The sequence below is a fragment of the Lycorma delicatula genome, chromosome 9, assembly GCF_047948215.1.
Source record: "Lycorma delicatula isolate Av1 chromosome 9, ASM4794821v1, whole genome shotgun sequence".
Taxonomy (NCBI): Eukaryota; Metazoa; Arthropoda; class Insecta; order Hemiptera; family Fulgoridae; genus Lycorma; species Lycorma delicatula.
The window spans coordinates 47,020,537-47,164,715 of NC_134463.1; positions in this window are offsets into that span (position 1 = coordinate 47,020,537).

Below are 144,179 nucleotides of genomic sequence, written 5' to 3' on the forward strand. Positions count from 1 at the left end.
ACACGTATTCCTTTTTTTTTTTAGAATAATCAAAATATTTGAATATTTATATTACGTAGCGACGATTTTTTATGAACATTTGTTTTCTGTCTGTGTAACCGTACGTTTTAAATTGTGTGATTTTAATGTGAAAATTTTAATAATTTATTTTATTGATACAGATGTAAAAAAAAAAAATAATAAAGTGACGGGTTTTTTGAAAATTAAATTTGATGGATAACTTTTTGTTATATCTCATAATCGGTTAACTCATAATTCGGATATAAATTATTATACGTTTGTAGTATAAAATCCTATGCAACCCGAGTATAATTAACTGTCATAAACAACTGGACTATAACTACTCGTATAACTTCCTTTTGCTTCTTTTCTTCACCTTTGTCTTAATGAATGAAAAATATTATTATTCGTCGTAAAACCTTTCTTCCTCTTCTTCTTCTTCTTTTTTTGGTTAATAGCCCTTAGTCTGGTTGGCAGCAGCTCTCCACTCTTCTCGCTTATCAGCTTTTCTGTTTAGCTCCAGTAAGAATCACAATTCATATCGTCCATTATCTGTTTTATGAACTCCATGTTGGAGTTCATAAAACAGAGGTCTTCCCCTTCAATTTCTCCCTTTTATCTGCTCTTCTATCACCCTCTTAACCAGACTATGGTGCCTAAAAATGTATCCTATTAGCTGAGCTCTTCTTCTTTTTAATTGTTTCAAAAAGCTTCTCTCTTCGTTAACTCTCTTAAATACTTCCTCGTTTGACACTTTCCGACCCAACTTATCGTCATCATCCTTGTAACACCGTACTTCAATAGACAAGTGTCCTCTCTTCCTCTTCTCCAATTGTCCATAACCTAATTGTGGAAAAATTGGTGGAGAAGAATAGAGATTTTACTTTAATCATAAGCTAAAAATTTTATGATTTATTAATAATGTAAAGTAAATTATTATTGTTTTAAAATAAGGTATTATTGTTTTAATACATTACTTTTCGTAACGTAAAGGCTTTACGTTAAGAAAAAATTAATTTTGTTAAGTGCGTTTTTTTTTTAAATAAAATTTTAATTAAAATAGAACTCAATGATACCCTCTAAACAAAAAAACCACAATTTTAGGAATTAAAACCTCCCGAATTAAACCTCCAGTTGTTGTTTGCCGTGATCTTCTTAACTGTACTGAAGAAGAAATAGTGCAGGAAATGTCTAGTCAGGGAGTGACACATTGTCGCAGACTTACTATGAGACGAAATGGTGAGATTCTTCCTTCGGCCTCGCATGTTTTGACATTCAATAGGCCAAATCTTCCTGAAAAGGTACGAGTTGGCATCCATCGGCTTGATGTACGGGCATTTATTCCGCAGCCGATGAGATGTTTTAAGTGTCAACGTTTCAGACACAGCTAGATCTGAAGCGCAGAAAATTTGCATATGCGGAATGAAGATACATGAGGGTGATCCATGTAAAGACCCTCCAGTCTGCATTAATGGTAAAGGGCACCACAACTGTCGATCTAGGAACTGCCCAGTATACAAATCAGAAACAGCCATTCAGGAAGTTAAAACACTTCAAAAAGTTAGCTACCCTGAAACGAAGAAGATTGTCAATCTACGTACACCTAGACCATCGACTACATACGCAGAAGCAGCTGCTGCTCCCCCCACATCTAAAAACAACGTGGAGCAGTTGCTTAATACGATGGCACCAAGTCTCTCGACAATGATAGAAAGAATTATTGATTCCAAGATCGAGTCGACTCATCAGACACAACAAAGTAAACATGAGAAGGCTCATTCCCGGACTGACGTCGTTGACATAAGACCCGTACCAGCGCAGTTTAAAAAACCGGCAAAATCTTCGATTATAATGCCATCAATAGACGTAATGAAGAAAAGTCTTGATTTATCTGACAAAGACCAAAAGATCACTCCGACGACGAGTCATATAACTAAGGATACTGTGACAAGAGTACAGGAAAAATCTGAGTCAACCAAAATGGAGGTGCAAGTAACTATTGAAAAAGCACCAGAAACAGACGATAATAAAACTGTACGTACAGAGGCCCCAAAAGATCAGAGAACAACTGTGGCGAGAGCATCTGTATCAGCTGGCCCAAGCACAGCCTTAGACATTGAATCAAGTTCATCAGCCGCCGAAAGTGCATCGCTTGCGAGTTTAGATTCAATTGCAACGATGCTCACAGCACCATTGAAGCTTTCATCACCTGATGTAAGCCGGCGAACGTCATTGTCATCAGAAAGAGAAGAAGATGCCATGTCCGAAGCCTCAGACACACTGTCATCGGAAGTTGAAGCCGTTCGCAGAATGGAAAAACGCAAGAAAGGATGGCCGAAAGGAAAGCCTAGGCGGTAATTTGTTGGATTTTAAATTATAGAAGAATGTGAAATTTTGAACATTTTTTCATGAGAATATGAATTATTGAACCTTTTTTTTATTTTTTTTCGAAGTGGGATGGGGCTAATGACCAAAGTAGTCCATGCCCCTAAAAACCTCAAAAAAAAAACATCCGAGAAGATACCTACCTTTTTATATATGTTGGATTGTTTTTTGCTTAATATCTTCAATCTATGATGGGATAATTTGGCGTAATGATTTCTGTATATGGATGATTGTTTATACGTCATTGATCTCAATAAAAGGGTAGGGAATAAAAAACTCTGTTCTTCTTTGTTGTTTCTGAATTTATTAACATGATTGTATTAGGTGAAATCTTTTTTGTAAACTTGTAATCATTTTGATTGATATCTTGGCAAAGGACAACCGATAGTTTGCATTAATTAATACTATACAATTAAATTAATATTATACTAGTACGAGTGTCACGCAGTAACACCGTGTTTCGTACGAATTACACTAGTTTTTTTTATTAGAATAATAGGTGACCCGTGAATTTTTAACTATTTTCTTCATAAAAATGGGATACAGAAAGTTTCCATTGTAACAGTTTGGCTCAAACATTTTCTATAGTGATGTGTAAAAAAAATAAATACATTTACAGTAATTATATGAAATTTATTAGTTATTTTTATTATTAGAATCAATACTCTGCATTTTTTCTTTGCAGAGATATATAAGTTAAGTTAGATACACTTATCCCATTCTATAACTAACTCTGTATCAAGAATAATGGGTGATAATCATGGCCTAATCATCGTAATTTTCTTCATCATAAAATTAAAGATGAAGAAAAATGCGTTCTTCCTAATTATAATTTCTTTTAATTTTGGTTGTATTAGTATTCTAAACCAAAACCAAAAGATCCGAAAAATTGTCAGCAATATAGCCGTGGTAGATAAAAAAAGAAATGCTGCTAAAATGAAAGAAAAGACAAGTGGACATCTCAAAGATGTTTTATATTCTTTTTGTTAAGAAATAACTGCATAACAGAGAGATAACTACAAAGAAACTACATAAAAACTAATATATATAATAAACGTCTCTTTCATCTATTAAAAAAAAACAACAAAAAACAAACATAAATACTTAAAAATGATACGCCTTTTAAATAAAACTCTATACATTAAAAAAAATCTATAAACACATGTATTATATACGTTGCGTGGAATTATATGGTGGAATATTCGTTTCTATTTATTACTGCAATAATACCGGGGAATTGTATTCCTTAATTCAGTAACATTAAAATTCGCTTTTCTCAAACATAACTGTCAAGCCGTTGGACAGTTTGCATTACCTACATAGATTAGGCAACAGTATTTGTTTGTTAAGCCCATATAAACATTTCATTCATTTTTTCCCCTCACTACATTATATATATATAAAAAAAAAACAAACATTTATACAGATGAAAAATTTTAAACAGGATTCTCTTAATCAGTTTTTTTTACTTCTCTCTTTATAAAATAAATTTTGTATTTTAATAAAATAAAAAATGTTTAACGGAAATTTAATTTTAATTAGTAACACGAACAATAAAAAATAAATTTAAAAAAATCCCTTTCGGCACGTCGGAAGGCGGAGGTCGATTTTACCGGTGCTAAGTAAGGGATAAAAATATTTAAGTTAATAAAAACTTCAAATTTACTCAATACAACAATGGTTGCATGTGAAAAAATTTCACATGTTTAATATACGATAAGCCCCAAATTTTTACAATTCCAGCAATATTTTGTTCATCCCTTGCCGTAAGGGTAAGTCATATAAAAAATTGTTTCAGACGAAAGTATTAGGTAATGTTTAGAGGACTAACGACCACTTTAAACCGATTCGATACAGTGTCGATTAAGGGAGATATGTATGATTTTTATGGTTTTTGAAACCCCATTTTTTCCATCCCCTGCACCAATGGTTGGTGATATCAAAAAACTTTACTCAGATAAGCTTTAGGCCCTTATCCAAAGAATAGGAGGAATTTAAACGAATTCGGTATTTTACTTGATAAGAAAGTTATAGTGATTTTTGGTTTTTTTGAAAAACATTCCACAATTTTCAATTCCATTGTCGGATTTTTCCCATTAACGAACTCGGACGAGATTTTGGGTCATTATATTTTATGTATCAATTTGAAAGTGATCGGCGCAAAATTACGGCAGTTATTGTGTCCACAACCACCGGGTTGTCTAGTGGTGAATGCGTCTTCCCAAATCAGCTGATTTGAAAGTCGAGAGTTCTAGCGTTCAAGTCCTAGTAAAAGCAGTTACTTTTATACGGATTTGAATACTAGATCGTGGATACCGGTCTTCTTTGGTGGGTTTTTATACCGGAGGAGGAGGAGGAAAAAGCTCTGGCCCGATCTGACGGCAAGTGCGGGGCTCCAAATTAGAAAAGCCAGAGCGACGTCCCCAGGGGATCATCGGGATCAACGACGACTCCGAGGAGCCCCCGCCGCCCACCATCTAAGGCTGGCCGTCCATAGGGTGGGTTGGATGGGGCCGCTCCATATCTTTGGTGGTTGGGTTACAATTAACCACACATCTCAGGAATGGTCCTTACTGAGACTGAACAAGACTATACTTCATTACACTCATACATATCATCCTCATTTATTCACTCAATCCTCTGAAGTAATACCTGAACGATAATTCCCTAAGCAGGATAAAAGAAACTAATTGTGTCCACAAGAATGTGAAATATATATATATATATATATATATATATATATATATATTATATTATAATTTATGAAATACATAAATTTGAAATATATATGTATGTATAAACGTTTGAATTGACGATGGTTTTGGGGTCTGGGGAATGTGAAACGGAAAGAACGGAAAGATACATCGAAATTTTCCGAAAGTCGAATAATAGTACCCATTACTATAGGTAGCTTTCTTATGAAATCTACCTAAAAGTGAAACGAACAATAAGAGAGGCGTTCGTCCATTAGACAGATCATTCAAGAAAAATTTATATTCATTCAATGATCATAAAACTAATACTACTTTTTAACATAATCCCCGAATACATTTAGACATATGTTCCATTTTTCTGTGAGCTTTCTTATTCCAGTAGTAAAAAATTGTTTACCTCGGTATCTAAGCCATTTTTGCACGTCATTCTTGATTACCGAACGCATTATAATGCCTTGTAAAAACTCTTCGAAAGACTAAAAAAAAAGAAAAATATGATTATGCAAGAAGACAGGAACTGAAATGTGGATATGGCAACACATCCTGATACATCTTTGAAATAGCTTCCCGTAACGTTTGAGTGGTTAGAGGTGGATGTTTTGGAGCAGAAGAAAAAACTGTGTTGTTTCCTTCTTTCTTGGGTTTCGCTTTATGTTCTAGCACGTTGCACTAGTACTCACTGTTGATTGTAAGTTATTCTTCCAAATAATCGTAATAATTGGGCCTTTATAATATTAACATATCATTAGTATCAATTTATTCCTTGACGCTTACCTTTTGAATTTTTTCCTGGCGGGCCAACTCACCATTCTCTACTTCACGATTCTATTCTATACTCTGACGTTTGAATTCCGGCTTAAAATGATGAATCCAAGATTTTTATCACGAGTTATTACGTGATTTAGTAAAGTATTACCTCCAACCAAAACAAAAAACTGTCGTTTTAATTACATAAAAAATGTGATTTTGTTTTTCTTTGTGATTTTGAATCTATTGTATCGGAAACCATCTCTTACACGAGTTGCAGTAATGCAAGGTATCATGGATAATGGAATAAACAATGCCCGATACTCGCACTATAAATTTCAGCAATTTTGATAACTATAATGCATGTATCTTTGCGAGTAAGATCATAAATACAATCTTGCAAAGCAAGAGTCAAAAATTCCACTGATCTTCCTGTTCGACAAAAATTGGTGACACTTGTTCTTTCCGATTTAAGCTGTTCCGAGCCACTTTTAAAAATGTTCACAGTTAATGGGTTTTTTACCATTCTGTTTTAACATCCGTAAATTAATTTCGACCAGTTTTACACCTTTATAAAATAAGAAGTAGATCACAGCACCTGTTTTTCATTGGTATACTTTTGAAATAAACAAAAGTCGTTATAATAATGGAAATTCTTTTCGAATTGATTTTTTTTTTTATCAGTGATGCAACTTGGAACATCTGACAGTTTCAGTTTATCCTATTAAATAATTTTTCTCTTGTTGCCATTTGTCTCTTTAATTATTAAACGACCCTCATGGTAATCATTAATTTAATTCTTCTACTTAATTGTATGTATAATTATCGACATATTTACATTACAATTTCATGTTCGACCATTTATCACCGTTATGAGTCTAGATTAAAACCAGTCAAACCGTGATAAAGTGTTTCACATTCTTTTCCACTCACATGTTACATTTTAATGAATAATTTCTTTCATCTTTTGACAAGTCATAATTATTTAAATATGTATCATATTACTTATTTTTTCATCAAATTGTACAACCGTAATATTTTATATTTTCAGGTATCATATTTGAGAGTCTTATAATAAATTAAGGCTAATGTTGTTTATTACTTATAAGATTTTAAATAATTTCTTAATTTTATGTAGATTTTTATTGGTTTTTGTCAATTTCATACTAGAATCAAAATTATTGTTTCGGACATAAAATTTATTTATTATGGAAATCGTAAATAAATTTCGCATTTGTAAGAAGTTTTACTCATGTGTAATTTCAAAAAATCATTTGCCGAATCCATAACACACAACAATAAAATAAGTAATTGTATAACCATAAATATACATATAATTTAGAATTAAGTATAAATCGTTTTTCATTAAAAGAACAAATTTATTCTCTTTATTGGTAACAAATGCACAAATACTATTTGGATTGCCTACAACAAATTAACTTGTGTAATTTGAAACTTCTCTCTTAAATCAATAAATGAGTAGGAAGGATGTGTTTGACGTATAAGAAACAAGATAAATTACTCTTTGTTCGTCCGGTACCAGATTTATCTATTACCCAAAAAGGAAACAATTTAAAATAAGAAAAATATTTTTTTAATTTTATATGTTTAATTTTTAATCTGTGAAATTCATATTCAGTAAATAATCTACTAACAAAAAAAAAAACTGTCCAGGAAGTCGAGGAAAACCCCCAACTATAAAATTAAAAAGAGGTTTTTATGAAATATTTTTTCTTTAATTTTAATAATTTGCTTTTTTCTGAATACTGTTCCTTCGGCTGACAATCATAAATATAGTTAGGGTGACCCTCCATTTTTATTTCAAAATCGAAAAAAAGACCTTCAAAGGAAAGTTTTGTATATGTATATATATTTTATTATATAGTATTAAATTTATTATATGTTATAAAATATAGCAATAATTATATTTTGAAGATATTACATTGATAAATGTGATGGGATTTGACGTTAAAGTTTATTTAAAAAGAAATTTAATTTAATTTAAAAAGTTTTTTCTCCGTGTATAGACCTTTAAGGCCATGCAAATATCATTTCATTTATCTTCCTTCTTTTTTTCAAGAAGTTCTTCAATCTTTTGGACTGTTTAGGTCTTATTTCTTCAGTCCATTTCCTGATGAGTTTTTTCTTTTCACTTAATTAAAAATTTTCTTTTTGTATTCTTTTCGATCTAGACAGACTTTTTCTGTAATGTTGAGCTATTTTTTCATATGTTTAACTTAGCCATCTTGACCTTTATAATTCCAGAGTTTATTGAAAATCTGTTTGTTTAGTCTGGATTAGTTCATTTGGACCATTTGTCCACTGAATTTTATTTGTCGTTTTCTTATTGTTATTTCCAGATTTTCAATTTTGTCGTACATCTCTTTATTTGATCTTAGTCTTGTGTTCTTCTTGAGTTATCATAAATTCTTCTTAAAATTTTTATTTCTCTCTTGAGTAGATTTTCTATTCTACTTATATTTATAGTTTCTATGTCGAACATTAATTCCTTAATTTTGTATTTATAGAAAAGTTCTTTTTACTGTAAATATTTTTTCTGTAAAAGTTTAGTTCAAATTTGTGTTTTTTGGTCTCAATCACTAGTCTGTCTGTTCTGTTCTACTAATAATTTTCCAATTTTTAAAAATATTCCGTGATCTTAATTTTGCCATTCTTTGTTCCTAATGTCTTTTTGGGATGCTTACTGGGACTTGCCATCATTTCTGTCTTTGAAAAGAAAATCTACAAGATTTTTTTTTTCAACTACTTCTTTCAGTTGATTAATTTGGTTGAATGCTTCTTGTTTTAATTCTAAAAAAAAGTTGTCGGCAAAAGTTAGACATTCAATCTTGTTAGTCTGATTTTTTTCCTGTCTCTGCACTTGAGTCATTACTTTCTCAGAAGGTTTTCATGATGTTATCAAAAACCAAGTTGAAAAGCATTGGTGAAAGACCATTTCCTTGTCTTAATCCTGTTTTTATTTTGAATGGTTCGCTGATTTCACCTAGAAACATGAATTTATATATAGTGTTGGTTATAACATTGATTACAAAAATTATAATGTATATAAATAAAAATGTAAATGTTCGTTTGTTCAAAATCGTAAACCTCCGAAAGTTCTTCAAAGATAGGTTTGAAATTTTGACACAATGTTGCATTCGAATTCGCGCGTGTTTTTATATACCTACTATTATATAGATGTCACACTAGTGACAGGTAAAAACATGCTTTTTTAAATAAACAGCGCTATCTGTTGGACGGAAAATCAACACACGCTACACTAAATATTTTAAGATTCTATTTCAATGTTTCCGATATGTGTGTCCGCTAGACAAAAAACCACTGGACCGATTTTAGCGTGAGTGAAAAAGGGCGAAAGTGAAAGGGAATCGAAAAAAGTGAAAGGGAAGAAGGGAAAAATGGAAAAAAGAAAAAAGGTGAAAAGGAAAAACGGGAAAAGGAAAAGGAAATGGGAAAGGAGAAAAAAGAAAATTTTAATGAGGAAGAAAGAGGAAGAGGAACAAGGAAATAAGGGAAAGAGAAATGGGGGAAGGAAAAAAAGGGGATAAAAGGGAGAAATTGGGGAAAGAGGGAAATGAAAAGGAGGAAAAAGAATGGAAAAAGAAAACGGGAATAGGGAGTGAGGGTAACAGGGAAGGTTAAATTTTGTGTAGTTCCTTAATTTTGTTAATGTTATATCAAACTTTCAGTTATGTTCATTTAATCTATATATATATATATATGCTATGTGGTGCTTCCAAGTTTAAATTAAAATCATTACTAGTAGATTAAGGGAAGAATAAGTGTGGCTAGACTGTGGCGGATAATCCTACTCCCACAACTTACTCCCAGTGGGAGTAGGATTAATATTAGCCATAAAATTGTGTTTGTGAAATGAATTTTTTGATAATAAAAAAATATAATTATCTTTAACAGCCGAAGTTATGTCCGGCTGGAATCGTCTTCCTGATAGCCGCCGGTCAAAATCCTCCAGGAATAATGATGGAATTGTGCAGGTTTACGATCCTTGGATGGCCTCGGATATCCTTGCTGCTTACTCTCCCTGATGAGCACGGCTGTCTTGATTCGAAAGTGTGAATCGGAGAGTCTTGTAAAAGAGAGTGTTTTGTAAGAGATTGAGTGGCTTATTCCTGACCTTATTCCTGGCAACCGCCGGAGCTTACATACATCGGAATCGTAACGTCACATAGAATAGTCTCGAAACAAATAATTTAATAATACATTTAGAACGTTGAAACTTCTGGAACAAATTTAAACATGAATATTTTCTAATATTTGACTTTAAATTTTAGACTTTAAATTCAACATACTGTTTTAACATAGATTAACAAAAATGTTCTTCTTTTTTTTATTTTAATAATGAATCCAAAATAGAAAGTAGAAAAGGTTATTATTGAGTTTTTAATGCATGTTACTTGATAAATTTTTGTTAAATATTAAGTGTGATGAAAGATTAAATTATAATTCAACAAAGTTAAAAAAACAGAAAAATAAATGGAAATATAACAAGTCCCTCTGCTAAGAGTAAATTAAGTTCAACGGGGTTGTCCCATGAAGAAATATTTAAGGACTTATCTCCTGGGCTTAACAATTAAGTGATGATAACTTAATAGAATAAAAACTAATAAAATAAAACAAAAAAGTATGGGATTTTGTGCTTAGATTAAGTATAAAGTATGAATAATTAACTTTTTTTAATATCTGTAGTTATAAGAAGTAAGAACTAGCTGGTGCTTAATACTTTGTAATTAATGAAGTTTTTTAATTCTAAAAATTTATTAATTAGAATCCGAAGCTTGTTGCTGGCATAAATTGATTTATGTTCGTAATTATATATATATGTATATATATATATATATATATATATTTTTTTTTTGTTTTTGCTGAATTCATTTATTTTAAAATTAACAGTATAGTAGAAAACAGTATGGAGTACAAAAACAATATGAGTAAATACAATAAAACTATTAACTATGAAATAGCTTGATAATATTTGACAGTGTCTGAGAATGTAGTTAAATACAGAATTAATACATATATTCTCACCATTAATCAAGTCGGGTACGCAAATAGAACAACAATAAATGAAACAGTAACTTTCAGATAACCATAGACAAATAGCTAATAAAGGTAAGCATCCATAAATTTGAATAACCTAAAATAAAATATGACAATATGTTACATGCACTTTGTACTTGCCTAAAATCTATTTCTTTTGGATTTTCTGCTATAATTTGCTGTAGGTAGATCTCTCTTTAGATTCCAACATTAGTCAGTTAACATTTTTGGGTTCCATATTCCCTGGTATCGTGGTTCCATTGTAGATATCTCCTGGTGAAAGTGTTATCTATGTTAATCACTGATAGTGCCCAGATTGTTAGGGAAAAAATCCAAATGTGAATGTAAGAAATAAATGTTGAGTGTTATGTTACACCCAAGTTTTTTATAGTTTTGTAGGAGTACACTTAAAAGTTTTCTTAGTTACTGGTTTCCAAGAAAGTTGTTTACCACATTTTGAAATGATTTCCATGTAGCAACCTTCAAGTCATGCATACATTCTTTAAATGCCGGATCACTCATTAATTTTCTTATTTGTGATCGAAAAAATTCCTTCATTTTAGCATAGCTTATATTAGGGAATTTTATTCTTAGAAACTGAAACTCTACATCATTACAATCCATTGATTTAACTAACTTTGTGAATAAACCTTGCTTAATATGTAGTGGCGAAAGATAAACTTTTTCTGGTTTTATTAATTCCTAATAACATTCTTCTCTCCTACAATCAGTTCCTCTCTCTTTGGTCACTGTTGTTTTATGTAATGGTTTTATCTCTTCTTGCTGTCCCACTTGCAAAAAAAGCAGGAAGTCTTTTATGTCGGCATTGCCGGCTGCGATGCATCATTTTTTTCAGAATTGAATGAATGACAAAGATTTATCATCTTTCATTGCTTCTAAAAATCTGCTGAAAGTACACAGTAGATAATAAACTTTAAAACAGCGTAGTCCATAAACGGAGGCAGAAATAATTCTTCTAGAAATGTGAGAAATTTATTTGTTTTGGATATCCAGGAGCTTTATGTATTACGAGAAACACTTTAAAGGGCACTTTGACTACAAATAAAGTTCAAAATTCTTTTTTAAAAAATGAAACCACTCGGTAAAAAGTATTGCTGTTACCCAAGCTTTCTGACTGGATTTCCATAAAACTAGTAAATTATTTGATCTTTCTGTTTCTTGCCTTTCAGGTACTTGATGGGGTTCTATTTTTTGAGAGTGCAATGCACTTCCTTCCCAGAGGGAGACGCATGTGCTGTCGGTGGGCCAATAATTGTAAGACGAAAAAGGATGGTGAGTCTAGGTTTTGTGAATTCATCTTCTTTGTCCTTTTTCTTCGTCTTCTTACATCAACTGAATCGGTGTCACACCGAGTTCGTTCTTGTAGGATGTTCTTACTGCTTCATTCTTCTTTTTGCCTGACTCCGTATTTGTTGGTTGTAAATATTTACAACCATTTTGGGATAACTGAAGTTCGCTGATCCTAGATTGCATTTATACCTCTGGACATCCGAGTCGGTACTATTTAAAAATTCTTTCTAAGGAGAATTTTTTGTTTGTTGTTTTTGTTAGAATTTTTTGTTTTTTCTAGATTTTTATCTTTTAATCTCTTTCTCAATTTCCTTCCATAATTTTCTCTCACTCTTTCTGGAATTTTATATTAATGGAAGCTTCTTTACCCATTACAATGCTAAAAGATATTTAATATTCTATTTATATTGATTTCATTTAGAAACATTTTTACATAAATTGTGAAAAATAACACAAAATTTCTGATTTATAAATAATTTTTTTTTATTCTTTCATTTTTTCCTGTTAAGTAAATAATAAGTATAACATATGGTATTTTTAGCAGAAAATATAAATAATTTGTAAATCTTTAAATAATTTATTAGCCCAATAATTTTTTTTTTTTTTTGTTATGCACAGTAATTACTTTAATTAGAAACATACTATTATCATTTTCATAGTTTAATTTCAATTAAATTTTAAACATAATTGATTATTTAAAATAATGTCAGTCAGTCAACCAGTCAGTTATTTTTTTTTTACTGTAACGACAAACAAGGATGAAAAGTTTAACGTCTCTTAAATGAGATAAAAATTACCAACCCTACCGCAAACATTTCATCTTCCTTTAATATCATTCTCTCCTTTTTACTGTTTCTTGTTTCTACACTCTTCTTTTTTTTTCTTCTAAGAAAATATACTTTCCATCTGTGCTATCTCTTCTTTAAGTTTTTAGGAAATTAGTTGCGTTCAGGAACAAGTCTAAAAGTCTGAATTTTAGGAGAGTGTTTTTTATACATATATATATAAACTAAGTATTAAGTAAGTGGTAGCAGAGGTCATTTACACTTAACTTTTTTTTGACCAAAAATGGTTTTGTTCAGTTATATATCATTCTTTTTAATTTTCAAAAGCGTTTCTTTTTTATATTTATTATTATTATCTCATTTTCTTTATCATCCAGTTTTTTATATTACAGCATTTCTTCCAGTCCATTATTTTTACATCTATTATAAGTAACATAAGGAGAATATTTTTATTTTCAAAATTGCTGTAATAATGTTTTTGTTGGAATTATTTTTGTAAAACTATGAAGGTGTAAAAATAAAAAGGCTTTGAATTTTGTTTATTCTTTCTTACTTTACGGTAGATAAAATACGTACAGTAATACATAAGCTATTTATATAAAAGAAATGTGTATTACAAGAGTATTTTCTTTGAACGCATTCTTTGAATGCAATGTACTTACTCGCGGATTCGAATTGCGACATTCTAAGTACTCTGTCACCTACAAACATAATTTAAAATAGAAATGCCAAACTCTCATACTAAAACGGGAAATCATTCCGCGTTTGTTTATGACAAAAATTTCATATTTTACACGTTCGAAGATCACAGGCTAAGATTTCTGTTATTGATATATTAAGTTTGATATAAATATATCGCGTGTGGAATTTTTACAGCTGTGCTTTTTAGCCTCAAGCTGTTGATTCGGTTGTAAAATAAGGAATAAAGTTAACTGATATTAAGCAGTAAAAATAAAAGAGCATTACTATGGTATTGATCAGATGATGAGTAGTAAATGGTTAAACACGCTCGAAAATTAAACGCTTATTAACCTGCTAAAAGAATAACGGAACGATAATCTTGAAGATTTAAAAAAATTGCTACCAAATAAGCTGTGCTATGTTTAAAGATGTATTAAATTCAGTTGGACTTTTTAACAAAAAAATGCCAATGTGAACACTCTTTGATTGTTCAATATTAAATTCTTTTTGAAAACTGCCGCTTATCGTCAGAATTTTTTCACAAAAAATGTTTTATGTGCTATCATATACTTTTACATCACGTACTTTTTCATATGTTTTACCCATTTTTTTTTATCCTATGTTTTTTATCGTGTACCTTTTTAAATAACTCCACCAGTTAATCGGCATGTTGTCATTTTAAAATATGGTTTGTGTAATCTTTACTGCGATATTCTCCATAATCATGGATGGCTCTGTAAAGTTTAACAAAATTCCGTCATATATTTTTTTATTCAGTATCTCGTATCCATAATTGAAACTATATTTGTACATGAAACTATATATTTGTACATTTTAAATGTATTATAAAACAATATGCGCAATCAAAATTATGTACTGAAATTAAAAAAAAATTTAAGTCGTTCTATAAAACATATAATAGTAAAATATTAAATTACCAGTTCGAATAAAAAATAATGAAACAAAAAATAAAAATATATAATAATACAAAGCACGTGCCATAGTAAAAATATAGAACGTTTTGTACTAATGATCTGACGTAATCATAGTCCGCGCTGACAAAATAAGTCCCAACTATGCGGCGCGTGAATAACGTAATCACCGACCTTGTACGTAAGATTGACACGTGCCATTCCACGAAAACATCCGTATCAGTTGGTGGCTGCTAATACAAAACAATTCACAAGTAACTTTTAAAAAATAGACAGCTATATAAACAGTTACATATATCTTTAGCATTCTTATTTGGGAATATAAAAAATGAACGGAGATACAAGTCGCCTTTTTTTTTGGCAGAATTGATTCTTACATATCAGTTTATCATCCCTAATGAACCATTAAAAAAATTAAAGAAAAATATTATTTAGAATGAAACTTATTTGTTAATTATATCAATCACTTCTTAAATAAGTATGTGTGACGTTACACTGGTAAAAAGATCAAAGGATAAAGGGAAATTGTGTTAAAAATTTTAAAGTAGGAACAGCGTCAAAAAATTATACATTAATTATAGAATAATAGAAATGGTTATAAATATATATTGAAAGTTGATATAAATACATTATTTATTCCTTAAGCGCTTTGGTTTGTTGCTTTTCCTTAAATTTGTTTGGTTTCGTATCAATATTTTTACACAAGATGAGAGAGATAGTCCTACAATCGAAACTACGCGCTTGGAGAATCATCGATAATTTATGATTTGGGTTTTACTTGTCCTAGCTTTCGGTGTTCCTATAGCAAAGTACAAGGTAATTTTATCCATTCTGGTTAATTTATTTCCCCAGTACTTATTTTACTGAGGTTCTCCATAGGGTGAAGGGCATCGGATGGAAGAATCCATAAGGATATAAATGCATAAAAATAGAATAATTATTAAAAACCAAAACCCCCGACTACTAATTGTATTCATCTACTAGAATAATGAGAAAAAACGAACAAAAAATTGTTAAACAAGTTTTTCCTCTTTTCTTATAGTAATTTTTTCAGGATATATCCTAACCCTAGTAGGGGAAGACACCGCCTTGTGACGATCCCGGTCGACACACCACCTCCTCCGATCCTATCCCTGATGGGCTTTACTGGAGGTGGTTTTTTAGTTCCTCTAAACTTGATAACACAACATCAGTTTGTTCTTTATCAGGATGCCACCGATGAAAATGCCTCTAAAGACATTTCCATCAATGTATTTACACAACCTACCATCTCTATCGTATGACTTCTATCCAACCATAACTTACAACCCTCAACTATCAACTTAACCGATCCGCGGAAGCGCGATCCCCGTGCTTTCCGCAAAGGCTCGCAACACCGAAGGTTTCACAAACTTTTCCTATATGTAACTTCAATTAGATTATGCACTCAGATTATTTCTTGATTGAGTTTTTAAACACAATAATACTGTCCTCATTCCAACAAAACATAATGTTGATCGCAACAACGACAATTTTTTCTTACAATTAAATTTTTTTACAATTAAGTTACTAAGATTTAGCTAAAAATCAAAAACATATTTACAATACGATAAGCCTCTAATGAAAATATATCCTATTTCTCTCTGCTCTGGTCCGCTTTCGGGTGTAATAAACTAGACAACAATGTGAAATTTAATAATACTTGTACATTTTATGTTGTATTCGGGTAACAGATAGTCTTAACAAAATAGAGGCCAATAAATCATGATCTTATATAGTCTACACAGGAGCCTGACTACAACATAAAATGTAGAAGCAATATTAAATTTCACATCTTCTGTATCCTGAAAAAATGTCCGTAAGGAAAGAAAGAAAAATTTGTTTAATTATTTTTTGTTTGTTTTTCATTATTATTCTCGGTAGCTGAGTTCAATTAGTAATTAGCTTTTTGTTTTTTTTTTAATAATTATTTTGATTAGAGCTTTTTTGTTGTTTCCATGAATTTACAATTCTACATGCTTACTAATCATCTATATTCGATACTGGTATATTTTTTTTTTTTTGAAATGTTGTGCTATTTAAATAGAAATTTGAATGAATATATTGTAATACATGCGTGAACGTATATATATATATATATATATATATATATATATATATATATAACATTAAAATTATTATTTTTATTTAATTCAGTATTTGACGTAAGATAGAGATATTGAACAGGTTTTAACTTATAGTTTAATAATAATAGGTAGAGATATCGCGCACAGAATCTGAACTGTTATACACCATTATTAACAGCAATGCAATGCATACCGGCAACATAGAGGGCGCAGGTGGATGCATTCCAGCTTCCTTTCCTGAGCACATTTTTTGCGTATATCACAAGAACGATGAATTTTTCGAAAAAATCATAAGAAGCAAAAACTGTTTCTTTTATGTGTTTTATGGAGTACTGTAATTAAAATTTGAAAATAGTGAAATTTTTTAATTTCCCCCTAGTGTAGAAAAGATAATTTAAAATAGCCTGTTATTTTCAGACCGAAAACCTGTTTCTACCCAAGCCTTTGTTGTAATTGGTTAGATCAGTGAAGATTACAGAAGGGAATAAACAAATATACGTAACAGTTAAAAACATTACCACTTCTCCTATGGCGAAGTCGGGTAATAGTTAACTCATTAAATTATTATAAAGAAAATTTTGTGAAGATATTAAAAAAGTAATACGACAATTAAGTTAATAAAAAATAAGTATTAAAATTTTTTATTTATTAGCCGTTGTAGAATTTATTTATGCAGACATTTTTACACCAATTAACATTAGTGTTAAAATTTCTTTTTTTGTTCAGTAATTTAGAAAAACTGATTTACAGAATAATATTTTCTACTGTTAAAGAAAATATGTGAATTAGTTTTTCAATACTTTTGGAATAATCTCTTTTAAATAGATATATTTTATAAAAAAATTGCAGCAAAACCATTTCTAACCTCTTTCTTGTCTCTTAAAGTATCTACTGAGTTAGACGAAAATAATTTTTTTAGTTTTACATACATTTTTTGAATTTGTTATTTCTGGGCCACGTAAACCTTTATTTTTCATTTGAGTCTTTAATCTTCTCCCATCTCTCAATCATCAATCTTAATATCTCAGTCCTAATCTTTCTCTGTGATTTTCCTGTTTCCTCTTCCGCCTTGATCTAATTTAAATCGTTAAAACTGATGTATTTTTTTTTTTTTTGAAAATTACACTACATAATATTCTTTCTTCTCTTACTCCAATCTTTAGATATCCTTTTTTATCTCTAGAATCCAATTTATTTCATTTTTTATATTACCTATTTATTTATTATTTTTTTATAATTAATTATAAAGTAACTATAAAACTTGTACGTGAAATATGGAATTTTTTAGCGTATGAAAAATCCCATGCTTGACCGGTATTCTAATCCAGGACTTCCGAATGAATGGTTAAGATGCTACCACTCCACCACGAAGATCGGTGTTATTTTTATTTTTGAGTTTATCGAAAAAGTTGAAAATCTTTCTTGCCAATTTTTCTTTGTTTATTCTCTTTAAATAAAAGTAAAAAGTATTTCTCCTTTTTTTAATTCTGTAGATTATGTTTTCAAATTTTCTATAAATTTCTCGTTTGACAAAATATTTTTACATATTATTTTCTTCTCACTTTCGGTCTAATATTTTTCTTAGAAGTTTTCTCTCTTTCCTAAAAATGTTCTCTAGTCTTCCTTGAATATTTATTATTAAAATTTCCGCCACGTAAAGAAGTTCAGGTTTTATAACCATGTTGTTATGTCTGAATTTCTTATTGTAAGAAATTAATTGTTTTATTTTAAAGATTTTGTTTATTTAGAAAGTAATTTCTTTTTATTTATTTTCTAAATACATTTTGTTCTAATCCATTTTTCTGAATTACTTTTCCCGGTTATTTAAATTTTTCATGAGATTTTTTTTTCCGGAAATAAAGGATTTTTTTAAAAGAGCTTATGGATGTAATAAGTTAAAATTTTCATAATTAACTGAAAATTTATTTACTAGATTAATATTTTCCATGATCGCAAACTGTTAAATTTGATAGCCTTGTTTTTTATCATGATGTTTTTTCGATCTGAATTTTTTGTTTGCAAGTAGTAAATTTGTTAAATTAACCAAACGAATGGATACATAATGAAAATAATTACTTTCAGCAAAAACAGCACTTAATATTCTCATTTGTACCCGATATGTTTTACATGTACAGCCAAAGATTGGAAAATATTTCCAGTCAAGAATAAATATACCATTTTATGGATAACAATGTATTACGCGTATTTTCATTTCATAAAAGAATAACAGTTTTATATTTTCAATTTATAGAAAAACAATTACCATGTTTAGTCCAGGAAGAAATTCAGTTTCCTATAAATTAAATTTTAATACTGTATTTACTTATTTGATGAATTATGTTTTTTTTTCTAATACTGGATATTTGTATTTCAGCATTGATGAATTATGTTGTCTGCAATATATATATATATATATATATATATATATATATATATATATATACTCATATGTATACATTTTATATTATGTTGTTATTTCTTCATATTATGACATTTTATTAAAGTTTTGTCATTTTAAATTATCGTTCAATGCTTTAGACTTGTTTACCTATATTTCTGAAGTTTAACTGAGTGTACATTTCTTTTGTCGAATCAAAATTGAAGTTGTACTTGTTAATGCATATTATATGGTACAAAAGAAAAATACGTATCATAGTACTTATAAATTTATGAAATGAAAGAAAAACTGAATTCAATTCACTTCTGTCACGTGTAATTTGACATTTATTTCTGTTCTATTTCTTTCAATAATTGAATACGTGTTTGTAGGTTGGCCGTTTTTAAAGGATTTATTACGTTGCAAATTGAGTTTTACATTTTATTATAATACATGGACTATGTACATTTTATTTTCATTCAGGCACGTAGCTAGGATTTTTTAGTGGTGGTGGGGAGGTTAAGGGGGCTGATGATAATGATGATGAAAATCATTTTATATTGAAACTGTTTTTTTATACTTTATTGCGTTTGGAGAATACTACGCAAATAAAAATCATAATATTAGTATATAATTTTTTTCATAATCTACATTTATACTTCACACACACATTTTCACTCCAATAAAAGTTAGAAATTATTAGTAAGCTAGTCGTCAATTTTTCTTTCTCACTATATCTAAAACTTCATCAGAATTAGAGGTAATTTCGGGGGGCTGTAACCCTCTTAACCTCCCGCTTTCTACACGCGTGTCATTAATTTAGTAATCACTTTTTTTTATAAAAACTATCATTTCTTTTAAAAATGTAGATATATATTTCATAAATTTTATGTATTATGTTAATGTTGAAATTAAAATAAATATTTTAAATTTAACATTATTTATTTCAGATATGTGATTTTTAATCAGATACATATTTTTCCTATTTTTTGAAGGTTGTAGATAATTTTTTAAAATTAATTTTGTGCTATTTAATATACGTCCTGTTTGTCCGATATTTAATTTTTCATTTTGATTAAAGTTTATAAAACGTATTACTTTGTGTTTGGAAAGGAACGCAAGGGTATTGGGAGATATTTTATCCCCCTACTCATTGCAGAGCCTGGAACTGTGCTAATGAATCTTTGTAATTATCTGGCGAGTATTTATTGTTTAGTGGCGGTTATATATTTGCTTCTGTTTTTATTTTTTTTGTGAATGGATTTGGGAATTGCGTTCTGGTTTTTTGTAGACTAGGTTTTGAAGTGTTTTTACTTGGGTCCGTGGGAGATTAGCCTGATATTTGGGATGAGATTCCTCTTCAGTCTGTCCACTGAAAGGCTTTCGGTCTAGTAGGATTGCGCCTGATGGGGCTCAAGGAGAACTCCTACAAGTGGGAGGGGTTGGTTATTATTCACTAGTTGACAGATTGTTACGTATACCTTAGAAAAATAAATAAAAAAATAGTTATATGAAACTCATTTTATATTAGTCATTGCTTCCAAACAAATTTTAAATATATGAAGTAAAACTAAATAACAGTAAAAAAAGGGTAATTTAAAAAATAAAAAAAATATAAGGACACTAAACCCCGTTTATACTAAGTTCATTGGATCATATTAATTTTGGAAAAACCGGAATTTAGTACTGAAGATTTGGTAGATGATTACAACGTGCAGTAGGCGTTATTGAAAGCTATAAATGATTACAGACATTATCGTAAAATTTTAAAACAAAATACATTACTTCTTGAATAATTCTTAACCATATTTATTTCTATTAAGCCAGATAAACAATTGTTTTCTGATTTCAAATCATTATGTAAAATAAAAATACTTCCTCTTACAAGTGCCTTCCTTCATTATTTTTATTTTAAAATACTGATCAATTAAAAATATGTTCCCAAAAATATATTAAAATACAATTAAAATATTTTATTTTATAGAAATATTCTTCTGTAGATGAATTTTAAATTAATAATTACAAAATTAAAAAGAGATTGCATCATATACCTTATTAATCCATGTTCTTTATTAATGTGTATCTAAATATTTACTGAAATTGAATAATTATTTTTTATATTTCGTATCTCATATATTTACTTTAATATTATTTCATATGTTTATATTATAAACTAGAAGACCTGGCAACGCTTTGCTATTGCTAGATTTGAATATATAGTATATATAGATTAAATGATCACAATTGAAAGTTTGATAAAACATTAACAAAATGAACATTAAGGAACTTTACAAAAATTAACCTATCCCTTTTTCCCTTTTACTCTTTCTACCTTTTACCGTTTCTACCTTTTCCCTTTCCCCTTTCCCTTTCCCTTTCCAACTTTTTCTTTCCCCCAATTTTCCTTTTCCCCATTTTAAATTTACCATATCCCACTTACCCCATTCCTCTTTACTTCCCCTTCCCCTTTCCCTCATTTCCCTTTCCCCCTTCCTTGTTTCCCACTTTCCCTTTTATTTTTTTCTCCTTTCCTCTTTCAGTTTCCTTTCTCGTTTTTTCTTTTCCCTGTTTTCTACTTTTCCCATTTTCCCCTTTTCCCTTTTTAGATTTTTCCCTTTCTCCCTTTTTCTCTGAGCGTAAATTGGTCCAGTAGTTTATTACTTTATCGTGGACACACGTATCGGAAACATTGAAATGGAATCGTAAAATATTTAGTATAGCTTGTGTTGCTTTACATCCAACAGATAGCATTTTTTAAAAAAAAAAGCATGTTTTTACCTGTCACAGGGGTGTCATCTTAGTTATATAAAAACACGCGCGTATTCGAATGCAACGTTGTGTTCAAATTTCAACGCAAGCGGTTAAGAACTTTCGGAGATTTAAGATTTTGAACAAAGGAACATTTACATTTTTATTTATATAGATAATTAATATTGACTTTAATAGTTATACCATCTTATTTCCCAATTAATTTTCTATTTTATGGCGTTGCTTTGATCGAGATTTTATTACGGTTACCTACCATCCACACAGTTGAAGAGCAGTATTTTTTTATGTGTGAAATAGCATGTACCCATTCATGATCTGTTTATTTGTAATATATTATTATGTACTGATTAAAATGAATTATTTAATAAAATAAATAATGTACAAATAAACGTACAAATAATACTGTAAAAACAATATTAATTTATTTACATCATATTTTAATATTGTTATATAATGTGTGCAATGAAAAAAAATGAATGTGTTTTAAATCTTCGAATGCAAAATGGTATAGTCAGAAAGAATAATATTGTAAACTGAAGTAGAGTACAGTTTAGAAAAACGAGCACTTACTTCATAACTAACTGATTGAAAGTACACACCTGCTATTTATTAAAAAAGTTGTTTGCTTCTATTTGAAAGTTATTGTTTTAGATTCATGATGTCGAAGTATTTTCATCATATTGCTGTAAATAATGTTATCCTTTTTCAAACATGAAAGTAGTATATTTATGATGAATTGAACAAACCACGTAGTCTCAAGAACATACAATTTCAGCTGAGCAATAATATCGTAACAAATTTGTAAAAAAGTTAATAATAAAGCATTGTAATTACATAATAAACTGCAAGCAGATTAACTGGTGATAACTAAGATAACCGGCGTTCCATGCCGGCATCTATTTAATTCATTAGCATTTATTTATTCAACTCTACAATCACCACACATCTCCATTATTTATTTAGATCTTAAATCTTTATAATCGATCTCTTGTTGTTCTAACAATTCCAGCGATACCAGAATTTTCGCAAAACACATGGAAGATCCTAGAATGGACTTCTTTTGGCAACAAATGACATATGCGTTATGAAAAACATTAAATCGAATTGGTACTCGGCTGATTGATAAATAGCGTTTAATTGAGGTATAAATTTTTACCTTCATCGATTATTTTTTTATATCCGTAGTTTAATTTTCCAAAAACTCTCCTGAAAAACCGAACTTAAAAAAAATAAAAAAAAAAAATACTTTCACGTCGATTAAAAAAAAAAAAACGGAAAATAACAGGTAAGCTATATTTTATACATTTAACGATGAAAAGAATGATGAATTCAATGGTTAATTAAAGTTTTTTTTGACGACATCGAAACACAGCAAATTCACTGGAAACTTTATACAGCGGTTAGCATGGTGTTTCCTAATCAATTTATTGTTTGGAACACAGGGAAAATATTTGTCATCTAAACATAAATGTTACCTTGAATCTTCTTCATACAAATTTATCAACTCTGTTACATTTTCCTTTTGTAAAATTATTACATCCTTAATATCTCAACACATTGCATTCTTTTTAGCTGACGCACTATTCTCGATATTTCGGGTGTCTTTGTTTCGTATTAATATTTCTGGTAATTTCTTCTACTAATTGGTTAAAGTTTCTAAGTTTTTTTTTTTGTTTTTTTTTTACTTTCTTCCTATGCAGCTGCAAAATTTTAAATAACATTTCTTGCATCGATTTTCTATGAAATAGTTACATCTTTTTTGTCATCTTAATTTCGCTTAACAATATCTGTGGTACTGAAGGAACCCCAGTAGTAGAATTTAAATATTTACATTTGAAGTTAAAATAAAAAAAATCCATTTTTCAATTCCTCCTCCATTGAATGTTTTTGAGGCATTACCGAGGGATAAGACTACTTTTTTAATGCAATCCAAAGGGATTGCATTAAAAAAGTAAAAAAGGGATTGCATTAAAAAGTTTAGGTTATTTTTTAATAGATGGAACAAATTGTCATAAAATAATAACGCCGTTCTGATCTATATGTTTTGTTATCTTTAAAATACAAGTAAAGGATTAAATTAATTTTTTTTTTAAATTCTTCTATTTGCAAATATTACTGTAAATATGATTTGGCAGTTTATTTTTGCCAGTTTCACTTGAAAATCTCATCAAAATTACTCACTATTTACTTTTTTCTAATCTTTGGTCTTTAGATAAAGTTTGGATGAAGAGATGTTTTAGGTACCATTTTTAAAAATAGTCCTATCTCCTGAGTTTGAAATATTTCAGAGGAAGATAGTTTCTAATTAGTAAAAATGTTTTTTATTTTTTTTTATCGCCGTTGGCATATGCATAATATTTCACCTGTAACATCAAGTGAAATACTATCAACCCCTTGAGGTTCCTTCCATCGATTCAACCACCCTTTATTAGCAACAAAGAATGATCAACACCAATTTCTTTTTTGTTATGTTTTTTCGGTCCTGATATGGAAACACCACGTCCTTGCGTAAACTACAAAAAAAAAACCTCTAAACACTCATTCATAATTTTTATAGCTATATTTCTTTCCCTAGACTACTTTTGGTTACTATTTTTGATAAAAGCCTCCATTCTGCCCCCTTTTTTTCTAGTCATTTGCAGTAAAATACCTTACCTTTAAGTCAACATTAGTATTTTTAAGGAACTAACTTTTATATAATCTAAAACTTGCCTCCAGTTTTTGTTTAAATTAATTTTTTTTTAAACAATTTATTTATTTATTTTTTAATTATAACACTGTCCCCAAAAAAAAAATCAAAATTACAAACTAAAATTAAAGAGAAAAAACACACTTTAATAAAATTACTAAAATAAATTGAACTCGAACAACAGCAGACATTTTTAAATTCAGAATGTAATTAAATCGATACGCTTAGACGGTCAGCATTAAGAAAAATTCATAGTAGCAGGTTTCAATACTGGCACGTATCTACTTTAAAGTTTTCGCTCATACTGTTTGGTACATTATTTTACTTTAAATAATTCTTTTACTGAACACTCCTTCAATGTATCATGTTTTTAATAATAATTTTAATGATACTGCATTCACGATAAATCGATGAAATGTTAGCTTGTCAACGAAAAAAAATTGAATTTATTTTATTAAATGAACGAAAAATTCTTATTTTTGTAAAAAAAAATATTTTTTTAAAGATCTTTTCTAATGAACCGGAATTTCAGATAAAAAGGGTTTGGATAAACAGGGTTTTAATTTAATTTGTAATAAAATATTTATATTATTTATTTAATGTAACTCAATTTTCTACGTCAATAATTTGTGGTATTACTTTATTTATCGGTTTATTGAACTATGATTCAACGAATTTGAAAAAAAATAAATTAAAAAATTAGTTTCATATATTTATGTCTTGAGTGCATTTTTAATTACAGTATTTTGTTAATCATGTAGAGTACTGTATCCGTTAAGAGTATTTATTAACGGATAGTTTATCAGTATTTGATAATTTAAATACTTTATCTTGTTATTTTAAGTTTTTCAATAATGTTTTAACAAATAAAATATCATTTATTATATAAAACAATGTGTGTTATATTCTTGTACAAGATAATATTTTCTGACAATTCCTGTCATAAACAGAACAAAATATGTAATTATACATAGGAGTATTATATTGTTAAGTTTGTTCTGTACTTATAACACTTATCTGATAACTTGTTCTAACAATTTAAAGTGCTCTTCAAAATAATTTATATTCAAAAAAATAATAATAATTGTGATATATCTTTCTACTTGATGTACTTAATTTTGTTTAAAAATTAACTTTAGTTTTATAATAATTTTGCGAGCTAATGTACAATGTGTTTTTTGTTTAATTACAGAACTTAATTATTTTTTTAATATATTTTCAGAAATATATTTTTTAATTTTTTCGCTTGCTTTTAAGGTAAGGGCTTTTAAGTCGGAGATGAGTCGATGGTGAAAGTGTTAATTATTGAAAGAATTTTCTGAAATTTAAAAAATTATTTTTGGGTGAAATACTACTTAAAAGTCATTTTTTCTCAAAAGTTTTGATCTTTTTTTTTCAGTAATATGCGAACGAAATTTTTGAACATTTATAGCTGAGAACCATGCTAATCAGATAATTTGGTACGTATTGAGTACGTCTACCCGTTCAAAAAAACCGGTTTCAAGAAAAATTTCTGTAAAGTTCACAAATGTTACAATCACAAATAACAGTAACCTTAAATCCAAAGGCTGTTCTCCTTTTGTATAAAAATTTTACTTCGTTATAACAATCCAATAGTAAGAAATTATTTCTACAATCCGCCGAACAAAAATATAGTCTATATAACGAAATCTATATTCCCGGGGAGGGGAAATTCGTTAGATGTTTTCGTTATATATGTGAAATTAGTCGTAGTGTGCTATATACTGGCACACAACGACTAAGGGAAGGATTTAGTATAGATTTATACAGGACGTTTGTTTTTAAGGGCAACGGGTGTCCAGGTATTCTCCAACCACGCGAATTTGAACCAATATTTGTTTCGGTTCCGCCTGGCAACTGATGAGTTGTGCGTCTGCGGGGAGGTCCAATCGAACAAACATATCGACTGCCCAGCTCTTGGGGAGGCCAGAACTCAGGCCATCCTGGAACTTAGAGGTCAAGGGGAAAATTGGCCACTCATAAGAGGCGAGTCAAAGTGGCATGAGCCGCATTGTCGGACCGTGTGGGAGTTCCTTGATGCCGTTGATTTGTTCAACAGGCATCAGTAGTTTATTTAAGGGAAAGACTCCTACCTCGCGGCTTTGGTAAGCTACCCAGAGTTATGGCTGGCCATCAGCCAATTAAAGCTCCAAGCGCTTTAATATTGGTGAACAGGTACTTGCTGGCATTCAGCGACTTAGGTGTGGCAGCGAATTGCTATCTTTACGAGATAAATTTAATTTATTGAATGTCATATATATTTTAGTAGTTGACGGGGTGCGCCTACCCGTTTTAGAATATATAACAAGTGAGTGGTGGGACACGAAGCAAGTATTGTGTGGCATCATGCTTAGTTCGCTCACGCAATTAGGTTAGTTGTAGGAACTAGTTAGGACACTGGTCGCTAAACCGATTGGAGGCTCAGTAGCCGTTTGTGGCCCAGACATTCGGTCTTATGCTTTAGGGCGACCGAATGTGGTGGTGGCGGAGAAATGCCATGCCAATCAATATAGGTGTATGAAGAATTCCGAGTATAATGTTTTTTACGAACGTTTTATCCCATTTTATGATGAATTAAGTACCGTTATTTTTCTTAATACCGCTGTATTAAAAAAATGTAAATGTATATTTTTACGTCATGCTTTACATATTAATCTAATACGTACTATGAAAATAAGGTATCTCAGATAAGGACTTACCCCGTACTTAGAATGAATGTAGGCTATACTTAAAAGATTGTTATATTCAGTTGTAGGTTATTAAACTGTATTTTTATTTCTAGCACATAATGTTTTCATAAAGATAACACAAAAAAACTACATGTTAACTAAAAAAATAAACTAAAGATAAAACTACTTAAATGCAAACTACTTAAATATAAACTAAATATAATTTTTTTTTTTTGGTGTTTAATTACTTAGGACATAACTTTTTTAAATTGAATAAAAAACACTAAAACGTATTCTTTTGATTTAGATAGATATTGATAGGTAATATTTACAGTATATAATTTTTAATTCAGTATTAATTTATTACTTGAGAAAGTTTGTAATTTTGTGTTGTTTTCTGTCTTTGAATATGGTTCTACGTTCAAAAAAGGTTTCACATTTATTTAAATACTCAAAAATACTGTTAGGTACTTCATGTCAGGTACTTGAGCTGAAGTCCAAGTCTAATTGTTTTAAAAGACTGTAAAACCTCGTCATAGGTAGATTTTTCTCCTGCTGGTATTCGCAGTTTTCGTCATCATCTTCTTCTTCTTTTACCGGTTCAAAGGACTATTAACACTATGAAGTATGTCGTCATCGTCCGGAAAATCAGAAATGGTAACCTGTTCATCAGTAGTAATGAAATCTTCCAGTGCACTTCGTTACTGACATTTCTAGTTGTTTAGTGGAAATTCCAGTGACTTTTTAACGTTATTAGTATCTTATCATTTTCTTCATTCCATTCTGTCGTGGTGGTACTGAAATTAGATTTATAGATCAATGGAATATTGCTTCATCTCCAATATCATTATTCCACACTTTTGACAATTCAGAAATTCACTCCTGGAAATCAACAATATTAATAAGTGCAGTCTTGTTGTTCTCTACAATGGTTACAACTTTTTCAGGTTTCTTTTTCGATAGTACAATTTAAGATTTTTAATTACCCTCTGATCCACTGGTTGTATAATTGATGTTAAGTTTAGTGGGAAAAATACGACTTTGCATTATTTAATACAGAATTAATGTCTTTAGGATGTGCCACACAATTATCAATAAAAAGTACTTACTTTTTTGTTTGGTAATATGTTTGTCCAGTTTTTTTACCCAATCTGTAAAAATGTTGTTAGTCATCCACGCCTTTGTATTAAATATGTAGTCTACCTCTAGAGATTTGACAACACGCAGTTTTACGTTTGCCGATTACCAACATGATTTTAAGTCTTTTAGTATGTAGCATGTTGTAGCCACTGACCCCGTAATTCTTAGTTTACATTTTTTACCACCAAAGCACGGATCTTGTTTTATTTTCAACCTCCAGGTCCACCTTTAGGTATAGGTATTGCTTCAGAGGACGAGATGAATGAAAATGTGTGTGAAAATGCCATGCCTGACCGGGACTTCCAGATCTCGGAACTCTCAGATGAAATTCCTAATGTACAATGTGGGTTAATGCCCGCATTGTATATTAGGCCTTGTATATTAGGTGGTCGCGAGACGCTACCACTCGCGCTACGGAAGCCGGATTTTTTAATGTTTATATTTAATAATAATATTGTTAACAACGTTTTTTTGGGTAAAAATGTGAAAAATAGACCTGTCTCGTCCACGTTGAAAATGTCTCTTCGCAGATATTCTTTTAAAATCGGTTTCAACACATTCTGCTTCCAAGTTTCACAGTCACTTACGCTAGTACTTGCACTTTCTTCAGGAATTTCTTTATGAATAACACAATGTCTTTTTTTAAACTTCTCTAATCAGTCATTGCTGGCCTGGGAATCTTTGTGTCCTAATGCGGCTCCAAATTCCAGGACTTTTTCTTTAATTAATGTCCCGGATAACGGAAGTTTTTTTTCGTGCATCAATGTCATCAATTTTAAAATGGCCTCGTCGATATCATCGCAGGTGCTATCTTTTAATTTTTTGACACTAGATTTTCTTTAAGTTAGTCTAGTTCTTTTAGTACCACGTCCCGATTTTTTTAAATTGTTGACAATAAACTTGGTGGTATTCCAAATTCCAAATTTTTGCGCAGTATCTTCTTTTGTCAACTCGTGTATAACGCTTATTTTTTCCGAAACACTAAGCCATTTCCGTTTTGACATAAACACGTTACACAGTACAGTACAGTACTGTATAACGCGAGTAACGTAATCCAAACACATAGACCGACTGAATTAATCACAAAAAAATAATTGCTGAACTGTATGTATGCACTGAACAATAAAGAAAATATGTGTTAAATGTTTTCTAAGAATTCTATTTGTTATGTCTACGTAATACAAATAATTGTCTCCTTTAGATAAATGAATAAAATTTTGCACAGTAATTTTAGTGCTGCGCATTAGTTAATAGATTTCGGGAAATTCCGCTACATTAATGTATAGGGAGATAGTAACTGCAGAACACATGTTTAAATCTTTTGTTACAATTTTATTTTTAATGGGTCATAAGAGAATCTTGGGAATTTTTGCTTCAGCAGGTCAATAAAAGTAACCTGTCATTCTTGACTGTTTCCAAGAATACTTTGTGTTTTTATGTAGGTGCAATTTAGTTAGAGAAATCAAAAGAATAACTACCTTAAACTCACAGAGGTGTCTGAAATACTAAATTTAATGTCATTTTTAAAAACATTTCGTAAAAATTACTCTATGTTTCTACATACTGTATTATGTTAATATGCAGTGTGTCACCATTTCGTTATTTAGAGCTATGAATATATTAAATATAGGTAAATTTATACGTAATTTTTATTAAAAAAAATTTTAAATCGAAGTTTTCGTAATATTGAGATTTTTGAAAAAATCAAGGGTTTTATTAGAACTGAAAGACATAAAATAAATTTATAAACGTTTTATTACCATGTAAATGAGTACCATTTAGTGGTACTCACCATTCACTACCATGTAGTGAGTGATTAACAAGTCATGTACATTTTTTTTTGACCTCCGGATCCACCGTTAGGCATTCTTCAGATGATGAGATGAATGATTTGTAGCGTATGTGAAAATACCATGCCTGACCGGGATTCGAACCCGGGACCTCCAGATGAAAGACCGAGACGCTACCACTCGCGCCACGGAGGCCGGCATGTACTACTTCCATAACTAATTAATTATACGGTGACTAATACGAGTAATAATTATTGTGTTGTATATAGATACGGCTGTGTTGTGAATCGACACTAATACAAGGGACGTGACTCATCAGAAACATGACGAAATCACTAAAACGCAACGCTTGTTCATTCTTCAATCAACAAGCAAACCTTTTTTTTTTTTTTTTTTTTTTTTCTCTCAGGTCCCCTGGGCCGGACCGACTTGTTGGTATTACGCCGCCCAGGGGAGTGTCTTTAAACTCAAATAGGCCTCCCCACCTACCGGCTATATACCGGTAAGGCAGGTCGGCCTACCGGTTAGCTCTTTTTGAGAGTTCTTTATCAATATTGCCCCCTTGGGGACCCAAAAGGGCAATACTAATACACCACATTATTACACCACGCCAGACCCAGTTCGCCGCGACGCGGTACCGGGTCCCTTCAGTATTCAGTGTGCTGTTGCCTGACTGTTACCCGTGGAGTCCTTGGTGGCTCATCAGTGCCAACACACCGCAGCATGCTGTACCTCACCAGCAAGGCTGTCTACCCAGTCCTATTCTAGCCAACACCTTGTCTTCTCTCATCGGAGTATTTCTGTAGAACAACTAGTCTAACAAAACTAGCAAAATTATTCCAGTTTGACTCGCTTCTTAGCATGTAGTCTATTGTTGTCTCTGGAGTTATACCTGTGAGTGCCTTACTATGTCTAGGGGGTACCACCTATTGCACTCAAAAAAGGTGTGCTCAGCATCATCTATCTCGTTGCAGTAGTTGCAAATTCTATTCTCTCTTGCCTACTTTGTGCAGGTAGTTATTGAAGGAACCATGTCCTGTAAAAAACTGCGATAGGTGATGATCAACCTCACCAAATCTTCTCGACAACCATGGCTTGATGTTGGGGATGAGGGTTCTCGTCTATCGACCCACAGCTTCCTGCGACCATCTTTCCTGCCAGATATTATAAACGGCATCCCTGACCTCTTGTTCTGGCTTGCCTTGTGCCCTCTCCACCCTCTTTTTTGCGATTAGGTCAATAGGAGGTGTACCCGATAACACGCACAGGGCGGCATAGGACACTGTCCTGTATGCGGACACAACACCTAGGAGCACACACCTGTGCGTCCTCGCCAGTCTCTCTTTGTTGCGCCTGATGGCGATAGAGCGCCACCAGGCCACTCAACAAGCAAACTGAATACAGTATAAACACACTGTAAAATTTTTCTCCTACTATACGTCAACCGTGTGCTTTTCATGAGTCATTATTTTTATTAATAAATAGAAATTTATGACTAAATGAAGATAATTTTTCTTTGTTCAGCTTTTTATTGTTATAGGCGTATAAAAAATTTATCTCACGTTTACTGTAGATTTATTTAAAAGTTATCGTTATAAACGCGATTAATACATTAGTGCAATTCCATTATTCTGTTTAAATATTTTTCATATTTACTGGTTTTTATTTAAAAAAAAAAAAAAAAAACAGATTAATATTATTGTGAGGGATACGTCCACTCATTCCTGTTATTACACACTTGGTGTCTACGTTCATTTGACAGGAGAGCCCCTACGTGTGAGTTCCTACTTGAGTAAGTGTTATTATATTTCATCATGTGTATATACGATACTCTCCCGTCTCGCGACCCTGTAGTACTTTAGTGTAATTTTAACTCAAAATTTTTTTTTTTCATGGTGGAATGTGTTAATTTACATGTACAAGACGGGCGAGGCGCGAAGCTACCTTTTGGTGCAAAGTTCTAGAGACTTCGTACCTTTTTTTCTTTCCTTCCCTTCCCTACCGAAGTGCACACATGATCTGTGATTAAAAACCCACCCATCGACGCGAACATATATCGGTGTATACATGGAAATGTGATTGAGTCTACCTACGATAGAAAAGTGAGATAACACGAGCCTGTATGTGCACTTCGTAAAAAAATAATTTATAAAGCGTGAAAAATCCCCACCCGTCTTCTTGAACCTATCTTGTTTGTGTTATGTTTCTGGCATAATAACAGGATCGGAGTGGAAGTACCCTTTGTAAAATCAACTTAAAATACATTCCAAATACAAAAGCAGTTGTACGTGTGACATCTGTAACTCCTATTAGAGAAATGAAAATTTATTATCAATATTTCCGTAGCAACAAAATCTATTTCTATTTTTTTTTTTATTGTTGAAAAATTTTTAATTATTTTTTTTCATCGTGTTATATAAGAATTATAATTTATTAATTAATTTCTACTAAATATGTTCCTTTCTGAAACCAATATCAGAATTAGTATTAACATATTAATGATTATTTTTTAAGTTTTACATATTTAAATAATGTCTGTTTTTAAATTGGTTCAGCCAACCATCGCTACAAGCAAACCCTTTTTATTCTAGCCGGTCAGCAAATTGTTCTGCCCAAATTTTCAAAATGGCTTCATTTATGGATCCAGTTTGGGTTTTAACTCCTCTTCACTATAAAAACCAGTGTTTCTTAACTTTTCAAACGAGCCGCACCCCTTTGATTCTGAAAAAAGGTCTCCGCACCCTATTGAAAAATACTTTTTTTTAAAAATCAGTGTTTTTTTCCTTTTATCGTAAATATTTTTTCCCCTATGTATCGCATCGATGTAAATTTTTGGTGTTTTATTTATTAGAGATTTATTCACAATGACGAACTTAACTGATGTGCCAAAACTCATCTCCGCTGGAATTATTTCTATGTTAATGTATTTGGCTCGACTAATTTCAATTATTTTGAAACATTTCAGTTGCGAAATTCTTCGATTTTTTTTTGGAACGCAAACCCTAATTTTGTATGAACTTCAAACCTTGTATAACACGGATTTGTATTACACGACATTTTGGTGGAACCATATAAACGTGTTATACGAGGCTCGGGTGTATTATTTTAAATTAGTGAGAAAAATTCTTACATTTGCATTATCGATGTATCCTATTTGGGCTTGAATCACTGATCAATACGAATGTATTAAATAGGTAAGTAATGTAAATAATCGGATGTTTAAATGCGTACACGTGTCCGTCTCAAGAGGTTTTTCAACAAACTGGCGATGACGCAGAAACAATAATAGACACAGGTAGAAAGTAAGGGGGTGGGAGCGGACGCGGCCAAATCTACCTAACCGTTATCAAACAAAAAACAATTGGTTGATGTCATCGAAAACTCAAGTACATACTTTTCAAATATCGCAAAAATAATATATGTATCTTGTTAGAGGCTTCTCCCGTACACCCAAAATACGCCCCCCCCCCCGGTTACCCGGTGCGGGTACCCCCGGTTAAGAATCACTGCTTTAAACCATATAATAAGAACTTCATCCAAATCATTTTTTTCACATAGTATTATCTTTTTTACCTGAGATTTATCTTTTTCGAAAGCTAGTCTTAACTTATCACACGGTTCTTTCAAATCGTTGACAGAATGGAAATAGAAAGCGCATGAGTTTTACACAAGTCAGAATTAGAACGTATGTTTTCTGATTCCTTAATAATTTTTAATCTATCACAAACTGAAAGGACTTTTTTTTTACTCCCGACACATTACTTCTGTATCGTAAAATAAACACTAACAGAACACGGTCAAAGAAAATTCGCTGACTTCAGACCGAGTTAAACATACGAATGGATTGTACAAAGGAGCAACAAACCCGTTTAAGAATCTACTACCTGAACTCAACTGTAAATTTACTCACCCTTCCTAATTAGTAACTTTATAAAACTGGATGAATGAGATTTCCCATAAACCAGAATTACCCAGCACAAAACTGCAAATGACCCTTACATCTGGGTTGTTACTTATTACCACTTCACTTATTGTGGAAAGTCATCCTTAATTGCCTCCCTAGTCTAATTGAATAACGTAGTTATAATATTGAATATTACAAGCATACAGTACTAATTACTTTAAGATTTACTTTCTGCACCTGTATTTCAAAGTCATTCACGTTGTTAATTATCCAAAGAACAAATTTATTATTCGAATAAAAATAATTTGTTCGTTATAACCGACTTCTAATTTCTTTATCAGCTAGTTAAAAACAAAACTTTATTATACATTAATAATATAGGAAACCGTACAAAATTTTTTCTCGTTAAAACCGGATTTCATTACAAACGACTTCGTTATAAGCAACTTCTACTGTATTTCAGTATATAAAAACAAACTTAAAAGTGTATAATCAGATTACAATGACCTCGAAATTTTTATAGGATTTTTTCCGCCACAGTACTCGTTAACGACGACTTTGTAATGTTAATTTTATTTTACGTACCGAATGTGTTTTAATCCTCATTGTCCTTTCGCAAAACAAACATGTTTAAAAATGCTTCGTAATCTTAAAAATAAACAAAAATCCTAAAAAAGTATTGAAATAAAAACATCGAAATGCATTTCAAACCATTGCAAGAACAGTCTGTACTCGATTGTATTTTTTTCACGGTAAAAAAAGGTTTTAAAGGATAAGCCAGTTGTACTAGTAGAGAAACTTATGATGCCAGGTCACTTACCACGCTTGGAAAGTCTACCTCCATCTCTGAATTCTAAAATATTGATGTTTCGACTTGAAAATTTACCGATATATTTTTAAAATGAAAAAAAAAACCATCGAATTTTTTTAACAAATTAGAAAATTCTCTTAAGTATATCATACCAATCATGTTGTTGATATCAAAAAATCAAACTATCTAAAAAAAACATATATATATATATATATATATATATATATATGCAGATTGTATGCTAAACTGTTTCGTGACTCAGTAGCCGTTTGTGGCACAGACATTCGGTCTTATGCTTTAGAGCAACCGAATGGGATGGTGGCGTGAGAAATGCCAAGCAAACCACTTCATAAATAGATGACATTGTGTCGATGGTTAATTAGAAAATGTGAACGTCATCTCGATTTCCTAAGTAATATTTTAATTGAATATGTATATATATATATATATATATATATTCATTAGTAAATGAATCCTGTTTTACAAGAAATGGCATTGTAAATTTTATTATCGAAATGCTCACACTTGGACAGAAGAAAATTCCCTTGAGACTGATATAAGTCATTTCCAATCTACATTTTCGTTTAATGTGTGGTGTGGACTTCTTGGTGATTATCTATTAGGTCCTTTTTTCTTACCGCCAAGGCTTAATGGAGAGCGTTGCTTACATTTTTTGCAAATAAATCTGATAGAACTCTTGGAAGATACTCTACTTGCAGATAGAATCCAGATGTGATTTTTCAATGATGGCGCATCTGCTCACTACTGTCAATGTGATGAATAATTTAAATAACATTTACTAAGCAATGATTGGTCAAAATGAAACAGTAAAATGACCACCTCTTTCTCCAGGTCTCACTCCAGCAGACTTTTTCCATTAGATTTCAATGAAGTGGTTATTGTATTCCACTCGTGTTGATACACAAAAGAATTGAGATATCGTTTAATAGAAGCTGGAGCTACGAATAGAAATAATATAATGACCCTATTAGACGAACTATGCATTGAGGAGAATGGCGGCCACACATTGTTCAACTGCTTTGAAGAAATGTTTGCAGCTTTATCAAGTAATCATTTTGATATTTAATAATTTAAAAAACAAAAAGTATGCGATTTTTTTTTTTAACTTACGTTGTACAAACATTTATGAAAGTTTTTCTATTTAAGATCGTATCACTTTTTCGATTGTGAATGTTAACAGACACTACTTACGTGAATTTTCTCAGAATTAAATTCTCTACAAAATTAATTAGAAAATTTTATTTATTTATTGGTAAATTAACAAAGTTATTTTATTTCAAACCTAAAAAGGTGTATTTTTCGACAAACTTTTTCTGGCTTTATCCTGTCTTTCATAAAACCGAAGTGAGATAGAGGTCTGGGACCACTTTTATTAAATTCATATATCAAAAACCATTAGGACGCACCAAATTTTCCCTTCGATTTGTACCCAAAGAATTTTAGTACGGTTTAATTTCATAGAGGGAGCAGAAAGCAGAACTAAATGTTTCACGAGCCGAAACTCGCTAATGAATCGTTTTTATTTGAAGTTGTTTTTGGCTATAGAATTATCTCCCGAGAAATTGCCGTGCAATTTGGAATCACTTTGTATATATAATGAATTTATTTAAATTAAATTTAAATAATTGTAAGATGTAAGAATAATGCCGTATTTTTTAATTTTAATTCGTTGAAGAAAAAGTAGTTGTAGCAGTAATCGTTCATGTAATTTTAATAATTTTTCCCAGTTTTATTTACCTGGAATTTACTTAAACTATAAAATGTTAGTTTATAATATAAGTTGTTTTATATCTTTATAATACTTAAGAAAAGTAAATATGATTAAACTTTTCTTAAAGTAAAATAAGTAAAAGATCCTTTTTATAATGTTGTCTACTATTTAGCAACTACTCGTAATAAAATTTTAAAATCTACGTTCCTTTCTTAATTTTTTTTTCAGAATTTAATTATATAATTTTATTACTTTTTAATCTCTTTTTTTAACTTAGGAAATTTAATTTATTTTCTTACATTTATAGCATACTTTAAATCACTTACTTTAATCTAATCCCTGTTTAACCTTAGTAAAATAATAAACGATTCTAAAAATAAACTATACATCATAAAAACTTCTTTTTATAGTTTAAACCGTTTTGTAAATTATTTATTTCTTGATGTATAATAAATATATTGCATAAATTTTGTAATATTTTTCATGGAAAAGACAGTTGTCCATATATCAGTAGGAAAAAATTTTTTTCTTCTAAAATTACTAATTAAAAAAAAATTATAAGAAAATAATTGATAATTTTTTTTTATTATTACATGTTTAATACGCCGCAGAAGTAGTGTTCAAAACATCATCCTTCTGCCCTTATGAATTAATAGCAATAATCAGTCACTGAATTACCTATATTTCTCGTAAATATTTGTCCTGATTTATAAAATTAGTCAAGATTTCAAGTGAATTGAGAGATTTAAATCGTTTATGTTTAAAAAAATAAATAAATATCTTTGACGACTACGGATAACAAAATATTGAAAAAACGTAATTGCTATTTAATTGTTCCTCTGGGCCCTATCCATTCAGAAAAACATTGATTGACCTAGTCTCAAAATTGTAGAGCATGTAAGGAAGTTGCCAAATGTATTTTTTTAAGTATATGATTATAATTAAAATCGTACGTATAAAAATACCTTCATTTTTTTTAAATTTTAAACCTTTATTATTTTTTTTTTCAATTTCTAAGTTTCGGGACATTACACACAACTGACTAAAATACATCCCTGTGGCGGCTTCGCCCGTGCTTTATGGCTACTTATTTCCAGTTATGGTCACGGATGTTTAGCTGGCCAGGGTGCTCCTGGACCTTCGTGTGTTCATCAAACTCATGCTAGTGAGAAGAATAATGATGAATAAAAATTAAACCCTCTTAATTTATGAAAAATATTAGTCTATTATAAATTCTTCAGAGCAACAGAATGGTCAGTACAGTACCTGAAATTTCGAGTGATCTAAAGAATACGAGTATCAAAATATTTCTACCTGTCCTTTATACAGGTAAAAACATTTTTTTCGGTTCTTTGCTTTACCCGAGAAACACCACTAGAAGTCGTACTTCATTTCTTATTTGTTTTTATTTTATGTTTTTCAGCCAAGTAACCGGTGGTAAGTATAGCCAGTCGCGTCGCACATACAGTAAAAAATGGCAGTGTCTGTGTTGGTTCAGCCGTCTCATCAACCGTGAAATTTGTTACTGTGAAATTTAAAAAAATAGTCGAATATCAAAATAAGATTCGAAAATCTATTTTAAACCTTTAAATTTTTAAATTCGGAATTTCAAATTCAGAAATCAGTTTTTAGATATATACGCGAAGATTACGCAAAATAAAAATCAAGTTTATATATCATCATCTATTTCTGAGAAATTATAAATCCAATTTTTATTTTATTTTAACCCTTTAAACTCAAAATTTAAAAATATTTCTTAGTATGCACTTAAACCTTAGGAAAATTGTGCGTACAAAGTTTCATCAATCTATTTCCTGCAGATTTTGCTGGGCTTGATTATCAATCAGTCACGACATGTTATCTGTATACGAGTACATAAAAATGAATGTTTATTTGTCCCTCATGCGATTGCAATAAACCTTTGGTGAGTTGTTGTGCTCACGCTCGCAAAGGTTTCTGAATTTTTTTTGGAACCGCTAGGTGACTAGGTGGGGTTGAGATATTTCAAAAAATTATATTTATGGTCCGATTTGGCTCATATTCAAAATATGTATTAGTTAGAAGAGAAACATTTGTGCAAAAATTATATCCTGTAGGTGGCGTCGATGTCGAGATATTTACGAAAAAAATATGCAAACAGACTTTCTTTTCTATATATATATATATATATATATATATATATATATATAAAGATAAAGGCAATGTTCGTAAGTGTATCCGCTGAACACTAAAAAACTACTGGACCAATTTACGGGAGGGTTTTTGCAAAAGGGTCGCGTTGTCCGGAGAAGGTTTAATGCTATTGTGAAGTTTCGAAATGTTCAGTTTTTTAATGTTTCATCAAAATTCCAGAAGTGTTAATTTAATCTATATATACATATATATACTCAAATGTAGCAATAGCGAAGCATTGCCGGGTCTGCTAGTTTTTTTATATATATAGATATTGGGCTTGGGGAAAATGTTTTTTTTCGTATTTTCCCGGTAGTTGGCCTTAGGGTAGGATAAATCCGGTAAAATTAATCCAATTTGGTTACTCTTTCATGCATATGAAAGATGACATCTTTCAAATGCATGATTAGGATTTCTACTGAGCATTATTAGGATTTCTAAGAATTATCAGTTTATTTATTTAAAAGTTATCGCGTTTTGAAATTAAGCAAAAATAAAGAAGAAATTAGATACATTTTGAATTTTTTTTTTAAAAAGCTAAGAATACGACTCAGTACGAAGTAGTAAAGAATACGACTCTTAAATAATTTGTGGTGTTTGTGGACATGACGTAGTATTAATACGTGACGCACAAAGCAGGTTTAAGGGTTATCAATCTGGAAATTTTGATATCAATGTTGCACCTAGCTCTGATCGGTCAATGATTGAAAGTCTGTTGAAAAAATCATGGAAAGAATTGATAAAGAATTCATGTTATCGGTAATAAACAAAATATTGACGACTAAAAGTTTTAAACCGTTTAAAAGGACTGTATAACAAAGGTTTATCGTTTGGGTCCCATAAAGTTTAATAATGAAAACTATAATGCATTCAATTTCCATCTTCGAATCGTTGCTAAAAATGGAACGAGGTCGTATCATTTTAAAACGGCTCATCACAGGCGATGGATAGTGGGTTATGTAAAACAATAATATACAGAAAAGATCATGGTTGAAGCAAAGTGAAGCCCCGCAAACAGTGGAAAAACCAGGATTGACATAAAGAAAACTGATGCTCTGTGCATAGAGGAATCGAAAAGGAATTCTTCACTCTGAGCTGCTACCAACCAGACAAACGATTGATTTTACCCTCTACTGTCAACAACTGGAAAGAGTATGCAAAACAATCGAGGTAAAAAGACCAGGATTGATCAATAGGAAATGTGTCATCTTCCATCACGACAACACCGTATCGCACACATCCTTTGATGACCATAGAAAATTGAGTGAGCTTAGCCAGGAAGCTTTAATGCCTGAATCGTATAGTTCAGACCTTGCACTGCCATAATATCATTTTTTTTCCAATCCTACACAACTTTTAACGTAATAAAATTGACTCAAAATATTCCTTTGAAAATGGCTTATTAAACAGTTTTTCTTTTAGAAAAACAGTGGTTTTACAGTGACGTGATCATGATTTTACATCAAAAATGGCAAAAATTAGTCAATTAAAACGGCACATATTTGGTATAATAAACTTCATTTTAGACATATTTTTATTTTTTTTACTTTTCCATTAAAATATTAAGAAACCTTTTCTCCAACCGTATATTTTAATTAAAAATGGATGGGGAAAATCAGTTTCTTTAATTAGTTTTAAGAAAATGGTCAATAATAAAAAAATATATATATATATTTATTATTACATGATTTGATAACACCGGGGGTCCGAAAAAGAACCCTGAAGTTTCAAGAACGAATATATTTTTTATTTATCAGCACTGAATAGAGTTTATGTATAATTTTGAAGCGATTATTTGCAAGCAATTGAAACTTCATGTTTATGAACTGCAACTTCTTGAAATTAAACCTAATGATAAACCATAAAGTATTAAGTTTGTAACGATCATGTTAGACTTCATTTTTGCTGATGAAAATAATCTGCAGCGTATTTTATTTTCGATGAAGTAACATTTCATGTGTATGGAGTCAGGAATTGCTATAATTGTGAAGTACGAGGCTCAGAAAATCCACAACAGTAGATGGAATTCGTCCGCAAGTTTCCCAAAGTGAATATTTGGTATGGAATCATACATAATGTAGTTTTTTGGTCATTTTTTCTGTAAGCAGACAAAACTATGAAAGCCGTGATTTTCCAACAGGATAGAGTCTCTCCACATTATACAGAAGTTGTTCAGACTGCGCTGTTTGTCAATGACAGGTTCCCAATTGCTTGGCAGCCACCGCAAAGTCCGCAAGTCCGCAGATGCCGTTGATTTGAGGCTACGTAAAAGACAGCATATACCAAGAAAAAATCCAATGACTCCATCACTTGCACCAAAGAATAACAGTATCCATGGAAGTAATTCCTGCAGAAATACTCACCAGATTGTGAAATAAGGTTTACACTCTGAACCCCATTTCACACTCTTGTGAGGTGAAATAAGGTAACACCTTATTTCATACTCTGGTGAAGGGAAAGAATTTTTAGATATTTTACATCCATATAATAAAACACACACCTTTATAGTTTAAAATATAATAAAATAAATTAGTTTAAAATCGTAGAGGCCTTTTACAGACACCCATTATAAAGGATAAGAAAATGTAAGATTCTGATTCAGATTTTTTTATATAATTTTTTTATATGATCTTAATTTATAAATAATTAATATATACATATTTTTTAAATAAGTTAGGTATTTATGATGAAAATATTCTTTTTCTTTCATTGTATATATTTTTCTCTCATATTCTTTATTTTGCATCTTATCTTTCAAATTTGATTTATAATCCTCTTTTGAAAGAAATCTTCTTTTTTTTTAATTTTAGCAAAGTTTTTTCTTTACAATGTTTTTTTGTAAACATCTTGTCACACCTTATTCCTTCCACTTATGTACATTGTTAATTAAGTAGGATTTACGGAAATATGAATATAAATTCTTCTACAAACAGAAAAATTACGGGATCAGAGTGTTCCCATTCGTGAATTTAATCAAGAATATTAAACACATTAAATTAAAAATCTATATGATGTAATTAAACAAACTAACCTTATAATTCTGAAAACATATTTAAGATATCAATTTTTTTATTACATTATCCATTTATGTATCCATTTAATTCTATCATTAATGTATTTTATCCGTATCATATAAAAAAAATAAATATACAATTCACCTTGAAATTCAACACTGTTCATTTTCTCCTTTTATCTTATCTTTTGCTGTCTTGTCTCTCCGTAGTCATGTCTCATCTTGTCACGTTTTCAAATGTAACTTTACCTTTTCCATTTAAGGTTCAAAAGAGAGGTGATAGATTTAAGTGAACTGTAGTTTTACCAGTAAAAATGTTTACAAAATCTACCATTTACATTTTTTTAAATTAACTATTAATTTTATTGATTTTTGCTTATAATTTATTAGAAATTTTAATATTTATTATGGTAAATTATCGTAGTTGATTGATCTAATTTATTTTAAACACCTTTAATTTTTTATGAACAACTTTAATACCGTTCCAGATAGAATACTGTAACTATCAGGATAAAGTATCAGTTTTTACCTATTGACAAGAAATAGAATTTCAACCCCTTCCTGGGTGATGGCCCAGGATTGTAACTCAAATATTTTAAGAAGTAACACGTTTTGTGTGATAAATCATTTTAAAAATCTCTTTAAGTCAAGAAAAATTGTATAAATAAAACTTGGTACGATGTCTTTAATTTCTCCCTGTTTAGCCTCCGGGAATCACCAGCAGGTATTATTTTAGAGGATGAATGAGAATGATATGTATGAATGTAAACGACATGTATTCTTGTACAGTCTCAGCTCGACCATACCTGAGATCTGTGTTTAATTGAAACCCAACCACCAATAAATACCTGTATCCACTACCTAGTATTCAAATCCGTATAAAAATAACTAATTGGCTTTACTAGGATTTGAACGTCTCGACTTCGAAATCAGCTGATTTGCAAAGACACGTTCACCACTAGACCAACCCGGTGGGTTGTTAGTACAATGTCTGTACCCAAAATAATGACGGAATATATTTTGGATTTTGAAAATTAATAAATTTAGTAAGTTCAAATAATAAATTTAAATAAAAACAAATTAAATTGAATTTAATATTAAAAAAATCTAAAATTAAAAAAAAATAATTTAAAGTAATATATTAAAATTTATTTTAAAAGTTAAATTAAAGTTAAAAAATAAAAAAAAAAAATAATTTTTAACACAAAGATCGTTTCTGTTCCAATTTAACGAGTAAGTAGATTAAAATATGCATGCTGATCAGCTGATCATTGATAAATGAGCAGTTATACTTGATATATAATTTTTTTTTTTAAATATAAAGATATTTGATAATGTATATTTAATAGAATTTTTATAAATTTATTTATTTGCGATAACACTTCCTTAAATTATCACTGTATTTTTTCAAAACCCAAAATTTATCCACCATTTTGTGATCATCGTACCTACTTTTTATTTATATCATTTCTCATGTCTAAAAGATATCTTTAAAATTATCTGTCACACAAAGGGTGTAACCATTTAAAATATTTGAGTTACAACTCCTTGTTTATCCCCCTTCCAGGTAGCTGTTGAAATTCTATTTCTTGTCAAAAGTTAAAGTAGGTGACCGATACCTTATCCTGAAAGTTACATAGTATTTTATCTGGAACGGCTTTAAGGTTGTTGATGAGTTCCATTCTTTTCGCTCGCTCTGTATATACATCCCCGTAAAATCTCACTCACTTGTGGCTTAACAGATTAAACTACACGGGTGAGAAGTAAGTGGTAAAGAAAGTAATGTAACGCGATTATTACTTGAGTAATAATATTATCGTTTGTAATTTCTTATAACAGCAGTTACGTGACGTAGCAGGACCCAAGTTCATGTCTGTTTAAAAGTATATTAGTTTTAAGGGGAGAGTGAATGAAATTTAGTTGTTGATGTTAAATTATTAGAATTATCTAAGAACACGAACAAAATAAACTTATTTTTAAATTTATGAAATTGGAAACGATTTAACATGTTATATTTATCTATTATTAAATTAAGGTTTTGGATCACGCAAAACATTATTTTTTTATGTATTTTTATCAAACTTCCATTAATTATAATCCAAAAATTATAAGATACGTTGTTCTAAACATTATCGTACAAAAATATTATTTCATAAAGTTTTACAACTGATTTATTTCTTTGTATATTTATTATTTTAATACGTTTGATTTTTTTTAAATTGTCTAATTAATAATTAATTAAAGAATGCGGAATGAACTCTTTGTTTGACTGGATTTTATTTTTATAAAATTTTGTGTTTTTCATGAAATATTTTGTGTTCCCATATATTTATTGCTTTGTGTTTTAACTACTTTGCATATTAACTTATTATTATTCTTTGTAAAATGTTATTACATTAAATGTAACGTGACTTGAAGAAATGAAAAAAATGTAGAGTCATATGATGTAAGATTTTTTTTTTCGGTTTAACCAGTTATTATTGATCCCATCGAGAAAAAAAAACAATCATTAGACGCCCTGAACTCCTGCCGACTAAAAGTAATAATTTCGATAAATATAGACATCATTAAAGCACAGAAAAACTTTTAACCAGTTAAAAAGTACAACCAATAATAAAAAATAAAAAATCCAGAATTATATATATATATATATATATATATATATATATAGACGGTTCCATAACAAATCGAATGTTACGCTAAACGGTAATTGAATGTCAACTGTAGATGTTCAGTTGACACAGTGCTAAGCTTCAAGATCACGCCCTTTACTATATTATCAAGTACAATGTACCGAATTGGCAGAAGGTCGCAGAAGACCGTATTAGTTAGAGAAGTGTTGAAGAGACCTATTAATCTTATAGTGGATCGATAACGACTGAAATGATGATATATTTATATATATAAATTATATTCCAAAAGAAAATCTTTACAAGTAAAAACTTCTTATAAATACAATTTATTACTTTCAAATGACTTATATTGTAAAAAATAGGTGTAAGTATAAATAGCAAAATTCAATCCCGATTTACTATACATCTTACGGTAGGAAATAGAAACTAATACAGAATTAGCAGTAATATAAAATCTGAAAAATCAACAATTCACTTTTTGCAAGAATTATTCAGTTTTAATGTTTACAAAAAAAAAGAAATATCTTACACTTTAGAAATGAATAATGTCACTTTGATCCCCGTTCACTAAGAACTCACTGAACAGTTTCTCGTACTTAACCACTATCCAAAACGGAATACTCTTGAAGCATTGTTTGCTCATTTATTAACGCACACTCATTCCGAATGCTCTCGTACACCGTGATTTCGTTTATCGAAAAACGAATTCGTGTTCATAGAACACTGTACTAAACTGTGCTTCCGGATTGGATCGGATCGGATCGCAGCGTTTCGGGAGGGAGGAGATATCTTATCCCACTATAAATCGTAAGCCTGGATTCTGTCACTAGGCTGGTCCTGGACATTATTTATATCTCCGGGTTTAGGGCTTGACCTATGGTATGAGTATTTGCGTCACCCTGTTGTTACTTCCAGAAGCATATGATTTAAAAATTTTGTCTAAAAAGAATTCCTATGTCGTTCAATCTAGCTTTTTCTTTCATAATTTCTCTCTATTTCTTTCTTCTTGTGGAAACTTCTCTAGCCGTTACAATGTATATATTATTATTATTATTATGCTTTTACGGCCAACATGGGACCACTTAAGTCAATTTTAGTTGGATCTTTTCTGAGAAAAGCGTGTTATTTTACTCTTTCGAGCTGTCCAGTATTTCTTCATCCGTTCAGATCTTGCTTTCTTTTCTTCATCCGTAAACACCCTCTTCGTTGTATTTTGTCGTTTGTCTGTCTTTTGTTTAAATCTAATGCTTTTATCTTTTAGCTTTGTAATTTTTCCAGTTTTATTCTGTAGGTCAGTCAGGGAAATTCCCAATTCTTTCATATCTTCTCTAATTTCTTTGATCCATCCTACTTCTAGCTTTTGGAACCAGAGCTTTTCAATGATATTTCTTGACAGTCTTGTTTGCGGTGTCCTTATGAGATGACCGAAGAAAGAGATTCTTTTTTTCCGCATAGTATCAGTAACAGGCTCTATTTCTCGATACACTACCTCATTTGGCACAATCCACCATTGGCCTTCTTTTTGGTGTTTTTTATTGATACACGTTCCGACAATTCTCCTCTCTATTTTCAGAATTTTTTCAATTCGGTTTTTCTGGGTGATTTTGAAAAGGGTCTCGCTTCCGTAGGTGACTTCTGGCTGTACTACAGTTTTATAATGTTTAAGTTTTGTTTTAGCAGAAAGGCATTTTTTGTTATATGTTGATCAAGTTAATTTTTGGGATTTAATCATTTTATTTGTCCTGTTTTGCCATGTCACTTTTTCATTTAAATTATAAGTTATTATTTCCCCTAGATATTTAAATTGTTTTACTATTTTAATTTTCTGATTGTTTACCGTAATGTGCTCTATTACCAGAGGATCTATGGCCATTAGTTCAGTTTTTTCGAAAGAGATATGAAGCCCTATCTTTTGTGCTAGGTTTTGAAGGCTCATGATTTGTGTTTTGGCTTCTTGAATGTTATTTGCTAAAAGAGCGAGGTCATCTGCAAATCCTAGGCAATTTAGTGTGATGGAGTTTTTCTTAGTACCCATTTTTATATTTTTGGGATTTATTTCATAAAATTTTCTCATGACAAATTCAAGGGCGCAGTTAAAAAGGAGTGGTGAGAGGCCGTCTCCTTGCCTCAATCCAGTTTTTATGTAGAAGGGTTGAGAGAGTTCACCTCTGAATTTCACTCTGGACTGGGTATTGGTTAAAGTTAATTTTATCATGTTTACGAGTTTAAGGTGAAGGCCCAGGTTTCTCAGAATATTCAGCATGGATGGTCGGTGTATACAATCATAGGCCCTTTTAAAGTCGACAAAGGTGATTATTAGTTGTTTTTTCCGTCTTTTATATAAGTCCATCATAAGTTTTAGGGATATTATTTGCTCCGGGCAACCTCTCCATGGCCTAAATCCCCCTTGGTATTCCCCAAGTTCCAGTTCAAGTTGGTCTTTGCATCGGTTGTATATGATTCTCGACAGGATTTTGTATGTGAGATCCAGGAGAGATATGCCTCTGTAGTTTTCAGGATTAGTTTTATCCCCTTTTTTATGTAATGGATGGATGAGGGCTGTGGTCCAGTGTTCTGGAAGTTTTTCTTCGATGTATTCGACAATGTATATATATATATTTAATAATTTACTCGGATTCAAACTTTTACACTCCTTAAAAACGTAACTTTTATATAAAAAAAGAAATTGAAAATTAAAAAATGTATTCTCTGACTACAGAAGTCTGTTGACTGGTGTTATTGCCGAGCTGAGTTTAGACATCAAAATTCTTACAATACGGCTGCCCTACAACCGTACGAACTTCTTTATAACATCGAAACCCAGGCACTTGATTTTGCTTAAATGACAACAGGGGTACAACAAACTGACTGACAAAGACGTAGGAAACTGGAAAACTTGTGAAAATATAATATCATTAAAATACCTATCCTATTTAAAATAAAAAATTATATAATTATAAGTTGAGAAGAAAGGAACTTGTTATACTCGTACAATTTTGACTCGATTAGCAAAATTTTCCTTAAATATACTATACCTATACAATATGACTACACAGCCAGGAATGAAATCCTATTTCAAAAAGTAAAGGTTTTATCGACGTAAAAAAAAAACAAGTGTGAAGTAGAAAGTATTCAGTAATGATTTACGTAAAAAAGGCAAAAAGATAAAGTATTGTTTAAATACAGCTACTTAAAACAATTTCCTTTCGAAAGGTCACCACTTTTTTTGTTCACCATACGTAATAAAAATAAAAGCTTTAAATACGAGTTTAAAACTATTATTTTCTTTTAACGTCGTAGTACATTAGACCTGTCTAGAACAATATTTGGCTATGCAAAGAATGTTTTTGAAAATGGTTAGATTTTTCAGCCGCTACCAAAGCGTTTATCATAAAAAATATTATAATATATAATATTTTTGCGAAAATCGGAACAAAAATTTGAAACGCGTGGATAAATAACAAATATATACGAATAGTAAGGATAATACATCACACATCTCTTCAACTCTGTTTCACTCTTATAATAACGTTTATAATAGCGGTGCAAGTTTATGTAGGAGACCCATTAACAATATCAGTTTGAGAAGTGGGTATACATCTGTACTTAATTCCTCTTAGTTGTCATTATTGCTTCTAAAGTTTATGTAAAACATTACCGTTTCCATTGAAACTTTAACAGCAGTTCAAATGAATTAATACTAAGATATTCTTTATACTAAATAATCGATATAGTACTAAGTACTTATAATCAGATATTACTTAAACAAACTTAACTAAAAACCCTTACAGAAAACCATTTACAGTATAATAAATATCTTAATTATCATGAATAGATGATACTTGAGGATTAAAAAGTAAAACATAAAAAACAAAAAAAACGTAAATGGTGGAATATTAATGAAATATCTACAAGAACAAGAAAAAAACAACACTAAAGAAGTAGTATTTGTGTGTGTTCATAAATTAATTTAAAAAAAAACAAAAAAAAACTGATGATTAAAAGTTATATTCTATCGTTTCTGATATTTCAAGTCGAAGATAGCTATAAAATTGTTTAATCCACTCAAACTCCCGCTTAGACTGGCCACTTAATCAAAATACTCGGTCTAATGCAGGTGATTCAGGAAAACGGGAAATTTTGAAAAATTAATATTCTTATGAAAAAAAATACATTAAATAATTTTACTTACAATATTTAAATAGAAAAAATCAGGGCTTTTACATAAAATTTTTTTTTTTTTTAAATCACATCTTGCAGTTGAGTTTCATCTCTGCGTAAACATTAATGCATTCTTGTAGGAAAACTGTTGAGTCGATATAATATTGCAACAAGAATTTTAACAATTGCTGTTCGAATCTTGGCTTTTAGTTCTTCTATCCCGTAGCATGTCGAAGACTATATTTTACTTATAAGGTGACACCATAAAAAGACATCACACACCGACAAATCAGGAGACGTAGGAGGCCATAGAATGCCACCATTTCTCGAAATTGCCAAACGATTGGCGAACAGCAGCCAACGATATTCATGTCGTGTCAAATGTTAATCTTCTATTTTTTTTTCCTGTTTAGCCTCCGGTAATCACCGTCAAATGTTATTTCAGAGGATGAGTGAGGATATGTATAAGTCTAAGTGAGGTGTAGTCTTGTACAGTCCCAAGTCTACCATTTGTGAGATGTGTGGTTAATTGAAACCCAACCACCAAAGAACACCGGTATCCACAATCTGGTATTCAAATATGTATAAAAGTAAATGCCTTTAATAGGATTTGAACGTTGGAACTCTCGATTTTGAAATCAGCTGATATGCGAAGACGTATTCACCACTAGACTAACCCGGTGGGTTTCTGATGTTAATCTATCATATTGAAACCAAATGTTGTCAATAATTTGTAGAAATGTCTGTAGTTTTTGTCCGTAAACGTTTTCAGCAGGATGATGTATCGATCTGATTTAACTGTAGTCGTCAGGCCGTCTTTGTTTTTTAAAAAAAGGACTATTATTCTATACGGTTACAGCCCACCACATGGTAACTTTATTGATGTGGGGCAAGCGCTGGTCTAGCTGTAAAGAATTCTCTTGTGCCCAAACATGAAAATTTTATTTATTAACAAATCCGTTAAAGTGTAAATGGACTTCGTCCGAAATATTCAAATTGTTAACAAAGTCATTGATCTCGTCTATCTTTACGATCATATTTGTTCGTTCCTTAATGATGGCTCATTAAGGGGTTCGTTCGGATTCAGTTCCAGAAAGATCTGCAATTTGTTCGGATGATTAAGTAATATATACAACAGTATCCTTCGAAAACTTGAACTATGAGATTGTAAATACACTGCATGACGACGAATAGAACGCTTAGGCTTGTTATGCAACAGTTCGAATAGTCTCGGTATTATCTGGTGTACGATCGATATTATCAGGCACACCGCCTGGAGGTTCGTTGCTGAACATGTTTTTTTTCAAAATTGCTTATCCAAGTGTCAGTTACATGTGCTGACGGTATACGATTGTGGCGATCTATATTAAACTGGCGGCAAAATTTTCGATGCGCAGCTACATGCTGTCAAAAGCATGTTGTCTATCACTCCCGAGTATCTGTGAAAACTAAGTGGTAAGTTGACTAGCTAAATATTTCAGTATTGACACTCGCCCAGAGCTACCAACATGAATTTCAACATTTGCCGTTTCCCTGAATCACCTGTACTAGGTAGTATGTAATAAAGGGTTATCTCTAGAAAAAATATTGTTTGTATGAACCTTTAACCATTATTTTTTTCATTTAAAAAAAATTAATGAATAATTTGATAAACGTTTAAAAAAATGTTTATAAAATTATTTAAATGTTATAATATATTGTTCTCCCTATTATTATCCAATAATTAATTTTCTCTTACCATTGTTGATAGAATACGTTTCCTAAATATATAATAACTGTGTTTTTTTTACACAATCTCTCCAACAGTCTTTAAAACCCTTTAATTTGGCAATATAATTAAACATTAACAAAAATATTTATGTAAAAGGTACCTAAAAGAAATTTAAATAGATTACTCTGAAAAAAGAATGGATAAACCGAATGATTTAGTAAAACTGGTTAAATTATATTTATTAAGAAATTTATATTTATGAAGAGTCAAGGCAGATCAATTGTGTCGGCCGGCCTCCGTAGCGCTAGTGGTAGCATCTCGGCCTTTCATCCGGAGGTCCTGGGTTCGAATCTCGGTCAGGGATGGCATTTTCACACATGCTAAAAATCATTCATCTCATCCTCTGAAGTAATACCTAATGGTGGATCCGGAGGTTAAAAAAAAAAAGAAGAAAAAAAAAGTCAATTGTTCTGTATTATATCGTTAATAAAAAGTGAAATATATTTTATTAATATATATATATTTTTTTTTTTTTTTTAACAGACATTTACCCTTATTAGATAATAAAATGTATTTTCATTATTTTCTATCTAGCCTCCGGAGCCACTTTAAAGTATTACTTCAGAGGATGAATGAGGATGATATGTATGAATGTAAATGAACTGTAGTCTTGCACAGTCTCAGGTCGACAATTTCTGAGATGTGTGGTTGATTGAAACCCAACTACCAAAAAACAGCGGTATCCACGATCTAGTTTCCAAACCCGCTAAAAAGTAAACTGCCTTTACTAGGAAATAATATGTACTGAATGTTAATATAATGACCTGAAAAATGTTTAAATTTTCTGAGTTTGCTAGTTGTATTATTATTAAAAAATGCAATATAATAAACATGATAACCGGTTTGTATTAGTAGGCTACTATAATTATAAAAGAATAATGATCTTGTTTGAAGTAAAGGTATTTTTTTTTTAAATTTTAGCTGATGAAAAACTATGTCCCAGTTATAAGTAATATATTACTTAAATAATACTAACACTTTAAATCTCACATTTAAGCGAAGTTAAATAATCATAGTATTTTCATAAATGGTAGTAGTTGTAAATTCTTAATAAAATACAGTGATTAGATAGTGTATTTTGGTGAGATTTAGACATTTTAATATATAAACAGAAAGTAAATATGATGAAGTATTTCATTTCGAAAAGGTAGAGGTCTGATGAAGTTGTTCTAGGACCGAAGAACCTTGAACGTTCTGTCCGTGCCTTAGCTGTCAAAATGTACTTTTTCAGGACTGTTGTAGTTTAGGAAAGTCAGTTAGCGGTAATTTATTTTAATCCAATTCTTTAGAAGAAATAAGTATCGCGTGTTTATTAATACGCGATACTTTTTTTTTCTTTTTTTTTATATCTCTACTCCCCTAGGCCGGACCGACTTGGTGGTATTACGCCACCCAGGGGAGTGTCCGTTACTCTAATAGGCCCTCCCCACCTACCGGCTATATACCGCCATGGCAGGTCAGGCCTACCGGTGGCTATTTTGAGATTTTTTATTCACTATTTTGTCCTTTAGGGAACCACATCATACCTGCAAGTCCTGATGTGGCCCCAGGATCTTTTGTAATACTCTCTTATCCTAACAACATACCCCATGGAGTCCTCAGCGGATCATCGAAACCAGCACACCTAAGCATGCTGGCTCTCACCGCTGAGGCTGTCCATCAAACCTAACATACTAATTACCCAACCTTTTTTTATCTACAATCTTTTGTGTTAACACTGTCATTATGTATTCAGCAACCTTCCTCCAGTTTTCCTTACTGCTAAGCATGAAGGCCATAGTCTCTTTCGGTGTTTTTCCATGAATACCCACGTAATGCCTTTGCCTTAGCCATTTATTACATATTAAAAAGGTACGTTCAGAATTGTCATTCTCATCGCAGTACATGAACGTGGGCTCATTCCTTTTTCCCACCTTATGGATATAACCATTGAAGCACCCATGTCCCGTCATGAAATCGGAGATCCAATAGTCCGTTTCTCCATGCCGCCTGTTAATCCATCCTAATATATCAGGAATTAGAGTTTTTTTCCATCCAGCCTCCACCCATCTTTCCTGCCAGATTCTATAGATGTCTTCCCATACTTCATTTTCTGCTCTCCCTAAAACCCTGTCAGTTCTGTATCTGGCTATGAGGTCGATAGGAAGCGTTCCCGAAAGCACACAGAGGGCCTCGTAAGATACAGTTCTGTAGGCAGATACCACGCATAGTAGTATCCCCCTGTGTGCCCTCTTCAACCTGTCCCTATTTCTACTGATGGTCACAGCACAACTCCATGCTGGCACGGCATACATCAATGTTGATACTACAGTTGTTGCTAGCACTCTTCTTTTCGATGCCCGAGGAGCCCTCTGCGTCGACAAAATATTATTTCAGCTTTTAGTCACTTTCTCAACACTCTGACAAACACTTAGAACCTGCTCAGTGAATCTACAGTTTCTCTGCAGAATGACCCCTAAACACGCGATACTACGTTAAGTAAACGTTAATTACATTTTTTTGTGATAGTTTTTTATTGAGTTATTTAATTGCACGTATTTTAGCCTTCATGCATACAATAAGCCCTATGTAAAACTACTATCTACTGTTTCACATACAGCTGTGATTAAATGTTTACATTTGGTACACACAACCAAAATGCTTAAGCTTTTTCATGATCCAAATCATCTCAGAAAATACATAATGTAAATGACCTCTTCTCAGGACACCTCATAGAAAACCGTCAACCATAACAGCAAACACATTATAAATATTTAATTTAATACTAAGAAAGTTATAAATTATTTTTTTGCTCAAAAACTTTCCAAGGGATAGTTCACGAATACATTGAACCTCAATATTTTAGTAATAAATAATTTTATAATTAACGTCCCTGAGTTAATAATGAATGGGTTAATAAAAAAGAACTGAGAAAACAGGTTTTAAAAAACTTTGGTTTCTAATAATTTATTTTACGACCTGTTTGTTAGTAGTGATTGGTCAAGTTCGATTTCTCCGCTGTTTTATTTTTATATTGAGCCAAATGAAGTTTAATTTAATTTTAAACTTTCTTTTCGTTGATCTCCTACTATTACATTATAATATTTAATATTAGATTGCTGTGTTTTGTTTAATGTTTTGTTTGTACTTTCGATGGTATGTAATTTGTTTTGGGTGGGCGAAAATCGCTTTTGCGTTATCATTGCCCGGAACAATTCTTTTTTTAGTGCTTAGAGTAAATTCATTAAAAATTTTATAAAAATGAAATTTTCTACATATTATTGGCTAGGAAAATAAACGATTTTTTTAATAGTAATATTATATACGCGTTGTATTTTTTTTTATACTAGAATTTTACATATTTGAATCGCATTAATCTTAAAAATCTGAAATCTGAAATTGGATATTCTCTAATTTTAGCTTTGACTAATATTCATTTTAACACAGTGTAATAGAAATTCCTACAGACAAGGATTCCTAAGCGAATCTGTGGATCTTTTAAAGAGAATTTGGCATTCGGGGGATGCTGTTGGGTTCGAATTGAGTACGTACGGTTAGAGTGGTTGGATGTTTAAAGGGAAAAGGATCGTTCAAATCAAATTGCATTCTACTACTCAAATACTTTTCTTCGTTCCATCTAGCTTTTGAGCTTCGACTAAGATTATTACAATCCCTTCACTTGTTAAAATAACTCTTTTGACCTAGATAATAAATTGATCTTTAGTAAAAAAAATTTTGAGTTATTTGAAAAAAGTTTAGAAATTAGATTTTTTCATTTAGATAATATTATTTTATTAAATATGTATGTGATCAATACTTTTATTCATAATTTAATTTAATTATTTAATTCATAATAATTTAGAACATAATTTTGTTGTCAAATTGCTGTGTTAAATTTTTTTTTAGTGATGATATTAGGTATATCTCATACGTACTTTTGGGATCTTCGAAAAGACAACTTTCTTTTTATCCATACATAATTTTTTATGTGAAACATTTATAAAATAGCTGATAATTATGCCTTTAAACGCTTTTAATAATAAAGAATAAAAATTAATTTCTCGAGTTAATAATTCGTTCAGAAAAAAGGTGTTATCGTATTCAAATTTTATAGAAATTGTAGTATTAATTAATGTTCTGGAAAAATTGGAAATAAAGATTACGTACTTTCAAAAACCTTAGATGTCTATTTGATTATAGACGAATATAATCAGGTGCAACGGAAGTACATAAAAAAATAAGTGAATTAGATTAATTTAAAAATATTTAAATCATTTTAATCTCCATTTCCGTCAGTGAACCTCTTGTTTAGCTTAGGTAATTAAACGTTTTCTCAAGAAAGACGAAGACAGTATGAACCTGAAATCCATTTAAGAGATTCAGCCATGAAAATATCTTGTGGGTGGGGATAAAAGTTTAATATTGTAAATGTACAATTTCACAATAGGATTTTTAACAAATTTAAACTTAGAAGAATGAAATTATCGTTCCTCAACAATGAAGTTGTTAAACAATGAAAAAAATTATTTATCCACAAAATGTCTTCACAACTTAATTTTTTATTTCATCTAAGGTATCTTTCCAATTTAATTTAAGGTATTCTACGCTATTGAATGAATGAATTACTGTACTAAAATTTATTTATTTATTTTATAATTATTATTACTGTTATTTATTATTTATAAATATTTAAGAAAAGACCTTATGATTTTTTGACGGGCAGTATGTTCAATCATGTAAGCATGTTCTCAGCTATGGTGGACTCACACACAGACAGACTCACATACAAATATCCTTTAGTACGGTAGGATTATCAAACTGTATTTTTATGTTTTCGTTGTTTACATTTTTTACGGTCAGTCAAATTTATAAATTAAATTTCAATGTAGTAATAACAAATATAAAAACATTACTTTAAACATTTAAATATTAAATAAAAACTGAAAAATGTATAAAAAGAATTATACGAAACTCAAATGTACTTTCTAAATTAAAATACAAGGTCCTAAATATAATTTTCTGTAATGTAACCATCAGCATTTTTCGGATAATTGGAAAACAAAATGTAATATATAAAATCACATGAACTAAGCTTTACAGTATTAATAAAGAAACAAAATAATACGATTTAACTTAATGTTCTTTCGGAAGGAGTTGAGGTAATATACAAATTTTCCAAAATCCAACTATTCTTATTTTTATATTTACTTCTTTTTAACCGTATGCTTAAAGTTTTGCTAGGAATAATACTAATCTATCTGTTAGTATATTTTTATTTAGAGTAATGCTATGTTATTATGATGCACTGTAAAATGAAGGAAATTCTTTTTTTTAAATTTAAATCTATAGATTTTATTTTGATTTTATTTTTTTTTTTTTTTTTTGTTACGCGGTGTCCTACGTAGACAACGCGATGCGACGCTAGCGAGCGACGCGATCCCGCAGGCGATCTGAGCGGTGCAAGCGATTTGGTGGCCCTGTTCTACGTGCGCGCGACTAGCGACAAAGCGATCCGATGTCACCTCGATTTAAAAAGAACATTTAAAATAGTGCGCACGATGTCTACTTAACGTAAGGTCATGTTGTATGAACGCTCTTATTAGGCAACGTCCTACGTAAGCGACAAGAGCGACGCGACGCGAACGAAGCAAGCGACGCGATAGGAAGAAACGTTAGTTTCTTTATAGAAGTGTCCTACTTGAGCGACCCGAGCGATTGAAGCGAATGGAGCGACTAGAGCGACAAGAGCGAACGGAAGAAAGTTTTTGATCGCTTCGCTCTTGTCGCTCCATTCGCTTCAGTCGCTCCGGTCGCTCACGTAGTACACTTCCATAAAGAAACTAACGTTTGTTCCTATTGCGTCGCTTGCTTCGTTCGCGTCTCGTCGCTCTTGTCGCTTACGTAGGACGTTGCCTTTACAATTCAGATATTTTATTATAATTTTACAGAAATAAATTAATCCATTTTCAATATACTCATGCTGCAACAATTAAAAATATATAAGCAGACTTTATAATGTTGTACAGTGTAAAAAGAACAATATTCCATATAAAGAACATTTCGTGTTTTTTAACTTCATTTTTTTATAATTAAAACAGGATTTTTATTTTCTTAACGCTTTTAATCATTTTTCCTTTGAATTTTTTCTTCAATTTTTATTTGTTTGACAAAATTAAAACGAAAGTTTTTAGTATAATTTGGTTTTAATTTTTTTGAATAAACTCTTAAGAAACAAGAAAATTAATTAGTCAAATAAAGCTTCTGATGTTTATTGCTTTTACTGTGTAGTAATAAATATGTTTTAATTAATTTTGTCTTTATTGCTGTTAACGTTTCAAAAAATAAAATAAATAAAACCTTTCATTACTTACACGTAAATTATGCGGTTCAATGTACTTTTTTCCTTAAATTGAATATTTTAATTAAAATGTGCTTCATGTCTTCTAGTTGTTACAAGTAACGAAAAAGTTCAAACACACCTCTCTGTACTTAAACAAAATCTTGATAAATCTTCATTTATGTCGTATATACTCGTAAGATGGTGCTCTGCAATCGGTGCACTAGTGTTTAAATATTTTTCACAAACACTGAGCTCACTTTATAATGTTTGAGGCTTGATAATTTCGAAAAGACTTTAATGTAAAGTTTTAATTATTATCAATTCAATTAACCCAATTTCATGAATAATTTTAATCGATAAATGAGGCTACGAACATATTTGTTGATTAGGAATATCTTGTATACATAATTATGCAACTTCAAAAAATCGACTGAACAAAAGATATGCATTTTCTTGTTTTTTTTTTTTTAATCAACTAAGATCTGTTAGTTTTATGGAAATATTTTGTGATAAATATTAATAATTCCATATTTCTTGTAGCCTATGATTTGTTTGGTATACATTTTTAAAAGAAAGAACATGAAAGTCGGGATAATTTCTGAGATGAAAAAATAAATTTCTAACATTTTGCGAATAAATTAATTGGTAAGCTTATTGAAATTACTACATTTTTGATTTAGAAAATCGAAATATTAAAAACCGTTCTTGAGAGAGATCACAATTTGATTCGTCTTCATATGTTTATATTGCAATGTATTTTATTTATCCAAAATTCGGAAATAAAATAAAAGATATATATTAAAAAAAGTATTAAATAAATAGGAATATAATTTTCTATTTTATTAATCATTGATTTTAATATGTTGCAAATATTAAAATTAAATTATTTTTTAGGTGTCTTCTTAATCCACCATAGAAAAAGCATGCTATAAATATTTTACTTTTAAATTTGTCATTTACTTAATATCACTTAAAGTAGACTTATTTTTCTAGTTTTTAAAAAAAAAGACCGAGAAAAGCTCATTTAAAATACTTAGAAAAAACTTAAGAAGGAATATATTACAGTGTTTTTTGTAGAGAGAAAACTTTTATTTATTACTGTGTAAGTAGGTCATTCTCCGGAGTGTGCTTTATGTGCATTATTTTCATTGTATTTAAGTGAATTTCAAATATATGCACAAAAGTATTTAATATTTTAATGTTCACAGACTTCAGAATATACTAAATATATTTTCGCGTGTTCGCGGTTCGACCAGGATAAAAAAAAAATTAATCAAAAAGTATAATTTCTTTCTCGTAATGGGTACGCTACTTATTGTTCACTAGTTCAATCTGTTCAACAAGTGAACAGTAAGCAACCCCCCTCCCGGCACAGTGAGATGATACGATGATAAATATGATGTAAATGAGGTGTACTCTTGTACAACATTCTTAAATCACCAGGTTGATCTAGTGGTGAACTTGTCATGTCAAATCAGCTGATTTCAAAGTCGAGAGTTCTAAGGTTCAAATTCTAGTTAAGGCAGTTACATTTGTACAGACTTGAATACTATATGGTGGATACCAGAGTTCTTTGGTGGTTAGGCAATTAACCACATATCTCAGGAACTTCTCTCTCTTTTTCTGTTTAGCCTCCGAAACCACCGTAAGGTATTACTTCAGAGGATGAATGAAGATGATATGTATGAATATAAAGGACATGTATTCTTGTACAGTCTCAGGTCAACCATTTCTGAGATGTGTGGTTAATTGAATTCCAACCATCAAAGAATACCGATAACCACCATCCAGTATTAAAATCCGTTTAAAAGCTACTGCGTTTACTATGATTTAAACCTTAGAACTTTCGACTTAGAAATCAGCTGATCTGCGATGACCATTTAACCACTAGATCAACCCGGTGGGCTAGGAATGGTCATCCTAAGACTGTAAAAGACTACATTTCATTTACATTTGTACATATCATCCTCATTTATCCTCTGAAGTAATACCTTACGGTAGTTCTGAAGGCTAAAAAGAAAAAGAGAGGCCGATCATTCCTGAGACGAGTGATTAATTGAATCCCAATGACCAAAGCACACTGGACACTGGAATCCGCTTTCTAGTATACAGAGACGTATAAAAGCAACTAACTATTACTAGAATTTGAATCTCAGAACCTTTGACTTCGAAAATCTGCTGTTAAACTACTGATTTGCAACGACCAGTTAAGGCCAGTAGACCACCGGAAATTACCGTTCAGGTATTACTTGAGGATGAATGAGGATGATATGTATCACTGTAAATGAAGTGTATTCTTGTACGTCTTAGTTCGACCATTCTGAGATGTGTGGTTAATTGAAACCCAACCAGCAAAGAACAACGGTATCTACGATCTAGTATTCAGATTCATATAAAAGTAACTGCCTTTACTAGAACTTGAACGCTGGAACTTTCAACTTACAAATCAGGTGATTTGGGAAGACGCGTTCACCACTAGACCTACCCGATGTTTTTTTGTAAATTGGACTGTTTTCTGGTTTTTATAAATCAACTGTTGTCAAATAATTCTAGTCTTTTAATTTGATTTTCTATTCTGTATATTACATTTTATACTGTCATTATTATTGTTATTATTATTATTATTTATCTTGTTTATATATCTTTAGGCTAATAAATTGTATTTGTAAGATATTTTTACGTTTGTTAGGCTTTCAATATCCTTGTCAAACCGCTAACACACAACAATATATATGTCAGATTTAGTTTCTTTTAATATTGGGCACCATTCTTTTGGTCATATTTCTTTCGATATTTTGTTGATAATTATATCTATCTGTCAATAAATTTTTAAGCTAAAAAAAAAGTAGAATAATGAAAATGTTTATTACTTCTTTAAAAGATTCTTATTTATTTATTTGACTGTAAAATAATGTTCAATAGAAACGAGATTCGAGAATAAATTACTGCAGCTACGGCTGATGTATGTCACATTCCAGTGGATTTGTCGTACTGATTGCAAACAATAAAGTCAGTTCAGTGTAAAAGACAACCGGATAAGCTAGTAGTATTTAATTTATGTTTGTTTACTTTATCATGGCTAGACTATTTTCAGTAGTTGTGTCTCATATCAGAACGTTTGTTACCGCCTCTGTAATAAAAAAAACAAAATTAATTTTTTTTAACGACTGTTTTAACTATCAGTTTTGGATTAAAACTAAACAAACAACTTACGACTATGAATTTGAATCAAGTTCGATAAGAAAAAAATTAAAAACTCCAAAAAAGTATTTCTTTCATTTGAAATCAGTTTTGTTATTTTTAAAGAAAATTTTATTGAGCTTTTTAAGTTTTATTTGAAATATGGGTAGATCTACGCAAAGCAGCTACTTATTCGGAATAAATAGTCCGCAGAACTGGACGGCACGACGAAGTCAGCGAACTATGTTTACAGTTCTAAAAAGTGAAATGAAAATGGGGAAAAATAAAGAAATAAGCATGTAAACATTATATTTCAGTTCAATTAGATTTGTAATAAAAAATACTTTGAATTTTGCTGAGCATCGGTTTTGACTTCCATTTGATGAACTGTGGGACTCGAATATGTCATTTTATTCATTTTTTTAATGTACCTTTACAAATCGCGCCGCTAGATAGCAGTACTTGATAGTACTAAGTAGCGTATAAAAACTTGATATGTACTTGAAATAATAAAATTTAAAAGAAAATATACTACAGCTTGTTTTAACAGTAAATGCTGTTATGTAAATGAAAGTACTGAAGATGAAACAATTTTTTAAAGTCGAGAAATTGTTCTTGATAAAAAAATAGGAAAAGAATTAGAGAAACGACGTTAATTAACAACTAAAGAGCGTTTACTATGTTGTCTGCAATGCAGAAATTTGTACGGCTTGTTTTTTACCTTAGCCACTTATTTTTTTTACGAATTTTTTGTAAATTTAATGGGTGAATTCTTTTAATAACAGAATGGGACTCTATAGCAACCGTTTTTAACCATTCGATGCTAACCAATGATATGTATGTAGGTGTTTAATAAAGTAAAAGGATATTTTTTTAGAGTGATAGAACTTTGAGTTGAAATAAAACGCATAAAAAGGTAAGTTTGAAGCCAATTTTGTTTTTATTTGAAATATAACTTTCTGTCATTTAATTTTTGAAAATAATTTCCGGCGTATATCCACCACGTCTACCTTTGGTGAACCGGATCTGATAAGTCCAATATTGAACCACGTTTTCAAGTAATTGGGGAACTATATCGTAAATAACACAAATTAACTTTGCTTCCTAAGTGTCAATTATTGCTGGTTTATCAGCATAAACCAGAGAATTCACATATCTCCAAAGAAGATAATCCACTGGCGTTAGGTCACATTGGAAGCCAATTCACTGGACAATTTTATGAAATAATTTTCTCGCTAAATTGTTGTTTCAATAAATCGATTGTTTTGGTAGCAGTATGAGGTGTGGCACCATTCTGTTGAAACCAAAACTGTTGCAGGTGTCATGTAAATTTGGAAACAAATAATCACTGATCATTAATTTGTAACGATCACAATTGACAGTAACATTCGCTCTGGCCTCTAAATTTTTAAAGAAATAACGGTTGACGATGGTTCCAGGTATGTAACCCACATCATAGAGTACATCTTTCCGGATGCAATGGAGACTCGTAAATTTCCTGAGGATTGGTCTTACTCCATGTACGGTAATTGTGCTTGTTGACATAACCATTTAACCAGAAATGAGATTCATCACTAAAGAAGATTTTACAATAAATATGTGGATCATTTTCCAATTGATTTAGGCAACATTCACCACATAATATATGCTTATTATGGTCTTACGGCTTCAGTTCTTGCAGAAATTGTTTCTTGTATGGGTTTGAAATGGGTTTCCATTTTAATGGTGAAATTCAAAAAAATGTATATTTGTTTGATCTAGAAAGGCAATAAATTTTAATAATGAATCCATCAATGAATTAGTAATTCATAAATGAAATGAACTAATAATATACCAAAATGCAGTAAAAAAAAAAATACAATTAAATTGTATAATGGAAACCGAAGAATTTTAAACAACTATACAAAATTTTGAAGCATCTGAGTGAGCTGACTTCGAATGTTCATTATCAATAATTGACCATTTACTTTAAAAAAAAAATATAAGGAAACTAAAATCACGCAGTTGTTGTGAGAGATTATGCGACTATGCATCAAGTTTCCAGTTTATTAAGGGTTTAAATCTTGTTTAATATCGTCGTTAGTTGAACCTTAAAGTCCTTTCTATTTAATATTGTTATGTTCTAAGTTTCAGGTAAGCTTATTTGCAGTAATTAATCGCTTAATTAGAATTTAAAAGTAATATTACAGTAATACTAAAAAATTAATTATATAAAACTTACATAATTATATTTTACTAAATTACATAAAATTCTGATTAAAAATAATACAACATAAATAATTTATAACTTAAATCATAGTTTTATTATTCTCGTAAATTGTCAGTGTATTAAACAAATAATAATTATTTGGATAACAAAAGAAAAAGTACAAAAATGTTATTATAAAACTTTATAGATGAAATTAATTATCATTATGTTGTAATGTTACCAACATAAAAAGCGAATTATTATTGTAGTTGATCTGATAAAACTAAAAAGTTACGTAATATTAAGAAATTACTTTGTACTAATGCACCATATATTTACATAAAATTTAAAATATCCGCTTTTCATGATAATAATATCCTAAGTGCAGTCATGCGATAGTTGTGCAGTAACTTTTCATCTCAAAGGTGCAATTTATACTTTATTATAAGTAAATAAATTATTGCTTGTTATCTTAATATCAGTTAATTTTTTTTTTTTAGATAACCGTTAATATTTAAAATTAAAATACACTTTCAGCAATAATACATTCTGTTTTAAAATTAATAATAAACGAATAAATCGAAATTTTATATATATATATATACACTGCAAATTAAATCATCAGCTTATCCGAGAGCATCTAATGAATTCATTTTACATTAATTATTTTTATTATTTATTTATTAGTTTGCCTGAATGTCGCTTCTTAATTTTTCAACCGAAATGTCCTGGGTTTGATTCTGTTTAAATATGGCATTTTTCGTAGTTACAAAGTTTTCATACCGCATTTCCACCACAATATTAAATTTTATGTGATTATCATTAAAAAAAAGAAAAAAAGCTGAAAACAGTTGTAGGATTAACCGTCACGCGGATTTTTTGTGATGCATGACTTACACATATATACATTCACACAACTTAATTTAAAATATTTAACATTTTATTTAAATATATATTTTTTGTTTAATTCAATGATTCAAAGTAAAACGAATGCGCATACTGTATTTCATTCTCGCTGGTGTGGCTGTATTAGCGACCACTTTAAATATTTTTTTACACCTAAAATATTATTAATTTATTTAAACCTACCGCTCACCTGTGACGTCACATCATAGCAAACGTCTACAGCAGCTGCACGTCAGTGCTACACTAGTGCTGCTCTTGGTAAGAGTGGATACTATTGACGCAATATACCCGCTTAGCCAAGAGTTTATTTAGAAACTTTTTTGGGGTGGAGGTGCGATTTTGCAAAATTCTTTTTTTTGGAAATATTATTTTTTAATTGTTAAGTTATGTGCCTAAGTAAAATAAGACTTTAATTAGGTGAAATATTTAGATACTGAGGGTGAAGTTGCTCTACAGCATTACCCTCCTTGACCTTTTAAGTTGGTAATGTAATGACATCAGTCACCCATATATAGTAATCTGACCAAGTTTGGTCAGAATCGGTCCAGTAGTTCTGGATATATACGGTGATTTAGAGGGCGACACCGAATATTCACAAAAACATCCGAAAATTTCCATCCGGCTTTTATGGGTTTCTTAGATATCAAACCGTCAAGATCCGGTGACAACCTCATATGCTCAAATAAGACCGATTACAATACTTTCCCTTCTAAAGCTATATAGCTCTTCTATAGCGCTAGACGGTAAAGTAAAAGAAAATACTGTTTTTAGCCCCATTTTCTGATAAAAATATATGAAATTTCACTATTGTTAATGTACTAATAAAATTAAAAATTTTATTATTAGCCTATTTTCGTACTGAAGTGATACCATTTCTCCCTTTCATTTAGAAATTTTAGGTTTGAGTCCCGGTCCCGGCATGAGGTATGATATTTTTTCACAAGCTACAAAAAAGTTTATTTTATATCACTCCTCGGCAGCTGTTACAAGGTGCCAGCCTCAATAAGTGGAATATAGAGGAGTTAATTGCTATTTGGTTTATCTCTACATCAAGTCAATTATTGACACAACATATTTATTCATTGTATCGAGGGAACAGATTATAGATATATTTTTTATTGCTAAAAAAATAATTATTAGTATTGCATTTAAAACAATTACCATTAATGCTTGAATTCTATGAAAATATCTTCAAACCTAAAATTACAATAAAACTTTAACATTTAAAAAAAGTGTTTCCAGTTATTATCAAACAAAGAAGGGTTGGCTCTTGATTACAAGTTTTCGAGAAAAATTGACTTTATCATCTAGGGAACTTGTTTCTAATCAGTGATGGAACGCATTCAACAATTTATCAAATTCTAGTACAGATATCCTAAAAAAAATGTTTTGTAGTCTTTCCACCAGATGAAACACAATCGAGATTAAAGATTAACGTGTTAGCATTTATCTCTTTTGCGGTAAATATTTTTCACTACATTGTGGTTATTAGTTTTATTTTCAAATACTTCTTATTCCATGTGTTGGCAGCTATCGACGTGTACTTGTAAGAATGTAACCTATAAGAAAAGGTCCGTGGCGCGAGTGGTAGCGTCTCAGCTTTTCTTCCGGAGGTCCCGGGTTCGAATCCCGGTCAGGCATGCCATTTTCACACACGCTACAAATTATTCATCTTCATCCTCTGAAGAATGCCTAACGGTGGATCCGGAAGTTAAAAAAAAGGAAAAAATAAAAAAAATAAAAGTTTTTTGTTTAAAAGAGAAAGAAAATAACAACCATTCATCGAAACCGGTTTAGTATTACTCACGGAATGAAAAAATGTCCGCGTTTCACAAAATAACTTTTTCAAAATTGCATAATTTCTTCATTTTTCGAAAGATTAACAATTGGTATTGAGTTTTTTTTTGTAGTCTATGTTTCTCTATAAAATAAAAATAATTTGTGGACACCACATGACTTCCGTGTATGCCTTATAAATTACTTAAACAAATTTTTTTCAGACAATTTTAAATAAAAATTTTTTCATAAATTTTTGTACGTAAAATATTATTTCATAATAACTTCTGATATTTTCTCATATTTTTTATTTTTTTATTGATATTATTGAATTATTATTTATTGTAAAATATATTTTACAATTAAAGGTTAATAATTATTAATAAATCAATATATTTTAATTTAAAAAAAAAAAACGTTAAAAAAAAGGAGATGAAGTCTGATTTCAACCGATTAAGACCTTACCTTTAATAAAAAAACCCAAAGTCCAAAAAAAATTGAATTTTGGACTTTATTTTAATTACAATAAGCCCTCATTGAGAGCTTTTGAACGATATATCATAAGTGGTTCTTATTTTCATTGGTTCAAGAGTTAAAGCCAATTGAAATTCTAATTAATGAAATATTACGATTTTACAAGGGGAAGGCACGTCGGTTCAAATCAGACTTCATCTCTTTTTTAACTTTTTTTTAAATTTTAATATATTGATTTATTAGTAATTTTAACCTCTGATTGTAAAAAAAAAATGCAATAAATAATAATTCAATAATAACAATAAAGAAAAAAATAAAAAAAATATCATAAGTTATTAATGAAATAAAATTTTATTTATTTTTCATTTCAAAAAAATGTGTATATGTAATTTAATAGGCGTACAAGATAGTCGTGTGGTGTTCACATCAGATTTTTTATTACAATATTTTGGTGTAATTTCAAGTTTTAATTTTTTTTAACTGCAATTTTTTTACAATTTACAAATTTTTTACATCACCAGAAAGATTGGTTTTTGATTACATTAAATAAATACTTTTCTGACAGATGTAGTAATGTGCTGTTACTAAATGAAATTCTAGTTTTTCTAACTTTCCTTTGTTTTATTCAACTTATCATAAAGCATTTTGTTAAGAATTAAATTCTCTACAATTTTTGTTTATAAATTTTATGTGTTTATTAGCTATTAAACAAAGTTATTGTACGTCAAACATAAAAAAACATGTTTTTTTTTTTACTGAAATTTATTGGGTTTTCAACCCAATTTCTCAAAAACTACTATATATATATATATATATATATGGTTCTGCAACCTGTTTTATTCAATTTTTCAAGTCAAAACCATAAGAAATTAAAACATCCTAAAAATTTCAATACGGCCTTATTTCACCGGAGCAGCTGAAATCCAAGTTAAATGTTTTATTAGCCAAGTGGCAAACGAAGCATTTTAGGACTATGTGTACATAAACTTTTTCCATTTTTTCACGAGTTGAATAGCTTATGAATGTCCCTGGAGAACTTCGTAATACACCTTGCATATATGTTTAGTGTGTCTAATTTATCGAAATTCTGATAGTAATATACAGCCGTATTGCTATGTGTTTTCATCATTTTGTTGTATCGTTTTCAGGTGATGTAAAGAATAAATAGATGTATTCTGTAATATATATATATATATATATATATATATATATATATATATATATATATATATATATACATGAGTATATATTGTTTTTAATTAAACAATTTAACAATTTCGATGTATTTATTAGTATATACGTAATTAGAGTCATTGATTTCAAGTGTAGTTGAATAGAGTTGGTCGTATCGGTCTGAACAAGTACGTTATACGGTATGAGTGAACGAACCCTTGTATTGTGGTATGAGTTAGACCAAATAAATTCCTAAATGCTGTGTAACCAGACTAAGTTAATTAGTCCCTCTGGAAAGGTATTGACCCTTTTATTACCTCTGGTCGTTATTTTATGCAATAAATCTAAAATAATTATTAATATTTATTTCACATTTTGATACACATTTATTTTAAAAATGCCTTACAAACTTTTATGATTATGTTACATTACCATAAAAATTTATGGTTAAATATGAACGTATATTTTAATAACTTTTTAAAGCCGTAACAATAATAAATTGTTTTGGATTTTACATGATTATGTCGAAGAATAATGGTCCATGTAGGCTGACCGTAAATGTAGTTATACCTTATCTATTAAAGTGACAAATTAGACTATTCTAGATTACAACATAATAGCTTATATTCCTTAATTTGAAAATATTATCGTAAATATAGAGAGAAATAAGGATTGTCATACGAAAACATAATTATTATGAAGTATAAACGATTGAGGATAGGTTTAATAAAAATTCTAACTAAATAAATAAATTTAACTATTTTTTTTTGTCTTCACTTATTTAACTGGTTTGATATAACTCTCCAAGATTCCCTATCTATTGCTAGTCGTTTCATTTCGGTATACCTCCTACATCCTACATCCCTAACAATTTCTTTTACATATTCCAAACGTTACCTGTCTGCACAATTTTTTCCTTCTACCTGGCCCTCTAATATTAAAGCGACTATTCCAGGATGCCTTAATATGTGGCCTATAGGTCTGTCTATTCTTTTAACTATATTTTTCCAAATGCTTCTTTCTTCATCGATTTGCCGCAACACCTCTTTATTTGTCACTTTATCCACTCACCTGATTTTTAACATTCTCCTATAGCACCATATTTCAAAAGCTTCTAATCTTTTCTTCTCAGGTACTCCAATAGTCCAAGTTTCACTTCCATATAAGGCGACGCTCCAAACTATACTTTCAAAAATCTTTTCCTGATATTTAAATTAATTTTTGATGTACACAAATTATATTTCTGACTGAAAGCTTTTTTCGCCTGTGCTATTCGGCATTTTATATCGCTCCTGCTTCGTCCATCTTTAGTAATCCTACTTTACAAATAAAAAAATTTTTCTACCTCTATAATCTTTTCTCTTCCTATTTTCACATTTAGTGAAAATAGCTGCAGAAAGTAATAAAAGCCGTAGAAAGTAATCTTCATTATTTCTACTAGATTTCATGTTTTCTTACTTAATACCATCACGAATTATAGTATACCTTGTTACCAACTAAAACTGAATTAAGTTTAAATACACCTTATGAAGGATCAAGTGAACCCACATTTAGAGCATTGTTACGTACTAAAATACTGAGGTACTTAACATTAACTGACCACTTCCTATTGTCCGAGAGGATTAGAAGATTATAAAACAGAAATGAATTTAGAAGTCTACAATCCCTTTTCCTGTTTTAATAATTATGAATTATCCACTCAACAGTAAGGTTACTTGAATAATTAAAAGATGTAAAGTATATTTTAAATTAATTAATTAATTTAAATCTATAAATCAATATGTATTAACTATTTTATTCAAATATCTAATGTTCCGATGATTATACTCTTCGTCTAACTTGTCTCATTTCTTAAAAGAAATGTAACATTTTTTTACAGAATTTTTAGACGTTCAAGTCACCTTTTTCTTAAACAAGTAGATCATACATTCATTAAAATTTGTTGCAAGTTAAAGCTAATTAGATGAATATTTTAGCAATCAACTTATATGTAATTAAACATAATAATAAATATAAATAAATATTTATTATAGATTTAAAATAATCATTAAAATATTACGTGGACGAGCCTAATAAATGGCTCTGATTTAGTAATAGTTTTTTTAAATTTATTATATTTCAAGAAGCATATATGTATGCAATTGTCTAGTAATAGTAGAGAGTAAATTACTGTAACTTTAATCATCAATCAACCAAATATAATGTATATTCTCTCATAACTTGCAAATGAAACAAATGTAGCATAAGAAAATATTTTATTCCTTATAAAAGGTTTCATTTATTTTTTTCACTTATTAACCATCTGGTAGAAATAATTAAATGCTTTCTGAACGGGAAAAGAGAATTAAAGATCGGGGGAAGAAGACTAGAATGTATACGTTTTGCTGATGATATGAGGGTGCTGGCGGAGAGTCCAAGTAAACTAAATGAATGTTCGGTGACTTAAATGAAGTTTGCAAAAGTCAGGGTATGAGGATAAACAAAAAGAAAACAAAATATATGGTGGAATTAAGTGGAAAAGAGAAGAGGATTGTATTATCCTCCTAATTAAATTAGGAAAAATGAAGTTTTGGAACAATTAAAGAAATTTCAGTACTTAGGGAACTTTATAACTGATGACCTGACTTTCACAGTAAAAATTAAAACAAGAATATTAAGAACTAAGCAGGCATTTAGTGTTAAGGAAATACTGCAGAGTAGAAAGTTAAAATTTGCTTTAAGAAAGAGATTAATTAAATGTTTTATTTGGAATGTGATGGTCAATGAAGCTGAACATAGACGATGAGAAAGGCAGATAGAAAACAGTTGCGAAATTTGAGACGTCGGTGTGGCACAGAATGAGAAATATCAGATGGCAAGACCATATAACAAATAAAGAATTTTTAAGAAGAATCGGAGAGAACAATAAAATGCTAAATGTGATTGAATATGGGAAAATTAATTGCCTAGGACATTGTATAAGAAGAAGGTGTGTGTTTATTAGTGGATGATATAGAAGATTTGATGAATGGAAGGAAGAGTTTTAAACGATGGATGGGATTATGGAAAAGATTATAGAAAAAAATCTGGCTTATGAAAAATTGATTATGGAAAATATGCGAAAAAAAGAGGTTAGTAAAGGATAGAACAAAGTGAAGAGTAGCAGCCATGACAGCACACGCCCTAACGGTGTAACATTATAAGTGTGAATGAATTCACCAATTACAACTAAAATTTTCTCATTCCGCCAATGAAGAATGGTGGCAGTTTTTCCTTTATCCATGACCTCACTATGTCTTTCAGTTCATCATCTATGGTGAAATAAATACCCATAATATACCTCTTTAATTGCAGAAAGAAGTTAAAATCGTAGGCCACGAATCCCTAGATTTGAGTATGGAGAATGTAGAAGATGTGTGTGAAGTATATTGAATAGGTTCAAATTTTAACTTCAAAACAGTATCGGCAATTGCATGCAGTGTGTGGCCGAACATTACCATGTTGCAGAATTATCTCCTAAGTGAATAGTCAAACAATATATACGTCTCCTAAAGGTATATTAACATCTCTATATACCGCTCAGAATTTATTGTCGAATCGGCTTTCAGATAATCAGTCATGTACATATGTTAATAATCCCAGAACACTAGCCAGAGAATTTTTTTTTTGGGCAGAAAGTTGTGTTTTGAGTTTTCTTTTTATTTTCATGAGCAATAGTGCCAATATTTCAGCCTGTGCTGTTTTTCTTCTGGGTCACAATGATGTACCCACACCTCTTAATGATTTACCCAGAAATTTCACGGTCGCTAGTATCATCAGCAACGTCCTTCAGATGTACTGTAATCTTGGGGTTGTCTTTCGACTTGATATCCATCTTCAGGTCACTGTTCATCTTACGGAGGACGCGTTGAACTACTCGGCCTGCTATGCCCTTTAACCTGAATACACAGTTCTTCACTGGCCCCTTTTCGGATGGAGAGCACCTCTTCCCTTGAATCAGTTTTCTTCAATGTCTTGAGAAGATCAGCATAAGATTTCCCACTGGCATTAACAATGATAGTCCTGCTATTTTCTTTCGGGGGAGTAGCCCTCACAACTCCTGTTCGTAGTCGATTCCGGAGGCGTAAACACCTTGACCCTTTCACTGCGCTCTCTATACAATTAGATGAGGATCTTCCTGACGGAGACACTAAGTCCACCTTCAGGCAGGACAAAACCCGGCACTGCAGACGCCTCCAAGACCCTTCTCACTGATGTGAATACCGTCATCAGCAGGCCTACCTCATCATTAGAATATTAGTAGTAAATATTAAAACGGATCTTCTGAGCGGTCCCGACACCACTTCCCATGATATAGATCGCTTCCCGTGTGATGTCCCCTGACGTGACCGTTCCATGCTCAGCCAAGATACTACCTACAGACTGTACTCGTGTCAAGTCGCAGAAAACATAAACATCGCCATCAGTACTGGACAAATCGGAAACCGGCGTTATCCTATCTGTTACAGCAGCCGGCCAACGCGTGGTCACTAGACGTAATAGTTCGTCTAAAACCGCCACCATCTCCCACCGCCACCATCTTCCTCAAAATAACACTCAGATCGCGACCCCGCAACCTCTCAGTCTGAGTGGCCTGTGCAGTACCAGCACAACCAGCCGTGCTCTAAACTCGGCCGTCTCGCAAAAGGCCTTCATGACAGCCGCCACTTACCTTGCCTACGAGAAACCTCGTCGACAAGCCTCGTTATTTCTTTTTTAGTGTTTTTATTGCTCTATTGCTTTATTAATCCACTTAGATTCGTTTCCTTCTAGCGATCCTCATCACTACTACTGCCACTAGTGGCAATCTACCGCTTAACGGACCTCTGTCTCACGGCCTCAACTTCTATCATCCCATCAACTCTTGTGTCGTGTTGGCCTCAACTATCTCGCTTGACTCCATAGTGAATAATCCACAAAAGAAATAAATTTTAAAAAACATAAAATAAACAAAAGTAGAATTAATAAATAAACAGCAGTCCTTAGTAACTAGTAAAAAACTAGTGGAGCTCGTAGCAACGGTTACCAAAAGTTTCTTTAACAAAATAATAAATTAAAAACGAATAAAAATCAAAATTTCTGAACTGGTAAACGGTGAGAAAACCAAAACACTAACATAAGAAAACGATAAACCACAAAATATACTCAACTAAAAAACTCACACGAGTATCTCTATAGGGGAGCGCAAATAACTCGACCGCTATCGATCGTGGCTCAATACCCCCCTCACAATACTTAAAGGAAGATATCTTCCTCATCACAGTAATATTTCACTAGCTACTCAAAACTTTTGTCGTCGTTTGTTTTTTCAACTTGACAGCCACGCGAACAGATTTTACGGTAGCATAGTTATGGAATACTCTGCTCTATTAGTTCTTTCGATACGCTTATCTATGTAGAGATGCATTATTATGTGATGCGATAGGCATTATGAATCAACTAACCATCTCCTTTTGGTATATATCAATCACAAACACTGGTCGACCACTGCGATATTCATCCTCAATATTTGCTTTACCAGCTTCTAATTCATAAATTTTGTTGCTCACCTACTAACAAATACTTCGATTTACATTTTCATCATTATAAACCGCTTTTAGTTGACCATGAGCGTTCACTTTCCGCTGTTAAAAATTCAATTACTGCACGTTGTTTCAGACGCGTTAATTAGGGGTACTCGACTCCATAACAGCGGTGACTGATGAAAAAAAAGAGGGAACAGGTTAACCAGTTTTGGAATGGTATAGCGGACGGCGTATTGCTGTGCACACAGGCTGACGGCTGGCTTACCGCGCTATTAACAACTTTGACAATGTACTGCACACTATGTAGGTATACGGAGTTATACGAGATGTTTTCGTAAAGGAATAACTATCTAATTGTTTCACTCGTTCTATCAGTCTATCTCTCTCGCATGCAATTTGCACAGTTATAAGCCCCCAGCTATAATTCAAGAGAATGAAATAACTAGATGGCAGCACCGGTCAATTTGTGCTTTTGTTGTTCTTTCTACCTGAAATGCATTACATTTCAGTCGTTCCTTGTAGAATACGTAAAAAATCCACAACAATAAATCAACGAGCATAACAATTACGTTAAAATAAATTTGTTGTACTACAATTTTGAAACTTTTCAAACCGTTAAAATTAATTTATCTTGTATTTTTACTTTCAAGATTTTGTTGTTATAATATCCAAACAAATTTGCTACGATATGATTTTAAAATCTTTTAATATCTGGTTATTGCGCAATGGTGTTTTTAGTAAGATGGAGGTGGGTAAGAAGTTGAGTTCTTGGCATATAAAAACAGGAAATTTTTAGCTTAGGTGGGAGAAAAACCGTTCATTATAAAGTGGTGATGGAAGATAGCAAAGGCAGCCAAAACTTGGTTGACTGTTTTAGAGATCAATAAGAAGAATCATTATTAAAAAGGTTTCAATTCCGATATGGTTTCAAGCTCCAGCACATATATTTACTAAAATATTTTTTTCCTTTGATTTCAAATTTTTCTCAGTTTTGAATTGATCAGATTTTAATTTTGTATGTTTTTTTTTTTAATTAGAATATAAATTTAGTTAACTTTGACTTTCCATGATTTGGATTTTATAATAAACGTAATATTAATTTAATAATATTATAAATTCAGTTCTTAATTGATCTGTTATTGTTTTTACCCACGCTGCATAGCGGAGTGTAATGAATTTCCATCCGAAAGTTCCAGATTCGAATACCGATCAGGTCTCGCCTTTTTCGTATGCTTTAAATTTTTATTTCACGTTTTATTTCGTAGTACTTTATCGTGTAAAGAAAGGGCATTTGGTTGAAAAACACGCATTTATGTATACTTTTATTGCTTTATCTTGCGTATCAAATTATATATTCAATTATTTTAAACATACGTAAACGAATATTATACATTTGTTTCTTTAAATTAATTTAAAAACCGTTTTCTATGATATAAAAGATTTTACATGAACAGAATGATACGATGTAAGTAGTTCAGTACTATGATATAGTCAACTGTTAAACATGTTGCTTCCCAGTGCTAGCATTACGACCACCACCCTCCCGATGAAATTTTGACTCGGCTTTACCATCTGATACGGTTTGTATGTGTACAATATACAATTGTGGAAATTATATTTCCCCAGGGAAATTCCTTTACTTTCTTAAATAAAAAAAAAAAAATTGAAGAAATGAACGGAACACAAGTGGATGAATTGACTTTATACAATAATACTTTGAATTCTTTATTATTAAATTGTTTTCTTTGTTCGATATGCCCTTATTTTAGATATTGTTATATATAAATTATTATACCCCTGTTTAAGTTAATATTTATTTTTTAATTAATTTTCATTTTCATAAAAAATAATATTCTTCAATGTTTTATTTTATGTTTTGATATTTGAAGTAAAATGCATTAATCAGTGAAGGAAAAAAATGTTTAAAAATTTATAAGTATTCCACTTTTGCACTTTGGGTTTTTAAGGATATTTAAGAATGTCTAATCTAGAAGGGATAATAGAAGGGCTCGTACAAATATTTGTTCTATTTTTGTCGCTGTTACGTCTTTTTAAATTATTTTATTCTCTTTGTCCTTTTTGGTATCGACTAAAACCCATTATTACTTCTCTTTGAAATAACAATCATTTAGATGTAGAGATGACCATGTAAAAGTAATTATGTTAACAACTCAAATTAATAATGTAGGAGATCAGTTCTTTGAATTCTTAATTACTTTCCAACAGTACTTTTGTTATATAAATTAAATAAATATTAAAAAATCAAATATAATAAAAAAACAAAAGACCTGGAAAGAGAATACGAATATTAGATGGTGGGAAGACCGGAAAAAACGATATGCGAATGAATAAAGAAGTACGGGAAAGAGAGAAAACAGCTAAAAAAAAGAAGTAAAGAACCTTAAAGTAGGCAAAATTAAAAAGAACAGGTTTGGGTAAAGATAATAATAATTATTATAATTTTTTTATTTGTTTTCATGTATTGTACAATATTGGGTCACGCTAAGACATAATACTTATCAGCAGGTTCCCGTATTAACATAATTTGAATACAAGTTGGTCACGCAGTACAACACAACTAATATAATGAAAAATATACTTATAAGATTGTACTTAAAATTTTATCACATAATTAAGATAATAAGAAATTAAGAAGAAAGTAAATAAAGATTAATTTAAGTAAATAAAGTAATTTAAAAAATTAAATAGATTTTAATAAAATCCTTTAGTAAAAATGCTAACCTTCTCCTTAGCGAAGGTTAGCAGTCCATGCAGCCAGTTTCGAACGTGATGCTGCAGCATGGAAAAGTTCCTCCAACGTGCAGTTGTACCATCATCGAATATACTTCAGCCACGAATTCTTCCGCCTCCTAACAGATATTTTACCTTATATTTTCCCTTCAATTACGATTTGTAATTGTAGCGTTAGTAATTTGAAATTGAGCGGCGAGGGATACATCGCCGCTCATAATGTGCCCTAGCTATTGTGTCTTTCTTTCCTTTATAGTCAGCAACAGTCCTTTTTGCTTCCTCATCTGATAAAGAAATTCGTTTGAAATTTTTAGCATGTAAGATATGCGCAAGAGACAGCAATACATTTCAAAAGTATCAATTCTCTTCTCCACACTTTGATCAATGGTCCGGCTTTCGCATCCATAGAGAAAAATGGAGAACACGTAAGAAAGAATAATTCGGATTCTCAATTTGCAGACTAAGATCTGATCTTAAAAAAGAATTGCCCATATCAATAAATTGCTTTCTAGCCGTTCTATTCCAGATTTCATTTCTCTTTTGGAATCACACTGCTCATCCAGAACAGTGTCCACATATTTTAAGGAGGATACTTGCTCGATTTTTTCTGTTATTGATAAAGTTGCCTGGATTTTTCTCCTAGAGAACACTATACATTTGATCTTAGAAGGATTGAAAAACAGGTCAAATTGCTAATCGCGCTGAATTAAATCGTCTACTGTGCATTGAAACATAGGTAGTTCAGCTGCTATGACATCAGGATCATCAGCGTACTTGATGCTGTTGATAATCTTTCCATTTTTCATGATCCCACGGCTTTCCTCCGTCAACAACACCTAAAAATTATTTCAGAATAAATGCTGAACGAAAGAGGTGATAGTTCACAACCCTGACAAGGACCCTGCCTGATGTCACATCAGATGTTACTTGATCAGTTCTGATATCTGCGGTCTGACTCCAGTACAACGCGCCGATAATACGTAAATCGTTTCGATCAATTCCGGTTGATCTTAGAACCTCCACCAACTTTTCATACCTCACATAATCGTATTTGGAGACGGAGGAGGTTTTTTTTATAGTCGATGAAACAGGCAATTCCATCGATGTTCATGTCCCTACACCTCTGCATTAGTAAATTAAAGAGAAGAGTGCTTCACGCGTGCCATCACTATTTCGGAAGCCAAACTGACTCTGATACGTGGGAGACTCACTATTTTAATACCTACGTACATCTAAATTAGACTATTTTGCAGGTTATAGATTAAATTTTATAATATACAATATAAAAAAATCTGATATGGACACCATATGACCTTTGACACCTACTAAATTGCATATACACATTTTATTGAAAATGAAAAGTACATAAAATTTTATTAATAACTTCGCATATTTTTTCGTATTTTTTAATATTTTTTATTGTTATTATAGAATTATTATTTATCTTAAAATGTTTACATTCAGGCCTTAATAATTATTAATAAATCAATATATTTTCCTGTTAAGCCTCCGGGAATTACCGTTCAGGTATTACTTCAGAGGATGAATGAGGATAATATGTATGAGGGTAAATGAAGTGTAGTCTTGTACAATCTCAGTTCGACCATTACTGAGATGTATGGTTAGTTTAAACCTAACCACCAAAGAACATCGGTATCCACGATCTAGTATTCAAATCCGTATAAAAGTAATTGCCTTTACCAGGATTTGAACACTGGAACTCTCGACTTCCAAATCAGCTGATTTGAGAAGACGCGTTCACCACTAGACCAACCCGATGGGTTAAATAAATATATTTAAATTAAGTAAAAAAAAGGAGATGAATTCTGATTGGGACCTATGTGTAAAGTACAAATATTTCATTAATTAAAATTTGATTTGGCTAAAACGCTGCAACCAATGAAAATAAGTACTGAAAAGTTCTCAATGAGGGTTTATTCCTGCAGTTAAGAAAAAGTCCAAAATTGTTTTGATTTTGACCTTTTTTTGGACACTTTTGTCGTTCGGTTCATTCGATTGTAATCAAAAGGGGAAGTGCACAATGTTATAATAGTTCTAAATCTAAAATTTCAACATCCTATAGCTAATCGTTTTTGAGTTATGCGAGATACAAACGTACGTATATAAATACGTACAGACGATACGTCGAAACTAGCCAAAATGGATTCAGGGATGGTCAAAATGAATATTTCTGTTGAAATTTGAAAACAAATTATTTCGCGATCACAATACTTCCTTTTTTATTTCGTTCAAGGAAGTAATGATCATTTTATAATAAACGGAAAATAACGATTAAGAAATTCCCGCTAATAAATAACCTGAATAAACCTTTTTCTCAGAAGTTTTCTTTTTTTTCTATTTCTAAAATATTTGAAGGCGCTTTATTACAGAGTTAAAGAGATGTTGATATTTTTGATTTTAGAATGTTATAATTAAATTTATAATCCTTTGACATGAATTGCGTTCACGGAATGGTACACTTTTGCCTCTTCATGTAATGGTGCTAGAAAGGTAACTGAAATAGGACTACGGATGGAAATCTTGGTTCCATGAATATATTTTAATACCAAACACCGTTTATAATTTGGCGAACCGGGATTACATCTATTTTCATTCCAACATAGGAAATTAGTTATGAGTGAACTATTCCTGAAAAATCGGTTACTCATAATTTTATTAAAATCCAGTTTAAAAAAAGTATTTCCTCTATTATTTTTTAAGCATTTACACTTTTTTTTTGTCATTTATAAAACAACATTACATCGGTTAAAAGAAAAAATGATGAAGCGGTAAAACAAGAATTTTTACTGCTCACTTATACAGTGATGGTTCATTCTTGATTTTTTTACTATATTATAAAGTAAATTATCAGGTTGAAACTAATTTACAAAGATATTCCGCCAAGTATATATTTTTTGATCGAAACGACTAATATTTTTTTTAATGTAATATTTTTCATCGTCAGATGGGCGAACAAGATAAAAAAAAAAAATTAAAATTACTTTACAATCTTAGGTTAGTTACATTGTATTACGATCTCATAAAAAATATGTACGTAATAAAATTATACGTTAATTGTATTGCTTAAAGCATAAAATATTTTTAACTTTGCTGTAAAAAGTATCTGATATTAATTGTAAGTTTAATATTTTACGTTACATTTTTTATCGTTTCCAAATCTATTCTTAAAATGAAGGTTATATATAATTTTTGAGCTTAAATTAATATTCAAAAAGATTAGTTTTTTTATTTTATTATAACCGTTAGATTTATCTTAAATTTTATACTTTTCTCATTATATATTTATTGAAAAAATAAATAAAATATATTACATAGAATCTTCATAAATCTTTATCGCAGCTTTTGTACGGTACAGTTTTGGTATTTTTCTTATGATTTAACAAGGGGGTTGATGTCTATTCTTGTTGGTAGAAGAAGAAGAAGAAGAAATAAAGTGATAATGTGAAAAAGGAAACGAAAGAAAAAGAAAATGCGTTAACGATAAGACGGGTTTTTTTAACCGCAACGATTTTTAAACAAGAAGGATGTAAAATGTTGAAGGAACACAAAAACCAAGCAGTAATCACTACAGTTTACATCTTTTCTCCCTTCTTTCCTATTTACAACCCTTTTATATATATATATATATATATATATATATATACACCTGTAACGTAATTAAATTTCTAAGTCTTCCATTAGATTTTAAATATTTTTCTTTCATTCTTTTTTATTAATTACGAGTATATAGGCTTCGGTCTATAAGCATTAATGGGTTAAAATCTTTGAGCTATGAAAAAACTTTCATTTTTGTACGTTCTACCATACCCTCTGTAGATTGCTTCTTTTTCAATATATTTTAAGTAGAAAATATACGTAAGAAGTAGAAATATTCTTTCGTATAATTACTCTTTAGATATTTATGAATAAGCTAATTCTAATTCAAAATATAAATCGTGTAAAAAATGTTACAGTTTCTAATTTGTTTATCCAAAATAAATAATATTTTAATTTTAGAAAAAATAATCTTATGAGGACACCGCATGACTTCCTTTTACGCCTATTAAATTACATATACACATTTTTAAAAGTATATCAAATTTTATTTCACTAATAACTTCTGATTTTTTTTTTATTGTTATTATTGAAATATTATGTATAGTAAATTTTTTTTTATAATCAGAATTTAATATTATTATAAAATCAATATATTTAAATTAAAAAAAAAAAAAGGAGAAAGGAAGAAATGTTGCAAACAAAGAAAGAATAAAAACATTATGAGATGACTAATATAAAGAGAAGAAAATGTTAAAACCAAAATGATTAAGGTTTGAATTGGACTTCATTTCCTTTTCTTATTTTAACTTTTTGTAATTTAAATATATTGATTTATTAATAATTATTAACCTGTGATTGTAATAAATTATAATTTTCAATTAATATTAAATAATTAGATGTTTCATTAAATCTATAACACATACACATACCTATTAAGTTACATATACACAGTTTTAAAAGTACATAAAATTTTATTTCACAATAACTTTTGATTTAAACAATTTTTTTTTTATTATTATTAAATAATTAATTATTTATTTATTTTTTTAATATACAATCTCGGGTTAATAATTATTAATAAATCAATATATTAAAATAAAAAAGTTCAAAAAAAAAAAAGAAAAGAAAATGAATTCGGATTCGAAACGACGTGCGTTTCACTTGTAAGATCAAAATATTTCATTAATTAAACTTTTATTTGGCTATAACTCTAGAACCAATAAAAATAAGTATCACTTATGATACATCGTTGAAAAGCACTCAATGTGGCCTTATTACTGCAGTTAAAAACAAGTCCCAAAAGTGAATTTTTTTGAATTTTAGGCTTTTTTTGGACATTTTTGGTTCAGTCAAAGCAATCAAAAGGAGAGGTGCCCAACTAGGTGTTACAACAGTCCTAATTCTAAAATTTCATCATCTTACGGCTAATTTTTTTGAGGTAGAGAGATGCGTACATACGTGTACGTATGTACAGACGTCACACCGAAACTACTCATAATGGATTCAGGAGTGGTAAATTGGATAATTCCGTTGAAATCAGAAACCGAAATTTTTCCTGATCACAATACTTCCTTTACTTCGTTCAAGGAAGTAATTAAACTTAAATAATTAATTATAGGTCACATCCATTAACTAGTGATGTAGTGATCGTACGGAAAAGAGATAGGCACAAGTTGGAAGAAAACCAAATTGTGGTCTAGACTTTATTTCCTCAAATACACAATCGGTAAGGGGTGGTATAACAGCAAATTTTGTGTGTTAAAATTTTTTGCGGATTATTTTTTAATGAAGGATGAATCAGGTCCCGGGTAAAATGAGATTTTGCAGTAATTAATTGGGTAAAATATTATTTGCAATCTTTATATTCCATTTTTTTTCATAGTTGTAGTAAAATAGTTTTTTTATATTGCCAATATAAATAAGTATAGTTCCTTATTATTAAATAACTGAATAATAGTTATAGATTCATTATTAAACTATAATAAACTGAACTCTAAACAGGCATTGTTTAGATTATTCGTAGTCGTACTTAATTTTAATAAAACAACATTTTCTTTTTAATTAATTTTAATTAAATAATATCCAGGTGTTTATTATATGTATAAAAGAAAGTTTTCGCGATAAAATGATAAAAAAAAATCGTTTTTGGCACTCCGGAAGGCGGGATAGATTTCACCGATGCTTATTAAAGGATAAAAGCGATTTCCCCCTTAAAGTTAAGAAAAACTACAAATCTACTCAGTACAACAATGGTTGCATGTTTAGCATATGACAAGCCCGATCTTCTTATAATTCCAGCAACATTTTGGTCATCCCTTGCCGTAAGGGTTGCTCATATCAATAATTGTTTCAGACAAAAGTTTTAGGTATTGTTTAGAGGTCTAACTACCATTTTAAAAGGATTTGATACTATGCCTATTAAGGGATGTATGATCTTTTTTGTCTTCGAAACCCCATTTCTTCCACCCTCTGGGCTAATGGTTGGTGATATAAAAAAAACTTTACTTGGATAAGTTTTAGGCCCGTATATAAAGAGTAGTACGAACTTTAAACGAATTCGATATTTTACTTAATAAGAAAGTTACAACGATATTGTTTTTTTTTTCAAAAAAGCCTCCATTTCTACCCCCAGGGTCCAATTTTGGCCGTTAACGAACTCGACCGAGATTTTTGGACGAGTATTTTTTTAAGGAACAATTTGAAAGTGATTGGCGCAAAATTACGGCAGTTGTCGTAACCACAAGAAAGTGAAATATAGATATATGTTTATACAGTTTTCAGCTGACGTTGGTTCGTTGGAAGTAGAATCATGGTACTCATTACAATAGATAGCTTTCTCATGAAATCTACCTAAAAAATGTTGATATATAAACGAAATTATAATGTTTTAATGTTTAATTTATAAACAACTATTTTTATTAATTGTAATTAATTATCTTTATAATATACGTATTATAATTTAAATGTAAGTATTTGAAAAAATAAAAAATACTGTCTGGAAAAAATATTAGTGCTTTTTGTAGTGCAAAATAAATGGAACCTAACGAAATCCGGCCACTGTTTTTCTTTCAGTCTGTTGAAATTAAAAAAAAAAAAAATTGAGGTATCTCTTTCCATGTAGCTTGAATTTTATTTTTACTTTTTTACTTTTCTAAAATTTTATTTCATATTACGGGTCATGGTTCACCTAACGTAATGAGTGCATCGTTCTCGATTTGTAATTCATTATCAATATAAAATTAATTAAATTTACTTATACTTAATAATTATAACTAACATACGTTAGAAGCAAACAAGGGACAGGATATACGAACTGCTTGACTGATCAAAAAAAATGAGCGCAGTTCAGCAATATTGTGCTACACCAAATAGCTTTGACAGCGTCCGTCAAAACAACGTACTGTATGAGAAGCAAAATATGATTAGCAGAAGGCACTGTGAATCAGATACGGCGCGGAGAATCCGTCATACAGTGGCAAACCCATTGATCAGAGACTGACGTGTACGTGTTTTTGATGTTGACGGATTGTGTGAACAGTTAAATTTAAATTACATTGCCACAAGACATACGGCAAAATAACTTATCTACCATCCGTCAAAACAATACATAGTTGAACAAGCGTTACTTCACACTTAACGTCATTTTGACGGGTAGACCCTTCTGTTCATACATTCCACCATTCTGACTTATGTGTCAATCTGAAGTGTTCATCAGAGTTTTGTTGGGAATCCGGTTTCAGTTTCTTAAATAATTTGCCTCGAATAAAAATGGATCCTCGCGCTGTGGTTGTAGAATCGTCGTCTATAGAAACGTCGAAACAGAAGTATTGGGTACATCCTATGCTTCAAGAAAGAAACACTATACGGACATTTGAAATACTTTTTGAAGTGCTGAAGAATGACGAGCAAAGGTTTTTCAATTATTTCCGGATGTCTATAAAGAGTTTTTATGAACTATGTATTATTGCTACACGAAAACTCTAGTATGCATGTTCGTACCGTATTCCAGAGATATTACATTGTATTGTATTATTATTCTTGTACGCTGTCACAATCTGTCACAAATAATGTTTGTGTTGGTAGAATCATGGCTATGATCAATTCTGTAAGGGTTTACGCAGACCGATCCGGCACAGTATACAAAAACAGTCTTCATTCATCAGCAAATACTCACTGTGTACGATAAATCCGTCCTGCATTAGGTTTCCACCTACAGGAGCACGATTCATCGATTTTTATACTGCGTTCAAGCCCACCGATCCTGATCTGGAAAATAATTAAGAAATGCGCACAAACAACCCGCAAGATAATATTTCTTATTTGTGATCGCTTCCGTTTCCATGCCAGGTACATCGGCGCAGAACTTAATCATGGCGTATTCCTTAAGCAGTATTAAATAAATGCGAAGATAATTTACATTTACCTAACCACGTCCCGTTACATAAACCGACTTCAGTTTTCAGTTCTGTAAGTTGATATACTGCTATCGTTTCGACTTTGCACTTATCGACATAACCGTTTAATGGCTGCTAGACACATTTCTTCGCGATGTAGAATTCCGCATTGCTGAAAATACCGCGTACTGCATTCTTTATCGAATTCTATCGAGAAATCTAAACAAGGACATTGTATTTCTACCCCTCCTTCTAAATTCTACGAAAATAAAGTAAAGTTATGTATTAGCTACTATAAAAGAGTTAATAAAAAATTATAAAAAACAACTACACGAAGGTTATTTTAGTAGCCCCTATATCAATTTGTTTAAATTAGAACGCAATCACGTAAGAATAAGTTAAAACCTATAAATACGAGTCTGGTACAATTCAAAAAGAGCGGTTACTTTAAGTGGTTTTCAAATATAAAAATAAATTCTGCTTTTATATATAATCAGTATAGAATTTTTTGTGTTATAAAATATTATTATTAATTAAACTCATCTACCATTACACTGATAAATGTGATGAGATTCAAGGTAACGATTTTAATTTTAAAAAATAGAAGTTGTTATCCTAATATGAAATTTTAAAAATAACAAGTTCATTGAGTAGAAAAAGATAACAGTACTAATAAATAAACGAAGCTACATTTTGAATAGAAAAAGAAATTAAATTCTGAACGTTAATATCGAAAGAAAAATTATAAAAATTCTTAAGTTTAAAATAAAAAAAATACAGATAAATTAATAAAAGTATAAGGGCTACCCACGGTTCTTGGAGGGAGATAATCCTACTGTCACCTTAATCCGTTCGGCTACACCAGCTTCATTAGATAGTCCTTCTCCCAGAAGTTTGGTAATATTAGTGATAAAATTATATTTGGGAATGAACATTTTTATAATAAAAAAATATAATTATCTGTATCAGCCGAAGTCGTGTAAGGCTGGAGTCGTCCTGGTAGCCGTAGGTTGAATTCCATCAGGAACGTTGATGGAGTTTTGCAGGTGGACGATACTTTTTTTTTTTTTTTTTTTTTCCATCTTTTAACATACAGGGGCAACCAGGAATCGCCGTTAGGCATCTCGTTAGTCGGCCCCGCATGTAATGGCGGATGATTACCCCCACCCATCCTGTCTTCGTCCACTGTGGAACTCACCCATCAGGGTCTCCTACATATCTCCGAGATAACCGAACCTCCCATTCGGGAAAGCCCAGATACCCCTCAATGTAGGAGCTGCCCTTCCCGGCCCTATCCTGATGTTCCGGACATATATTCCATATGGCCTTCACAGCGCGCCCTCCCGCTCATACCTTGAGGGTCTTCCTTGACATCATCGTAAATACACAGACATGCCCATTCTTGTGGGTGAGCATGCCCATGCATCCTAGTCATGGGAGCTGCCTCCCTGTTCCTAGACGCCGCCATAATTCGTAACCCCCTTTTTTTAAGGGGTTCCCTGTTCAAATATTTCCTTCAAAATCTCACCAACCATATTTGCTACTTCCATCCACATATCTTCATTCGTCAACATGCTATTGATTACAGTCTCTGGTGTTGTTGCTGTATACCTGTCTCTTATATCATCCCACTTATGGCATCTAAACACAGTGTGTTCAACACTATCAGTCTCTTGGCAATCCCTGCAAACAGCAGATCTTCGGAGCTTAAACCGATGTAAGTACTCACCGAAATTACCATGTCCTGATAAGAACTGAGTGAGACTGTAACTAATCTCGCCATGGCGCCGTCCCACCCAGCATCCTATATCTGGGATAAGTCTCCTCGTTCAACCGCCTTTTAAAGATGCTGCCCACCTTTCCTGCCAGTCGTTCATTATTTTCGCCCTCGCCTCTATTTTAGGTGTCCCCTTGAATCTCGATACCTTCTCTTCCGCCAACAGATCGATAGGCGGTGAGCCGGCAATGACACACACAGCATCATAGGAGACTGTCCTATATGCGCATGATACACGCAGGAGCAGTCTCCTATGTAACGATGCCATCTTACTGTTGTACCTTTGGATATCCAATCCTCTTTTCCACACCGGTGCACCATACAATAGCACCGAAGCTACCGTTGCTGCAATTGCCTTCCTCTTTCGCTCCTGGTGGACGATACTTAGATGGCCTCAGATATCCTTGCTGCTTCCTGTCCATGATGACCACGGTTGTCTCATTTAGGGGTCTTGTGACACCCCTGTCTTTAGGGTCTTGTGAGAAAATGATTTGTCCTTGAAAATTTTCGGGGCTTACAAACATTCAGGGTCTTTAAATCATATTGAATGTTGTCGAAACTAATGATTTATAACGTAGAACCTTTCAGAACAAATTTAAACATGAATATTTCCTAATAACCGTATTCCATCATATTTTTTTTTTTTAGTAAACTTTTTTATTCATTAATATTAATCATGTAGGATTTATCTTAATTATACAAATTAGCAATAGTCGTATTTTTAGTTTTTTATTGTAATAATGATTAAAAACAAAATAAATAAGTAGAGTTCAAAAAATTAAATATTTTGGAGGAATCATAACGCCAAATATAAGTGAAAAAAAAAAAAATGGGATGAAGAATAGAGTACGGAAAATGGAATCTGCCTATCATCTTACGAGGAACATTTAAAGTAAAAAATTCCTGTCATATAACTTCAAATTGAGGCGCTATAAAACTGTAGTCCTTCCAGAAGCACTGTATGGGGCAGATTGTCTGCAGCTTTTTCAGAACCAGAAATAGCAAAAGTAGAAAAAATAATTTAAAAAAAATTATGGACCAAAATATGAAGATGGAATTTAAAAATTGAAAAGTGAAAAATAACTTTACAAATATACAGATAAAATAGGGGACTAATCCGGAAAAGATTACGGTTTTATGGATATTTATGCAAAAGCAACAACCAAAGATTAATAAAAAAATAAAATATTTAATTTCTACATAAACAGAGCTACAAAGACAAACCGAATTAAAAAAAAAAATGGAAATAAGTCTCAAACATTAAAAATTTCTAAGAATCTGTGGTAAAGAGAGATATAAATTTAGAAAAGCGATTTGTGAATCTAATTTTCCAGAGAGAAATAAAAAAAATAAGGGTATAAACCTGAATAGATGAACGGAGGAAAAGCGACAACAAAGCAAAAAAAAAACCATTTGGAAAAAGTCAAAACTCAATCCGTAGTGGTCGGAACGAAAAGAAAAAGTAAATAAAAAAATAGGTAGTTGAAAATGTAATTGGGTTTTACAATGTTGTACTTGACATATGTTTGTGAAATATTAAGTAGGAAAAATAATTAAAATATAATTATTAAACAAGTTAAAAAAAGTTACAAAAAAAAGTAAAAAAAAGTAAATATAACAAGTACCTTTGCTAAAAGCAAATTAAATTCAACGAAAATGTCCCATGAAGGACTATTTAAGGAATAACACCAGGGCTTAAAAATTAAGAAACATGATGACTTAATAAAATAAATGATAATAAAATAAAAAAATTACACATGGGTTGGCTTTATGCTTAGCATAAGTATAAAGTATGAGTAATTAACTTTGTAATAGCTCTTAGTTATAAGAAGTATGTACTAGCTGCCGTTTAGTACTAAAGTAGTAAGCTTTTTAGGTTTGCATGGATGCGTTGTTTAATTTGGCGGCATAAATTGACTAATAAGTCAATTTCGTCATTATAAGTTGAAATTATTTTTAAAATGATAAAGATTCGATAAATCCTTTTTTTTAAGATGTATTTTCCTTTAAAAAAAAATATGTTTCTCAATCGTATAACAGTAACTTTATATATACTAGTATATAAACAAAAAAAAAAAAAAAACACAGGATATATATATATATACTGTTGTTTTTTTTTTGTTTTAGTTACGACCTTCATTGTACTGAGTTGATTGTATGTTCTTTCTTTATTTAAAAAGAAAAAAAAGTTATAAAAAATTTTATTTGAATATATATTTAATATAAGATTGTATAGACGTTGTATCGGATTGGACAAGAATAAACATGGCAGCAGTTATAAAATTTAACGATAGAAAACAGTAATTTGTCTAATTTTTTTATATTGTGGTGGACTAACAAACAGTCTGTGTATGATGGAAGATTGAGAATACATGCATATTATTCGTTGAATACAAAAAAAAAAAACACAGTCATGTTAGTAGACCAGTAGACGTTGTCGACTTATACAAGTCACTAACAATCGAATGTTATGTAGAGACGCATGGTGGTTGGTTTTAATTACGATACAGTAAACAACTGTCAAGCTTTGCTGCTGCGCCCTGGTGGTAGAAATTTGGTTAGTGACACGTCATCACTTAACTAACTGGCTGATGCGCATTAGAATATGTTGCTTCATTTATAGTAAAATTAATGTTTTGCGTTTTCAAAATAGTTATTTTTTAATCGTCAAGTTGTTATTAACGTAGTGGTGATAAATTGTTCGTGTTTTTAACGTAATAGTTTTTTTTTATTATAACCTATCGGTTTGCCTAGATGTTTTAAAAGTATAATTAATTTCAGTTCTTTCATCAGGAAGTTAATTTTGGTTATGTTAAGGTAAAAAAATCATCTTTTCTGTAATTTTGTTATTTGTATTTTTAGATATATTATTGTAAGTAACTTGTGTAATAATTTATTAGATATTATGTTAAGGGAATTATATAGTAATTACGACGTATATTCTTTATGTTGATGGTTAGTTACCAGTGTTCAGACTAAACTTTACTTTTTTTTTGCTTTGTTACTAGGATGAAAATATACTTATTCATCTTATTTAGTTATAGTTCATGAAAATTCATGCACAAAAAGTAGGTTACTAGACTATTTAAAATTATCTATTATTTTTTATATGAAGTTACATTTATTATTAGCACAATACTTTAAACTACTAAATATGTCTTGTCAGCCATTTATATGCACAGAATATACATCCCTTACCCTGTTTGTGTGTGTCTGATGTGCTTTAAAGTCAACAGGCATATATGTTTAATTATTACGTATTAAAAGTTATTACCATTATTTGCGTTTTAAAACCTACGTTATAAATGTATATAGTAATTTTTTTTGTACCAAACTGATTAAATTACGTGGTTGTTTGATAATTTCTTTGTGTAAATTATTTTGTACTGCATTAAACTCGTGTTTTTTTTAACTGATTTTACTAAATTTAAGATCGTTAATATCATGTTTAATTGTCTGAAACCTTTATAAATTAAAACGTATAGATGAAATTATGTTTATTTTTTAACAATAGATATAAAAATTTTGCCGTAAGTAGATAGATACGGTATCCATTTTTCATTAACTCATTTATTATTTTTACTTTCCCTGGTAATATAGCTAAACCAAAGGTATAGTAATTGATTTTAAAAAATCATTGTTTTTTTAAATATTGTGTCTAAGGGAAAATTTTAAATAAAAAAAAGAAAAACAAAAAAAAATCTTTCACAAAAAACCCAAAATTTTATATAGAATTGTAAAACATTTTCTAACGTTTTCCCTATCAAACAGACATTAAAAAATAGTTTTAATTAAACATACAATGTCAGTGAGTTCTCTCAAAACATTTTAAAAATATTCATTGTAAAAAAAAAACAAAATTGTTTTTGCTTTTTTATTAATTTTTTTTTTACTAATTTCAACTTCTTTTTTTTCAAAATAAAAATTTGTAAGGGAAAATTTATTAACTTAAAAACTACTTATTTTAGGCCATAACTATTAATTTTATTTCTAATTGTGTTACAATGAAACCTGTTATAAATTGATAATCTTGGTTTACCACAAAAAAAATTTGTAGTACAGCAAGCTTGTAAATTTTGTAAAGACGGCGGGGCAATTTCAATAATAGAACGGGATTTTCATTATACTACCAATTACTTAATGTAAATTAAAAATTAATGCAATACTTTATTGCGTTATTACTTATTCCATTAAGAACACCTCCACTCATCTTTTCTGTCTTCCGAGCCACTATCATCACTTTGTAGTCGGATGTATTCTTTTTTTGTTCCTGTTCGGAACTATACTGATTTGAAATGATGTTAATGTAAATGTTTTATCTATTTAATCAGTAATTTATCATTTTCCCGTATATCATTTTAAAATTTAATTGAAATACATTGAACTTCTTATTTATCCCATTGAATCCGGGTTCCTTTTACGGGTTACAATCTGATTTTTATGCATGATTGATTAGATTATAGAAGAATTTTTTTCCTACCAAGTACTCCACAAGAAGAAAAATTGAATTACGATTTCATATAATTTTAAGTAATGTGGTTAGAAAATGGAATACCGTATAGAAAAAAAACGATTTTTTTGTCGAATACTGGTGCCATCACTTCAAAACGATGACTTTTTCGAACGAATTTTTTTATACATTGTTAATGTTCGGAGTACTGCATTATTTCAACTTAAAAATCACAGAAAATTTATTTACTGATTGTTACATGGCGACTTAGTCGGCTAGTTGTCCCTTATTTCATCGAGTTTTTTCTGGACACGGGTTCTCTTCACTTATCCTAGGATGCCACATGATATTCTGCAAAATAGGATTCCAGTTGGTGACTGATAGAGTTCCCTTGTACTTTCTATTCCCTCATCGGTTTCCAGAACATCGGTTTAGTAGGTACGTCAGTTTGGTACGTCGTCAATTTTAGTGTTCAATATTCATTGGCATCATGTTCGTTAGCAAATCTCAAACATTTATGTTAATGATCAGTAATGAAATTAAACTATTTTCACGATAAACGCACAGAACGATCTCTAGATAACTGGTTGTAATACATTAGATACCTAGTCGAATTTACTTCCTTGGGATAAGGAAACTTACTCTTATCTTGCCCTTTCTGTTCGAGACATTTTATTTTTAAATAGCATTCCTATATTTTTAGTAAAAAATAAATTTGGTATTTAAACAAATAATCAGTTGCTATTTTTTGTAAAAGTATTCAAAGGACCATAGACACTTATTCATAAAAAAAAAAGAAATTCTTATCATGCTTCCCATGCCATTTTTAATAAATTACCAACCTTTAAAAAATTATTAAAAAATTGGGAAGAATATTTAATAAAATGTTTTCTCGCCAATTTATTAATAATAAAATTAAAAGAATTTTATTTACAGACTGAACATTACTCTGTCGATTAAGTTTGAAGTAATAAACTTTAATAAAAACTTTAAAAACCAGATGATTTTTCCTTTTTTGTTGATAATTTTTTTTCTTCGTTTAATGTATTCATAAATATGTGATCAAATAATTTTTAATTAACGCTTCCTTAAGTGTGATTTATTTTGTAATTATTTTATATATTTAGCAACCTAATGGTATTTTAAGATTATTTCAGGTGCTTTTGTATTTTATTATTATCACCGTTAGCCTCATCTATATTTTAATTTATAATTACTAGTATATTTTATTATGCCTTTTTTTATTCGTATCCGTCTTGAGGTAATCTACATAAATATTTTATACCGACGATAAATAACATAATTTTATTTTATATAATATTAATTATAATAAATTATTCATTTATATATTGATTTCAATTACCAATTAAGTACATGTTTTTTTTTAAATTTTATAAAATATATATAGAAATATTATGTAAACAACGTTCCAAAAAGGAATGTTTATCGAATGTTATCAGTCAAACTCCACTGATTAAAAAATATAAAAGGTACATCATATAATTATTATTATTATTATTTATTTATTTATTTTTTTGGTACTTACGTATTAACGCCACCGCAGCTACAGCTTTATTTAAAAACAAAGTAGTCAATCAGATTTCGGTGGAAAATGGGCCGATACATGGCATGTTCGTGTTATATAGTTAATTAGTCAGATTGCTTTCCCCATTGGGATGTAACTATCATTGATATTAATATAAATTATTTTATGTCACATAGTTGATAACGAGAATTATTTTTGCTTCTTCCATTTTTTAATATAATATAACTTATTGTTTAAAACATCACTTATTTTTCATCATAAAAAAAAATTATTTCAGTTTTGTATTTTGTGAGTAGGAAAATAAGATGTACATCTTATTTAGGGATTTACCTGCTTGTTTAGAATTACATTGTAATTTTGTTTTGTACCGTTTGGATACATTCTAAACACATCTATTACACTAGAGCACCATATTTATTGTTAATCGTATGTGTAATTGTAATGCCATTAGTTATGTATTTAGTTTAAATTGATCAAAACAATAATAAAACGCCTTGTTCATTGCGTTAATTCTTCCCTTTTCTATTCTCCCTTTTCCAGCCCTTCTAAGTTGAATAAATATTGTGGGAATTCTGTTAGTTCTGGTTATGGTATTTTCTACTAGTTAACAAAATTTTTGTTTAATGGGATATGTCAAATCAATAGAGTGACTTAGCTGAGAAACCATCCAGCATATGAAAAGATAGATTAATTGCTGAGTTACTTTTGGATAAAGCAAGATATATGCTATATTTTTTAAATCCAAAAATGCATAGTCATTGTCCTCAGGTCCAGATATTAAGGCTCTTCAGGTTGTAATACCGTAGAAATCCTAGCAGGATCTTATACCCACAAAATGTATAACAATGAAGAAGGGATCAAGCAAAGATAATGAATGGGTGTTGAAAAAGAGCAATTACTTTTTACTAATATAGTAGATTAGTAAATCTAATCTACTAGATTAGGATATTTTGCTGTCTTGCCTAGAATCCTATGTTTTATTTAGTAAATATTTATCATGATTCGATAATAAAAAAATTACATGTAATTACTTTTTGAAAATTTTATTCATGCTTTTCACAACTTGATCAATTTTATCGATTCTTATATCAATAGATTTTTTAAATACTGCTTTTATTTACTATCCATTTTTTCCATAAAAAAATTGAATGAATGAATGTTGAACTTAAATGCCCAATTCAGCAAGTACGATGTTTTATCTATTCAAAATTGTTATTATCTGTTTTTTTTTTTTTTATTTACAATAAGTAACTAATTAAATTGTAATCACCTTATTTGACTGTTCATAAAAAGAGGTTCAGTTTAAAAGACACTAGGAATTTACTTTAAACAGATAATGAAAAGGAGCAGTAATAAAATAAAATAATATGGAACTTTCAAAATACTTTGAAATAAGATGAGCTATGCTAGTGATATGCCCAATTTTATAAATTGCATGTTAAAAATAATGATTTAAGAAATGCTATAGCAAACAGCAATATTTTTTCAAATTTAGTAGAAGCCTACTAACTACACAGTTTTGGAATTAGTTGTATTGCCTGTTTGGGATATCTTTTCCTCTCTCCTTTTTTTAACCTCCACGACCACCGTTAGGTATTGCTTTAAAGGATGAGATAAATGATAATTTTTGTAGCATGTGAAAATAACATGCCTGGCCAGGATTCGAACCTGGGACCTATGGATGAAAGGCCGAGACGCTACCACTTGCACCATGGAGACCAGCCTGATAGGGATATCTAGAATATTTTGTAGTGGTTTGAGTGACCAATTGAGTTGTAGAACCAGTAAGAAAAAGAGTAAATACTATTTATTAGTATATTGGATTCAGGGTCATTAATGTAAAAATAAATTAGAACACTCGGAAATCTGACAGCTAATGGAATGATTGTAAAAAATGTTCCTAAGTACAAAAATATAGAAACAATAATTAATACAAGCAATTTACTGAGATGAGATTAAGTTAAGAAAGAAATATGTTGGACAGAATGAGAAACAGGAAAAATTGGACAGTCCAGACCACAGATAAAATTGTTTTTTTTTTAAGTCTGAATTTAAAAATGAGTTTGTGTAGGTGGTTTGGTATTTGATAAGTTAGATAAATTTATTCATTAGTTTGTAATAATAAATAATGATTTTGGTACTTTTCTATCGAATGGAAGCATTTATTTTGATAAAAGTGATCAACCGTGGGAAACAGTTCAATTATTGTGTTGTAGAATCTTTACCATTTGTCAGGTGTTTAGGTTTGTTAGACCATTCTGTTCTGTGTATCACTTATAGAATTGTTAGGATCACAAATGATGATATGATACCAAAAATAGGGAAAAGAAACCATGAGAATTTTATTATAAAAAAAATATCAGTTTTAAATAAAAAAAGGTATAGCTATACTGTAATACACTATGTAGGGCAATCAGAAGAATATGGGAAAACATGAAAATTCTCAGAAGAATTAGGGAAACTAATCCCTAGTCCATCCGCTACAAAATAAAGGTGACAAAAAAGATGACAATAATTGAACAGGTAATTTTTAGTTATACAAGATACATATGTACATGCGGAAGTCACGCAGAAACTAGTCAAAATGGATTTAGGGGTGGTCAAAATGGATATTTCCGTTGAAATCGGAAAATTAAAATTTTTCACTATCACAATACTTTCTTTATTTCATACAAGGAAGTTATAATAAAAAAATGTTTTGTAGAAGGATATTTTCTCGAAAAATTCAAAATTGTTAACATCATACCCCTTTTTAAATCTGGTGACTTCAAAAATTCCTCAAATTATCGCCCAATAAGTCTGTTAAGCTGTTTTTCTAAAGTTATAGAATAAATAATAAAGCTTATTGAATATTTAAATAAGAACAATATTATACATAGAAATCAGTACGGCTTTCAAGCAAATAAAAGTACCCAGGGTGCTGTAACACATGTAATCAAAATTATATCCAATAATTTCAACAATAATTTTTATCAGTTTCCCTGGATCTAACTAAAACTTTCGATACCATCTCGCATTCCATACTTTTAAAAAAATTGGAATGAGATTAATTAGTATTAATAAATCAATATATTTAAATTAAAAAGAAGTTAAAAAAAATAGTGAAGTTGGATTTGAACCGAAGTGCCTTCTTGTAAGATCCAAATATTTCAAAAATTAAAAATATTAAAATTTTATTTGGCTATAACACTGGAACTAATGAAAATAAGTACCACCTACATCGTAGAAAAGCTCTCAATGAGGGCTTATTACTGCAGTTAAGAAAAACTCCAAAATCCAAATTTTTTGGATTTGCAAGGAAGTAAAATGGTACGATAAGCATGCACACATGTACTGAGTTTAATATAAAAGGAATTCATCAATTCTTTATGTTTGCAAAATTTTTAAGAAAGTTTTCTCAAAAAACTATCTACCCCCTCTGGAAATGCTGACCCAAAAATTTTACCAAAAAATTGTCCCGTATTCACTGGTCTATGTACGACATTTCGTGTTTTATTTTATATTAACAATATTATTTATTTTGTGTTTTAATGGAGAGAGGGTTTATCACCAAATACTTAAATATGCAAAGTCATTCGCAAAGAATATAACAAATTTTCAGAACATGTTTTACGGGTGGAAAATAAAGCTGAAAAATTCACATAAACATAGATTTGGAAACGCTTTGTTACAGTGTCGACTAATGATTTACCCTGATCTCTGCATCTTCAATAAAATTAAACCATCAAAGTAAAATTTGTACGCAAGATATAAATGACCCCACTACAACCTATCTCTCTAGTATTTCCTCTTTCTCTAAATATTTACTGCTTAGTATTTATAAGTATTTACTGAAATATAAAACAATTTTGGAAGTGACCCGTACATAAACACTTCTCATACACTACATTTTTTGCCAGTAATTTTTAAAAATGTTTCTTAGTTTTAGTTTCCTAGATCTCAAAGTTATAAAAATCTTGTATGTTGTTTTTTGAACCAAAGTAATAATGCTATATAAACCAGTTGCATAAAAGTTACTTTCAAATATTGGAAGTGATTAAGGTCTGATAAAATTACCTAGATTTTTTAACCACGTGTTTTCTTTATATTATAGATACTAATTTGCATCGACATATACACATTTTGAAAGGGGGAAATATAAAACCATCAACAGTGTAAAGTTTATCCTAAATGAATAAACTATTTTAATAACAATCTAGCAAATTGTATTTCTTCTACTATAGTGAAGATGTCTATTTTTTGGGAAAATGTACAATTCTATTTAATTAGAGAATTATGTATATATATATGTTATTTTAAATGGCTTTAACATCAACGTTTCATCTGTTAGCATTAGGACCTAATAATAGAAGTCAAAGAGAAACAAAAAATATACAATTACAAAAACAATTTATATTTTTTTAAAATTAATTAAGAAATTAACATTAACGTTTTCATCAGAGTACTCAGTTCTCCGATGAAAATGTCTCAAATGACAAAATCAAAATTGTGATATAGAGTGTACATTAAATGCATTAATAATTGTTTCAGTTGTAATAAGTTAGATGTAAATAAAAATTGATGTGTTTTATATATTTCTTAAAGATTATGTGATAAAAGTGCATTCCACACCACCCTGGAGGTAGCAACTATGGCGCGTTGAGGTTTTTTTTTTATGAGTGAAACCTCTCCCCCATAGGCCTACATAAAACACTCATTCACTTTTCATCTTGTAACTGTGTAGATCCGAACTTCTTTCAACCTCTTATTATCCCTCAGTTTTGAAATATGTAGCCGTTTCTATACTTTAATATCGCTTGTGCCGTAAGAGTAAAGTTTGAACAGCAGTAACTACGACGTTTCTGATGAGTGGTTGTAACTGTGTAGATCCGAACTTCTTTCAACCTCTTATTATCCCTCAGTTTTGAAATATGTAGCAGTTTCCATACTTTAATATCGCTTGTGCCGTAAGAGTGAAGTTTGAACAGCAGTAACTACGACGTTTCTGATGAGTGGTTGTAACTGTGTAGATCCGAACTTCTTTCAACCTCTTATTATCCCTCAGTTTTGAAATATGTAGCAGTTTCCATACTTTATATCGCTTGTGCCGTAAGAGTGAAGTTTGAACAGCAGTAACTACGACGTTTCTGATGAGTGGTTGTAACTGTGTAGATACGAACTTCTTTCAACCTCTTATTATCCCTCAGTTTTGAAATATGTAGCCGTTTCCATACTTTAATATCGCTTGTGCCGTAAGAGTAAAGTTTGAACAGCAGTAACTACGACGTTTCTGATGAGTGGTTGTAACTGTGTAGATCCGAACTTCTTTCAACCTCTTATTATCCCTCAGTTTTGAAATATGTAGCAGTTTCCATACTTTAATATCGCTTGTGCCGTAAGAGTGAAGTTTGAACAGCAGTAACTACGACGTTTCTGATGAGTGGTTGTAACTGTGTAGATCCGAACTTCTTTCAACCTCTTATTATCCCTCAGTTTTGAAATATGTAGCAGTTTCCATACTTTATATCGCTTGTGCCGTAAGAGTGAAGTTTGAACAGCAGTAACTACGACGTTTCTGATGAGTGGTTGTAACTGTGTAGATACGAACTTCTTTCAACCTCTTATTATCCCTCAGTTTTGAAATATGTAGCCGTTTCCATACTTTAATATCGCTTGTGCCGTAAGAGTAACGTTTGAACAGCAGTAACTACGACGTTTCTGGTGAGTGAAACGATGCCTAATTGAACAGATCATTGTTAAAAATTTTATTATTTTTATTTTTATTTTTTTTTATTTTATTTTTATATTTTTTTTTATTTTTTTTTTTTTTTTTTAATAATTTTTTTTTTTATAATTTTATTTTTTTTTATTTTTTTATTTTTTTTTTATAATTTTTTTTTTATTTTTTTTATTTTTTTTTTATTATTTTTTTATTTTTTTTTTATTATTTTTTTTATATTTTTTTTTATAATTTTTTTTATAATTTTTTTTTTATAATTTTTTTTTTAATTTTTTTTTTTATAATTTTTTTTATATTTATTTTTAATTTTTTAAAATGAATGATGATATATTCTCTTTAAATCAATAATAACTCCTCCAGTTTAGAATGTAATATTTCCATTTTTATTTTATAATCTTCTTCGTTTTTCGCATGGCTATTATAATGTTCTTCAATTTTTTTTAATTCAATCAAATCTAATTCAATGTCAAGGTCTTCTGACCGGTCGTCAGGAATTTCTTCGTTAGATGTGACGTTTGGTTTTTTCGAAAATATACAAGGAAAACATCTTTTCCACATGATTATAATCAAACAAAAACGAATATATCGTTAAATACGTGTAGGATATAATGCGTCTGAAGGTAGTAAAATAATAATAGAAAATAAATTCAAACTTAAAATGTTGCTGAGCAACAACTTAATGTTGTTGCTTAATGTTGTTGCTCAGTAACATTTTAAATAAATAAAAATAAATCTAATAAAAAAGATAATAACACATACATACATACAACCCTTTTCTTTAAGAAATTCGAAGTTACTTTCAATTCCATAACACTGTTTTTGTGCGACTCAAATAAAATAATTATCCAGAGATTCCGGGTTCGAATCTCGGTCAGGCATGGCATTTTTCATACGCTAAAAAATTTATTTTCATATCCCATGCACACGCTTCACGCCTATGTGGCGATATCATCCAGAAAAAAAACATCCAAGTTCAATTATTTTCCCATCTGAGAAGTCAGTAAAATTTGTTTTGTAATTTGTAATTTCTAACCTTAGTTCTTCTAAATTTTGTTACTAACAAAATTTATTTTTTTATATTTTCTTCGTTATGTGTTAGCAAAGATGTTTTTATCATAAGACAATAGATTAATAGACATTAAATGTTTCACTTTAGGAACCTCTTCTTTCAAATTTTCTGAATTGTTTTTCCAAGCTCAAAATTGTCTTACTTCTATTTTCAGTGCTTCAGACACTATTATATTTTCATTATAGTTAAAAAAAGTCCAATTACAATGAGCTGTCAAAGCCAATCGACGACAAAAACTGCCCTTTTTAGGGCCACCATAAGGTTAGTAAGTGCTGTATGCCATCGAAGCCATTCGGCAACAGTAGAAACATGTGTAATCACAGACAGAGACACATTCAGACAAAATCTCCAAGCATTTGATGGATTCCAGAAGAAAATAACAAGAACAGAATGCATCTAGCAAAAGTTAGAAGAACATGAAAAAGTCATGAAATGAAAAAGTGCTGGGAACAGAAGAAAAAAGGTGCGAGTAAGTGTAACTATTTATTGTGGTCCTGCAGAGTGGTGTTGATTAAAAAAAAAAGATCTAGAGGTTTAATACAGCATTCCACTTATTTTAAGAAGGAAATAAACCCAATGCTGTCACGATAGAATACATACATCTGGAATAAATTGCTTAAAAATTTGGTTTACCTTTTGCTGTACTAAATTATTTAATCATAATATTTACAGTCCAAATTGCATTGGAGGAATCCTAGCAATGCTGCAAAAAATGTGTAAAAAAAAAGTGGATTTATAATGTCTGCTTGGATCTTTAACTATGTGTATATTTTTGTTTCTTATATTGTACAAGGAACTATATCCAGAAATAGGTTGTTAAAAAGAAAGTTTTTAAAATTCTTTTGAGCTGTGCAATTTAAAAAAATAATTAATAAATATCAATGTTTTTTTTTTTAAAAAATGAATATATAATTTAAAAAAAAAGAAAGTATGATTAACATACCACCTTCATATAATTATTAATAATTAATTTGGTAAAAAAAAGGGTTTGAACAGATAACCTGTGTGTTGAAATCATTCCTTTAATTTGTTTAAATAGTCATGAAAAAAAATTGTGTTGTAAAAGATGACTCTTGTTTGCTTGAATACTCATAGTTAAATTTTAAACAAATATACCAGGAAATGGAAGAACAAAAATAGATCAGTTTTGTTTTATTTTTATTGTAATGCTCAGACTGTTTTATGATAAAAATAGTATTTACAATAAAAGAGATGTTTTTTAATACATTTCGTTAGCTCATCAAAGGAAGTAAGTAAGTGTGTGTGTGTGTGTACACGTGGCTGTACTGAGTTTTGGGAATTAATTATTTCATTTTGTAGAAAATATACATTAATGATTATTGAAAGCAGTTTATTAGTATCAGTACGCTGTAAATTACTGGGTTTTATTTTTTTCCTTTTTAATGACGTATTAAATTAATATAATTTTCTTAATTACCAAATAAAATTAGATTCAGAAACTATATATTTATTTTTAATACTAAAACTTACATGGTAATAGCTACTAAAACAAAAAAATCCAATTATATCCTGGAACCTTAAAAATTGTACAGGTACTGGATTATTTATGTAGTTTTAGATTGTTTAGAATTCTGCTCTTATGTTAAATCCTTCAATTTTCTGAGAATATCTTGTTACTATGGAACTATCTGTAAGATTATGGTGCTTACGAAATTACTTATTTGTATATTTATATCTTTGTGCTTATTATGATCTTACTTTAAATAGGTCATGATTCAAAATCTGATGTATGATCGTAAAAGTCGTAATTAAGTAATAAGTAGAATTGATTGTGTATGTGTGCTTTTAGAAAGTTGCAATAAAGAAACTGACCTCACTGATAAACTGGTAGCAGCATGTCTGATTCTCATCCGGAAGGTCCCAGGTTCAAATTCAAGTCAGGCTGACATTTTTCATTCAGTATTTTACAAAATTTCGATTCTATGTTCCCACACAAAACTTGAAGCTTATCTGATGCATAGAAAAAGAAGAAATCTTCTTTTTCTGAATAAAAAAAAAGATGATTCGGCTTAAAATTAAAATATTTTTCACTGTCTAGACTGGTTTTTTTTTTTTAATGAAAAAGTCGGATGTTTTAAAAATATTATTTGTTTTCAGTTGATTGTATTATGTATCATAGAGATTGAAAGATAATCGCCGGCTGATGTTTCCCGGCATCATTTTTATGTATCTGGATAAAAGGAGATAACCGCTTGTGTTGTCGGCTACGCAAGATCAAACGATGATGTTTATATTTGTGCGTTTCAGCCTTGAATCGAACACATTAGTCGATCTGGATGTCAAAAAAAAACCTTCTCTAGTCCTCATTTAGAATTAATTCAATTCATGTTTTACCGATATGAAATTTAATTCCCTTACTTTTTTCTACATTATATAAATTAAATACATACAAATTTTTTTTTGTGAAAACATTTATGTAGATAAAAACAAAATTAGAAATCTGTTATTTAATAAATAGTTCAAAATAAGTAGGATTGGATAAAGAGATATTCTCAAAACCATCCAGATTTCAAAATGATTATATTGCCAATCTTTAGAGTAGTTCAATACTAGAAGGATGTAGTCTATTCCATGGAATTGTCGAGTGAATATTAGTATGTTTTTTAATATCTTTGTAGTAATTAATTCAAATATTTCTTCGAAATCAGACTTTTTTTATTTTCAAGAAATTTTAAAATGAACAAAATTAAGAAATAATTATTTCATCAATTTTTCCAGTAAACTTAACTATTCTTATAAAAGGTTATTTTTTTATAATGTCTCCGAAACTTGTAAAACTATGATTAATGCCGTAATCGAACGTACCGCTCAACTGTTCGGAGATATATGCCAATATATCTTGAAGCATTTGCTCATGCAGATTCACAATTTTGTGACGGGTTCTCCACGTAGATTCTTGTAAATAGGAATCTATCATTGGCCTGTTCTTTCAGCATTCCCGATTGTTTATATGTTTTTCAGCAGCCCAACTCGATCCTTCAAGTACGTACACCCGTAATCGGGCCAACGAAATTCGTACCGCATTTCAGAGATATTTCGTACTCCCTCATACATCCTCCACCTGTCAGATATAACGGTAGTACCGGGTAAAATGTTGGCTGCGATCAACTCTGTAAGTGTTTCCGCAGATCAGTCTAGTACAGCAGGTAAGAAACATATACTCGTTTCTTAGCAAACGCATCCAAACACCCACAGAGCATGATAAATTCGTCGTACATTATGTTTCCGCGTAAAAAAGTACGATTCATCGATTTTTATTGTGTCCACGCCTACCGATTCTGACCGGGTTAATAATTAAGGAATGAACTCAAACCTCCCGCAGATAATTCCAATCTGTGACCACTTCCGCTACTATGGCGAGTTCATCGGAACAGAATTTGGTCATAGCGTATTCCTTCCACCGGCAATCTTATCAGACTTGATTCTTCACCCACGCCAACGTTGACCGATTTCAATTCTCCTCGTAATACATTCTTTCGCGATGTAGAATTCCACTTTGCTGAAAGTACTACATTCTCTATCGAGTTAACTTTCGGGGCATGTTCAAACTACTGTACTTCTACTGCACCTCCACAAAAACTATACGCTAATAAAGTTGTGTATTTTCTGGTATAAAATAAATTATTTATAAACAATAAGAAACAATTCATTTGATATGAAGGCTAAAATTTTAATAACGTTGATAAAGAAGAAAATCTATATGAATAAAAACACAATCGTATAACTACTATCAAATTATGATAAGATAAATCTTATAAATACGAATTTCTAGGAAATTTTTAAAAAGAACCCTGAAAAAATGTTCCATAGCCAAATAAGCAGCAGAGACTTTACCGGCTGTGAGGTTGAGCTTGAATTAAAAATGTTGCTCTCGATGTAACCGCGAAACATCGGTATTATCTTGTATCTGGATACAAATCGCTTTAACTCTATTTTCTTTCTTTTTTACTTCCGGGGCCACCGTTATGTATTACTTCAGAGGATGAGATGAATAACAATTTTTGTAGCGTGTGTAAATGCCATGCCTGACCTGGATTTGAACCCGGAACCTCCGGATGAAACTGTAACTCTATTAAACGGTGTTTGGTCTGCTGATATGTTTGATGTTGTTGATGATTATCGTAAGTTTCACATCAGTATTTTTAAATTTATTTCCTTAAAACCCCTTTTTTGCAAAGTTTATATGTTTACAATAATTTAATAAAATAGTAAAATTATTTTATTATAAACCTTCTCTTTACCACTCATGAAAAGTTTAAAAAAAGTTTGTTTTTCGACTCATAGTGTTTTGAGCATTACAATAATAATTTTCTCGGGAAATAAATTACTACGGATGTAGTTTTTGGAATCTTTTTTTTTTGTAATTTATTTTTACCTTAAATTCAGATCTAGAGGGATCTCATATTTTATCAATTTTTTTTTAAAGGCGTAATTTTGTTTCTTAAAGATTTAGGAAACATAATTTTTTCTAAGTTCTAAACTAATTACACGGCTATGTTTTATCTATGAATTGTTAAAATAATTGGTTGATTTAATTCTGTACCTTTCGATATTTTTGATGATATAATATTACAATAATTTCTCTTTAAACTCGGATTTCTTTTATATATCGGAAAAATATTTGGTATTACATTAAAACCGATCAATAAATTTCTTTAAAATTTAATAGTTGACGGCATTAATTTTATAAAATTAATTTAAATTCTTATATAACTTATATTTCAAACTCACAAAATTTAACAACACAAAGAGCGTTGATTACATTGGTAGATAAAAAATGACGTGTTTGTCTTTATGTTTAAATCTGTGCTCTACCACTAGAGTACATCAATCAGTCTCTTAAACGTCTGAGCCATCCTGGCTATTATGACTTATTTTTAATGCAAATGTGATGGGATTTTGATGGCATGTGAAGAAAACTACTATCATAATAATATAAATAATGCAATTTTAGGTGTATAATAATAAATTGTAAAAGGTATATTTATAATTCTTATTTTACATGTTAAGGCATTTTTAGGATAAATATTTATATATAACTATTCATACATTTAAAAATAATTTTTTTTCCCGTAAATAAACTACTTTTTAAACGGTACTGGCAGCAAACGAAATCGTTTTTCACGACTGCCGAAAAAGGATTATAATATATTTAGAGTGTATGTATGCATCCAAAAAAATTACGAGGGTGATTTTTTTTTCAAGGTCCGATCGGTCACGAAATTAAAACCACAGTGAAAACAAAAAAAAATATTTGAAACAAGTACTTACATAGTTACGCTATTTCTCTACATAATCGCCAATCCGATTTAGACATTTGTCGTAGCTTGGTACCAATTTTCCAATACCCTCGTCATAGAACGGGCCACCTTTGTTTTCAGCCATGTTTCTACGCTGGTCTGCAGCTCGATGTCTGTGCCAAAATGTTGTCCTCCTAGCCAGCATTTCATGTGAACAAAGAGGTGAAAATCGGATGGAGTCAAGTCCGAGCTAGATGATGGGTGATCATACACTTCCCAACGAAAACGCTGCAGGGTCTTCTTTGTTACAGCTGCAGTGTGAGAATTTCGTTCATGATGATGACAAGAATTACTCTCACCTGTGACTGGTTAAAAATCAACGAATACGATTGGTTGGAATTTCGTGCCTGATAATGACAATTCCAACCAATCGTATTCGTTGTTTTTTAACCAATCATTAGGTGAGAGTAATTCTTATCATCATCATGAAACGTAAACGTAGTTCGTTGACTTCGCCGTCTGCGGACTCTTACCGGCGAAGTTCTAAGGAACTCCGTGATATATATTCCACCGTAGCAGCTCAATGGCTGAATTTAGATGTATTACCCTTCGTTGGAATCCTTACGTTACCGGGTGTAAACGTACTAAATTTCAAGCATCTGAAAAAAAATTGTATTGCACACAAATAACTCGTAAAATCAATATATCAAACGAAATTATCAATATAATTTCCAAGATGCAGGCAACGGGATGTTTTTAATACTTGGGCATTCAAACGAAATTAAATATTTTAACCAAGTCAAATTGGCCTAAAGCCTTCACGGATCTAATGGTAATGATCCGAAATTTAAGGGTTCGCAATTCTATATTACACTGTCGTGTAATGATCTGGACTGCCCGGACATCCTACTTCTGTTTTAGTTTGTTTTCTTTTTGGGAGTCGTGTTTTTTTATTTTCAACAGATTTAAAACTTGTTTAAAATACTCAATTAACGAAAATAGATAGCATTTTTAAGTTTCACGAATTTTTTAATTAATGCTGTAATTTTAATTTCCCAGCAAAATTATAAAATTTTCTAAGCATTTGGCACCGTTGGTAATATAATTTTATAATTCAAGATCCACTTAAGAACAATTTTCAAATATATTTCCAAGTACTTTCGGAGTCGCTACTCCATCAGGGATTTTTTATAAGATGTTAATTCAAAATTCATATGTAATATGTATTATTATATTTAAATTAAAATTTTTACGTTCATAATAGTCGGTCGTCAAGAAATAAAAAATAATTTATACGTCAATAAGACTGTACATCATACAGTCTTATTGACATATAAATTATTTTTTATTTCTTGACGACTGAGTATTATGAAGGTAATAATTTTAATTTAAGTATAATTATAAATATGTCATATGAATTTTGAATTAACATCATATAAGAAATCCCTGATGATGGAATATCGACTCCTAAAGAACTTGGAAATATATTTGAAAATTGTTGGTAAGAGAAAATTTAATTTATACAATAAAATAATAAAGATCTTGTCTGATTTTATAAATTACATTTGAATCACTTCATTTCTTATTATTTTTCTTGAAAAAAAATTTCTGAATTTTGTTATTGATGCTCTTAATAAATTTAAGTTTTAGATCACTCATTGTAATTATACGTAATTGAACAATGACAGCTACATATAGGTGTAAATAAAGCTGTTGACTTACTCTATCAGTCCCATTAATCATATGGTGTTGACGAATGTAAAGCACCTGAGGTACAAGAGAGGGCCTGGTCTGAGTTGCCTCATTTTCTGGTCAAGTTAGTATTTAATTGATTTTATTGGTTGGGATATTCAAGTGACATTGGTATATTATTCTGTATTAAACAAAAAAGGAGTTTAAAGATTGTCTTTTCTTATGAAAAATCAGCTTTACCAAACAGTGGTCTATATTATTTACATGTATCACCGTTAAAAATTGATTAACAGCTTAATTTTGTCTCTCGAAAACTGACTTTATGAAACAGCCTTGAAAAAATTTATACTTCAGATAGGAATATACTTTACATAATAAAAATTAAATAACGACAAGCTTAACTCCCCCAAAATAAAATAGTTCATATTGAACACCATAGGTCATTTATTTATTTAGTTACGATTGTTCCTTTTTTTTTTTTTGTTATTCTATCTGGCCAGTACCTCATCATTTTTTCTGATATCTCTTTCCTTCGTTCTTCAGAAAGTTCAGTTCATTTGTTTTTGCGTTTTGGAGCATCTTGGAAACTTTATTTTCATCTTTCAATATCCTCTTTAAAATGTCTTTTTCTCTTACACTTTCTTCAGTTATCTTCAGTTCTTTTAGGTTTTCTTAAACTTTAACCACCGAGTTGGTCTAGTGGCAAACTCGTCGTCGTAAATCAACTGGTTTCGAAGTCGAACTTCTCAGGTTCAAATCCTAATAAAGCTACTTTCATTCGGATTTGAATACTAGATCGTGGATACCGATGTTCTTTGGTGGTTGGATTTTAATTAACCATACGTCCCAGGTGTAGTCGACCTGAGTTTGTTGAAGACTACAAATTTACCGGTACAGTTACATTACACTGATAAGTCGCAAGTCGCTAATGTTTTTAATTATTGATGCGACTATAAGTAAAAGTATTAAAAGGTTTTCTTGGACTTGTGTGAATCATTTGCCTTTAGTTTTTAATTTTTTTTTTTTTTTTTACTTTTAAGACCATAATGGATCACTTTAGTTCATTTTTTTTTTGCAAGTTCTTTCGTTTCTTGCTGATTTGTTGTTTTTCAGCATTTCTTTTTTGCCAGTAATTTCTAAGGGTTTCAGATCTTCTTGCACTTTCTTGTTCAGAGTTTTTATTTTATAATAAACCTAAAATTTGTTTAGTCAATCTACAATTATTTATTCTAAATAAATGAGAGTAAATTGCAATTTGTCTTTTCCTTATCGTGTCTGAAACAGCTGTTTCAATTTTAGTATAAAGTTTGTTATTTGGAATTAATTTTTGTTTAACTTAATTATTTTGAAACATCTTTTTTTAGGAACTAAAAGTTATCTTATCATTTTTTTCCTAATTTTCTAGTAGATCTTTGTTACACAGTCTTAGAGTTTTTGCCGTATAGAGTGCTTTCGGATTTATCACAGTTTTATAATGTCGAAATATTTAGTTCCATGACAAAGGGTGTTTGTTATATGTGTTTTTCGTTAGCTGGAAATAAAATTCCAGTTTATTAGCTCTGACTGTTAACGCTTTTTTATCTTTTATTTTCTTTCTTTTTCCTGTTTAGCTTCCGGGAATTACCGTTTAGATAATTCTTCAGAGGATGATATGTATATGAGTGTGAATGGAGTGTAGTCTTGTACATTCTCAGTTCGACCATACCTGAGATGTGTGGTTAATTGAAACCCAACCACCAAAGAACACCGGTATCCACGATCTAGTATTCAAGTCCGTGTAAAAATAGCTGGCATTACTAGGACTTGAACGCTGGAACTCTCGACTTCCAAATCAGCTGATTTGGGAAGACGCGTTCACCACTAGACCAAACCGGTGGGTTAACGCTTTTTTATCTAAATTTCAACTGATCCACTCCGAGAATGGATACCAATTGTTATTTATACCAAGGAAATTCGGGGAGTTTTTATTATTAGTCAAAATTTTCGTTTTCTCAAACGCGATTTTTAGTTTCAATTTAGCTGCTTGTTTTTTTTTAATTATTTAATTTTTTTGTTCAACTTCATTCCAGTTTTCAGCTAATAATGCCATACCTTCAGCGGAAGTTAAATAGTTACCTTTAGTTCCAGGTTTTATTCCACTATTTTTGTCTAAGTACCTGTACCTATAGCTTAAAATTTTATTAAGAACTTCAAAGTAAAACAGTACGGTTTGATTTTCTTGCAAACGAAATCAATTTCATCATTCTTTCGAGAATGTATTATCTAAAATGTAGAAATTTCACACTATGGGTAGCAAAAGTACTGCAATTATCATTATTAGGAATTCCATTCACCCAATTAGCAATTTTAATTGAAATAGAACCATTTAAATTTACCAAAATTTAAATTGAAATGGTTTTTATCCATCCATTGATGGACGATTTAAACGATTATTCAATATTTTTGATGTCATACTAGGGTCACTCGTTACAGTCATTCGGTGGTTGCAGTCATTATTTAAAACAGTTTTGATTAAATTATTATTTAATTGCAATGACGCAATTATCGTTTATAATTACGATTAACGCGTTCGTTACAAAGCCAATCCTTTTCTGGCTAAATGGTTTTAGTTACCCTCATCACCTTTAGGTCTTTAGGGTGTAGGGGACTCTTACAAAAAATAAATTATTATATGATAGGAGCATTTGTTTGCTAAATTTACGTATTTTAGTATTTCATTGTTTATTCAATAGATATTTTTATTAAAACTTCACTTTTGAAACTAGCTGTAAAAAAAAATTGATGGCCGCCATTTTGGTTAGAATTGTCGTAGTCTGATGATATTTTTCGAAATTTTTGATAGACTTTTATAACCTCTACAATGGTCTACCTCAATCCTACTGCTCATACCGGGGTTCCCTGAATGCTTCCGGTACAATGGTCTTGCAGAGAAAAATAGATCGTTTTGATGTTTGGAGCATTTGATAATTTTATTTTTATGTGTTTCACTGTTGATAATTTATTTAAGAAGAACTATAGGTCACTTTTGAAACCAAGTGTAAAAGAAAAAATTGAAAAAATTACATGACCGCCATTTTGGTTAGAGTTATACTAGGTCGTAGAATTTTATATCAAAACTTTTTTCAATCCCCTTTACAATTATGACATAATCCTCCTAACCTTTTCATTTAATAATTTTGAGCTACTTCTTAAAAAGCTTGTGGGTGTGGGGGTCTCATATTGAAATAAGTAGTTTCGAGGCAGCAGAATTTAAATTAAAATTTTTTTATGTTTAACGTTTGTAAAGTTATTTATGAGTTTGTATTCTTTATGAATGATTTGTGCATATTCTAATTGTCCCTTTCTGGCGAATTTCAATTAATTTTGTTTTCCTTTTATTTAATTTTAAATTAAATTAATACATGTAATTAATTCGTCTCTAATAAAATATGTTTAAAATGCATTCTTTTTTGGGCTGGCTTTGTTGGAAATCAAATAAATAATTCTTCACCTGAAATATTTTATTTAAAAAAAAAAAATTACATATTAAATTTTTTTAAATATTTATTTTAAACTTTATTGAATTACTGAACTTTATTAAATTAAAAAGATTTTTTTTTTGGCTCTGAAATCCTAAAAAGTATCACCTTAAATACTTTTCCTTTTCCTAATAAAATATTCTCATTTGTTTATCATTCGGTTATATAACTTTCCTTTTAAAAATATGATAAGATAATATTTTTTAACACGAGATGCGTCAAATAACAAAAGAAAAAGCGTAACAATTTATCTCAAAAAGAAGTATTCACTGAACTGTATCTTTGACGCGGAAGGAAGTCAAAAGGATATCTTATAGCACACGTTAGAAAGTAGATGGAAAAGCGGGAAGGACTGCTTTGTTTGTTGTCTTTTACTCATTGTAAACGGAAGGTATTGGCTTCCATCGAGGCTGGCTATTTGCCAGTCTTTATACATATTCTTTCAAAAAAAAAAAAAAAAAAAAAAAAATGGTAATAAAACTTCTAAATTTTAACCGCAGTTTTAAAACTTGTGTTTTAGAACTATATAGTCATTAAAAAGTTAAAACTACAACTCAACATTTGTATGATTTGCAATACTACGCACTCGGCTTTAAGATTATTGTAGTTTGATATATAAAAAAAAAAAAAAAAAATTGTATAAAAATGTAACGGAATTGCGGCGGTCATATCTCATTTAAAGTGTTTTCTCTCGATCTTTGTCACGGACTTATGAAAAAAAAACTAATACTCGATTTCACTCTGTTTTTGCCGATTTTTTTTGTTTATGACACTATTTGTAACCTTTATTTACCACAATATGCAAACATTTGGGTTTAATCCAACAACGACAATCTTATAGTTTTTTTTTCTGCCAAACAGTGCTTATAATTTACCAGATTTTCATTCCAAATTTACAGAAAATCATCTAATCTTCAATATATTACAGAAAAATATTAATTTTTAAATACTTTTAAATCGATTTCTTGCATATACATTTGTTGCAAATAGATCAAACATTCAACTTATTAATTAATATACAGAATGATATTAAAGTATGGAAACGGGCACTTATTTAAAAACTAACAAATACTAGAATTTAGAAACAAATGCCGATCTATATAGTAACAAATTATTACGTAATTGTATATTTGAAATTTTTTTCTGCTAACTCAGATTAGTCGTATTAAATCAAACGTTTTATTTATTATTTTTTTTAAATATAAACGTGTACATATACATGATTTTGATGTAAATTTTCATTTTTTTAATGATACCAGATAACAGTGCTGAAAACAGTTTCTAAATGAATAGTTGTGTATTAAATTGGATTCATCCTAATCCGATTAATTTATTACTGCATATGACGGCTTAAAAAAGAGTATGTTTTAACCTCATAAAACCATAATATCTGTCAAAAGAAAAGGCAAGAATATTCAGCTCTTTGCTGGCTTTTTTATTATTATCACACGTGGTTTATACTGATAAAAGAAATGTCATTGAAGAACGATTTACATGTTTTAATATTAAATTTTCTAGGCGGTCACAAAAACAAAGTAACAGTTACAAAAAAAATTGGATTTATAATTAACTGGAAAATAAATTATTTGAATTAAAATAGTTTACTTGAATTAAGTAAATTATATTTCAGTAACCAAGCTTAGAATTTGAATTTATCAGATGTTTGTGTTAAGCCATTAATAGAGGAATGTTGCCAAATCAAATTCAGTCCTTTAACAGTGATATAAATTCTATTATAGTATGCATATTTAAAGAACTGACTTGAACAAGTGGAGTATTAAGAAATAAATTAATTGGAGAGGGGGTTACGGTTGCTATGGAAACGTTCACAACTGGGCAACGTAAATTAATTACTGTGGAACACATGCTTAAGAGAGATTGGCTTAGTTTCGATAGCGATTACTACCTCTACTAAATAAGTCATCTATCAGAATCCCACCAAACCATTCTTTGAATAATCGCTCGACCAATTCTAATCGACTGAACCTTATGATGTTGGGAGCTTTAATTCAATTTTATGAATAACCTACTACCTTTAGTAGTTTATTAAAATAACTGTTATTTTTAGACCCCTGAGATATGTTTCTCAGGTCTCTACAAATAACATTTGTTATTAACTGCATTTAATTTTAGTTTTATTATCACACAATAACATTCTTTTAGCTCAGTTATTGTGTGGCAGTTTTTTTTTTGTGGGTGTATAATAGTGCTCTCTAAACTTCAAAGAAATACCGCCCCAACACGCTGCGTTGTGATACGGTACACTAATTTTGGGGTTACTCCGGCTATTATCGGACTACTCAGTGTTGAAACCATCATCGCCATCTGGGCTGTGTTATACTTAACTGCGGGATCCGGCTCAGGGGAGAAGGAGAAAAGATGGGGTTATGTAAAGACCTATCGTGTTATGACAGGATCAGTATCTGGAATGATATTTACGTATCCGTTAAGATGGAAACGCGCTTCGTCCGACATCCACAAGTTTTCGATAAAACCGGGCTACTCATTGATTTTTCTTATCGTTTTCTCACAGAACTACTACTGCTACAGATAGTCCGTTTGTTTTAACTGCTGCACAATTTTCCCTGTGCATGGACAGATTTGTAACTCCTGGTAGATTATTCGTTGTACGGTTGTTCGGCTGTTGAGTTTACGAGCAGAACGTCGATCGCTTCTTTTGAACGAAATCCCGAAGAGCTTGAATATTCTTTGGAGTTCTCTAAGTTCGTGGAACCCCTAATGGTTTCTTCTTTAAAGCTGAATCCGTCTCCTCAAAATTCTCAGTCAATGTGTTTTCACCTCGTAAAGATGACCGCATAGAAGATAGAACACGATCATGATCTCCTAAATTGTTGTGACGCATAAGTTACCTGCGAGCAGCAGTCAAATTGTCACCATTTTTTTAATACGCCTTTACTGCAAACGCGCGTTTTGAACCAAATTCATTGATTCATTGTTATTAAACGTCACGGTTGTCCCTACCGCAACAGCACATTCATGAAGTACTGCAACTTTTACTCAAGTACCTCAGCATATTCCAAAATTTCATGTTTTCCTAGTCTACTATGTATTTGTGGTGTTTTAATAGGTGGTATCCTTGATGACACCCTACGTTTTATGCAGAACATTAAAATGACTGATATCTTCTGATGAAATTACGTATAAAGCTTTAATGAACTCCTTCTAGTTGCTTTTAAATAGTTTACATTCTGTTTAAATTTAACTTGTGTTTGGCCGATCTCCATGGCTGAGTAGAAAGCGTCTTGGCATTTCATGCGGAAGTCCTGAGTTCAAATCCCCCGGTAAAGAATGGTATCTTTTCACACGCTACCAACTTCCATTTCTACCGGCCTAATGACCACAGCTTTTGGTGTTTGGTCTTTCATATTTAAAAAAAAGGGAAAAAAGAAACTTGTATTTGAATTCATATTTTATTACGTTTTTATTTTTGGTTTTGATTCTTTAGTTTACGCCAATGATTACCGATGGCGATCTACATTTTTAATTACACTCTTACGTTTTATTGTAATGTAATCTATTTTGACGTCCTTGTACGAAGTAAACTACGAAAAATTTAGGTTTTTAGATTTCAACAGAAATATCCATTTTCACCATCTCTGAATCCACTTTGACTAGTTTCGGTCTGACGTCTGTACCTACGTACGTATGTATGTATCTTGCATAACTCAAAAACGATTATCCATAGGATGTTGAAATTTTTTATTTAGGACTGTAGTAGCATCTAGTTGTGCACCTCCCTTTGTGGTTGCAACCGACAGGAACAAAAGTGTCCAAAATAGTCCTAAATCGAAAAAATTTGGATTTTTGACTTTTTCTTATCTGCAGTAATAAGCCCTCATTGAGAGCTTTTTAGCAGTATATCATAAGTGGTAATTTTTTTTTTTATTGGTTCCAGATTTATAGTCAAATAAAATTTTAATTAATGAAATATTTGGATCTTACAAGGGCCACATCGATTCGAATCCGACTTCATATATTTTTTTTAACTTTTTTTTTAATTTAATTTTATTGATTGATTTATAATTAACCTCTTATGGTAAAAACTTTTCTACAATAAATAATAATAAAAAATAACAGAAGTTTAATGGAATAAAATTATATGTAGTTTTCATTTAAAAAAATTAATGTGTATATGTAATTTAATAAGCGTACAAGGAAGTCACGTAGTGTCCACATCAGATTTTTTCTGGTCTTGTGTTTTTATTGAAATTATATACGTGGCAATTTTGTTATCGTGGTATTTTCTATTGAGTGTTGTTTAGTTATGAGATCATACTGCATTTATTTTTATTATTTTTTTTAAGAGTTCGGTTTTTAACTAGGGTAATGATAACATTTACGTATTTTTCACGCAAAAAGAAATCTCAAAAGCGTGAAAGCAGATTCTTTCATATAACATTTTGCTTTGGATCGTTAAATGTTACATCCTACAAAAAACTTTGCTTTTTACGAAAGAGTAAAAGCTGCGAGCAGCATTAGTATATGCTCAGGTTTTCTAAAAAGAAGATTCTATTCCCGGAATTGTGCTGTGTGTGAAGCTTTTCAGTTCAATTTAAACCCTTCCGTAACCTACCTCATCAGGTTTTTATTTCTATTTTTGCCTTTTAACTTCTCACCTAGGTATAAATAATAAAATATCCAAAAATAATCTGTACTATATAAAGTAAATATTTAATATTTTAAAAAACTTAATGATTTTTTATTTTATTATTTTTTTTTTTGTTACTCGCATACCATTTTTAAAGAATCAAGTTTTAAGTAATATTCTCCAAAAAACAGAGTTTTCCAAAAATTACAAAAGTTCTAACTTTTCATTTTTTTGGTTCTTTTATCAAATACTGGCGCCACTGATTGTTTGAGATTATTTATTAAAATACTCAGTTTACTTCTTTTTAACAATATACCAATGGTATTTAATTAAATACTTCGAACGGAAAGGATAAGAGTAAATTTCCTTATCACAAAGAAGTTAGCTGGAAATCCGTTTATAATACACTGTAGCTTGTTACCTAGAATTGCTTCTGTGCATTTATCGAATAAGCGGTTTAATTTCGCTATCGAGATTTAATACGAATATTTGGAATTCGCTTTCCAACGAACATGTTGCAATTTAGTTTCAGCAACTGCGTGGCATTCTACCAGGAACCAGGCCATGTCGCAGTAGAAATGCTATGCTTCTTTACTGACGGTGTTGAATGTCATTATAACATCATACTTGCCGGTCGAAAATCAACATACATAATGGTTGAAACATTAGAACCTCAGCTTCGTTATCGTCATACGTTTTTGTATATTGTTGGGCGTTAGAACAGTCATGTATTGCTTGGTGTCCCCTTGAATCGAGTGTGGAACCCTAATACAATAGTCGATTGAAATAATTTAACTAGAGAAGTACGGGTCGAGTATATTGAAGAGTACAAGCAAGGTAAAATTGATGGAAGGGGTACGGTCGTCGAAATCGATGAGAAGCTTTTTTGGAAGCACAAAAATCATGCTGGTCGCGTCTGTTCCCAACATTTGGTTCTCGGCGGCATTTGTCGAGAAAACGGTGATTGTTTCGTCTAGAAAGTTGACAAATCGATCCAATCCCTGATGAATGCTATCAAAAATAATGTTAATGATTGGGAAAATACTGTTCTCGAATTCCTGACGTACATACCAAACCAATATACTGGAAATGAAAAGGTTCCATCATTATACTGTAAATCATCGAAACTATTTTGTTGGCTCAACAGTGTTCATTTTAAAATTTTTGAACGCTTGTGAGGGTCGCTGGAATTGCAGAATAAAAGGTAGAATGGAACTGCCAGGCACTGAATCCTACTTCACTGAATTTATGGCGTTGCTTGATAAGAAGACAATAACTGTTCCAGAAAATACTCGATGTAATATGAAATGCCTGAATGCTGGAATTCGCTAGTAGTCGGTAAATAAATTTTCTGTGACCATTATGTTGAAATAATACGTTTCGTTCGAAAAAGCCACGGATTTGAAGGAAACAAGTAGCAGCTCCGGAATTCGATAACATATTAAATTACATATACACATTTTTTTTTAATGAAAAGTACATAAAATTTTATTTCATTAATAACCTCAATATTCTTTTATTGTTATTATTGAATTTTTATTTATTGTAAACATTTTTTTTTACACTCAGAAGTTAATAATTATTAACAATTTAATACTTTTAACTTAAAAAAAAAGTTAAAAGTAAAAACGGAGATAAAGTCGGATTTGAACTGATAAAGGAGGATTTGAACCGGTGTGCCTTCCCCTTGTAAGATCCAAATATTTCATTAATTAAAATTTTATTTGTCTAAAACTCTGTAACCAATGAAAATAAGTATCACTTATGATATATCGTTTAAAAGAACTCAATGAGGGCTTATTACTGCAGTTAAGAAAAAGTCCAAAATCCAATTTTTTTGGATTTTGGGCTTTTTTGGACACTTTCGGTCCAGTCGATAAAAAAAGAGTTGCACAAGTAGGTGTTACAACAGTCCTAAATCCAAAATTTCAGCATCCTACGGCTAATTTTTTTTGAGTTATGCAAGATATATACGTACATACTACGTTCGTATGTACAGACGTCACGCCGAAACTAGTCAAAATGGATCCAGGGATGGTGAAAATAGATATTTTCGTTACAGTCTGAAAACCGAAATTTTTTGCGATCACAATACTTAATTCGTACAAGGAAATAAAAACGAGAAACTAATTTAATACTATTTGTAGTAAGAATGGTCTGATTTTTTGCCCATACGAAAGGCACAAATTTTATTTCATATATAACTTTCTATATATTTGAAACTTGATAAAGCATAAATATTTACCTATTCTAGGATTTTAAATATATATTATTATTCGATGACATATCATGTTATTATTACTATTTTTTCAGTTATAACAATAATATTTGTTAGTATATGCATGTTATCTACGAAAATATCAAAATAAACATTTATATTGTGAAATAATTTTGTAATAGTTGGATCTTTATAGAAGATACATACATATGGAAGTATATTTCATTTTATTTGAAGTAATTGTTAGATTTGGATTATTACGTTTTAATTACTCTTAACGTTACTAGAATCATTATTTATAACATGAATAAATTTTAATTCCTTTTTAATAAAAATTACTAGAAGTAATAAAGAAAAAAAGACTTCTCAGTTATTCAAAAAATGTATAATTTAATGTTCTCAAAACTGCTAGTTTTTATATATCAATCCGAATTTTCATGAACTGTATATAAATAGATTTTTTAAAAGCGAAGAATGGTGAAGTCGATAGAAGTAATCATTTAAACTACTGTATTTGTTCTATATTAAATCTATATATATGGATTTAAAGTACATTTATGGAACTTCTCTCTCAAATATAATATATATGTATATTTCGGATGATATTCTTAATGAAGTATTCAGGATGAACAGCAAATCCTTATTAGACGAAAATTGCAAAAAGAATTAATTTAACAGTGCATAACAATTTACATACCTAAATCTTAACGTTGTCTTCAATTGAATTATTTACCTATAAATCAGTTAAAAAATATATTTTAAAATTTATTAATTTAAGATAAAAAAATAATAAAATGGTATTAATAATTAATTACTTTCCCTGTCGTTTAGTGATTTTTAGAAAAAATTAAATCCTTTGGATATATTTTAACAACAAATATTATTATACTTCACATACTGACCCCGTAGGGGAAGACACCCTTCGCCACTCCCTCCGTTCCGAGCTCTTATGAGCTTACCAGGGGTCATCTTTGAATCCTCGGCTTTTGACATATTCCAGTTCAGTTCACCAGGATACCATCGATGCGAATATCACGAGTAATATTCCCATCGGTGTAGTATTAAATGAACCCAAAGCAAAACACATCTCACCGAGTCTTAAGCAAGACTGAAAATACCTAACTCACAAAGGAATTGAACTTCCTATCCGTAGAAGGTAAAAGTGAGTCCAACAACACGAAACATAAAAATATTACACGGAACAATAACAACGCAGTAACATCAAAACAAAACAAAGGACAAGAACAACAAAAACATAATTTATAAAATAATACATGAACAAAAATGGAATAAAAGAGAAATCCAAGCAGAGCTCTAATTCCCTCAGCAGTCCTTTCCTTTGCTAAGTACACTGCAAAACTGCCCACTACTGCCCATTTGGCCTGGCTCCTCCAGTTTCCACAGACATCCAACGCCGACCCGATAAGATCAAGACGACAAATGGTCTCCTTACGTATTAACTCGTATTTCGAGCACTCATAAAGAACATTGTAGGTGTCATCCAATCGTCTACACTGAGGACACATCCCAGAATCTACCAGGCTGAATTTCTGCAGTCTGTCCCTAAAAGCTCGATGGGCGGAAAGAAAATGCGTCACATATTTATTATGGTGCACCCAAGAGGCGTTCCGCAAACCAACAACATTTGGAGAGAGATCATGCATATAACGCCCACCACCTGTCTCATCCCATCTGGCCTGCCGCAAGGCATTGACATGTTGTTCAATTTCTGGAACTTTATCCGAAGTCAACTCACCGGACTTTTTAGCAACATACCGCTGCTGTTTCTCAGACGCAATCAAGTATATCGGTTTTACGCCTGCAATCACCAAGACTGACTCCTGTGAAATAGTACAATAACCACCTGTTACAGTTAACAATATTAGGGGTTGAGCCCTTAATAACATGTCTCGATAACTTTTATATTTTAGCCTATCAGCCCAAACAGGTGTCGCTTACAGCATAATAGCCTCGCACACGCTTTTATACAGAATGCTTGTGGTGTTAAAGTTAAGACCCCAATCAGGACTGAACAAACGGTGAATACCGAAGAAGGCATTGCAAGCCTTCTCCGCGACGTACTGAAGATGTTTTATAAATAGCAGTTTCTCATCAAGAAACATCCCGAAGTAATTTTGAACCTGAACATACTTTATAAACTGCCCTGCCAAACAGGGACACGCCGACTCACTGCCAAGCATCATCGTGGTTTCCCGGGCTAAACGTCATCTTGTGTTGATGACCCCACAGCTCAAGTATCCTGAAACCGGAGTGGCTCACAGTTCAACCTCCCTCCGCGAGCATCCTTCGACCAGCAGGAGCCCATCGTCAGCATAAGCCACGATGCAACACCCGCTGGGCAACCTCAGCCGCAGTAGAGAGTCAAACTCCACCACCCACAATAATGGATCCAACAATACAGCAATACATCCTGACGACTGAAGTAACTTTGCATAACTTGCGATTCGCTTACAGTACATTATCTTTTTTGGAATTGGTAAACAGCAGAAGGCCACTATAGATTATTAAATGCTCCGGAAATGTCTAGGAAAATCCGCAGCACATATTCCGTCCACTGGTTGTTGCCTCACTCATCACACGGAGTATGGAGCCCTCCGTACCCTTTCCGGACGAAACCCGTACTGATTCTCCATCAACAATCTTTGCGAGGTTAACCTTTCATTAATGCGCAGATAAAGAACCTTTTCAAAGAACATCTCAATAGTAACGAGAGGATTTTACTCTTATTAGAAAAACTTTAGTTTTGTTATCAAATTAACCGAACATATATTTTAATATAAAATTTCTATCAATGAAAATTAAAGCAAATTGAATTAAAATTTTCTTTATAATTTAAAAAAAAAATGTGATAACAATTTTGCAATTTAATCGTTGAGGATGACCTTTAGTTGTTAATTTCTGGGGGGAGAAAGACTGGAAAATGTTTTTTGAAAGAGTTTTTTTATAAAAACTTTTTTTTTAATTTTAATACTGTTCCTTCCCGAATAATAGATAAGATCTGATGTCCGGAGAAACATCAACTTGAAATATAAAAAGAACAGACAGAACATGCTTAAATTAAAACAAAATATATTTTTACATAAATTTATATGATACAAAAAAATAACACAAAATTTTGTTATTACTTTAATAAAATAAATAAATAAATAAACTTTTTAAATTTAATTTAAGTTTTGTTTTAAATTACAATGTCATTTTACAACTTTGTATAACTTTAGGTATATTGATGCAAAGTTTAATAAATTAATGTAATTTTAAAAGTTAATTTCTCAAATTTTACTCAAGTTGTTCTAATCTATGAAAAACTTTAAACTGACTGTTAGTTACTACTCGGATATACTTAATAACAACAACTCTTTTACAAGTTAATTTAATTTAAAAGAAAAAAAAAACATATTAATTCGACCGATCTAATTTAACTGTTTTTGTAAACTTGTGTAATTGATGTAGTATAAATCGTTTTACAATGTAGACGATTAAACATTTTCATTCTGCCCGCATTGGTTTTTCTAGATCAATTTCCTTCTTGTTGTAAACTTAATAAAAAGTTTTATTCAAAAGGAAATTGTGTTGGCTAATGAACTGAAAATAGGTAACTTAATTTTTTTTTTAAAAATGATTTTAATTTTTTTGTTTCCATAACAAGTTTGTTATTTACTTTTAAATCGTAATCTCATAATGGATTTCACTTCAATCCTGAATAACCTTTGAAAATGAGAAAATATTCCAACAGCTACTTCTCAAGAAGTGTAAATTGTGAAATCCGATTCAGTAAGATTTTTAATTTAGAAGCATATTTTTTAATACTATTTTTCTTAATGTTAAAAGGTGTTCAACCGACATTTAATACAATTTTTTTAATTTTCAAAGATATTAAATCAACAAAATTTTCAAATTCATTGTTATTATTTATACGGATCGTAGAAAAATTATGAAATCTCCCCTTTTACTTTCCTGTCCAGATAGCGCTATAGCTCTAGAAGGGAAAGTATTGTAATCGGTCCAACTTGGGCATATGCGTTTTTCACCGGATCTTGATTTTTTGGCACCTAAGAAAACCAAAACACCGGATAGAAATTTTCCGGATGTTAATGTTCATATGAACATGTGTGTGTTCAGTGTTGTCATTTAAATCACCTTATATCTCCAGAACTACTGGACCTATTTGGGTGATGATGGACCGATGGCTAATTAATATTGATGACGCTGAAAGTATGTTCCATGTGATTACATAATTTATGATTATATATATAAATGATTAAGTATAATGCTTTATATTATTGGTCTTAACATAGTGATAGATATTTTACATATATAACATAATGGGTAGCACTGGATGAAAGTTTTATTAGTATACATAAATATTTGACGACGATTGATCTTCTCTATACTTAACTGCAGAAAAGATAAGTTTCCGCCAGAATAAATCATGAATTGAACCAAACCTAATTCTCCTGTATAAGATGAAACTGTTTCCTTTTTGTCCTCTTACTCTCTAACTAAACAGATTAATTTTGGCCAAACCTAGGCCATTGATGCCTTTAAATTTTCAACTTAAAAGGCCAGGGAGGTGACGCTGTATTGTATGATCACGCTTGTATCTCGAGATTTCGCCTAATTAAAGCCATATTTTTCTTACGCCCATTTGTTAAAAATTAAAAAAAGAATTTGCAAAAAAAATCTGCAAAATGGCAACCCCCTACAAAAAGATGCTCTAAACTATTTCTATGTTGTGACGTCACGTGAGCGATATAATTAAATAAATGAATAATATTTAAAGTGTAAAAAATAATTCGGTCTGGCTGGGTCTCGGATTAGATCGCCCGTTTTCTCGGTACCTGAAGCGTTAAGCCTCGCGGCTTCACCAGTCTGCCGACCGTACAAGTGAAACTTGTTTCTATGTATGTTGTGAAATTACATTAGTTTAGACCATCGCCGACAGTACCGCCATACCCGCTTGAATTAAATATGATATGTCGCGCGCTTTAGTTAGAATCAATGAATAAGATAAACGAAAGAATATGACATTTAAATAAAATATAAATATTTTAAATTAAGATGTGTGTATGTGTGTGTAAGCCGCTGGTCACGCTGAGCATCTCGAGATTTCACCTGATTAAGGTAATCTGTTTACATTAGTTAACAATTAAAAAAAACAATATTTTTAAAAAAAGGTTTTACAAAATCTTACCCCCTCCCCAAAAAATGTTCTAACCTTATGTTGTGACGTCACAGGTGAGCGGTAGAATTTAATAAATGAATAATATTTAAAGTGTAAAAACATAACTAGGTCTGGCTGGGTCTCGAAATCAATCGCCCGATTGACTTGGTACCTGGTTCGTTAAGAATCGCAGCTAGTGCCGACTGTACAAGCGAAATTTGTTATATGTATGTTGTGAAATTACCTTAGTTTAGTTAGTTCCGACCGTCGCGCCTATTTCCGCCCCACCCATGCGAATTAAATACGGTATGCGTACGCGCTGGAATCATTGAATTAAATAAACGAAAAAATATGACATTTAAATAAAATATAAATATTTTAAATTAAGGTGTGTGCATGTGTGTGAACGCCGGAGATTAGAAACAAGTCACAGTTGTAGGAGTTCCCAGAACGTGACGGAAAAATCCTACAATTGTGTTGTCATTTTTTTTACAAGATGTCGTATCCATAGGTAACAAAAAAACAAAATAAATAACATTTTTATAGAAATTAAAATTTTAATTTCCCAGTGCTAAATTACTAAGAATAATTCATATGATATTTTGAAAAATATCGTAATCAGGGTTTGTTTCTTTGTTGGTTTAGGCGTTGTCTTACACATACGTGACTCTTGTTTGTGTAATTAATACAGCTTTATTTCTCTCCAGCTCTGAATCATCAACCCGTAATGTGTAATAAATTAGAAAAAAATTCAGGGTATTGATAAAACAATGACTGTATATAATATATGAATTAAATTAAAACAAAAATGCTTACAGGTATTTTGCTGCCAGGAAATGATTCATGTAAAGTAATTTTTGCGAGTAAACAATGTTTGTAATTTATCCCCACAAGAAAAAAAAAACCAAGAAATAGGTGCGGACTTCTTGGAAGCAGGATATAAAGTCTTCTCGCCCTATCTATCTATCTGGAAATTTCATCATTTATAGCCTGGCTTACAATACATTACAGTGTAGAAGCCATTTACTTGAAAATCAGCTAGAAGTACATTTACCAAATACTTGAAAATCAGCTAAAAGTACATTTTCGAGTTTATCTGGTCGAGGAAAGTCATTTATTTAGTCATTTAACATATCAAGAAAAATATTTCCATTTATAGTATTACTACAGAGAGTTGTTTCCGATGCACGGCTTACACACATACAGAAACAACTTAATTAAAAATATTTATCACTTTATTTAAGCATAATATTGTTTCGTTTATTTTATTCAATGATTCAAACTAAAGCGCGCACGCTTACCATATTTAATTCAAGCTGGTGTGGCGGTACTAGAGGCGATGTTCGACACTAACTAAAGTAATATAATTTCTACTAAACATACATGGAATAAATTTCGCTTGTACGGTTGGCAGACTGATGTAGTCGCAAGGCTTAACTCATCAGGTACTGAGATAAGGGGCGATCTAGTCCGTGACCCAGCCAGACCGAATGATTTTTTACACATTAAATATTATTCATTTATTTAATTCTACCGCTCACCTGTGACGTCACAACATAGAAATAGTTTAAAGCATCTTTTTGTATGGAGTTGCCATTTTGCAGAAGTTTTTTTTGCAAATGTTTTTATTAATTTTTAACAAATGTGCGTAAGAAAAATATGTTTTTTTTAATTAGGCGGAATCGCGAGATAATGTGGGTGACCTTACTCTACAGCCCTTGACCTTTTAAGTTGAAAATTGAATTTCATCAATGCCTTGTACATAGAAGTAATCTGACCAAGTTTTGTCAAAATCGGTCCAGTAGTTCTGGAGGTATAAGGTGATTTAGATGCCAACACCGAATACACACGTACATAAACATCCGGAAAATTTCCAACCGGTGTTTTAGTTTTTCTGTTACTTAGGTGTCAAAATGTCAAGATAAGGTGAAAACCGCATATGCCAAAATTGGATGATTACAATACTTTCCCTTCTGGAGCTATAGCGCTATCTAGACGGGAAAATAAAAATGTGAATAATAAGCAAATTCGAAAATTGTGTATAACATTAATATTGATGCATTAATCTATCAGCGTTACGTTAATTATTTTTCTTTTTTCACTATTTGCATCTTTTTCGGCTTTTACATCTGTGAATTAAATGAGTTACAAGAGGACCGATCTGTAGCCGTCATTGTAGATTTGAATATCCACGTGAATTTTGATAGCTTGGAATATAGATCTTTGACCATACATATTCAACTCGATGAAAAAGGAATGGTAGTGAACCTCACCATTTCCATTAAGGTGTTTCACAGCTGTCTGGTTTTAGGCCAGCAAAAAAAAGGGAGTTCAATTCAAACAGTTCTGTATGTTTTGACGGTTCTAATGTGTTTTTCTCTTTCAATGCGCAACATAAATACATAATGAGAAATGCAAAAGTTAATTCAATTTCACATTTCGAAGGAATTTTTTTTTTTCAAAATTAATTAATTGACACAATTTATCGCTACAGGATGACACCTGGAAAGAAATCAATGAAATTAATTAATTAAACGTGACAATGTTAAAAAACGTAGATAAGATTTGTGATGGCAACGGCGCTTCATCTAATAATGCATTGAAATAAATTCGAGTCGTGCAGTTTCCAACTCAGTATTATCGATCAGACATTTATCTTAAAATTTGGAAAATTTTGTAAATGACTAATAATTTTCCATTTAAATAATAAATCTTATATCTAAACGTAGAAATTTTATCATCAGTCTATTTACCTTAACGTTATCCTTTAGTGCATAAATATTTTTTTTCTTTTGCTTGATGATATCATCACATACGAGGAGGATACTTGAAGTTTGCGTATGAGATATGTAAACAGAATTTTGTATCGTATTAAATGTGCCATGCCTAATCGGGATTCGAATCCGGGACCTCCGGATGAAAGGCTTTATTGTGCTTTCAGTCGCATCAAATTTCTTATCTTTTGATTCTCTATTACTACATTGAAATCGGTTCCGATAAAATTGCTTGAGCCAGAATCAATGGCTTCGTTCATTTATTTATTTTTTTTTAGTTAGATTATGAATTAAAATAATTGCGACGGATTCACGTCATGAGGCTCCTCATTTTCATGTTATATCTAGGCGCGAGGTTAGGCTTCTAGCTTAGTTCCTGAGGGCGACGTGTTAGCTGCAGGTGTCCGTTGTCTTCATTCTGAAGGCATAAACACGTTAAAACTACCTCGGGGTGAATTTTACCAATGCAGTCCCTAGGGGCATCTGCATCGATGGCATCTCTGCGGGGCCTGGACTGAAAGCTGTGGTGCGCAATCAGTTTGAGGGCGAGAAGATGTCCTCCGTTAAAGCCACTATTGGCTAGGAACGGAGGTGGTGGTTTAGCGACCGGACACGCTACGAGGTGGGATCTTCTCCCCTCGGGGGGGAATCGAGATGTCGAATGAGTAAAAACAATGAAAATGAGGATCCTAACATTGATTTAAACATTAACGGTTATTTATTAAATAATTTTTTTTTGTTTATTATATTTCATCTTTAATAATGAAATAATTGGACTCTATAATAACGTAATTTGAGTTTTTATATAATTTAACAAATTTATTTTTAGTGTTCGTTTATTATCAATTAAGAAGATATTATTAAAAAAATACTATTATTATTATTTATAGAATTTTATAAAACATTTACTCTTAAAAAAAATACCTATCCTTCCATTAGTATAATACCAGTCCAAAAAAAAACCGTTTGTAATTTGTTCTAACACTGGTTGGCATTAACAAAGATAAATTTTTCCTTTCATTTTTATTTACAAAATTTTTGTCTCATGTCTGGTTATTATTCTGTTTTATTATTATTATTTTTTAATTTCACTTTATTGTCTCAACAGAAATAATATTATTAAAGAAACATTATTAAAGTCTTTATTATGTGTAACTGTGTGATGAAAACAGATAATTATATAAAAATCCATTGTAAATAAATATGGCCGTTTCATTTTGAATTATGTAGTAATTCATCAAAATGAAAAAGTATTTTTTTTTAAACATAGAGATTATTACATATTTAATTGTTATTTTTTATTTTTTCATTTTCTTTACTTTTCTTTTAACCTGGTTTTTATACGTTTATATTATAGTTAAATATTATAAGTTATATTAATTATTTTAAATATATGCAACATATATATATATATATATATATATATATATTTATATATATATATATATATGTTCTAAAATTTGAGAATAAATAATTTACTCCGAAATACCAACCCATAGAAATATACCGAGTGATAAACTTAAACCGAATCTAGGTGACTCGAACGGCAGTTATTTGAGGTCACGTTTAAAGCTGCTACCACATGAGCCGCTTTTGGTTGTATATGCCGGTGACACGGCGTGATTGAAGGCCATCCTAGAGACGCTGCGCAACATATATGCGCAAAGTTCATCCGATTTTTGCGTGGACAAATCGAAACATCTTAATTATTGCAACTTTCTTCTCATGATTAAGATTAATACGATTACAATATATCAAAACAGCCTTTTGATTCGTTGATTTAAGTTATCAACAGCAAAAGGATGAGGGAAAACCCTTTTTTTTTAATAAAACTCCACAAAAAGTAGTTTAAATACGTTAAAACTGGAGTTCTCGGTAGTCAACATATCGATGATATAATTTTGTCAGTCGCACGCCAATCAAACATGCTCTTAGATTGGAAGGTTCTGAAATCAAGTGAGCGGAGTCTCATCTTGTATGAGAATGAAGATACAGTGTCTTCCTTGAGTCAAGAGCTGTTTACTTAACATGTGTAGATTATTGCTGATATTGTGTTTGTGGAAAAAAAACGGTCCGTACACCTTTTCCAAGGAAGTAGCACAAAACACGTTCACGTAGGTAAATTGCACACACACACACACACACACAAATATATATATATATCTTGCACTTATATACAAGATATATAAGTGCAAGATATATATGCACTCTACGGTTTTCAGTTTCCCATATTCATCCATTTTGCCTTCTAACTATTCCAATAATGTGAAAAGTACACTCGTTTGTAAATTAGGCGATGAAGGAAACTCTTTTCTTTGTGAAAACATTCCTGCATGTCCGTATATTAATTGTTACATAAGTTCTTATCATTTTCATTTAAACGTTTTACTAACTGTTATTTATAATGTTCCATTTTCAACTGTTCTCGCAAACTTTCCTTACGATCGATTACGAAATATTTAATTCTAATTAACTAATTTACCTGGACTACGTTGGTACATGGCGTGAACACGAAGAAATTTTTCCTTTGAAACAGGAAATCTTTCAGAATTTTATTTTTTTACAAAAACAGCCTATACTTTTTAACAGCTTTTTTCCAGTTGAAGGTAGACTGCTTTATCACTTTTTACTGCTTTATTTCTTTTCTTGTTTAGCCTCCAGTAACTACCGTTTAGATAATTCTTCAGAGGATGAATGAGGATGATATGTAGGATTGTAAATGAAGTGTAGTATTGTACATTCTCAGTTCAACCATTCCTAAGATGTGTGGTTAATTGAAACCCAACCACCAAAGAACACCGGTATCCACGATCTAGTATTCAAATCCGTGTAAAAATAACTGGCTTTACTAGGACTTGAACGCTGTAACTCTCGACTTCCAAATCAGCTGATTTGGGAAGACGCGTTAACCACTAGACCAACCCGGTGGGTTGGACTGCTGTATTGGTTGTAGTTTACCGTACTCAGTTTTGAAACGTCGTTACATAATAATAACAGAGTTTGTTTCAGCTAATTCCAGCACACAGACCAACTCTTGGGATGGTCTAGTGGTGAACTCTTCACAACAAGTCAGCTGATTTTGAAATCGAAGTTCAAATCCCAGTAAGTTAGTTACTTTTGTACGGATTTGAATACTAGATCAGGGATACCGGTGTTCTTTGGCGGTTGCGTTTCAATTAACCACACATCTCAAGAATGGTCAATCTGAGACTGTACTACTACACTTCATTTACATTCATACATATCATCCTTTGCATTAATACCTTTTGGTGGTTTCGGAGGATAAGTTAGAAAAATAAAGAATTGTAGCACACAGAAAGTTTCCTCAACAGAAGTATCGGCCATCTTGCAAAGATTTCTTATTAAACACAATAGTCAATATTGACATCAGCCACCAGTAGTTATACCAACTTAAAACCATTTGTTGTTAATTATTGTCATTAAATATAAAAACTAGTTTTTTGATAAACCATCGAAGGTTTTATTTCATCTATAATTATCTTGTAATTTATTATAGTTCATATCTAAACCGGTGAGACAAAATTACAATAAAAAAATTACAACCCTCTCATTAGGTGTTGAATTACGTCAATTAAAAATTACTCTTATAACTTCCTCACGGTTTTACATTTCTACTTTGTACACTGCATTCCCATTAAAATTAAAAAAAAATTAACTATATTTTAAGAGAAAATCAAGATTTTTTCATTTTTTTTTTAACTTCTAATGAACATACCAGATAAAAATAAGCTTTTATTTTACAAATAAATTAATTGTGTTTCCAAATAAATAATATTAATTATACATAAGAAAAAAATTATTAATGCAACCAACGGATAATACGGTCTGTGATTGATAATAAATAGATTATTATTGAACTAGATGTATTATTGTAATTTTTTTTTTATCTCCACAACGGAATAGTAAGATTATCAATGATTTTAAAATGTAATTATATTTTCTTAATTTATCTATTATAAAGAGATCCATTCTGAAGAAGCAGAAATTTCTTCAAAGGTACATAAAGTAGAAAAAAGAGCAATAATCGGAAAAAATATTTGGTTAGTATTTTCTTCTATATATGTATATAAATAAATGTATGACATGTATAATGTATGTTTTGCGGCTCGATCAGGATATTGAGAGGTTGATAATTTAGAGTGTTTAAAAAGAGTTCTCCTTTTTGTCCCTTTCTGGATTCTTCCAATTATTATATTAATTATTACTTTCATAATAATTGGTAGGAATCCGTTACTCAGGCCCGCTGTACCGGTCTTGTTACAATATATATATATATATATATATATATATAATTGTAATTATAATGTATATCTATTTTTAAACTTCAAGTAAAAATACAAATAAAATCTTTAAAAAAATTCAGACATTAAATATTACCATCTCGTCTATCATTATTTTATGTCTATATTTTATAATCCAACAATTATTTTAGAGATGAAATAAAAATTATCAGTTGTAAAAATTATTTTGTCTTAAAGCAAATTTAAGCTAACGAATGAAAAGTAAAAGAAAGAAAAAAAAAACAAACAGCAGAGGATAGTAAAAGCAAATACAAAGGTGAAAAAAAACCCAGTATTTTCCTTTGACAAAAAGTCAAAAGTAAAGGAAAACCTTTGAAATAAAATCTTTAGTGAACTTGTTCAATTATTGTTTACTTTGGAATACAGCATTGTTTGTACAGATGGACATTGTTCTATATATCCAATTGCATTTCAGTTGATTCATTGGGAAAAGTAAATAGTAATACATATGGTCAATGCTCTCATTCAGTTATTGCAAAATTGCACGAATTTCTGGTCAGAATTATAAAATAACATTTAATTTTATTTTGATTGCTTTTGTGGAATTTAAAAGTAATTCAAATTTTAAGTGATATTAATTCTGAAATAATTGAAAATAAATCATTCTACGTAAAATATTTTATTCAATTTTTGTTTTAAAACTGTGCTTTTATAAATTACATTTTTACAATTTTAAACTTTATTGTATACAAACAGAAGTATCGTTTTTCTTTCTGGTACCAAAGAATATATAATTATTCGCAAGAGATCCTAAGTTTTTTTTAAATTTTTTTTTGTCTTCAGTCATTTGACTGGTTTGATGCAGCTCTCCAAGATTCCTTATCTAGTGCTAGTCGTTTCATTTCAGTATACCCTCTACATCCTACATCCCTAACAATTTGTTTTACATATTCCAAACGTGGCCTGCCTACACAATTTTTTCCTTCTACCTGTCCTTCCAATATTAAAGCGACTATTCCAGGATGCCTTAGTATGTGGCCTATAAGTCTGTCTTTTCCTTTAACTATATTTTTCCAAATGCTTCTTTCTTCATCTATTTGTCGCAATACCTCTTCATTTGTCACTTTATCCATCCATCTGATTTTTAACATTCTCCTATAGCACCGCATTTCAAAAGCTTCTAATCTTTTCTTCTCAGATACTCCGATCGTCCAAGTATCACTTCCATATAAAGCGACACTCGAAACATATACTTTCAAAAATCTTTTCCTGACATTTAAATTAATTTTTGATGTAAACAAATTATATTTCCTACTGAAGGCTCGTTTCGCTTGTGCTATTCGGCATTTTATATCGCTCCTGCTTCGTCCTGCTTTAGTAATTCTACTTCCCAAACAACAAAATTCTTCTACCTCCATAATCTTTTCTCCTCCTATTTTCACATTTAGTGGTCCATCTTTGTTATTTCTACTACATTTCATTACTTTTGTTTTCTTCTTGTTTATTTTCATGCGATAGTTCTTGCGTAGGACTTCATCTATGCCGTTCATTGTTTCTTCTAAATCCTTTTTATTGTCGGCTAGAATTACTATATCATCAGCAAATCGTAGCATCTTTATCTTTTCACCTTGTACTGTTACTCCGAATCTAAATTGTTCTTTAACATCATTAACTGCTAGTTCCATGTAAAGATTAAAAAGTAACGGAGATAGGGAACATCCTTGTCGGACTCCCTTTCCTATTACGGCTTCCTTCTTATGTTCTTCAATTATTACTGTTGCTGTTTGGTTCCTGTACATGTTAGCAATTGTTCTTCTATCTCTGTATTTGAACCCTAACCTTTTTAAAATGCTGAATATTTTATTCCTTAGTCAAAATTTCAAAATATATTTTTAATATCTTTATCAAATTTTACTTTCTTTAGTTCGTGACCCTTGTAATCTCTTATTGAAATACATTCATGTTATAAGAAGAAAGGATTGTGCCCACAAATAGATTCTAAGAGATACTGATCTAAAATTTCAAGAATGTTTTATCAAAATTGCATACAATATTTTCACTAGCTATAAATTTCGTTTTTAACGTATTTTGATGTAATACTTCCTGAATATATAAATTAAAAAAAAAAAAAAAAAATCACCGAAAGGGTTAATTTTTTTATTAGTATTTAAACTTTTTAAATTATTATTATGTATGTCATATTTTACGTTCACGTCACTACCTAACTCACACTATATTTGATTTACAAAAAAAGGCCTTATTTTCTGTTTCTGTCTTTAATATATTACCCGAAATATTTTTTCTAATCTTCCTATCAATTCATTTAGAATAAACTTAAAATATTTTCTTTTATACAACAATGTTACTCGGTCAATGAATTTTTAAAATAAAATAAATTAAAAAAAAGCTGATGTGGACACCACATGACTTCCTTGTACGCCTATTAAATTACATATACACTATTTTACTGCGTTTCATTTAAACTTATTTCATTTGAAAGTGAGATATGATCCTCCAATTCTTTAATAAAGAGGAAAGTTACGCAATTGCTGAAATAAAAGATTTTATTAACATCAAATCCTTATACTTATTAAATCAACAATCTTAAATGAAATATTAGGATAAAATAGAAGTCCCTTTATTACTTGTATTATTAGATCAATATTATTCATATCTTCGTGAGTTGCTGATTAACAAACGTTTCAGATTACGGGTGTGTCGTATAAATAAAAGTTAATAATGATAAACTATTCCGTTTAGTTAACTCCTGTACACCGGTTACAAATATTAATTCGACCTCACGGTGTAAAATATTCATTCTTTATCATTGGATTATTTGGTGAATAATCAAAAAGAAAAAATCGTACATGAAAAAGAAAGATAACATGAAGAAGTATATCTCAAAAAAACGACAAGAAAATGAATATGAAGAGGAAGAAAATGTTAAGAATAAGGGAAGAATAAAAAAAGTTAAGAGAAGATGATAAATATATAGAGGAAGAAAATGTTAAAACTAAAGAAAGAGTAAAAAGATTTAGAGAGGAAATTTAAAAACTAGAGAACGTGTACACAAATTAATATCAAAAGAATTATATCAAACCAAAGAGCGATTAAATACCTGTCTCAAACGGAGGCAACCCATAAGTCACCTCTGCCGGGACTCGGTCCTTGAAGTGCCTGCCTCTAATAACCGTGACCCACAAGCCGCACCGTCCACATAAATTTAGATTCTCTTTGTTACACTTAACTGTGAGTTTGTTTTCAAACATAATATAAAAGTTGAATTATTTCAGTTCAAATATATATTTTTGAACGACGAACCTTCAGTATAATTAAACACGTAGATTGTTCTGGAGCAACAATACGTTTATTGTTTAATGAATGTGATTTATTTTTAATTTTCAACATAATTTCCAGCAATATTAATACACTTTTCTCGTTTTTAAATCAGCACATTTACGTCTGCTGCAAAAAATTTTCGATTTGATGTTGGAGCCTATTTAACATATTTTGTTTACTGTCGTCTCTTTCATTAAACCTCTTACGTAGCGCCTCGTTGAGTAGAACAAACGAGTAAAAATTCAATAGCGCGAAATGCATGGTGAGATAGTAGTTCTGGATGCAATTTATTGATGGTTTCTGGAGGTATCTGAACTATGCGAGGCCTGAAGTTACCGTAAAGCAGATGATGCCTTGACGATGAGATCCACGCTGTTTTTTTTTTAACCCTGCTGGCTTGACTTTTTTTATAATCATGTTTCACCAGTGAGTTCTGACGCTCTGAGTATAGGCGAAATTTTGTCTTCTTATGATTATCTGTCTGGTGTTCTTAAAACCCATCTTGCGCTTGTTTTACGGTACTCTAGTTTGTTGGTGATAATGGTACAAACAATTCCTTGTAATTTTTTCATTTGAAATCTCAACAAAAATCCGTCGATCTTCTTGGATGAGAGAGTCTATGCGAGTTTCAAGCGCTGGAGTTGAAACTTCAACTGAAGTCTGGAATGATGCTTGTTAGTCACTGAAGTTTGACAATTCCATTAAATTTTACCCGCTTGTAAAACTTTCTGCGGCTCATACAACTTTTTCCTTATTTACTGGTTGTAAGAAAGTAAATGTTAACTGGTTTTTCATCCTCAGAATGAAAACAATTGATCACTGATTTCGAAGTCGAGAGTTCTAAGATTCAAATCGTAGTACAGGCGATTACTTTTATAGGAATTTGAATACTAGATAGTGAATACCGGGTGGTTTTTTTATTTTTTTTTAATTAATTTTTTTTTTAACCTCCGGGACTACCGTTAGGTGTTGCTTTAGAGGATGCGATGGATGATTTGTAGCGTGTGAAAATGCCATGCCTGACCGGGATTCGAATCCAGTACTACCGGACTAAACATCTCGTTGATGGTTGGGTTTCAATCAACCACTCATCCAATAAATGGTCGACCTGAGATTGCACAAGACTACGCTTCATTTACATTCATACATATCATCTTCTGAAGTACGAGTAATACTTCAGGGTGGTTCCGGAAACTAAATTGAAAAAGACAAAGAGAGATATACGTATACGCTGTTCAATTAATTCGCAAAAGTCTAGAGAACTTGCCGTCGTAAATGTGATAAATAAGATTATAAAAAGAACATTATATGCTGATTAAAAATTCATTATACGCATTAATTTGAATTCACAATGATTTTCGTGAATTGAATTTTAATATCAATTTTAAATATTAGAAAACTTTAGTTTTATACTTTTATTTTTATTTCTAAAAATTGATTAAATATTTATATTTTACAACTTTATAATTTTATTAAATATCGTTTCTCCAACAAAATTTTTTTCTGTAATTAGTTTAGAAATATAATGTAGATTATAGTTTAGAAGTATTAATTTCTTTGCTTTATACGTCTGCCATTTACCTAAAAGTTTAAACAATCAATTTACTGTATTTTTGTTTTTTTTTTTAATTTTTAAATTAGAAATCTGTTTAGTGAATTTCATATTATAAATAAACTTCAAGCATTTGTTCCTATATTTTCTTTTTTTTATAATTTAAACCGTTTGAATAAAAAAAAATATTCCAAAATTTTTTTTTATTAAAAGCCAAATAACTTGTAAACTTATTTCTTTATTCCATAAAATGTGATTTCTGTTACTTAATGTTATAAAAAATCAATTATTTCACTAAAAAAAAAATGTAAATCGAAATTACTTAGTTTTAAAATTGTTTTTATCTGCAAACAAATATTAAAAATAAAAAAATAAAACAGCTGGGAACAAAATTTATTATTTTACATTCAAAAGAACGAATTGTACTAGCGCGAACTCAATATATACAAGAATTTCCTTTCAATGGAAATCCCTTGGGTCATAAATAAATAAAGAAACGAATTGTATTCAAATTTTGTTATGAAAAAGTGACATCTTCAATTTATATCAAATGTCAAAACTTTTGTTTGTTTTGTATGTTTATTAATAAACATAGTTACTTTTTTTATCATTTTAATTACTACCACTGAAAAGCAATACATTAATTATATTTTAGTGTTTTTTTACTTCCTTGTCCGAAGTAAAGGAAGTATTGTGATCGTAAAAAATGTCAGATTTCAATGGAAATATCCATGTTGACCATCTCTGAATCCATTTTGACTAGTTTTGGCATGACGTCTGTAAATACGTACGTGTGTATCTCGCATAACTAAAAAATTATTAGCCGTATAATGTGAAATTTTTTATTTAGAACTGTTGTAACATCTAGTTTTGTGTACCTTCTCTTTTGATTACAATCAACTAGACCAAAAGTGTCCAAAAATCACAAAATCCAAAAAAATCGGACTTTTCTCTTAACTGCAGTAGTAAGCCCTCATTGACAGCTTTTGAACGTTATGTCATAAGTGGTACTTATTTTCATTGGTTCCGTAGATGTAGCCAAATACGATTTTAATTAATGAAATATTTGGATTTTACAAGAGGAAGACATTTCGGTTCGAATCCGACTTCATTTCATTTTATTTTTTTAAAATTAAATATATTGATGTATTAACAATTATTAACCTCCGATTGTAAAAAAAATGCAATAATAATCTTTCAATAAAAAAAAAAAAAAAATCAGAAGTTATTAGTAAAATAAAATTTTACGTACTTTTAAAAATGTGTATATGTAATTTAACAGGCGTACAAGAAAGTAATGTGGTTTTCACATCAGATTTAATGAAACATCTGATTATTAAATATTAATTGAAAATTATAATTTAGAATCGTATTAACATCTTATGTACTTTTCATTTTAATAAAATGTGCATATATTATTAATAGGCGTACAAGGAAGTCATGTGACGTACATATCAGATTTTTTATTATTTTTAAAATATTCAATAAAATTTTACTTGTGTAATATTTATTTTATTCTATTAAAACAGGGGTATTCTTATAAATTAATAACTCTGCATTTAATTTTACATTAAAAAGCCGGTGTTTTTTGTCCCCCAAAATGAATGTAGTAGAATTTCGGGTCAGTTTTAAGTGCGCTATTCTGTTAGGAATATTAAAATTTATTAATATTAAATATCATATAATATTTATTAATATTATCATATTTTACATAATATATTAGATATATAAATGAAAATGTTTTAAGAATACAATTCCAACATTTGAACGTACGAGTGTTAAATAAGGATATTAAAAATGTTAGTGTGCCAGTGACAGTGAGTAAACGTAGGCGACAGAAAAAAAGTTTAGATAATGTTTGGAGTTTAAATTAATTTTTTTTTTTTTTTAGTCATGAAAGACTTTGTTGGTTTAATAATTAAAAAAATCCTTCCACAATAAATCAGTCGGTTTTATAATAAAAACCAATTTTTTTATTTGTATATGAGTACATAAAAAATCAAATACTATTTCAATAGACAATAGAAGTATATATTATTTATTAAATTATTATTGAAAGAGTTGTTTTTTATACAAGTTCTCAGATTTCGTATTGATTTTTATTTTCTCTATAGCTCTTTTGCTACTGCAGCAGTATGGTTATAATAAAAAGTAAAGCGGTCATCCAAAATTTTGCATATCGGGTATTTTCCAAATGTCGACTTTTAAAAACCCTCTTAGTCTATAAAAGAGCAAAAAATTATAGAAATTTCAGAAAGAAGTATGTATGCAGCTGAGCTAGCCAGACGTTTGATTAATATATTCAGTCTGGGTCAACATAAAGGCTTCGAATATAGCTCAAAAAACTTGTATAAAAGTGTGTAAATATATATATATAAACAGAGTTTCATACTTTACTTCGCAAGGGAAAGGACTGCCTAAGGAGTTAACGGTTCCGCTTGGATTTGCCATATCCTACGTTTTGTTGTACCATTTCTTACGCCTTGTCTTACGGTTTATCTTTTGTTGTTATTTTTGGTTTAATGTAGTTGCGTTTTGTTATTATTTCTTGTTTTTGTGTTACGTTTCGTGTTGAATTAAAGTTTTTCCTATTTCGGGTAGGTAATTGTTATTACAGTTCCTTGTAGTTGTCTATTAGGTCTTACTAAAGACTTGGACTTGTGATTTGTTTTTAAATTTATCTAGTAACTAGTAGTTCTCCGATGGGTATATTGCATGTGACATTCCTATCGGTGGCTTCCTGACAGGCAAAAACAAGGCTTAGAGATGCCTTTTGTCGAGGTTTTGAAGATAACCTCCGGTAAATCCCATCAGGGTTAGGTATGGAAGGGGTGGCCCGTCACATGAAGGGTGTCAGGATATATATATATATGCAGATGTATAAAAAATTAAAAAAGTGGAAGGAGTATTTTTCGTCATTTTTTATTTTTATGAAAAAGTTGGATTTAGTACGACGAAAGTACTTATTAAGTAATTTCAAATTCCAAAGTTTTAAGTCGATTGGATTTAGAGATTGTTGAAAATCATTTTAAACATTTTTTGCTTCGTATCTCAAAAACGTGTTGACCAAAAAAGTTAAAGTTTGGCACTAACATTTATATATAGATTAATATACGTACATATATATATAAATATATATATATATATATATATATATATATATATATATATATATATATATGTGTGTGTGTGTGTGTGTGTGTGTGTGTGTGTGTGTGTGTGTGTGTGTGTTACGTGAAAGACCGAAATTAGATAATTTCAGTATTCTCCGGTGAATGTCAACACATACCAGATACGTCGGTGAACCCACCGGGTTGGTCTAGTGGTTAACGGTCTTTCCAAATCAGCTGATTTTTTAGTAGAGAGTTACAGCGTTCAAGTCCTAGTAAAGCCAGTTATTTTTACACGGATTTCAATTCTAGATCGTGGATACCGTTGTTCTTTGGTGGTTGGGTTTCAATTAACCACACATCTCAGGAATGGTCGAACTGAGAATGTACAAGACTACACTTCATTTACACTCATACATATCATCCTCATTCATCCTCTGAAGAATTATCTAAACGGTAGTTACCGGAGGCTATAAAAAAAAAAAAAAAAAAAAAAAAGATACGTCGGTGAAAGATCGAATTACTTGCTTATACGAGTATTTTACATCATATATAAAAACACGTATATATAATAATATTCGTATTATTATATATATTCACCGACATATAATAGCTTCGCCGGTATATGTTGACAAACACACAAATGATCTCTGGTGGGGATCAAAACGATAACTAGAAATTAAAAAAATCAGATTACTAGAAACCCTCGTAAAAAAAGAAGTAAGTTTAAATTATGCCATAAACATAACCTACGTTAGATTCATTCGCTAATCTCTTCTTATTAATGTTAAATATACAAATTATAAAGGTTACTCTCAAAAACTAGAGATTTATCAAATTCGCCTCATTTAGAATATGTTAACTGCATGGATGAACGATAACGATACAAATAAATGGTCGGATGGTTTACCTTTTTTTCAGTTTTTTATAAAACTCTTTTTATTCAACTTTCACCATCAGTGCATGTTGAATTTGATTAACTGTCTTCAATTATGGAGAATAACATATATATATAATATATATTTAACGTTAATTAGACGAGATTAGCAAGTGTAGGTTATGTTTAGCTTAAATTTAAACTTCCTTTTTTTTATGAGAGTTTATCGTAAATCTTAGAAATTGATATCGGGTCATTTTTTTTAGTTATCGTTCGACCCGCACCAGAGCTTATCTAGTTTTTATCGACATATACCGACGAAAGTCAGAATAAGCAAATATTTCGGTCTTTCACCGAAGTAATTGGTATGAATCGATATTCAATGGAAAATATCGATATTTGCCATTTATTAATCTTTCACGTTGGCTTATATATATACATATTAACTACGGTATGATTTGAGAATCCATCAAACAAGGGGCGGGTATATATGAAGCTCCAAATTATTGCATTAACTCTAAGCTTTATTATTCTATAGACAGATTTAGAACCTAAAAAGGGGGTGCTGAATGGGACCCGCACGTGACGTATCAGTTCTTTTAACTTAATTTTTGCAAGATTGCAAAATTCAATTATATTTAGTTTTAATGTTTGATGAAATAAAACATTTTTTTAAATAAAATTTGTCCACCAAACTTGGGAATTTAAAACAAATTCTGAATCATTTCGGATGCTTATCTGCTTTTCATATTTTGGTTGTTATTTAAAATTTTATGTAAATTGGCTCTTTTGCAAGGGTGTCAAACGGAATCCAAATTGTTTTAATAAAAATTTGTAATTATTTTATTTTTATTTTTTTGCAAATTAAATTTTGCAATTATATACAGTATAAATTTTATCGTTTGTTTAAGGAGGACGTAAAACCTTTTGGTGAAAATGTTCATTATTTTTCTCAATTAAACTTTTAATATTACATAATTTTTAAGGTAAAAAGGTTTAGCTGGTCTAATATTTAATTATTTGCTGATCAAATCGGACCCGAAATTTTTTTATTGACATTTCGATATTACTTCTTAGTCTTGCGAAATTATCTTGAGGGGCGTTTTGCTCAGGTGAAATGTAATAACGAGTTTTCAAGGTTCTTTGAGATTGGATCGGGTGTCCCTCAGATCTCTGTGCTGGGTCCTGTGTTCTATTCCATATTCGTTGCGGACATTCTGGTCCTGGATGATTGCGTCGTCGCCACGATCGCTGATGTCACTGCTATCCTGGCCGTTAATGAAAACCCAGGCGTAGCCTTCAGACCTTACAAATGGTGCTGGATCGTGTGTGCATGTGGCAGAAAAAGTGGAGGATTAAAGTTAATCAGGGTAAGTCAAGGAACGTCACATTTGCCATGCGGAGAGGTGACTGACCCGGTGTGTACTTCAATGGTGTTTTGATCCCGCAAACGGAGACTGTGCGGTATCTGGGACTTCACCTGGATCGGCGTTTGACCTGGAAGCGTCACGTGAGGATGAAGATGAAACAGCTAAACACAAGGTACAGGAAACTTCATTGGCTGCTACGGAGGAACGCAGGCCTCACGTTATCAAACAAGATCTTAATTATAAGACTATCCTGCGCCCAATCTGGAGTTAATGGTGTAGAATTGTGGGGAACGGCTAGTACTAGTAATGTGGAAATTATACAACGATTTCAGAACAATGTAGCGATGGTAATTTCCGAAGCTCCGTGGTTCACGCGGAATGATGAAATTCAGGATTATCTGGAGCTCCCATTAGTTCGTGAGATTGCACGACAGCGCAATGTCAAATACCTGCAGAGGCTTGAGAATCATGTAAACCACTTTGCAATTAATCTACTCAATAACAGCAGAGACGTCCGATGGTTGAAACGAACCCATGTACTCGACTTAGGATCTGCATAACAGTTTGGAATCTAACACCGTCAAGTTTAGTGGTGTCGTATCTAATTTCTTGTTACTACTCTTTCTTTTTCTTTTTTATTTGTTATTAATGTTTGTTTTCTGGACTGTACGGTACTGAAATTATTGGTTTGTGATTTATGACTGAGCTTGAAATTTCATATTTGACTTTAAGTTTGCTTACAACTGTTTATTGTGTATTACATTTCGATACTTTAGATAATTTTACTGTAAATTTTGCCTACTTAAGTCATTCATATGTAAAAATGCTTTCTTTATTTGTAATAATAAAAAGCACAAAGCCTGGAAAACGTTTCAATCCTTTCCTCGCTTTTTATTTTATTTTTTTCACATGTTAATTCGACGCAGTGGTATTTTCTTTTTTCAACATATATGAAAAATTATAATACAACAAACTATAAGTATATATAATATGAGTGTTTTTGAGGTCGAATGAAAATTTTAAAAATTAGCACGAATTCGGATATGCTAGAATAAGTATCACGGAGAAAAGCCCAAAAATACAAAGAAAGAAATGTTTGGATCATATAACGCATTAAAAAATTGTAAATTTTTACCTTGTAGCAGTATTTCATTTATATTAATGAGATCTACACGGCAAATATTTTTTCTAAAATTCCTGTTACATGTTTTCTAGTTTTTTGTACACTAAACAACAGCATTTTTATCAATATACATGATAAAAATATTTTTTTTTAACCTCCTACTGTTAGGACTACTGTTAGGTATTGGTTCAGACGATGGGATGAACGACAATTTTTGTGGCGGGTGAAAAATACCATGCCTGACCGGAATTCGAACCCGGGACTTCCGGGTGAAATGCCGAGATGCTACCTCTCGCACTACAGAAGCTGGGATGATAAAAATATCACCACAATTTATTTATAAAGTTTAATTTAATTCAATTGTCTATCGTTATTTATTCATATAAAAAAAGGAAATTATGTGTGGAGGATTTGAAGGAGAAAATACGACTTATTAAACTATATTTCTATAACAAGAACATGATGTAAGTAAAACGATTTAATCACTTATATTAATAATTCCGCATTATGTTAAAGTATGTTAGCGCTCTCATTTTATCGTTGAATGTTCCAGGAATCCTTTGGATTTACGCCAAATTACGATGTACTTTATATTTTAACTGTGGAAGTATATCACCTACATAAAGTAACCTAATCATATTCGGTTATTAATATTTGTGTTATTGTTACATATAGATTACATCTTGAACCATTTTGTTTTATCCGTTTTATATACATATAAACAATTAACTATAAAAGTTAATAGAAACATTTTAAAGATTTTTTTTTCTTACATGAGTTCACATTGAATAATTTTGCTTGTGTGAAATGTGTCCTTTTTTTTACTACCTCTTTCCTTTTTTTTTTTCTACAAATTGAATTATTAGATAGATCTCATAAGAAAGCTTACCTATTGTAATGGGTACCATGATTCGACATCCGGAAAATTTCAACTTATCTTCGCGTTTCACATCTCCGAAAACCATCGGTAGTTCAAAAATTTATATACTATATTAATCCGATTAACCCAAGTACAGAATTAATGAAATAAAAAAAATAGGATGTCACCTCCCTTATTACATAATCCAAGCAAAAGCGCTTTGGCGAGTTCCTCGCATCATCTGTTCTATAATTTGTTTAATCTTTTGTCGCAAATTACACATTAAAATTGAAATTGTACGTTGCAAATTGCACATTAAAATTAAAATTGAGATGTAAAATTGTTAAAAGTTCCTTTTCCAATTAAATCAAAACATAAATAGAACTAATTTTATTTTTTTTATATTCAACATTTTAAATTGTAAACCAAAATTAAAAATTGCATATATACAAAATACATTAATAAAAAAAAAAAATTAAAAATGGAAATTAATATTAATATTATTTTTTTATAAATAACTTTAATGACTTATTAATGACTTTTAATTTATTTTTTTTATTAATGACTTCGTATTTTGTGTACATGCAATATTTAATTTTAATTTACAATTTAAAATTTTGAAAAAAAAATAACCGTGCTTTCTAATTTTGTTCAAGCAACCTACGTTTCATAGTTAAATCATGAATTTCAATATCGAAACCAGTCATTTACTTTAAATGGGCTAAACTAGTTCTTGAGCAACCTATATTTCAGGATCAACATTAGATATCCCAGCCAGTAAAACATCCTCACTTTTTTAGTAGTCTTTCTTTTTCTGCTACACATTCCCTTTCTTCGTGACTCGACAGAATCTCTCTTTTTTCAGCCGGATAATGGAATCGGTAGCATTTTAATTTACCCTACTATGATCTGATGTTGAGACATTAAAGAATGTTCATCGAAAAATATTATGTTAATTCGAATTTTTTTTATACGATCGATTTAAAACATTTAATTTAATGATCCGAATAAAAATGTATTCGACATGTAACAAAACCAAACGCACTGAAAACAAAAATTAAATCTAATTTTATAACTTTACAGAACACTGAACTTGTAAATTCACACTAGATCATAAAAGATAAACAACTACTGTTTATAAACAACAGTTTATAAAATGCACTGTAAGAGTACTCAGTTTATAACAATAGTGGCCTTGGAAAGTGCAGAGTGGCTAACTTGACTGAAATTTCCCTCTATAGAACAGTTTTCATTATTAAGTACTATATATATTAATAACATATATATGCATGCACATATTTCTTCTTTAAAAAGTGCTTAAACTAAACGTTTTTTGATAATGAAGTACTACGTTTTACAATATTACCCGTACAAATAATAAAACAATAGCAATGAAAGTAATTTTTTTTTGTCACATGATATAAATGATTCTTGGATTCGCTAGTTACACTTTGATAACTATCTCTTTGTTCTCTGAAAAAATTGAGTGGATTAATTCAATAGTTACGTACATTAGATATTTTTCAAAACAGAATTTTTATTGTTCTTAACTTAAAACGTTATTTAATATAAAGATAAATTAAACTGTGGCGCGAGTGGTTGCGTCTCGGCCTTTTATCCGGAGGTCTTGGGTTCGAATCCCGGTCAGGCATGTTATTTTCAAACGCTACAAAAATTGTCATTCATCTCATCCTCTGAAGCAATACCTAACGATGGTCCTGGAGGTGAAAAAAAATAATAAAAAAAGATCTTTAAATTGACTAAATAGAACATTTATATTCTATATAAAGGCAAGAATTTATGTAATATAGGTCATTCAGTTAGTTCTTATGTTTGGTTTTTATTAATGTAGAACTGAAAATCATTGTATTAAAAACCTCGACATACAGAACACGGAAAACTCTGAAATCCTGTTATCATTCATTATGTTTTTGTTTTTTTTTTTATATGAAAACAATCAGAAATGAATATGACGCTTGGGAAAAAAATATCTGAGATATGTTTATGCCAAATTTTCGATTGAATTTAGAAATTAATTGTTACAAAAAAATATCTTAATTTAATATAAAATAAAATTGTGTGAGGATTTTTTATTTAGAAAGAGATAGTCTCAGATAAAATAAAGACCGAAAGCAGATTGTAATGGTAAAAAAAAATTTAATAGTTATTTGATCAAAATGGTACTTTGTTAAAAGTTAGATACTAATCGTGTTTTAAATCCAAAAACAGCTGAATTTTAATTATTTGCCATTTCAGTGAAATCAAAGACCATAAAATTTGGTTTACTAGAACAGTTAAGTAAAATAAATTTTAACATTTCTAAGTTTTTATAATTTCCAGCAATTTCTGAAATTATTACTTTGGCCGTTCTTCACTCGATCATTAAATTAAGTTATTGGTAGAGTTTAATTTGCTTAAGCAAATACCGGGTGATTTAAAAAGGACATAACAAATTTAAAAGTATATAAAAATTAATTTAGATACCTTACTGATGCGGTTGAGGTCTCATTTCATAGAAAAACACGTCAATTTGATCACCTACCATTCCCTTTAATTGGATATGGCTTCCATTAGTACATACATCCCATCTGTAGTTGATTTCATTCCAGACTGCAGCCAGCAAGTCGGGCGTTACCTTGAAGCTGCGGCGTTAATTCATATTCTTAGGTTAACAAGATCAGCAGAAAAAGATGGAACCCTTTTCCTTTTTCTGTTTAGCCTCCGAGAATTACCGTTCTGGTATTACTTCAGAGAATGAATGAGGATGATATGTATGAGTGTAGTCTTGTACAACCAGTAGTAGTAGTCAGTTCAACCATTCCTGAGATGTGTGGTTAATATAAACCCAACCACCAAAGAACACCGATACCCACGATCTAGTATTCAAATCTGTATAAAAAAGTAAACGTCTTTACTAGGACTTAAACTCTGAAACTCTCAACTTCCAAATCAGCTGATTTGGGGAACATAATCCTATCTTTATTGAAATCCCCACAAGCAAAAATATAGCGAAGTTGCCTCCACGGAACGAACGTGTCTTTTTTAGGACAAAAAAACATTGATCTTATTGCTAAAAAGAATGTGCTGCAGAATTTCATGAGGGTTTTCGCTAACCCATATTTGATGGTTATGGGTGTTCACCTTGTCACTAATTTGAAACGTTGACTCATCACTAAAAATTACATTGTCTAAAAATGTATCGTTGTTTACAATTCTATCCACCATTCCCACACAAAACAGCCGCCGAGCAACTTTGTCGTCATCTGTAATGTGTTTAACCAACAGTAATGCGTACCAAACAGTCGTTTGTAGAATGCCAGTCTCAGGTGACGCACGTCGAGTTGATTTCTTTGAACTACAAGCAAAGCTTTCTCCGAGTTATTCCATGAGAGTCCTGGTGGTTTTGTACATTTAACAGAACAAAATGTCTCAATGAAGGTTTGGTGCCAAGAGTAAATTGTATGCCTACTTGGAGGCTCCCAATACCGGTACTCTCTACAAAAGTTACGTTCAACTGAATTTGCTGAGTGCAAATCGTGGATCAAAACACATAGCGAGCATGTTGCGTATCAGTAAACGTATCCATTTTTAACAACACAGCGCTAGTGATCGAATTTGGTACTAATGAGCTACTTTAATCAAAACTCGATGTGTTTTGCTATGAGATGAAACTTCAACCTAATCTGTAAGTTATCTAATTAGATTTTTACATAAGTCCTTTTTGAATCACCTGGAATATATATACCGAGTGATTCAAAAATATATGTATACCGGGTGAGATTACCTTTTTTTTAAGTTTAATGATTTGGTGATTTCTTCATTCCTTACAATTCTGTGTTAACCGTTTATCCTAAATATATTTTCTATAATCTACATCTTCAGTGATCGTTGTTTCAGATTTCATCCTTTGTCTCACGCTTCAGTTTTCTCTTTGGACATGTCCCTCTAACACCATATTAACTAGACGTGAATATCTTAATACTGGCCCATCAACCTAATTCGTATCTCTATAAGATTCTGGCATAATTTTTCTCCTTTTTTATTCGTCTTAAGACATTCATTACGAATTTGATCGATCCAATTAATTTTCATCATCCTCTTGTATGAAGAACTTACAAATGCCAGTTATTTTGTTTCTGCTTTTTGTGAAGCCAACGTGTACAACCAATAAAGCGTTACATTCCAAAAAAATATTTTGATGATATTATTTATAATTTGCAAACTGTATTTTTTACGATCAGATTTTTTTTTCTCCATGGAATTCTTGTTTGCTTGTACCAATGTGATTTTGATTGGGAGTAGGTATTGCACCTGCTTACTTCGTTTAATTTTATTTAAATCTAAAAATTGTTGTTTTATTTTGTGCTCGTTTATTTAAATTTATTCTTTTATTTTTGCATAATTACAGCACTATATTTTTATGCATTAATATGTGTGCATTATATATATATATATATTTTTTTTTAATTTATAATTTTGAGCATTGTAATGCAGATCCAGATTTTCCAAAGATTTCTCCTTGATCCTTCTAGAAAATGCTGGAGCAGTTCCATTTGTTATCTATAGATTAAAAAAAATTCCACTTTGGATATTTTGTATATTATTTGATCTGAATTAAGTACTTGTATTAAAATATTATTTTAAATAAAAGATTCCCTTTAACTTTTAAAAGATTTTTTCTAACTTTAATTTTTAAATGGATTGTGTAAGAAGTTGAATTCATTTTGTTGAATTTTTAACAGGTAATCATCGTAATTCAACCAAATAACCATACTTTACCAACAGAAAAGGAAAAATACATTAGAGAATTCTGCATGTGAAATCGAAAATCGATATTATTATTTCTAGTTACGCATTTACGAGTTATCGAAGCACCATTTTAGGATTTCTTCTACTTATTTTGTTCTTTTTTCTTCTCTTCTTGAATATTTCGTTTTATTTTATTTTTTCAATCTGACATTTTTACATCAGCTTTCAACTTATTATCCTCTTTACAAGAAATAAACATAAAAATGCACGTAAAAAGAAAGCTTTAACACACTTTTAAATTTACAGCAAAAAAAATCTTATATTGGCTACAAACATATAAATTTTACTTTGAACTTACTTTTTATTTCGTTTCTTCCCATTTATTTTTTGTACAGGTTTTATCCTTTAAATTATGGAATAATCTTTTTTTAAATAGTTTTTATTTTTATTTTAGTAAATAAAATAATCTT